The following is a 123,544-nucleotide window of genomic DNA, read 5'->3' as shown; positions in this document are numbered from 1 at the left end:
GGGAGGGGATGGGAGAGACTGGATGAAAGGAGATGAAGGGATTAGCCAAAAAACATATATACATAACACAGAGACACAGACAACAGTGTGGTGAAAGCCAGGGGCAAAGTGGGGGTGAGGATAGGTGGAGGTGGGCAAAGTAGGGGATAAATGGGGATGGAATGAGACTTTGTTTGGGGTGATGGGCGCATGATGCAGTGTGCAGATGTTTTATTGAGTTGTACACTTGAAACCCATATGGTTTTGTGAACCAGTGTCATCCCAACAAATTCAATTAATAAAAATAAATTTTAAAAAAGAAACTTATCACTGTGGCATTTTTCTTAACAGTGTGTTTCACAGAGTTTTTAACTTTTATATGGTCCATTTTGTCCATTTCTTTCTTTCACGGGTTATGCTTTTGGTGTTGTATATGAAACCTCATTGCTAAACCCAAGGCATCCTAAATTTTCTTTCTTTATATATAATATGCATGATAATTTTACAACCTGCATCCAGCGGTGTGCTTGTAAAGTTTTAATTATTAGTTCTCGGAAGAAAAAAGCCCTGGTTTATAAAATCTTCTGATTTCTGTGGTATGAAAACTCCCACCCTGGCCAATTTCAAACTACTGTCTTAACATTACTGAATACGAAGTTATAGAGAGATGCTTACTACTGGCGCTCGAGTCCATATGAGTCAACTTAGCACACCACTGCTTGTATCTGATAATCGGAATAATCTGAAATTTTATTAAGTCCTCTCCTGCTGTCTGTTGTTTCTACTGGTTTTCACTGAGGACCTTCTGTCTTTGCTGTCTGCTACTGTGAGCAGTTCATTCTCTTTGGAAAATTATTTGTGAGAAAACGCAGAGACCTAGAATCAAGGTATGTTCCTCTAGAGCAGGGGTGGGAAAACTTTTTTCTGCCAAGGGCCATTTGGATATTTATAACATCATTTGTGGGTCATACAAAATTAACAACTTAAAATTAGCCTGCTATATTTGGTCAAACATTTAATTAACTCACCCCTAATGTGATGGCTGGAACTCTTTCTCTATGTTGAGGCCTTGGCAGGGCCAGACATTCCTCACCCCTGCTATATATGATCATACTTAAGTCTCTTCACTCAAAAAGCCCATTTGCTTTGCCTTCTCTCCAAATATCCATCATGCAATTTCCCTCCTTTCTTTATAGTCAACCCTCTAGAAAGAGCAGCATGTACTTGTCTACCCTTCATTCTTTCATTTAGTCATTCATGCATTCCAACAAATATGTATCATGTTTCACGCACCCTGTTGGGCAGTACAGCCAAGAATAAGACAGAAATGGTCCTGCCTTCACACAGCTTATAATGTAATGAGGAAGAAAAACATTCAACACATAATTTCAATAAAGTATGGCAAATGGAATGATAAGGGGCGTATAGAGTTCCAGGGGAGCTTAGGACAGTGGGACTAAAGACATTATTGAGGGGAGGGGCATTGGGGAAGACTTTTATAATTGAGTGACATTTAGGCTGATAGAGCTGTTTAGATACTTGTTGAATGAATGACAGCAAGAAGTGGGGCTATTCCTCCTGTTTCTTTTTCCTCTCTTCACTGTAACATGGCCCCTTATCCTGGGATATGGAACAAGCCATAGCACCTCCTTGCTCCTTAGTGGTGCTAAAACAGGTCTAGTGCCAAAACCAGTTTCTCAAAATTGAGCTTGTGCTTCCCTGTAGCTGTCTGAGCTAGAGTCCTGGCCAGTGACTTTTAGCTGTTATTTGGCTTCTGTCTCAATGAAACAGCTCTCACATAGGTCCCCCAGTGACCTCCTACTCTCCAAATTGAATGGACATTTTTCACCTTGAATTTATCAGCTCTCTCAGGTTGCTTGCTCTTGGAAATTCTTTTCTGTTACCTCTCATAATACAGCTGTTTGCTTCTACATTTCTTGGACCTTCCTTCTCCATCTCATTCCAGGTCTCCTCTTCCTCAATCTGTCCCTTAAAACCTGGAGTTGGGGCTTGTTACTTATCTTCACTCACTTGTATGGGCAATATCATCCACTCCATGGTTTTATCTCCAAATTTGTTTTTATCCCTGACTTCTTTTGTGAGCTTCAGGTCTTTATCCTCAACATCTTGGATGCATGTCCTCTTACACTCAGCATGTCCCAAACTGTCTTCAGCACTGCCCCTTTACTCCTCTCTTGATATTCCATTTCTGGAAATGCTACCATTTGCCACTCAATTACCTTAACCAAAACCTCCGTATCATTGACTTTTTTCTTGCCTCTTCCTTCCAATCAGTCACCAACTCCTACTTACTATTTTTCAATCTGTGTCTTTATTCATCTGTACTCCTCTGTCTTCCATATCTAGTCAACTACAATACCTCAAACTGGCCTGTCCCCAGTCTTATCACTCTGCAATCCACCCTCCAAATGGCCGCCAGAGTGACTCATATTTTATCCTATCCCTTCCATGCCCACAACCCTTCAATGGCTCCTAGGGTAATGAGAAGAAAATGTAAGTTCTTTAACATGGCCCCTAAGGAGCTCCATGACTGGTTCCTGCCTACCACTCAGTCATCTTCCGACCTCTAGAACTGTAACACACTAAATGTGTCATAATAAATCGCCACTAGCTTTGTGGTGATTTCTTACAACAGGAACAGAAAACAAATATACAAAGCAAATGCCATCTTGTGCCGTAAATATTGTATGTGCACAAGTGATTAAAATGCATTTCTGAGAAGGGCTGTTTTTGAGGTGTGCAGCCCATACCCCTGATGAACAAATGGACACTGAGGCCCCTCCCAGGCCTCCAACCTTCCATCCAAAAAGTAGTTCAGAGTCCAGACAGGAATCCAGGTCTTCACGTGTCCCAACCAGGGCTCCTTTTAATACAGGTTTATGATCTAAAGCTCTTGAAATGAGGTGAAGAACTTTCTTTTATAATTCATATGGAATGCACTGTGAAACAGTCAATTTCAGAAGCACATAAGTATTTTTTTTTTAACTTTTTATAATTTTTATTTTTGTTTAAAGTATTACAGATGTCCCTTTTTCTCCCCAATGACCCGTTCCCCCCCATTCCTTCCCCCTCCCCAGTCCCTCTCCCCACCATTGTCCGTGTCCTTGGGTTGTGCATATATGCATATAAATTCTTTGGTTACTCTCTCCCCCTCCACCCCCTTGCCCCCCTCCATCCCTCTGACATTTTGTCAGTCTCAACTATGCTTCCATGTCATTGAATCTATTCTGCTTGTCAGTTTATTAAGTTCTTTAGATTTCACGTATAAGCGAGATCATGTGATATTTTTCTTTCGCTGCCGGGCTTATTTCACTTAGCATAATATTCTCCAGGTCCATCCCTACTGTCCCAAAGGGTACGAGATTCTTCTTTCCAGCTGCGTAGTATTTCATGGTCTAAATGTCCCACAGCTTTTTTATCCACTCATCTACTGATGGGCACTTGGGCTGTTTCCCCAGATCTTAGCTATTGTAAACTGTGCTATGAACATAGGGGTGCATAAATCCTTTCTGATGAATGTTTCAGGATTCTCAGGATACATTCCTAGGAGCGGAATCACTGGGTCAAACGGCAGCTCCATTTTTAATTTTTTGAGGAACCTCCATACTGTTTTCCATAGTGGTTGCACCAGTCTGCATTCCCACCAGCAGTGTACTAGGACTCCCCTTTCTCCACACCCTCGCCAGAACATGTCGTTTGTTGATTTGGTGATGGCAGCCATTCTGACAGGTGTGAAGTGATACCTCATTGTGGTTTTAATTTGCATCTCTCTGATGATTAAGGACATTGAGTATTTTCTCATGTGTCTCTTGGCCATCCGTATGTCCTCTTCGGAGAAGTGTCTATTTAAGTCCTTTGCCCATTTCTTAATTGGGTTGTTTGTCTTTCTCTTGCTGAGTGCTATGAGTTCTTTGTACACTTTGGAAATTAACCCCTTATCAGATTCATCCTTGGCAAATGTTTTCCCAGACTGTGGGGTTCCTTTGTATTTTGAGGCTGTTTTCTTTTGCTGTGCAGAAGCTTTTTAGTTTGATGTAGTCCCATATGTTTTTTCCTTTGTTTCTCTTGCCCTAGGAGTTGTATAAGTGAAAAGTCCACTACGTGGGATGTCTGTGACTTTACTGCCTATGGTTTCTTCCAGGATTTTTATGGTTTCATGACTTACATTTAAGTCTTTTATCCATTTTGAGTTTATTTTTGTGTGTGGAGAAAGTTGGTGGTCTAGTTTCATTCTTTTGCTTTTTTTAATTTATTTTTATTTTTTAGCACCTAAGTATTAAACGCTGTAAATGAATAAATCATGTTCTCCAAAGCTACTAGAAAAATGAACTGTTAGGCCTTCACAGTCATGTGTAAACCTTTGGCTATACTACGTGGCTTAAATACATTATTGCCTTTGCTTTTAAAGGACAAATTATTGCAAATAAGGAATAAGCCATATCTAAATCTAAATCCCATAAGGAAATGAGAATACTTTATTTTGCTGATCTTTCCTCCTCCAAATATATTTAATACAAAAGACTGCTGATAATTCTTTAATTAAGTTATAAATCTATCAATAGATGTTGGAGTATTAGACTTTTACTTCAAATATTGGTATTTCAGCATCATGCATTTGGTGATTCTATGAACCTACAAAATTCAGATGCAATCTACAACTATATAAGGTTTTTCTGCAAATGTGCTAATCCTTGTTCTTGTTGGTGGGCTCCACACTGTATATATTTATTTCCTTTGGGTGTCCTCTGCTTTTGATTTATGGCTACCAACAGCTATGTTCATCAAAAATGTTTCATGAAATTTCAGTCATTGGTGTGTAGACTCTAATAAAATTCCTGTATTTTAAGAATGTTCCTTTTATATAGTTCTGTTTTTGCCCTATGTCTCCAAATGCCACAAGAGCTGTCTGAATGACACCGCAAATCTGCATTCTGTAGAGAGGACTGCAGATGATGAAATACTAGTCAGCTTATTTTGAAACTTCTGAGTATTCCTTTCAAAAAACATAAAGATAAGCTTTGTTGTGTTATCAAAAAAAAAAAAAAAAAAAAAGATCAAAAGTGCTTTGACTTTATTAAGAAAAAACTGTTATATTATTAAAAGTATGTATGATTCCAAATTATTTGGAGGGCTGTCCCAGGAAGAGAGACTGTTATATTTCATTTCAGAAGGCAGAGCTAAGGTATTCAGTGGGAACTTGAGGCAGAATTCAGTTTAATCTCTGTATACATTTGTTTTGATGCTGTGGGACTTGGGGCATGTTGATAACCCTTGGATCAACAACCTCAGCTGAAAAATAGGGATAACAGAATACATGTAGCCCATGAGGTCCTAGTGAGGATTAAACACAGCAATGTCTAACGAAGAACCTCGCAAAGCATTTCAAATACTCATAGTTTTAAAAGATACTTAATCTTTTTTTTAAAAAAAATATATCTTTATTGACTTCAGAGAGAGGAAAGGAGAGGGAGAGAGAGAAATAGAAACATAAATGATTAGAGTCATTGATCGGCTGCCTCCTCCACACCCCTGACTGGGGATCAAGCCTGCAACCCGGGCATGTGCCCTGACCGGGAATTGAACCCCGATCGCCTGGATCCTAGGTCGACGCTCAACTGCTGAGCCATGCCCGACTGGGTAAAATACTTAATCTTTTAAGAGATCTATTTGGATTTTAAAATAATGGTTAAATTTAGTTTCCTGCTATAGCTATTTAGCATTCTTCAGATGCATATAGGTAAACAATGTTATTTCAAATTGGCAATACAGTTTGAAGAATTTTAAAAATTCTTACCTAAACAAACATCCAGTATGCCTTATTTCAACCAAAGTTTCACTCTCCCTTAATATCAACTGCTTTTTCCTCCATCCAGAGTCTGAAGTCTTGCGGTATGCACCCCCAGCACTTTTGTGAAAACTGTCCTTACTTTAATAAAGACAATTATGACTATTAAAATTTGAATTGTTAATACACTTAATGTCTAGATAGTTGGGATCTGGGGAGAGCCCTACAAGGTTATTAGTAAGACGAAGTGCATGTGAAGCTGAGCCAGGAAAAAAAAAGATGACACCATGCACATTTAAGACACATATACAGTTACATCCCTGAAAACAGAGTGCTATATTGAGTTAATATATTTATTACAGCAGGTCTTTAGTCATTATTGCCATGAAAAATGTTTCATGAAATTTCACAAAATCCTTTAAAGCTATTAGTATTAACTATTTTTTTCTTTTTATGGACTGACACTTTGTTAATTTATGAAGTATTTACAGCGTTTACAAAAAGCACGAGAATGTCTAATAAAATTTCTTATACATACAAAATTTATACATTATACTACTGTTTTTGAGATCTTAACTGGTAGATCAATTAAACTATGACATAAAATAATTTACAAAGATATATTTAATCTCTTATTCATTGAAAACATAACCATATTAGCTATAAATAGTCCTTTACAGATCACTGTAAAACACATTAATTGCTTTAACTCTAGCCTTAACTTTTACAAATATACTTAACTAAATTAATTAGTTGAAATATCAAATAGAACTGCATTTGAACTTTCATTTAATACTACTGGAAAAAAACCACCTGAAAAAGCAAACTGCCAGGTACTTCAAGTAACAATTTTGTAGAACCAGTTTTTATGCACACTTGGGAGGAGGGGCACCCAACACCATTTGAATCGAAATTAATAAACACAATACTTCCAGGAATATGCTCAACAAATGTACATCTGCAGCTTTTATTTCAAAAATTGTTGTTCTAACAATAGCTCAAACATCCAAGATGGTAAACCCTATGGCAGATAAGCAGATAAGTCATTTCGCAAATGACTAGAGCAACATTTGCGAAAACAGTCACCTCAGCAGTATATCACATCCAACATCCTTGCACAGAGCTATACAAGTGGTTTCTCACAACCTGAAAACAGGTCATAATTTTAGGCAAGCTCATGGAAAAACTTAGAAAATAGAACTGGCAAAGTTTTCAAAAAATAAAATCATATTTAACTGGGACCCATCAGGTTTTTTTTAAATATAAAAATAAGCTTCTCTTGAAAATTAGGGGAAAACACTTCATATTTCAAAATTTCAAAATAATGAAAAACTCATCTACACCACTATTTCTCCTTAAGTCACCACTTACGGTGGTATAAAATTTGGCAATTATTGAAATACCTTGCTTTTGGATAATGCCTCAGAAGCTGAGCTCAATTTGGTTTTGGCAGTAACACATCCTTCACATCTGCATTTGTTTTAGATAATCTGAAGCAATGGCTTTTAAGCAACCTGAGGAAAATCCATCTTATAAACCCCTTTATCCCCTTTATGTTGTTCCAATTAAGCCCACAAATTACATATTGTATACATAGCATTTCTAAAGAGGCAAATTAAATTTAAACTTTATATTTTTCAAAAACTTCTTTGGAAAAGTATCAGGATTTTCCAAAACCCCATCTGGGCTTCTTTCTTCTGACTGCTGTGTAGACACTGTAGTTTTCTTGTAATATGTAATCTAGAAGGCACATATTCAAGAGTTTAAGATTATGTTAGTTCAAGTTCTACATGGAGGCAAATATTTTAATCTACTTTGTACAGAAGCCCCAAATGAAAGTCAACTACTTCCTTTATTCAGAGCTTGAATGCAGTGCCGGGCAAGGCTCCCTCTCAGAAGTGAGTTTGCACGTGGGGCAACATTTGTGAAGGGCTGGAAGGTGAAGTCGAGGGATCAGAAAGCTTGGCAGAGTTGGAGAGCTGCAACTCCTCCAGCCGCTTTATGTATTCGTCACGCAATGCCAGGAGTTCCATGTAACGCTGCTCCACTGGATTTGGCTGCTGGAGAGAAGCACGAGCCTGAGTTACTGCCTGGTTCCTACCATGTTACAAAAATTCACCTGCTCCACACACATCTGCTGCGGGTCCTGCTTTCTGAATATGCCCTCTAACCAAGGTTAAACATTCATACATAGTTTCCTTTCACATTGCATAATTTAAAAATACAGAAAAGTACCAAGAATGATAAAATGCCACCAAGAAATAACTATACACATTTCCTTCCAAATGCATCACTATCTTTTTAAAGTTTTTCAACCCAGACACAGCTTCTGTCTCCTGTGTTGCCTGCCCCAGAGCCAATGTCCTTTTGCTCCCAGAGGCAACAAGTCTTCTCAAGTTGGTGGGTAGCCTTCCTTCCTGTGGAGATTTGTGACACTTGTCCTATAAGTGAGTATCCAGAAACAAAATACACTATTATTTTCTATTTTGTGAAAGTTCACATCAAAGGTGGTATTCTGTAGTTAATTATCAATTGACATTTCGACCTGACATTGTGTTTCTGAATTTGATCCTTGAGTTCCACTGAATGAATAAACCAGTTTATCTATCCATTCCCACATGGATGGGTAGCTGGCAATTTCCAGTGCTCCCCACTACATGCAATGCTTTATCCTCAGATACATCTCCTTGTGCACACATGCAAATGTTTCTTGAAGGAATCTGACCAGGTATGGAACTGTTGGAGAGGACAATATGATCTCTCTAACTTCACTAGATACTGCCAAATTGCTCTCTGAGGTGGTGATAGGAATGTAGGTACCCACTAATGAGTCCGGTAGCTCCTGCTGCTCCATATCCTCACCAGAACTTGGGAATAGAAGAGTATTTTTTTTGCCAATCTGAGTGCAGTAACATGGTAGTTTTCAGTTGCCTTGCTCTGCTCTACCACATCTTTTACGTGCTACTGCTCATAGTAATAAATGCACACAGCTGACAGCAGCAGCTCTGACACCTGCTGGCCTTGGTGTGAATCTCGGGTCTGCCTCCTACCAGCTATGTGGTGCCTCCATTTCCCATCTGTCAAATGGGAATCAAAACAGCACAGACCTCACAGGGGTGTTGTGAGAGTGAAGCCACTCAATACAGTCTGCTTTGCTACAATGTCAAACACTTTGATTGATAAATAGTGCATTGATGGCAATATAAAGTGAGAGGTCATGCTGGAAAAGAATGTGTGATTCTCCCTAGAATGTTAATTTTTAAAACTTTTGTGCTGAGTCCTGGCTGGTTTGGCTCAGTGGTGAGAGCACTGGCCTGCAGACTGAAGGGTCACAGGTTCGATTCCTGGTCAAGGGCACATACCTCAGTTTCAGGTTCAATCCCCGGCTCCAGTTGGGGTGCGTGCAGGAGGCAACCAGCCGATGTGTCTCTCTCACATCGATGTTTCTCTCTCTCTCCCACCCATCCCTTCCACTCTCTCTATAAACTGATGGAGAAAATGTCCTTGGTTGATGATTAAAAACACACACAAAAGACTTTTGTACTGAGATAAAAATTATACATTAATGTGCACAAATCTTAAAAATGTTCAGCTCAACGAATGTTTACATATGTTGACGCTAATGTAATCACCACCCCGGCCAATGTATACAACAGAACAGCCCTGGAAGACTCCCTTACCTTTACATTAATATTCTGAAGTGATCAAGAGCAAGCTTCTAGAAAGCTGAGCAATATATGAAGACATTAAGAAAACAGATAAAAGTCTACAGAAGTTCCTTCCTTTAGCACTAGTGGCTTCCAGAACTGTCCTGCTTTTCAATGGTTTAAGCTATTTGCCAAAGCTGTGAACACCAACAAGGAAGCTGTGAAGATGATGCACTAATGAAGGAGGATATACCTTGGATCTGACTATTAATGCTGAGGGAAATGGTCCCAATTAGAAGCAGATGCCCTCCAGGACCTGTATCTCAGAGGAGGGAGCATGAGGCCTGGGGTTTAAGACTGTATTAGTTTCCTGTGGCCACTAACAAATTAACACGAACTCGGTGGCTTAAAGAAGAAACTTATTTTCTCACAGTTCTGCAGCGCAGAAGCCTGAAATCAGGGTGTCAGAAGGGCTATGCTCAACTCTGGAGGCTCTAGGGGACAATCCTTCCTTGCCTCTTCCAGTTTCTGGTGATTCTAGGCTTCTGTGACTTGTGGCAGCATCCCTCCAATCACTTGTTTTCACATGGTGTTCTCTGCTATATGTGTCTATGGCTCAAATCTTCCTCTGCTCTCTCTTCTAAGGATACCTGTCATTGTATGTAGGGCCCACTCTGAATTCATGAGGATCTTATCTAGCAATCAACTTATTTCCATCTGTAAAGACCCTTTGTCCAAATGAGGTCACATTCACAGGTTCTGAGTGGGCATGTGTTTTGGGGGTCTCTATTCACTCCACTACAGGTTGTCAAGGAGTGATCGATCAATGGAAGCCAAGTGCAAATGCACCAGACATGTAACTATGCCCACGTTTCTACTGAAATTGTTGCTTTAGAACTCTGGTTACAAAGGTCCATAGATTTGGAGAGGTCTCCTCCTAATCCTATTCTTCCTGTAAACCCTATTCTTTTTTTCTGCGACTTTACAGAATGTGAGGTTTCTCTGAAATGCATATATAGCATTAGGATAGAAATGTTTGGTAGAGTAAGTCCTGTGTGCTGCTTGTTAATATCCTTTGCCCATTTTTCTCTTTATGCATTCCACTGAGGTCCAGACACTGTTCTAGGTGCTCAGGATCCATCAGTGAACAAATGAGGCCCAAATCTCCATTTTTATGGTGTTTATCTTCCAGCAGGGGGAGACAGGCAAACAACAAATACAATGATCCTGTGAGTTACATAGAACATTCAAAGGTGATGAATATAATGGGAAAGAAGTAGAGCAGGGTAAGAGGGATGGGGGCCAGTGGGGTGTTGGTTACTCTCTGAACAGTGTGGTCTGGGGGGCTGCACTGAGGTGACTCCTGAGGGAAGGCTTAAGGGAGAAGAGGGAAGGATCCAGGTGGATATTTGAGTGTCTGAGGACAAACAAGGAGCACAGTGTGGCACAATGAGAGAGTTGTTGATAAGGAGGCGAGGGGGTTAGAGAAATAAGGGGGTAAGGTGGGAGTCACATAAGGCCTCCGAGGCCTTCATAAAGATGTCAGTTTTGGCAGCCATTCTGACAGGTGTGAAGTGATACCTCATTGTGGTTTTAATTTGCATCTCTCTGATGATTAGTGACATTGAGCATTTTCTCATGTGTCCCTTGGCCATCCATATGTCCTCTTTGGAGAAGTGATCTCGCTTATACGTGGAATCTAAAGAACTTAATAAACTGATGAATGGAACAGATTCAACGACATGGAAGCATAGATGAGACTGATGAATGTCAGAGGGATGGAGGAGGGCGGGTGGGTGGAAGGGGAGAGAGTAACCAAAGAATTTATATAACCAAGGACACGGACAATGGTGGGGAGAGGGACTGAGGAGAGGGAAGGGAAAGGGTGGAATGGGTCATTGGGGAGAAAAAGGGACATCTGTAATATTTTAAACAAAAATAAAATTTAAAAAAAAAAAAGATTTCAGTTTTGACTCAGGGTGAGGTGAGCAGCTACCTGGACAGTTTTGAGTAGAGGAGTGGTGGGATCTGGTGTATATTTTACAAGGGCCACTTTGGCTGCTGCGTTGGGAACAGAATAGAAGCAAGCAAGGGTAGAAACCAGGGCTAAGGGCAGGTGGCCTGGCTCATGGTCATGGTGGGAACTGGTGAGAAGTACTTGGAGGCCATACAGATTCTGAAGGCTGGGCCCAGCAGGCTCTCCTGACAGACTGGATACGGAGTGTGAGAGAGAAAGCCGTCAAGGATAACTCTAAGGTCTCTGGCCAGAATGACTAGGATGGAATTGCAGAGAACTGAAAGGGGAAGATGGAAGGAGGAGCAGGTTTGGGGGAAACATTAGGAGTTCCAGTTTAGACATGTTAAGTGTGATTTGCTATACCAGCACCATTTACCAGCCAGTCCATCTTTTTCCTATGCATTAATGATGCTATCTTCTTAACCTACCAAGTCTCCACTTCTGTGTTCTGTTTCTGGGTACTATTCTGTTTCAAATAAGTCTTGATATCCAGCAGGGCAAGCTCTTCCTCAATAATCTCCTCCAAAATTATCTTGGCTATTTTTAAAACCTCCCTGTTTCATATGACTATTAGAATCAGTTTGTTACTGTACCAGCAAGTACAGTTAGACAAGAAAAAGAAATCAGAGATAAAAAAAATCATTTTTGCTGATGACAAGGTTGTGTAATTAGAAAACTCAAGAGAGCAGATGGAAAAAAACTATTAGAAATAAAAAGACAATTCAGTCTAGTAATGGGTACAAAATATATGGAAGTCATTAGCCTACAAACAAAAATCATTTAGGGGATATAAATAGAACTATCCATATGTGACAGAATACCAAAAGACAAAATAATGAAAAATGAAATTTAAAGTCAAGTGACTTTAAATAGTACATCTCAACTTTTTAGTTGGAAAATTATGAAGTAAAGAGTGTGCCAGTTCAGCAAAGATAGAAGATAGGCAATCAGCTACATATGGAAGTATTTTAGGGTTCAAATGATGTTTATATTAATATTCTTTTCACTTGTCTATCAGAAATGACTTATACACCACACAGGTCAGTCTGCTAATATCTGACTATCTTTGTTCTCATTCTTGAGTTACCACTATGCAAAATGTGAACTTGCCCAGTGCAACCCTGGTTGACAGCTACATGAGGTGCAGTGGTTCCCCAAATGTAAAATGAGGTTTACCAGCAGCAGAGGGTTCCCATTTAGGTTTATAATGTGACTAATTTGTACTTCTGCTTTCAACATAAGTAATTTCCTTATATTAAATAAAAGTACCAAATTTGCTTATTGATAGCTTGTCAAATGTAAGCACTGGTTTTTCCATCAACTCTGATGAGTTTTTATGTGGTACCAAGGGTCAGTGTCTTTTGCTTTTAAAAGCACACTTAACCCTGCGTTCTTCTAGGTGAATAGCTCATTATTGGGAGGGGCTGAATATGCTTTTGGATCTTTCAGTACTGATAGCATACTGTAGTGTTGGGAATGCTCTAGATACCTAGGAATTGTTTGTATACCAACTGGGCCACACAACTGAATAACAATTTAACTTTTAAGTGGTGAAGTATATTCTTTTAGGTTTATATTATATAATTTAAAAAGTCCTATGTGATCAAATTTTAATCTATTTCTGTATAAAATAATGTTCTACATAAGATCACTTAAAAAATCTAATGCACTTAAGTCACACCTCTTTTATCATATTTTCCCCCAAGCATAATAATCATTGGCTTAGGTTCCTGGGTACTCCCACCAGCCTGGGAGTTCCTTGTGTGTGAAATCACCTCTTCCTAATATCCCTGTCCCCCTGTGCCTGATGCATGGGAACACTCAGTATTTGGAGGATGAAAATACAGTGTAGAAGCACAGAAAGATATGTGTGGGACTCTCCATATTCAGAAAAATCTATATTGAAAGGATAAGTTATTTTATTTTTTGAGTAAATTTCACAGACCATAATATAGGCCAATTACTGTCTTAAAACAAAACAAAACAAAAAACAAAACCTCTACCAAGGAATGCTTAGTCCTATCTGGCCCAGTCCATTTTGCTAAGCTCTTTGAGAAGAAGGGGATGCATTACAGCAAGGTCTTCTAATGATGCCCCTTCCAACTTCCCTTGTCACACTATTATTATTACCTTTATATATTCAGAAATGAATTGCTCTAAATTCCTTGAATTTCAAGAATTTCTCCAAGTACAAATGGGTGGGGGGAGATTATATAATCTATACAGAAACTGTCAACATTTTCTAATAACCAGCGATTTTTTAAAAAGCCATGATAAATACAGAAAAGGCTTAATGTATAGGACAAACAGTGCTCATCTATATAATATATATTTAAAAAATATTTTTATTCATTTTTAGAGAAAGAGGAAGGGAGGAGAGAGAGATAGAAACATCGATGCCCTGGCCAGGAACAGAACCAGTGACCTCTTGGTGCATGGGTCAATGCTCAACCACTGGTCCACACCAGCCAGGATATATATATATATATAATTTTTTTTTGACATGTCCTCTGTAACAACAGTTAGAACCCTGGAAAAATTCCCATTTCTTTTCTACTTGATATTCCACTCACTAGAACTACTGCTAAATAAATGCCCTCAACATGTTTCTCAAATCCCAAACTAAACAAGTGAATGTTCTCCAGCCCTTTCCAAAAGCTTACACATTTCAACCATTACTAAGTTACATGAGCCTTTCATGCATGCAGCAGAGACCTTGAAATGAGAGCGCCAACTTGAACCGGGCATTTCCCCAATGAGAAGAGAGAGCACAGAATGGTGTGCAGCCAGCTGCCTAAGTGGAATAAACCTCAGAGACAGACTGCAGCACCGGGTCCCTGCTGTTGTCCAATGATTTCTAGCAGGATTAAAGCCAGCACTTATGTAAGACTGGCCTGTGAGAACAGGTAGTCGACCATCCAACCACAGGAAAATGTGCAAACCTTTACATAGAGCAATCACAAATGTTGAATACTTATAGCACTTAGAACAAATCATTAAATGAAGCCTTTACAAACAGGCTGTATTTTCCTTCTGATTTCTAATGAAGTCAGGGTGGGAAAATGGAAAGCCTGAATCTGTCTTTAATAAAATGCAGAATGTTTTGGGTCAAAAACCACTGTTTCCATTTTCGAATGATGAATGTCTAGTTAAGTGTACTATCCATTGACAGAGCAATTATCTTTATTTCAGAAGTAAAGACCCTCAGTAAAAAAAGCACTCTGATGTTAGTTGACCTGTACATACCCCTGAATCAAAGAGTAGAAAATGTTTTCTTTCCTATGATGTGTAAAAACTTCTAGTGATTAAAGGAAATCCTTGACTATCAAAACTCAGAAATTTTCACCCTGACCAGGTAACTCAGTGGGTTAGAGTATCGTTCTGATACACCAAGGTTGTGGGTTCGATCCCTGGTTAGGGCACATACAAGAATTAACCAATGAATGCATAAATAAGTAGAACAACAAACTGATATTTCTCTCTTTCTCTGTCTAAAATAAATCAATAAATAAAAAATAAATTCAAAAAAACCTCAGAAATTTTCCAGAGCTATAAATCACTTTACATTTTAGTGAAAAAAATTATTATTCCCACTGACAAAAGAATGTAAGTTTAATCCCAATCAAAATAAACGGTTTAGTAATTAAAAACAATTTTTAATGAAAGGTGTTTAAAAGCAAGTATGACTTTTTAGTCTGATAATTTCCCCCTCATGATATTAAAAAAACAAGAAACTACCAAATAACATTATCAAAGTGCCAGTTCATTTACCTGTTGTTTGATTCTGGGGTTCCATCTAATGTAGTAATTCACCCAAAGTTCCAAATGACGCATACTGGCAACTGGATATAAAACTCGATTGATTTCTTTAGTATAGAAGGGATTTTTGAATATGTCTTTATTACTGTTTATCAGCGACCACAAAGAAACTGTTCTTTCTGTAACTTTCTATAGAGAAAAAGAAAGTGGAAAGCCTAAGTAAAAACATAAGTGAACACACAAAACATTTCACAGCCTGTGGCAATACAGTTGAGCACCAACTTGAATCACACATTTACATTATCCCCAAAATAGCTCAAAAAGCGTCATGGGCCACTGTGTGCTCTGTAGCCATTTACTGATATTTGCATAGATAATGGCCAAACTTGAGCCACTATTTCTGCTGGGAGATAGAGGTGCAGGATGCTATAACATTAAATGTAATTCACTGACCTAAGAAGATTATTACTGGCTAGGCAAAAAAATTTATGAACAGAAAGGCAGTATGCTTTTTCAAATTAAAGAAAAATACTAAGACTCCACTGACTTTTTTCATTTCTGTATGTTAGAACTATGAAATCTTAACCTGTATCCACTTGACAGTAGGCATCCAGATATAAAGTTATTTTAATCAATGATCCAAATGTTTAACCTATATCATGCGAACATCCAGGTATTTGAAAAAACCTGGATAACTGACTTTACTGAATCTTCACTTTTTAGTCTGGTGTCCATCATCTCATACAGATATTCACATTTTCATTTTTTTATTATAGATTTTTACCTATTTTGACCAAAAACTAAAGAAAAACCAAAGCTTAGGGGGGGAAATGCAAGTATTAAAATGATCAAAGGCAGAATTTAAAACTCTTACTATTAGTCACTTCAATAAGAAAGGACCAATAAGCTAAAACTGGAAACTAAAAAGAACAACTTGAAATAAGTGACTGAAGAAATTTCTTTAACATACATACTTGATTAATGTGAACGATAATGGCAACATAATTTGGCCTTTGTTGGAATCCACCTAAAACTTCATCTGTACCTTTCTGATACCATAATATATACTTCATTGTGTTTATTTGCATGCTTATTTTTATTTTTATATATGCACATAGTTTAAAAAGTCAAATAGCTCAAAACAGTTTTGATTTTTACAATCAGTTGATTTAATTATTTGGTATTTACCTCCAGATCTCTAAATATCATGCTTTTCTTGCTACCTGTTGGCTATCCAGTTATAGGCATGAACTACAACAATGACACACTGAGAATGTCTCTCCTCCATCCTGCCACATGCACACACTTTACATCCTGCCTCATACTCCCAATATATAGCATAGCTTTGACCACATTGATGTTTAGTGTTTAGATTCCATGACAAAGCAAGTGCTGTTGCTAGGTAAGCCACACAGTCACTATTCTGTGATTTATTTCCCTGCACATTTTTTTCCCCCCTCTATTTAACAACTGTCTGTTCTGTTTGTTTACTTTTCTTGGTGCTTATCATTAATTCAATCCCAAATTTTTCCTCCAGTCTCAAACTTATGTCAAGACATTGCATATCTGAGCCCCCAGTTTCATCTTCAGAGGAAAGAAAGCTGCACTGGGTGCCCCTGCACCTTGTACCCAGCTGTCATTTTGGATCTCTTCTGTTTTGCCCTGAGGATCCCCTCTTGCCTTTCTCTGTACTGGAGCTCCTGCTTCCTCAATTCCATGCAATCTTCTTTTTTTTAAATCCTTATTGTTGAAAGTATTACAGATGTTCCCCCCCAACTGATCCCCTCCACCCCGAGTCTGCCCCACCCCCAGGCCTTCCCCATACTATTATCTGTGTCCATGGATTATGCATTTATGCATATAAGTTCTTTGATTAATCTTTCTCCACCCACTCCCCCATCCACACCTTCCCTCTGAGATCCCTCAGTCTGTTCCATGCTTCTAAGTCTCTGGATCTATTTTGTTCATCAGTTTGTTTTGTTCATTATATTCTACATATGAGTGAGATCATGTGATACCTGTCTTTCTCTGACTTGCTTATTTCGCTTAGCATAATACTCTCCAGGTCCATCCATACTGTCCCAAAGGATAAGAGATCTTTCTTTTTTACAGCTGCATAGTATTCCATGGTGTAAATGTCACACAGCTTTTTTATCCACTCATCTACTGATGGGCACTTGGGCTGTTTCCAGATCTTAGCTATTGTAAATTGAGCTGCTATAAACATAGGGGTGCATAAGTTCTTTCTGATTGGTGTTTCAGGTTTCTTCGGATCTATTCCAAGAAGTGGGATCACTGGGTCAAATGGCAGTCTTCTTTCTTGTTTGCATGGAGCACATATCCCAGTAGCTTCCAGAGAAAGGGTGTGGTGTGAGAGGTAAATCTTTCTTGTTGCCATGCATGTCTGGGAATATCTTTGGTTTAGTTTCGATTTGGTTAACAGTTTGGTGGCTACATAATTCTATGTTGAAACCACTCTCCTTTAAAATTCTGAAGCTACCTTGGCTGGTATGGCTCAGTCTGTTGGGCATCGTCCTGTGCACCAAAAGGTTGGTAGCTTGATTTCTGGTCAGGGCACATGCCTGGGTTTTGGGCTCGATCCCCAGTAGGGGGTATGCACGAGGCAGCCGATCAATGTTCTGCTCTCACATAAATGCTTCCTTTTCTCTCTCCCTCTCCCTTCCTCTCTCTCCAAAAATCAATATTTAAAAAAATATATTTTTAATAAAAGAAAAAAGAAATAAAATTCTGAAGGCAATGCTCTACCGAATTCTAGCTTCCAATATTGCTGTTGAAGAATTCAGTGTTCCTGATTTGTGTATTTTGTTTGTTTTTTCAAATAACCTATTTTTTCCTCTTTGGAAGCTTACAGTTTCTTCTTTGTTCCTGTTGTTCTAAAACTTCAGAAAGATGTGCCTTTTTATGGGTCTATTTTTGTCAACTCTGCTTGTGCACTTAGCAGGCTTTCCAATGTAGAAATCCATGTACTTCAATTCTGGGAAATATTTTCAAGTTATTTCAGTAATTTCCTGCTCTCTGGTTTCACTATTTTTCTTCCTCTTTGTAGAAGTCCTATTATTTGGATATTGGAACTCCAGGGCTGATCTTCTAGTTTTCTTGTTTCTATTTTCTACCTGTCTCTGCACTTTGTTTTCTGGGAGATTTCAACTTTATCTTCCAACTCTTCTTTTGAGTTTTTAATTTCTGTTGATAGCATGTTTTTATTTCAAGTTATTTTATGATCTCTAAATGTCCTTTCCAAACAATACACTGTTATTTCATGGTATCTATATTATTTTTCTCTTTCTTGGGATATTATATGCTAGCTTCTTGTCTACATTTCCCCTATACAGTAGCTATTTTTTCCAAGCTGCTTTCTCTCTCTCTCTTGGTTGTCTGCTATTATGTAAGAGTGGAGGAATGAAGAGTTTATTGGAAGCTCTGAGATCATGAAGCTTGTCAACTTGAGCTTCACTGTGAGGAACGCTAGGTGTTAGTTTCTCTAGGTCCTTTATGGGCTAGTCAAGTTTCTCCAGAGATTTTTTTTTTTTAAATTGAGGTGGAGTTCACATACCATAAAATTCACCATTTTAAAGTCTACAACTGAGTGGCTTTTAGTACATTCACCATGTTGTGCAACCATCACTTCTATCGAGTTCCAAGGTATTTTCATCATCCCAAATGGAAACCCTATACCTAACCAGTCATTTCCCCCATTCTCCCTTCCCTCCAGCCCCTTTCAACCACAGATCTACTTTCTGTCTCTATGAACTTATTCTGGATATTTCATATGAACAGAATCATACAATATGTGGCCTTTTTGTGTCTGGTTCCTTCAACTTAGCATAATGCTGTCAAGGTTAACCCATGTTGTAGCATGGATCCAAACTTCATTCCCATTCTGGGCTTAATAATATTTCAATGGGTTAATATAGCACACTGTGTTTATCTATTCATCAGCTGATGGACACTGGGGTTGTTGCCACATTTTAGCTATTATTAGTTGTGCTGCTATGAACATCTGTGCACAAGTTTTTGTTTCAACCCTTGTTTTCATTTCCCTTGGTGTATACCTAGGAGTGGAATTGCTAGATCATATACTAATTCTATATTTAGCTTTCTGAGGGACCACAGACAGTTTTCCACAGTTGCTACACCATTTTATACCCCCGCCAGAAATAAATGAGGGCTGCATTTTCTCTCCATCCTTGCCAACAGAGAAACTTCTTTCATGCTTCCACCTAGAAAACAAACCTGCTGCCAAATGCTAGGAGTCAGTAGAGGAAGTGAGTTGTGGCTCTCACAAGCCAGCTCGTCTCCATTCACATCACCCCTCTGATGACCTAGGTCCCAGCCAGAGACCCACTCATACCCTCTCTCACAAAGAAACCTGTCGGGGTCTTCAGCTCCACAGAGTGGTAGAGGGGACCAGGGGAAGCTAGCTGTTTACTCTAAACAGACCTTCAGGTTATCTTTTCTTCCCACTTCATCCCACACACCTGGTATACCTCTGCCCCAGAACCCCTGAGTCACCTGGACTTCCTGCAATGTAAAATGGGCTGGTTTTTTGGCTTCCCTGCTGCTGGTTTGAGGTTCAGTTTTCTCAAACTAAGTTATTTATCACTTATCTAATAGCTTTCCAGCTTCCAAAAATTTGCTATGTTTTCCTTTCTCATTTTCCCTGTTCTTGTTGGTTTACACCTTTAAAAATTTCTCTTTACTGACATTTTTATGGCTTTTTGGGGAGGGAGACCTTGCATATCTATAGCTTTACTCCTACTCCCTGAGGGCAAAGTCAATGTCTTACCTGTGCAGTAAATACCAGACACTCAATAAACCTTGGTTGAACTGAAAACACCCAAGCTTGAGGTAAAACATAGAGACACTTTGCATTTACCAAAAATCAAGTTATTGAATTCTTTTAATTTCATGGCACACTAGACACAGGTAACTATAAAGATTAGCATTTTCATTCACCTGTCTTTCTCGAGCAGATTCACAGTTGTATAAGAAAGTACCAAACCGGCAACTATACAGATGATCCAAAATTGTCATCAGAAATCGTTCATTGAATTCAAAAGCTGTAGGGAACTAGACAAAAACAAACAAGTAAACAAAGCATGAAAACTAGAGTTGACCTTTTACAGAACTGAAAAGAGATGCATAGACTTTACTACACTTTGCCTTCCAGGAAGGACAGCAAAGGCTGCATTTGGCATATGCTCCATTCTCATTTGTTGGTGCTTTACAGAGGACTGAAGAGTTTAAATAAGGGTCAAGTAAAGTAATAAAGAGGAAATGGAGGAAAAAAACAAGCTAATTTTCTGGGTTCTCCTGAGTGTACAGAGCATACTGGATAGTTTAATTATTTAAGGTATTTTAAGTTATCAGACACATCTGTCTACAAATGCCAGTATAGAATGGATGGAAAAGATAAATTGGTATTGTCAATTCCATTGCTTCTTCATTAGTACAGTTAATACAGCTAAATATTGAATTTTTAAAACTTTATTATGGAAAATCCCACATATATAAATAGTAGTGAGAATAAAAAAGGGAAATCCATGTACCCATTAACCAGGTTCAAAAATTATTTGCACATGGCCAAACTCGTTGTGGCTCTTATTTCTGCCCTGTATTATTTGGAGGCAAATCCCATATATTATAACAAAATATTTAAACATTAAGTTGAATGTATTTTTATCCTATATATCCCTTACCTGTTTTGACATCTGCCATACACAATCAATAAACTGGAGAAAAATAGGAGACCGGTCAGCATCTGCATGGTTTTTATCACCATGACCTATTCTCTGAAATAAATTGATGAAGATTAATTTATAGGTACAAAGCCAAGAAAGCACATAACTCACAAAATGTGACAATACAACTCAGCAATCTGTTTTTCAAATACCAAGTCTCTCAGAAAGTAAACAGTGTATTTTTCCTTGGCAATATAGAAAATAATATAAGGTTTTGAAATAATGAAAATTAAGCATATAACCTTTCATAAAATACCAATACAAATTGTCAAAGCATCATTATATGTGAGTGCTACAACTATATAATCTGATTGGAATTTTGTCCAAGTCCTGGGCAGCTGCAGGTAGACTGGACTGGATTATCCTGCAGAGCATTACCAGTTGCTAAGGGACCAGCCCTAAAGTTTCAGGACTTGAAACCATACACAAAAGGGTGTGATTATTATAATTAAAAGTAAGTTATTTCTCTCTTAAAAACAAGACAAAAACCTCACCATTTATTCATTTTCTAAACAATGATTCTTTTTACTTAAAAATGTTATTCACACTACTTATGAAGTTTGGATGAAGGATAAAAGGCTACGTAGCAGTGTTTCTGAATATTATCTGGGGAGCTGTTGAAAAATGCTTATTCAATGAGTGTCTAGAAATAAGACCTGGAAATAGAAATTTTAATACATTCTCTCGATTTTCAAAATGTATATCAGAGAAAAATAATGCCAAAAGCCTTTACTGAAAGCCTCGTGTTTCTATAAAATATATTTGGCTCTAATAGCTATATTAGTTGAAAAAGAATTGTCATCCTATCTTCCTCCTTTTCTGCAATTTCAATTTAAACATTTCCATGCAGACTCTTTGTATTACTTTTAAGTGAAACTATAAATAGTGCAGATGGATAAACATGTCTCCTAAAGAGACTTTCTAGCCCAAGGCATCACCCATTTTTAAACCTATAAAGTATTGTTTATTATTACATTCCTCAGACTCAGATTTTCTTTTTTAAAGTGAAGATATGGTTTAACAACTAGTTTTTAAATGCCAAATGGCAGTGATCTGACTTTTAAAAATCAGCTTTATTGTTTACTTACAGATGCAAATTTATGTCCAAAACTTATCCATTCTTTTTGTACCAATATTTCAAACCCTTCAATGCTCCGATAGAAGCTGTCCAACATTAGCATGGCCAGGGACGTCAGCTGGGCAGTCCTGTCCCATCCATCACTACAGTGCACAAGCACAGAGCTCTTCCCCGAAGAAACTTTGTCTGCTACTTGAATGGCTCCTGTCAAAATAAGCTGGCAAAGAAACACATACAAGTCAGTAGGTAGCTACAAGGTACTGCTTCAATTTGGAATGATAGTTTTTAACCTTAGAAAAAGTTCTGTTTTAAAATACTATTTATGTCTAGAACAGAAAGAGTTCTGAAAATGGAAAACCAGGAGCTGTAGGATCTGTTGTTCTTCCTCTATAGAAACTGTATTTCAATGCAACTAGGTATTAAAACAAACAAACAAACAAACACAAACAGCCAAACTGCATTTCAAACTCCTATTCATATATTCAATCATCTCAGTCTGCTGGGGCTGTCATAACAAAGTACTACAGACTGGGGGCTTAAACAACAGACATTATTGTCTCCCAGTTCTGGAGGCTGGAAGTCCAAGATCAAGCTGCTGGCAGAGCCATGTTCCCTCTGAAGGTTCCAGGGAACAACCTGTTCCAGGTCTGTCTCCTAGCTTCTGTTAGTTCCCTGACTTGTGGCAACTTAATTCCAATTTTCAGATGATGTTCTCCCTGTGCATGTGTCTCTGTGTCCAAATCTCCCTTTTCCACAAGACTTTAGTCTTACTGGATTAGGGGCCCACACTTTTCCAGTATGACCTCATCTTATCTAACCACATCTGTAATGACCCAAGTTCCAAATAAGGTCACACTCCGAGGTACTAGAGATCAGGACTTCGACATATGAATTTTAGGGGGAACACAATTCAACTGATAACAGTAATCATATTAGAAATATCACTGGCCCAACAGGTCCAGTCTAGACCTTAAAGGCATAATGCAATGGAAATCACCTTTTAGCATCTACTTGAACCAGTTTCCTATTATTGACATCATATAATAGTGTGGTATTTTTGTCACAGCTAATAAACCAATGTTGATATATTAAAATGTTAATAAACTTATTAACTTATTTTTAATAAAGTCCATATTTTATACCTGCCATTTTTGTAATCCAGGATACCACATTACATTTAGTTGTCACAGGTAATATTTTTGCAATTCATTTTTGAGGATGATAAATTAAGAAAAAATGAAAGACAGGTGAAATAAAAATACAATTCCTATTGAGTTGGAAAATAAAATTTCACTAGAAAACAATCCATCTTAATAATTCACCAATTTTAAAGTAGGTTTTTTATTTGTTTATAGAACCAAATGGCAGCTTCTAAAAGTGCTAATTCCCTCAGATAGTTTCAAGTACTTTTACTTTTAAAATAATGGAGGTTTTTTATACGTATATCCAAATGAAAGATCGAATACAATAAAAACACAAAATTTATTCTTTAAAATTAGTCAATTTGAGATTGGTTTCAATACAAATGGTCTCTCTCTGGCCCTTGAAGGTCATAGCAAGTAGTGGTTAGATAATAAACTGGCTATTCCTAAATAAACCTGTGTGAAAGACTCAACTACTTACTATTGACGAGAGGGAGAATGACATCTCTAAATATGCTAAAAATATTCTGGAGGTGATATTGTGAAGTCTTTCTTTGTTGCTGTTGTTAATCCTCACCTGAGGATATTTTTTCCACTGATTTTTAGAGAGTGAAAGGGAAGGAGGGGCAGGGAGGGGGAGAGAAAGAGTGAGAAACATCAATGTGAGAGAGACACATCAATTGGTTGCCTCCCACATGCGCCCCGAATGGGGCGGGGATTGAACCTGCAACCCAGGTATGTGCCCTTGACTAGGAATCCAACATGACCCCTTGGTGCATGGGCAAATGCTCTAACCACGGGAAATGCTGTGAAGTCTTTAATTTAGGTACACAAATTATAAGGAAATACAGAACTGTCAAATGCAGAACCCTATACTACAAATATTTCATCTCTCACCGTTCAATATTTTTAAATTTAAGGATTGAAAATTCCTGTTTCACTAAACAATTACTGATTTTTAAAAAATATACTTGCCTTGATATGTTCTAACCAATGAGTCGACTCCAAACTGGACAACCAGTGAGATTCTTCCACATTAGGATAAACAATGTCTTTGACTTTTTTTAAAGATTCTCGCATAACATGAATGTTATGAATGTCTAAGAAGAAAAGTTCAGTGTTATGATATGCATCATCACTTTCATATCCTCCTCCTGTTGCCTAAGAAACAAGATATACACACAATCAGTTGCATTTTCTATTCCTTTTTTTTCTAATTCCATTTTGTAATTACAGTTTACACTCAATAATATTTTGTATTCATTTCAAGTATACAGCACAGTGGTTAGATAATCATATACTTTACAAGGTGTTTCCCTCAATACTTCTAGTACCCACCTGGCACCATACCTAGTTATCAGAATATTACTGACTATATCCCCTACATTGTAATTTATATCCCGGTGAGTATTCTGTAACTACCAATTTGTACTTCTTAATCCTTTCACCTTTTTCACACACTCCCTCCACCTTTCCCTCCCTCTGGCAACCATCAGTTTGTTCTCTGTATCTATGAGTCTGTTTCATTTTTTTTTGGTTTATTTTGTTCTTTAGATTCCACATATAAGTGAAATCATATGGTATTTGTCTTTCTCTGACTGACTTACTTCACGTAGCATAACACCCTCTATGTCCACCCATGCTGTCACAAATGGCAAATTTAATTCTATTCTATGGCTGAGTAACATTTCATTGTATATATGTACCACAGCTTTATCCACTCATCTACTGTTGAACAGTTGGGTTACTTCCATATCTTGGCTATTGTAAACAATGCTGCAATGAACATTGGGGGTGCATATATTCTTTCGAATTAGTGTTTTGGGCTTCTTCAGATATATACCCAGAAGTGTAACTGCTGGGTCATGAGGCAGTTCCATTTTTAATTTTTTGAGGACCTTACATACTGTTTTCCACAGTGGCTGTACCAATCTGCATTCCACCCTACAGTGCATGAGGGTTTCCTTTGCTCTACACCCTTGTCAACATTTGTTGTTTGTTGATTTACTGATGATAGCCATTTTGACAGGTGTGAGGTGAGGTGATATCTCATTGTGATTTTAATTTGCATTTCTCTGATGATTAGTGACATTGAGCATCTTTTCGTATGTCTATTTGCCTCTTTGGAGGAGTGTCTATTCAGGTCCACTACCCATTTTTTTTTTTTTTTTTTTAAATTGGATTGTTTGATCTTTGGTGTTGAGTTGTATGAATTTTTTAAAATAAATTTCGGATATTAATCCAATTAGATGTATCATTGGCAAATATGTTCTCCCATGCAGTGGGTTCACTTTTCATTTTGTTGATGGTTTCCTTTGCTGTGCAAACCTGTTTAGTTCGATGTCTCATTTGTTTATTTTTTTCTTTTGTTTCCCTTGCCTTAGGAGATATATCAGAAAAAATATTGCTGTAAGAAATGTCAGAGATTTTGTGTTTTCTATTTCATCAGTAACTTACACAAATATTTGAAAAGTTATTGGGCCTCCAAATCTCAACCCCAAACCTTGCAAATTACATACAATAACTGATGGGACTTGACTTCCTATCCAACACTAGTCTCAACATTTTGACCTAGAAAAGGGATGGCGGCTGGCAATTTTGGAAGGATGTGTATTTGTGAGAAAAAATAATTTTCAAAATGTTCTAGAATTATTAGCTCTTCTTGCAGATGTGGAAAGGCAAGAACAGGTTCTGAATGGTTCTTCTCCATCAGTTTTATAACAGTACATTTCAGGGGGAGGCACTGACTTTGTAATATTGCTTGCATGGGACACACGGGCTAGAGGAAGACAACAGTCTTTGAAGTCAGACAGAACCATATTGATAGCTCAGCTTCAGTCCTTCCTTGCTGTGTGATCTGGGGGAAAGGCACTTAACCTCTCTGAGGCTCAATGTCCTCTCTTGCAGAATAGAGGATAATACTACCTAGATCTCACAGGATTAAAAGAAGCCTACTTTATAAGAGCTAACACCAGCCACTTTTAATGAGTCCCTATGATGTCCCAGATACTGTGATTCTTGCTTTACATAATTTTATTTAACTCTTATAGCAATGCTACAAGATATGTATTACCATTCCAATTTGCAAATCAGAAGAAATGCTACTTAACTATCCTTCAAAATCATATAGGTAATCAGTAGAATTTAAGTCGTCGACTTCAATGCCTGAACATTTTCTAGTGCGCCATGACTGCTATGCAAACACCAAGGACAGCGTACTGCACATAGTGGGCTCTCAAAGCACAAAAGGTGTCAAGAGGAGATAAGACAGCTGCCACCTACCGTAATACCTACAAGTATTAACTGCTAGGGCAGTCATTGGTTCACCTTCACAGCATGGTGAAGATTCCCCTTTTTCCATGTAAACAAAAAGAAATGCTGTAATTCTGTTTAGAAACCTGGCTGCATTCTCCTTAATGTTTTTATTTATTTTTTATTATTTTATTTAATTTATTTTATTGATTTCAGAGAGAGGAAAGAAGAGGGAGAGAGAGACAGAAACATCAATGAAAAGAGTCATTAATTGGCTGCCTCCTGCACACCCCCAAGTGGGGATCGAGCCCACAACCTAGGCATGTGCCCTGATAGGGAATTGAACCATGACTGCTTGGTTAATAGGTTGATGCTCAACCACTGAGTTATGCTGGCCAGGCCTTAATTTTTTAAATGCTATGGGACATGTGGCCTCTGGCTCTTTAAGAAAAAGTTAAATAATTCAGAGAGCTTGCTAAGAAAACAATGTTCTATAAGCTGAAATGAAAGGATGCTAATTAACATCATATACATATGAATGTGTGAACTCATCAAAATATATATATATACTGTCAAAGCAACATTATACTAACTTCAGAGTAGCAAGAGGAGGGAAACGTGCTTGGAGCTGAAGTCAAAGGTGTAGGCACCAGAAAAATGTGCCATCACTAATTTATGTGCTTTTCCTTTTTATTTATAACAGCAGAAGGAATATAAACTTGTAGCTCAGGACAGAAGGGCCAAACACATCCTGGGTTTTTTCTAGGTTTAGTCACAGAGAAGTTCTCCTACAGTAGAAATAAGGCTACCACTTAAACTTCAAACCTGGAGACTTACGTACAAGCCAGAAACCTTGGTCTCCACAGAGTCTAGGTAAGAAAGTATTATTTTATTTAGACAGAAATGTGTTTTTTGCTGAGCCACACACACATAAAAGAAAAAAATATACTTATTACTCATTGCCAAAATTTCTGGCAAAAACAGATGTTAATACAGTTTCACTTTAATTCATAACAGTGTGCTGCTGAAAAATTAAAGCAGCTTGATACTGAATCTATTCACCCCTGGGTTTTGTTCGTTTCTTGTTTAATTTAAAATGGTGTGATGTTGCTTGTTTTATCTGGGGTTATGAACATCTAAATATCCACAAGAGAGGAACAATTAGGTCCAAAGAGAACAGAAGTAAGAAGGGTAAAATCAATTAGTCAGGCATAGATTGAGTTCTTAAAAGTGCAAATTCTCCATCTCTGGTTAGTTTTAAAATACTCTTTCCAGTTTTCTTCTTCTCAACACAAAAAACAACCCAGATTGCCCAGTATGCCAACATAAAGGTCCAAGAGCCTGTTGCTATGGATATAAATGACTAGGCAAGAGACACAGCCTAGGGAGGAGGAGGACGTGAGGATGCTTTTTAAAGAATGATGCAGAGCCTGGCCTCCATGGCTCAGTGGTTGAGCATTGACCTATGAACCAGGAGGTCATGGTTTGATTCCTGTCAGGGCACATGCCTGGGTTGCAGGCTCGATCCCCAGTAGGAGATCAGTGCAGGAGGCAGCCAATCAATGACTCTCTCTCATCGTTGATATTTCCATCTGTCTCTCTCTCCCATCCTCTCTCTGAAATCAATAAAAACACAATAATAATAATTAAAAAAAAATGATGCAGAGATCTTTAAAGCCTAGGGTTTTTTTTCCTTATTTTTTTCCTTCCCTTCATTCTTAAGGGGACTAGAAACATGGGCATATTTCCTGAGTGTTAAAATGGCATTCAATAATTCTACTGCTATAACAATGAGCTTTACATGATGTATGCATTTTATACATTTTAATATTTTAAAATATTCTTTCTAAATACCTCATTTTAATGTTATATCTATTTCAGGTTAAATATATACATGGAAATATTGCATTTTCTACACGTGTTCAAGCCTGAATTCTAGGAAAAGAAATATATAAAGTTAAGGATAATCCAAGAAGATATTCATATTTAGACTTAATTTCCTAAATATTTTACTTATAATTCCTAATTTACTTAATGACTGCATTTCCTGATTATTTTACATATAATTTCAAGATCATTTTCATCCCCTAAACAAAAATCACCTGAAGTAACAAATAGCTGGTTCAAGAGCATGCAAGGGGCAGAGAGGCCCCCAGGAGTCAGTGTGTAAGATGCACCACCATGTAAGTGGAGACCCCTACACACGCCTTCTCACACACATGCATGCAGACAGATGCCACAGGCCCCACTAAGGAAGCTGCTGCAACTGTCTGAGTTGCTCAAGGACTTGTTTTGCTTTGAAGTTCTTGTCTTGTGCTCTGAAAAACTGAAGATGCCAGATAAATGACCTTAGGATAAGCAAAGTATTCAAGATGATGAAATTGAAGCCTATCGCTGACAAGAAACAAGGGATCTCAAAGGCAGACTGGGGATGAGCAACTTGGAGCAGGTCCAGTGTGAGCACTTGTGATGGCTGGCAATAATGGAAGAAAGAAAACAACAAAACAGAAAGGAAAATTCAAACATAAAAAATATAGCACAATCTGAGGCCATTTAGCATAGGGGCAAACAGCCTTATACCTTGCAGCAGCCTCTGAAGAGCTCCTGAAGGCAACACTATGTAGTCACTGATATTCACAGTGACAATCCCAGTCAACTTCAGGGGCATTCAGCATTTTCTGCTTAAGAAGGCTATGAAGAAAACTGAGACAGATTTCTTTGAAAAAAATAACATTGTACGTATGGTTATAAACTTCACATACATAGATCTACTCATTTCTTGAATTATTTTACATAAATGAGAATACACATTGATGAGTATAATGAAGAGACTATTTTGATAAAGCTACACAATTAGGGTTTTAACAATTACAGCTTCCCACAAATCCTCACAGATGCCTCAATAGTGCAGAAATTGAGAATAACCATCAACAGCCTAAGGAGCTCCAAAGAGATTCTAACTTTTGCCTAAGGAATATTGTAACCAAAACCCAAGTTCATCACAGTTCTAGACTTGCCTAATTTACCTAAGGAATGTTTCCATTTGATTTTAATATACTCAACTTTTAAGATACGTTTTGTGATTAAAACTTTCTACCTCAGTGAACTAGTCTTCTTATTTAAGCTAAGTTTAACTATTAATTTAAGCCCACATGTTGAAATGATATGGCAAAAACATTCATGTGAAACACCATACGCTGTATATAAGACAAGTTTCTATCATGTCATTAAATACACTCACCTTGTTGGCCACTGCATTTACATTGGGTCTTGCATCATAAATCGTGAGTTTAGAAATTTGTCTATTAGTCTCTCTGATGACGTCGAGATATTTTTCATCATCTTTATTTCGTTTACCACTCATACCGACAAGAGGCTGACTGCAACGTACAATGACTGTCTTGTTTTCTGGATGAATCCATGACAGCACCTATAGTTGGTACAGAAATTTTAAGCTATCAAAACAAATCTCAAAACACAACTAGAAAAATAAAGCACTAACAATCATGATGAAGTGAATCTGCTTTTTGCTGAAATGGAATATTTATTCACCTATGATTTCACTGTGTGTGCCCAGAAACACACATTTAACAAAGTCTCTATTAAGAGACAACTAGAATAACCAATTGCTTTACTTGTGCTTTCTTAATTAGCACCACATCTAACAGAAACTGTTAAATCACTTAAAGGAAATAGAAAGCTTCTGATATTATTTCAGTTCTGTAGCTTGCACTGGATTTATCATCACAAAGAAACAACTTTAGCAAAAAGTGAGAGGTAAAGGAAATCACCTCTGATATAACGTGTTTCTCTAATGACAACTCACACCTGCAGGTCGTTTCCCCAACAGTCCCAATTCTAGAATCTAACATGGAGAGTAGGCAATAACCCAAGGAAAGCAAAAAAGATGTCTGGACAGCGAAAAGAGCTGACAGTCTCTACAATGAAGCATGGATACCCAGCTTCTAGGAGAGCCCTTCAAGCCTTCACTCACACTTAGCCTTCTCTAATTTTATACACATGCCTAGCACATTTGATACCTAGTTTCCCAGCTCACAACACAGGAGAAACAGTAACTGTAAAGGGTAGCTAATAATGTAATACATCAAAAGCTATAGAGCTGTCCATTTTAAATGGGTGAGTTGTTTGCTGTATACCTCAATAGAGCTGTCAAAAAAAAAAAAAAGGAGCCAGGAGGTGAGAGTGTTGGGTAACAGCGTGAGCTCTGGGGTGGCACATCTCTGCTGTTGCTCTAACCTGCAAAGTGAGCTCACAGCCTCTGTTGCTTCCCTCTCCTCTTTCATCAAATGGGGAGTAATGTTATCCTATGGTGCTGCTGGGAGGACAAAGTTAGAATGACTGCAGGTAAAGTACGCAGTGCAGTACAGAGGGCTGGCTGGCCTGAGTTAGCATCTAGAGGAAAGTGGGCAGCCAGTAAAGTCAGATATGGAAAACTATGAAAAGCAGACACAAGAACTAAAGAAACATAACAGTTTGAGCTCACTTAATACAAGGCCAAATACACTGTTGTCTTTTGAAGTCATTCACTCCATGGCAGCAAATGATAACCATTGATGTTCATAAAACTGATGTTCATAACAATGACAATGGGTTGGTGAGAATGATTATATGATAATATGAATACTCATTCACTGAGTCTTTGTGCCATGCCAGAGACCATTTAAAAACACCACTGTGGCCCCTAATTGTCCAAAGGCTCAGAACTATGAAACCCTGGGAAAAGCACTGGCCCTTCCTCAACCTCCATTTTCTAATCTTTAATATGGAGAGGAGACCTGCTCCATCTACCTCCTATAGCCTTTGCTTCAAGGGAGGAAATACATTAGATCTTTTATGTATTTATTTTTAATTGAATTTTCAGGTTTACTGAGATATAACTGACATACAACATTGTGTAAGTTTAAGGCATACAACAGCTTGATTTGATATATCACTTACTTTTGTTGTTGTTAATCCTCACCTGAAGATATTTTCTCCCTTATTTTTTAGAGAGAGTGGAAGGGAGAGGGAGAAACAGAGAGAGAGAGAGAGAAACATTGATTGGTTGCCTCCTGCATGTTGCCGGACCAGGACCAGGGATGGAGCCTGTGAACAAGGTCTGTGCCCTTGACTGGAATCGAGCCTGAAACTCTTTAGTCTGTGGGCTGACACTCTAACTACTGAGCAAACCCAGCTAGGGCTGATATGAGATCACTTTTAAACAGCAAATCACTACAGATAGAAGAGATTTATTATTTGATAAAGACCATCATCAAGTTTTAAATTTAAATGAGGTCATATGCAAGAAACTGTCCTGTGCCACCAGTACCCTCCTTTCTTATGCCCTTCTCTCTGCTTGGGAGATTTAAGACTAGGATCACCAAGCCATGTTAAGAAACACTACTCTTATGAGTTGTTTCACCTCTTACTTTCTTTTTCTTTTGAGATCTCAACTAACTTTTAAAAGAATGCTTGCTGTATGGCTGACCAGGTACAAATAATGTTAATTTTACTAATGGCATGTGGATTATCTCATTAATCAGTGATATAAGTTTTTTTCTTATTTACACACAAAATAGCAAGATTGCTTTTTCATCAATCCTTTTTGTACTTTTATATGGGCTAAAAAACTAAATATAAAATATTAATGATTTCACACTGAAAACAAATGATTTCTGGGTTATAGCCAAGAGTCAGGTGGTTAGAAAGTATATAGAAAAGAGTACATTATCTACTATTAGATATTATTAAGCCTGGTAATCTATAAAGATGTAGGGGTAATGGACAGCTTAGCCTCAGTTTTGTTAGGAAAAATAAATGCAAATTGGTGGCCTCACAAAGTAAGAAGGATCCATAAAATGGTTCAACAAGTAAAAAGTTTAGCACTCTATTTGCTCTGCAGTAGGCTCTCATTTACTCATATTAGTGGGAACTACTAGATCAAGATGGCAGCCTGAGCATAATGGATTGGGCACAGTTGTTTCATTTCCTCTCTTGTTCCAAATCCCATCACACACACACCTTTGACACAGTAGATGTTCAGTAAACATTAATTGAATGAAGGAGTGAACAAAAGCAATTCACGCTACCCGAATCCAGTTCTCCTGTGGGCAAGGCATGTATTAGCAAGACAGATGGCCAAGGCAGATGTGGAGTCTATGGCTATAGCATAGAAAAGTATGTCTTAATAGAGCACAAGAGGAGTGAACTTGTAACTCTAGCTTCCTTAGCATCATGTTCTTAAAAAATGAGCTAAAAAACATACTTTCAAATACAATATATATCATGAAAAGATGAATAGATAAACGTAAGTAGAGAACCAAGCGAATTTTAAAAGTTACAATTCATATTATGTTGACAGTATACAAAAGTTTCACACAAATATTCTTTTATGGATAAAAATATCTAGACTTGGGATTTAAAGGCAAGATGACATTAAATCTTAATTTCTTCAACCCTTGTTTTTAAACCAAACCAAAACAAAACTATGTATTTATTATGACATGTCCTGAAAATTAACAGAGGGAAAAATATTCTCTAAATTCTTAGTCAGTAAAATTTATATACATAGAGTAGACAGTATGGCTTGTACATAAATATTTAAGAAGCAAAAGGAACTTCATGAACTAGGTCCAATGATACCACAAGTATACTGTCTGGAATAATCTTCACTTGGCTCCAGTTTGCAAATGGTACTAAAGCAACTTGCAAATGTGATGAGGATAAGCTCATCCTAATAAAGGCAAGCATATATAAAAGCCTGTACTTACACATTCTATAACATAAGATAGTATCTTGTTTCCAGCAAGACTCAGCTGACACTTATCAAAAGCCTATCATATGTCAGGTACTGTGCTACAAAGATGAAAACCACAAAGACCCCGTTCTACCTTCTTTCCTTCCACCTAGCACTTGGTTTACATATCGTTATTTGTACCCTCCCTTGAATAAGAATTACTTGTGTTCATTCTCTGTCCTTTATTGCAAGCTCTTGGAAGGCAGGTGTTTTTCTTCATTTCCCATTTAACGTGGTGCTCTGTGCTCAGAAGGCACTTGATAATTATTTGTTAGATTGAAATCCTAGAGCATTTCTCTGAATTACTTAACTACTGTTCTTATGGAATAAAAGGCACCCTTTGAAAAAAAAACATTAATTGCATACTCACTGGAATTCGATTTCGGGATCTGAAAGTTGCAACTCTCTTGAGATCTTCATCTGTGGCACGAAATGGAACCACCAAGAGAGGAGGATAAGTGTCACATAGTTCATAGCACTTATTAATAAAAGTTATTCTCCAGTGGTGATTGGGCAAGCCCTGCAGGAAAAAAGGAAGTCCAAGTAAGTACTGCATGACTTCATCTCTGCATTAGCCTTGGGTCTCCTTTCTTCATACTAGCAGAATTTGGAGATGCCTCTTTGACCATAGTGTAGTGACAGTATATTAATTTATAATAAGGAAGCTAAATCAATGATCCAGACAACGTAAGAAAACAAGACTGAACACTGGTAATTTCCATAATTCTAAACTGTCATTGGTAAATAAAGACTCTCTTGAATTTCTTTATTTCATGTCAAACTATTCTTTACTACTAGTACAATAAAGATAAACCCAAGTTCATTCCCCACCCATGTGTCACTCCAATCTAGAAAAAGTGTATCATGTACTCTTATTCTGTGTCTAATTGAGGATAGAAAAGAAATCAGGCAACTCCCTCTCCCTGCTCAAAACAGTAAATGCTTCAGTTTGCTACAAAGTAGAAAGAGGCTAAGTATATGAAGAAAGTCACATAGGAGAAGTAAAGGAAAACCCCTCCTAAAAGGCTCATTTCGCCACCTCCAAAGTTTTTTTTCAATCAAGTTGTTTGGAATTGGTGACTGCCATATAGGTTGCGTGAGAAATACAGTCATTTGCAGTCTAAGCAGACTGCTAATATGACAGGGAGACATGGAAGACACCTCCCACGCTATCTATCATCTGCCCACAAAATTTTATCTAGTGTGGAAAAGAGCCAGAGGTGGTAGAATATTCATTCCCCATACTAAAAAATACACAAATATACACACAAAAGTAAGCTATGTGGGTGCTTGTTTTCAGGACAAACATTGTACCTTTGCTTCAGGTATGGTCCTACAGACGATGGACCAACCAGATAAGTCTGATGCTTAGTCCAATTGGAGAGTTATAAGTCACATCATAAAGTTATAAGAAAAAAGATGGAATGTAATTGCAGTCTAGAACAAAATACCTTCAACAGTTCATATATGCATGCAATCTTAAAAACAGGAACTATTTTGTATCAAGCTAGAAGCTTTGACCTTAAAAATGTCTTAATATTATCAGTGAGGCTCCTAAAATAAGGTACAAATATTTTAATACATACTGCTACTACAGAGATCTCCAAACTATGTAAAGTGTTTTAATGGTCCTTCTGCCTCAATAACTGACCCAGAACAAAAGTCATTAAAATGAGAGGTATAGGATTCCAAGATGGCAGCAGACGGAGTAGAAGCTATACTGACACTCTCCCAGGACACAACTGGAATTACAACTAAAATATAGAAAAACCATCCTGAATAATCAACTGCAACTGAAGACAAGCTGGAGAGCACCTTCGTAACACAGGATGAAAGTGGAGACCATACAGGGACTTGTAGTAGGAAGTGCAGAGGCACAAGAAGGCAGCTGGGCTCCTAGAGGAAGCAGCTGAAGGTGCTGAGGGATATCACAGCTGTGGGAGATTCCCAATGAGAACTCTGGGGCTTAAACCCCAAGCTCGACTCCCCAGGCCACAGCACCAAAACTGAGAACGGTACCCACATAACAACTAGCAGTGAAAAGCAGCAGGGTTTCTGTCTGCCAAAGAGAGATGGGTGGAAATGCAGGCACCTTCTTAAAAAGCCAACGCACAAAATTTTGTGTGAAGCCACTCACCTTGAGCTCCAGTGGAGGGAGGGCAGAGTGGACTAGAGCTGTGTGAGAATCCAGGACTCTGGGCTCTGGGAATAGAGCTCAGAGGGCAGCCATTTGAATTCCTGTGCTGAGTCATTTCTCCAAAGGCAGAGGACATCTTTCTCAGGCAGACATTTACCTTCAAAGCAGTTTTTGCCCGGGGGAGAAGCAACTGCCATGCCCTGTGAAGTTTCTACAGCCTGAGGCTCATTAAGAGACTGAATAACAATCAGCCAGTGGGGGCTTTGAGTCTTTGCCTGATTTCCTACTGGACCCAGGGCTTGGAAGAGCAGACCTTGGTCCTGTCCAAACACACCCAGTTCCAGCAGAGGGAAATAAAAGCTGTGGAGTGCGGAAAGCTTCAAACAGGGTACTCAAGGCCAGTCACAAACAGCATCTGACATTGACCTCTGCCAGAGACCATCAAAAAGACTGGGAATCCTACCAGATCTACCTAATAAACAGAAATAAATCCAAACAGACAGCCAAACTGGGGAGACAAAAAAACAAGTGCTAAATAAAAGAACAAAAGAATTCTCTAGAATAAAAGCAAAATGAAATGGAGATAAGCAATCTATCAGATACAGAGTTCAGAATACTGATCATAAGGATGCTCAACAGCATCAGAAAAGAAATGTAAACTATGAAGGAAATTAAAAATGACATAATAGAAGTAATAATTAAAAAAAACACAAAAAACACAGTGGAGGGAATAAAACAGCAGTTTAGAGGAAGCTGAGGATCAGATCAGTGAATCAGAAGACAGGGTAGAAAAAAATCAGTCAGGACCAAAAAGAAAAAACAATTAAAAAACAGGAGGACAGTTTAAGGGAGCTGTGGGGCAACATGAGGCATAACAATATTCATATCATAGGAGTTCTAGGAGAGTTAGAAAGTAAGCAAGGGTTAGAGAAACTGTTTGAAGAAATAATAGCAGAAACCTTCCCTAACCTGGTGAAAGATAAAGTCACACAGGTTCAGGAGGCACAGAAAAGTTCCGAGCAAGAAGAACCCAAATAGGCCCATTCCTAGACACATCATAACTAAAATGCCAAAAATTCAAGACAGAGAGAATATTAAAGGCAGCAAGAGAAAAGCAATCTGTTACCTACAAAGGAGCTCCCATAAGGCTGTCCGCTGACTTCCCATCAGAAACTCTACAGGCCAAAAGGGAATGGCGTGAAGTATTCAAGGTAATGCAAAACAAGGTTCTGAAACCAAGACTACTTAATAGATGGTGAAATAAAGAGCTTCCCAGACCAAAAAAAAGCAAAAAAAGGCTAAAGGAGTTTATCACCACCAAACCAGCACTACAAGAAATGTTAAAGGGACTGCTGTAGTAAGAAGTTGAAATACAGAAAAAGAGAAACAGGCATAAAGAAATAAATGGCAATAGATAAGTACCTATCAATAATAACCTTAAATATAAATGGATTAAATGCTCCAATCAAAAGACATAGGGTAGCTGAATGGATAAGAAAATAAGACTCAAATATATGCTGTCTACAAGAGACCCACCTCAGAACAAAAGACTCATACAGGATGAAAAAAACCCCACAAAACTTCTGGAGGATTCATAGTAGAGGACTTTAATACCCCACTGACTTTACTGGATAGATATTCCAGATAAAAAAATCACCAAGGAAACAGTGACTCTAAATGACACATTAGATCAGATGGATTTAATTGACATTTACAGAACATTTCACCCCAAATTTGCAGAATATGCATTCTCCTCAAGTGCACATGCAACATTCTCAAAGATAAGCCACATGTTAGGACACAAAACAAGTCTCTACAAGTTTGACAAGACTGAAATCATATCAAGTATCTTCTCAGACATTTATACCATGGAATACTATGCAGCTGTGAAAAATGAAGGGCCCCTTACCCTATGAGACAGCATGTAGGAACCTGGAGAGTATTATGCGAAGGGAAATAAGCTAGTCAGAGAAAGACAAGTATCATATGACCTCACTCATATGTGGAATCTAATGAACAAAATAAATCGATGAACAAAATAGATCCAGAGACATAGAAGCATGGAACAGATTGAGGGAATCTGTTCCCTCAGAGGGAATGCAGGGTGGGTGGACACAGAGAATAGTGTGGTGAAGGTTGGGGGAAGGGGTGTAGGGTGGAGGGGATCAATGGGGGAAAAAGGGGGATATTTGTAATATATATATATATATATATATATATATATATATATTTAATATATCTTTATTGATTTCAGAGAGAGGAAAGGAGAGGGATAGAGAGATAGAAACATCAATGATGAGAGAGTCATTGATCAGCTGCCTCCTACATGCCCCCGACTGGGGATTGAGCCCGCAACCCAGGCATGTGCCCTGACTGGGAATTGAACCCGATCGCCTGGATCCTAGGTCGACGCTCAACAGCTGAGCCACGCCCGGCCAGGCTGTAATATTTTCAATAATAAATAAATAAATAAAATGAGAGGTATACACAGACTTTGAAAACAACAATCTAAAGCTGATTTCTAGAAGCAATAGCACGTATTTCCTCACACATGTGTTCTACAGAACTCCTACACCACCACTTCTGAGCATCAAATTTGCTTATGAATACACACACCACTGATCAACACTAAATGGAAATCAACCCAGGTCCTTAGTAGTGAAGGTGGTGGCTAGAGGGTTCTTCTCAAGTCTATGGTTCTCCAATTTTACTTTACATTCACTGTCTTTACCTGTAACACTACTGGGCTTGATTTGATTCTCAAAGGTCACTCAACAAAATGTCCCAATTATTGTAAGAGCTTATAGAATGATAATTATGAAAAATTCCATCACAAAACTCCTAGCTGTCCTAGAGATTTGGTTATACCAGAGGTCAAATTGTGGCTGTTATTACATAACATGCACAGGCTCTTCTTCACAAACATGCCCCAAGAGACCTTTGTCCCTAAACAGCCATCATTATTCCAAGCCTCTTCCCTTTATTACAGCAAATAAATATGCATGTAGGTGATGTTTACATAAGAGAGAGATAAGGGCAATTCTAATATATATTCATCAAAGCTTTCTTGGAAAAGGCATTATTATAGGAAAACAGTTTTAATTCATTTGAATCTATAAACCAGAATGCATATAACTAAAATCTAACTGCCATTAATAATTAAGCTTCCAAATATATAGATACATATTGACATCAACTCTTAAATAGGAAGCTATAAAGGTTTGACTTTTCTAGATTCCAAGTATTTGCTTCATTTCATGAACAACATATAACTGATATTTTTCATGTAGGGGAAGGAAACAGAACTTAGCCAGCCAGCTTTCAATGCAGCTTAAATATGGCCATGGAATAGACAGAATAAGCTATATTATATTATACCACTGCCACTAAAATCATATTTAGCAAGGCTATTATTGATCCTCAAAGAGCATGACTGGTGACATATTTTCACCATGCATGTTTCAGATTCACCACATGCCACAGGGCCTATTGGCTTACCTGCCTTCTGTATTCTTCAACTGGATTATAAACCATCCATCCATCCACAATAAACTTTTCTTCATTTAAAAATGCAAATATTGGCTAGAAAAGGCAGAGACAAAAAATTCAGAGTTCAATGTGAAGAAACAAATAGTCTACTAATACTACATCCTTTGATTTTTCACCAGATTTACCTACCCTGAAATCACACCCAAACCTGAAACTTTCAACAAAGAAATAACAGTGAAAAAAAATCAGACTAGACTTATACTACACTGAAGATAAAAGTATCTTCAGTAATTACTTTTGATACCTCAATTTCTTTGGCTACAAACATTTCTTTTAAATATTTTTAAAATGATGTTCCACAAAAATCAGATTTTCAGGCCAAAAAATGCCTATCAATATTAAACAGTATTAGCAATCCATCAGATAAAAGCCACTAAAAAAAGCAAAAGGGAAAGGAAATTCAGGAATGATTATTAAAAAGTGCAACTGGCCCTAGCAGGTTTGGCCCAGTGATTAGAGCAACGGCGAGTGGACTGAAACATCCTGGGTTTGATTCCAGCCAAGGGTATGTACCTTAGTTGCAGGCTCGATCCCCGGCTCAGGTCGGGGCAAGTGCAGGAGGCAACCAATCGACGTCTCTCACATCGTTTCTGTCTGTCTGTCTCTCCCCCTTTCACTGTCTCCGAAAAGCAATGGAAAAAATATCCTTGGGTGAGGATTAAAAAAAAAAAGTGCAAAGGAAGCTGGCGGCACTCTGACAAGAAGCCCTGTGCACTTGCTCCCAGCCACAGACTGAATTTACAGCTAAAATACTGCATAGGCAGCTTAGAAAAACAAGGGAAATATACCGAATGAACATATTTCAAGTAAGGAGCACTGAAGAAACATCATAGTCTGGTAAGAGAGGGGGGTGTAGATAGGAGGAGTCCCCCCTGAAGCTAGTGCTGGGCTGCAAGGCATGAGGGTTAGAGGCTGCAAAGCTCCCTCCCCTTGGGTGTGGACAGGCATCCAAAAGCTGGGATCTCAAACCTGGAGCAGAGGAGAAGGGAAGGAGAGCCCATACACAGCAGGCTGAGGGAGCCAGGGGAACAGTGTGCCTGTGTGGAAGGGGCTGCACCTTCCCAAAGAAACAACATGCCTAATGGCGGCAAACAGGGCAGGAGACTTTTACCCCAGGTGCTGACTGCAGGAAAGGCTGTCCTGCAGGGTTTGGATTCCGAATAGAAAGGGGCCAGAGGGTTGCACTCAGCAGCAACCTAAAAGGGACCCTTTGCTTTCCTATAAGGCACTGTGTAGAATTCCAGAAACCATTTGAACTGTGTGGTGCAGGGAAAGGGAAGGGAGCCCTCCCGCCACCAGAGAGGTACCAGAGCTGCTGATGTGGCAAATAGGGGATTTTTGACCTTCTCTGAAGAGAGCCAGGATAGTGTGCAAAGAGCTGCCCCAGCTTTTCTGAGATCAGCTGTGCAGGGGACCTGAATGGGGCTGACTTTGTAACCCCTCCTGCTTGGATCCAAGGCTGAAGGGTGCCAGATCCTCACAAATCAGGTTTTCTGCCTGTTTGTTGCTTTGTGCGTTTTTCAGTTTTTGTCTGCTGAACGGACGTCCACCTTCCTGGCTTGCATTGGGTAGACACACCAGTGAAAGCTGCGACTTGTGTTTGCATTGTGGAGAGTTTGAACTGAGGGTCCTGTGATATCAGCCAACCAGAACTGGGAAAGGAGGGGTGAAGCACACCTGCCTCTCCAGGAGGCTAAGAGCACCACTCCCAACAGGAAAGGGGCTGGTTCAGCTCACTGAGACCCCAGATATCCCCTGCAGGGCACGGTCCTGAGGGGGAAGGCAGAACAGCTCACAGGATGACAATACAGGAATAAGACTCTCAGGGACTATTGTTTGGGAACTGGAGGAAAAGCTTAAAACCCCTTCTGGGGGCTGGGCAGGCAACATGTCCTCTTTTGATCAAACCCACTGAGCCCAGGCCTCTGAAACCGCCCATACAGAAAAGGCAATAGACTGAACTCAATCTGAACCTGCAGCAGGTCATTGTATGGGGAACTAGAATTGGAGAAGGGGAACTAGAATTGGAGGATTTGGTAGAAAAAGAGGAGTTGGCTTTGAAGCAGGGACTAACATCCCCACAGTGAGTGCCTGACAGCGAAATCTCTAAGTAAGGGGAGCAATAGCCCAAGCTACACTAGCTGGCCTGTACCCTAAAGACTCTCTTCAGAAGATTCTGGAGAAAGACCAGTCAACCACAATGGGGAGGCAAAATAGCTGACAGAAGGAGGTGGTCCAAAGAGAGCCTCAAACTAACCAGCTATGTAAGGACACGAGAGCCAAACCTAGACAGCTCCTGACATTGGTGGACACATAAGTACCTCATAGGAGACCCCGAAATAAGCATATAAAACAGTAAGCCTCAGACAACATAAGCTGATGAGATGAAACTCAGCTGGTTGACTTTTTAAAATTTAAATTTTTATTTAAAAAAAAAAAAGAAGGAAAAATCTATTTTAATTTTAAAATTGATTTTAATGTTTTAATTATTTTTTTTAGGATTTGTTCTGTCTTGCTTTGCTTTTATTTTAGTTTCCTTTGTTTTATCTTTTGTTATATTATAAAGATTTTGTTAACATTGTCTGCTATATTACTGGGATTATCATTATAATCAATAAGTTTATTGCTTTTCCCTATTGTTACTCCAGATCTCTTATTGGCCTCCTTCCCAGACCATGCTTTACCTCTCTCTCTCTTCTTATTCCACTGGCATAACATTTTTTTTTTCATTTTTCTCCTCCTTTTAGTCTCTGTCTTCCAGACTTTTTGATTGTTTTTGTTTTTTTGTTTTAATTTTTTTCTTTTTGAACCATTTTTTTATTTCTACTCTCTACACTCATTTTTTTGCTTGCCCTTCTTTCCTTTCAGACTCTTTTCTCTGCCCATTTATCTCCCAGCAGATTCTCTATTTTTAAATTTTTTATTTATTTTATTATTATTTTATTTTATTTCATTAATTAATTTTATTTTATTATTTTATTTTTACTAGTAGGATTAATATCCTTTTCTCTCTTATTTTTGGCTATACTATTTGTGTTTTCACTTTGCTCACCAATTCGACTTTCTCTTGGGTGGTTTTCATTGTGATTGTCAAGATATTTTTTAAGTTCTTATTTGTTTACCGGAAGTTTGGTTGGGTTTTGTTTTGACCTGTCAGCACATGTACAACAGCTCACATGATGTGGTTGGGGCAGAGCCTCACCGTTTGGCAACTTGAGAAGAGGATCCTTCCATGAACAAGTCAACAACAATCTAGACCCAATCACAACAGGAGAGCTCAAAGAACCCATAAAACGGTCACCCACAAAAGGAACACACTGAGAGCATATAGCTCAGAAGTATAAGGAAAACACACCTCTGGGTCTCACTGGACATACACTACAAAATCCCACCCCACAAGACTGGGAGACAGCAAATATATCTAATATACAGATACAAACACTAAGAGTCACTAAAATGGGGAGACAAAGAAACAACCCACAGACTAAAGAAAAGGAAATATCACCAGAAAAAGACTGTGATGAGATGAAGTTAAGCAAGTTATCAGAAACAGAGTTCAGAGTAATGGTTATAAAGATGCTCAAGAAAATTAATGAGGACAACAAGACACTTAATGGGAAGGTTCAGGGACTTAATGAAAGCTTCATCAGCATGAAAAAAGATATAGATATGATAAATAAGAACCAGGTAGAAATAAAGAATACTATATCTGATATCAAGAATATGCTGGAAGAAATTAAAAGCAAGGTTAATGAAGCAGAGGACAGAATAAGTGAATTAGAAGATAAGGTAGGAAAAAAAAACACTCAATCAGAGCAGCAAAAAGGAAAACACACTTAAAAAGCATGAGGATAGTTTAAGGGAACTTTGGGACAAAATGAAGCGAAACAACATTCATATCACAGGGGAACAAGAGGGAGAGGAGGAGGAAATAATAACAGAAAACTTCCATAAGCTGATTAAGGAAAAAGCCACACAAGATCAGGATGCACAGAAGGTTACAAACAAGAGGAACCCAAAGAGACCAGCTACAAGACACATCATAATTAAAATGGCAAATGTTAAGGACAAAGAAAGAATATTAAGGGCTGCAAGAGAGAGACAAGCAGTGACCTACAAGGGAGCCCCCAAAAGGCTGAGAGCAGATTTCTCAATGGAAACACTTCAGGCCAGAAGGGATTGGCATGAAGTTCTCAAAATAATGAAAAGCAAGAACCTGCAGCCAAACCGCTTTTTTCCAGCAAGGCTATCATTTAAAATTGAAGGTGAAATAAAGAGCTTCCCAGAAAAAAGGCTAAAGGAGTTCAGTATCACCAAACCATCATTGCAAGAAATGCTAAAAGGACTGCTTTAAGAAAAAGAAGAAATATTGAGAGAAAGGTACATTGGCATAAAGGGAAAAAAAAATGGCACTAAATAAGTATATATCAATAATAACCTTAAATGTAAATGGAATAAATACCCCAATCAAAAGACAAAGAGTAGCAGAATGGATAAGAAAACAGGACCCATATATATGCTGCCTAAAAGAGACTCACCTGAGAGCAAAAGATTCACACAGGCTGAAAGTGAAGGGATGGAAAAGAATATTCCATGCAAATGGAAATGAAAAAAAAGTTGGAGTAGCAATACTTATTTCTGACAAAACAGACTTCAAAATAAAGACCATAACAAAAGACAAAGAAGGGCATTACATAATACTAAAGGGACCAATCCAACAGGAGGCAATAATCCTTATAAATATATATGCCCCCAATATAAGGATACCTAAATAGATAAAAAATTTCTCAGTGGACTTTTTATTAAGGGAGAGATTGATAGCAACACAGTCATAATGGGGAATTTTAACACTACACTGTCATCATTGGACAGATCACCAAGACAAAAAATTAAAAGGGAAACGGAGACCTTAAATGACACACTACTTTTAGTGGATTTAACTGACATTTATAGAACATTTTATTACAAAGCAGCAGAATATACATTGTTCTCAAGTGCACACAGAACATTCTCAAAAATAGACCACATGTTAGGGCACAAAACAAGACTTTAAAAGTTCACGAAGATTGAAATTATATCAAGCATCTTCTCGGATCACAATGGCATGAAACTCGAAATCGACGACTATAAAAAAACTCCAAAACACTGAAACATATGGGGGCTAAATAGCATGTTAATAACAATGAGTGGGTTAGCAATGAGATCAAGGAAGAAATCAAACACTTCCTTGGAAAAATCGATCAAAGATGAACAGATAACCCAAAATCTATGGGACACGGCAAAAGAAGTCCTGAGAGGAAAGTTCAAAGCATCACAGGCACATGTCAAGAAAGGAGAAAGAGCTCTAATAAACCATCTTACCCAACAACTAAAAGTATTAGAAAGAGAAAAGAAGAAAAGCCACGGGGAAGTAGAAGGAAGGAAATAATAAAGATCAGAGCAGAAATTAATGACATAGACTAAAAAAAACAATTCAAAAGATCAAGGAAACCAAGAGCTGGTTCTTTGAAATGATAAATAAGACTGATGCACCTTTAGCTAGACTCAATAAGAAACAAAGAGAGAAGATCCAAATAAATAAAATCAGAAATGAAACAGGAGATATAACAACTGACCCAACAGAAATACAAGGGATTGTAAGACAATACTATGAGCTACTATATGCCAACAAACTGGACAACCTGGGTGAAATGGACAAATTCCTAAAAGCATGAAATCTTCCAAAGAGGAATCAGGAAGAGGCAGAAAACCTGAATTGGGCAATAACAACTAATGAAACTGAAGCAGTAATAAAAAACTCCCAGCAAACAAAAGTCGTAGACCTGAAGCACTTACAGGCGAGTTCTACCAAACATTCAAAGAAGATTTAACATCTGTCCTCCTCAAACTATTCCACAAAATTCATGAGAAGGGAAAACTCCCAAGCTCTTTTTATGAGGCCAGCATCATCCTAATCCCAAAACCAGATAAAGACACTACAAAGAAAGAAAATTACAGGCCAATATCCCTAATGAACATAGATGCTAAAATTCTCAACAACATACAATCAAACCACATCCAGCAATACATTAAAAAGATCATATACCACGACCAAATGGGATTTATACCGGGGATACAAGGTTGGTATAATATCTGCAAAACAATAAATGAGATACAGCCCGGCCGGGTGTGGCTCAGCGGTTGAGCGTCGACCTAGGATCCAGGCAATCGGGGTTCGATTCCCGGTCAGGGCACATGCCTGGGTTGCGAGCTAGGCAGCCGATCAATGACTCTATCATCATTGATGTTTCTCTCTCTCTCTCTCCCTCTCCTTCCCCCTCTCTGAAATCAATAAAGATATATTTAAAAAAAAAAAAAAATGAGATACATCACAGATGATGGATATTGTACATAGAAAACACTAAAGACTCCACCAGAGTACTACTAGATTAGATTAATGAATTCGGCAAGATAGCTGGATACAAAATTAACATCCGGAAATCAAGCATTCTTATACACTTAACAATGATCTCTTAGAAAGAGGAACTAAAAAAAATACCATTTACCATTCCAACTAAAAAAATAAGATACCTAGGAATAAACTTAACCAAGGGTGTAAAAGACCTATACGTGGAAAACTACAGGACACTGAAAAAAGAAATAGAGGAAGACACAAACAAGTAGAAGAATATACCACATTTATGGATTGGAAGAATTAAAACCATTAAAATGTCTACACTACCCAATGCAATTCCTATAAAAATACCAACAGCATATTTCACAGAGCTACAACAAATATTCTAAAAATTTATATGGAACCAAAAAAGATCCCAAATAGCCACAGCAATCTTGAAAAAGAAGAACAGAGTTGGAGAGATCACTTTACTGGATATCAAACTATACTACAAAGCCACTGTAATCGAAACAGCCTGGTATTGGTACAACAACAGAAATATAGATTAATGGAACAGAAAGGAGACCCCATGCCATTATGGTGATTTAATATTTGAAAAAGGAGGCAAGAGCATACAATGGAGTAAAGACAGTCTCTTCAATAAAGGGTGCTGGGAAAATGAGACAAGTACATGCAAAAAAATTAAACTAGATCACCAACTTACTCCATAGACAAAAATAAATTCAAAATGGATAAAAGACTTAAATGTAAGTCGCAAAATCATAAAAATCCTGGAAGAAAACATAGGCGGTAAAGTCACAGACATCTCACGTAGTGGAATTTTTACTGACACGTCTCCTAGGGCAAGAGAAACCAAAGAGGGAGATTAAAGATGTTGGCGGACTGAGTGAAAACTACACTGACACTCTCCCGGTACCAATCTGGAATTATAACTAAAATAAGTTATAATTAACTGCAAATGAAGACTAACTGGACGGAAGACTATTAACCAAGGATGAAAAGTAGAGACTGCATAGAGACCGGTAGGAAGTGCAGAGATGTGAGAGGGCTGGCTGGGCTCCCACAGGCAACAGGTGAAGGTCCGGAGGGATTTCTCAGCTGTGGGGGCTCCCACTGAAGACTGTGGGGCCTAAATCCTTGGCTGAGTTTCCCAGCCAAGAGCACCAGAACTGAGAAAGGTGCTCACATAACATCTGGTTGTAAAAAGCAGCTGGGTCTCTGTCTGCCAGGGAGAGATGGCGGGAACTGCAGGCACCCTCTTAAAGAGCCAATACACAAAGTTTTGTGTGCAGCCCCTCACGTTGGGCTCCAGGAGAGGGAGGGCAGAGTGGGCTGGAGCTGTGTGATGAGAATCTAGGGTTGTGTAGGCTCGGAGAGAGAACTCAGAGGGCACCCCTCTGGATTCTTTTGCCAAGTCATTCCCCGTACTACAAAGGATATCTTTCTCAGACAGACATTTTGCTGCTTTTGCCTGGGGAGGGAAGCAATTGCCCCATCCTGTTGGATAACCTCTAGCTAGTCCTACCCAGAGGAGTTTCTACAGCCTGAGGCTCATTAAGAGACTGATAACAACCAGCCACCACACTCTGGAGTTTCATTAAGAGAATCAGATTAATCAGCCTGCAGCCAGAGGCAGAACTGAGAGTGCATTGAGTCTTTGCCTGATCTGCTTGTGAACCCAGGCCTTGGAAAAGCAGACTTTGGTGTGCATCTTGGTCCTGTCCAAATGCACCAAGCCCCAGCAGAGGAGACGTCAAGCCCAGAGTTTTTGATAGTTCCAAACAGGGTACTCAGGGCCAATCACCAACTGCATCTGACATTAGACTATACAAGAGACCCTCCAAAAAGACTGAGAGTCCTAGCAGATCTACCTAACACTTAAAAACAAACCCAAAAAAGTAGCCAAAATGGGGAGACAAAAAACAAACAAACACACACACACAAAAAAACAAAAAGCAAGCTCCAAATGAAAGAACAAGAGAAGTCTTCAGAAAAAGAGCTAAATGAAAAGGACATAAGCAATCTCTCAGATATAGAGTTCAGAATACTGATTGTGAGGATGCGCAACAGCATGAAAAAAGATATGGAAACTATGAAAAAATGACCAGTCAGAAATGAAGAATGACACAGCAGAAATAAAGAATACATTGGAAGGAATAAACAGCAGATTAGAGGAAGCTGAGGATCAGATCAGTGAATTAGAAGGGTAGAAAAAAATCACTCAATCAGAGACCCCAAAACAAAAAAACAATTAAAAACCAGGAGGATAGTCTAAAGGAGCTGTGGGACAGCATGAGATGTAATATTCGGATTATAGGAGTGCCAGAGGAGGTCAAAAGTAAGCAGGAGTTAGAGAACCTGTTTGAAGAAATAATGGCAGAAAACTTCCCTAACCTCGTGTAGGAAAAAGTCACACAAGTTTAGGAGGCACAGAGAGTCCCAAGCAAGAAGAATCCAAAGACGCCCGCTCTGAGACACATCATAATTAAAATGCCAAAAATTCAAGACAAAGAGAGAATCTTAAAGGCAGCAAGAGAAAAGCAATCTGTTGCCTTTAAAGGAGCTCCCATAAGGCTGTCAGTTGATTTCTCATCAGAAACTCTACAGGCCAGAAGGAAATGGCATGAAGTATTCAAGGTAATGCAAAACAAGGATCTGAAACCAAGGCTACTCTATCCATCAAGGCTATCATTCAAAATAGATGCTGAAATAAAGAGCTTCCCAGGTAAAAAAATGGTTAAAGGTGTTTATCACCACCAAAGCAACGTTACAGGAAAGGTTAAAGGAACTTCTGTAATAATAATAAGAAATATATATAGAGAGAAAGGTAGGCATAAAGAATTGAAATAGCAATAGATAAGGACCTATCAATAATAACCTTAAGGACTTTAAGGGTGAGATCAACAGCAATACAGTCATAGTTGTGGACTTGAACACCCCACTGACTTTACTGGATAGATCTTCCAGACAAAAAGTCAATAAGGAAACAGTGACTCTAAATGCCACACTAGATCAGATGGATTTAATTGATATTTACAGAACATTTCACCCCAAAGCTGCAGAATATACATTCCTCTCAACTGCACATAGGTCATTCTCAAAAATAGATCACATGTTAGGACACAAAAGAAGTCTCTAAAAGTTCAAGAAGACTGAAATCATATCAGGCATCTCTGATCACAATGGCATGAAATTAGAAATCAACTACAGTAAAAATACTCAAAAACATTCAAATACATGGAGGCTAAATAACACGTTATTAAACAATGAATGGTTTACCAGTAACATCAAGAAAGAAATCCAAAACTTCCTGGAAACAAATGAAAATGCACAGAACAACAACCCCAAATCTATGGGACACAGCTAAAGCAGTCCTAAGAGGGAAGTTCATAGCACTACAGGCCTATCTCAAAAAGCTAGAAAAAGTTTTAGTAAACTATCTAACCATACAATTTAAAGAATTAGTAAGCTCCCCTGCGAAGCTGTCCAGACAAGGGCTTTTGTTTGCTTAGAGTTTTTTTAATTACTGCTTTGATTTCATCAGTTGTTATTAGCTTATTCTGGTGTTCTGATTCTTCTTGACTCAGTTTTACATGATCTCCCTCATATGTAGAATCTAACAAACAACGTAGACTGAGGAACCAAATAGATACAGAAAAGCACAGAACAGAATGATGAATCTCAGTGGGAAGGCGGGGGGGGGCGGAATGGGTGGGGAAAGATTAATGAAATTACTTGTATTCATATATGCATAACCCATGGACAAAAACCATAGTGTGGGAATGGCCTGGAGGGGGGCCGATACGGGCTGGATGAGATCAATGGGGGGGAAAAAGGGGGATATCTGTAACACTTTCAACAATAAATGTAAATTAAAAACAAAAATACAAACAAAAAAAGAGAAGCAAAAGAAACAATAAACAAATTGGACTACATCAAACTAAAGAGGTTCTGCGCAGCAAAAGAAATCAGCCTCAAAATACAAAGAAACCCCATGGTATGGGAGAACATACTTGCCAAAGATACATCTGATAAGGGGCTAATTTCCAAAGTGCACAAAGAACTCATACAACTCAACAAGAGGAAGACAAACAATCCAATAAAAAATAGGCAAAGGACCTGAATAGACACTTCTCCAAAGAGGACAAATGGCCAAGAGATATATGAAAAAACCTTCAACGTCGCTAATCATCAAAGAGATGCAAATTAAAACCAATAAGGTATCACTTCACACCTGTCAGAATGGCTACCATCAACAAATCAACAAATGATATGTGTTGGTGAGGATGTGGAGAAAAGGGAACCTTGGTACACTGCTGGTGGGAATGCAGAGTGGTGCAGCCACTATGGAAAACAGTATGAAGGTTCCTCAAAAAATTAAAAATGGAACTGCCACTTGACCCAGTGATCCCACTTCTAGGAATATATCCTAAGAATCCTGAAACACCAATCAAAAAGAATATATGCACCCCTATGTTCACAGCAGTGCAATTTTCAATAGCTAAGATCTGGAAACAGCCCAAGTGCCCATCAGTAGATGAGTAGATAAAAAAGCTGTGGGACATTTACACCATGGAATACTATGCAACTGTAAAGAAGAAAGATCTTGTATCCTTTGGGACAGAATGGATGAACCTGGAGAAAATTATGCTAAGTGAAATAAGCCAGGAGAGAAAGGCAATTATCACATGATCTCACTTATATGTGGAACCTAAACACAATAATCTGATGAACAAAATATATTCAGTGACAGAGAAGCATGGAACACAATCTCAGAGGGAAGGTGAGGGTGGGTGGGTAGGGAGAGATTAACCAAAGAATTTATATGCATATATGCATAACCCATGGACACAGATTATAGTGTGGTGGAGGCTTGGGGCAGGGAGAGGTGCGGGGTGGAAGGGGTCAATTGGGATAAAAGGGGACATCTGTAATATTTTGAACAATAAAAAAAAGTGTAACCTGTTCAAAAGGGTACAATGACATGTTTTTGTTTTTTTTTAAAAAAGACAGCTCGTTAGGAAAATTCTTAATTAACTCTTCTCTCTGAATTCTGAATCAAAGCCCTGATGTCTGTGAAATGACAGGATTCAGACCTCTCATTTCTTTTCTAGTATGCTCACTCTTTAGGAGACCACACTGATGAATTTCATGGCTTCGGATACCATCCATACCCTAGTGACTCCTAAATGTCTCTCTCTCTCCTGCTACTACTCTGATCCAGACATCTGTAATACTTTCAACAATAAAGGTAAATTTAAAAAAATAACGAACACAACACAAGCTTTCAAATAGAGTAACATAAATGTGAATTATTTAAAAAGAAATAAAAACTACTAAGCATTAAAGCAAGGATAGCAAATTCATTCATCTGTACTTCATTATTAAAAAGTACAAAATTTCCTACAACTGGTAACTTGTTATAAGCCTAATAAAGTTCCTGTCTGAAAACTGTTAAAACCTAAAATAATGGATTGCGTGTCTTGAGGTTTTTAACTGTCTCTTTTTCTTCCTCTTACAAATAATACATTTGTAAGGCTTTGAGTTTTTTAGTGCTTTATTAGCGGATTGACATTATCCCTAACTAACCTTGGGTCAGGGCGCATGCACGGGGATGCTGGCTTGATCCCCAGTAGGGGACATGCAGGAAGCAGCCGATCAATTACTTTCATCACTGATGTTTCTCTCTCTCTCCCTCTCCCTTCCTCTCTATGAAATCAATAAAGACATATTTTTTAAAAAGTTATTTGAAATAATTATAGATTTATAAGAATTTGAAAAGAAATGTACCGGGAAGTCCTATGCACCCTTCATTCAGTCTCCCCAGTATGAACATCTTACATAACAAAAGCACAATATCTAAATCAGGAAACTGACATCAAAAAACATACACTCTCAAGTGCTTACCCCTAGTTTCAAGTGAGTGGGTCTTCCTTTATTTGGCTCTATATTAGTATTTGGGCATTTCACCAATTTACATTCCTTCTAGTCAAGAGATACCAAGCATGGAAACTTAATAAACAACAACAATCATGTGCATTTTTCCCAGTATTAAAAATAGCACAATGTAACATTTGAAAAATGTTAAAAGACAAAGTTGAGATGAAATCTCCAATTTCACACTAGGGATAAAAACAGTTCTGACAAATAGACTGTAACTTGTCATTTTAATTTAGCTACATTTATCATTGTTGCATCATATAGAGGAAAAAATCTGAAACAACAGATTTTAGCTTTCACTTAATTAGTCATTATTTTAAATAAATATGCACCAACTCATTTAAAGCACATCTAGATTGAATTTATTTTTATTGAGTAGAATCTATTAATGAGAAGCAATTCATGAGTTTCCTTTTTTGAGGAGGCAGTGCTGTCTGTCACCAGATTAGGATTCCTTGGGCTTATGGAAACTCCCTCCAGGACAGCCTCTTCCCCCAAAGATGTGTGACATGGTGGCTCAGAATTGGATGTTTGACAGCAAGATTTACAGAAATTAAATATCATCGAAAAGGGATATAGTTACAGAAGAAAACCACTTTCATAGTATTCAGGGCAATAAATCGATAAACTCTAGATTTAACAGTGCTTTCAAATGATATTGCCACCATGCAGTAGCATGGTCATTGATGGACATGATTTTTAGGAAGAGCAGACCCTTTTTATGCAGCAAATAAACTATAACTCTGGATATCTGGCCTTAAAAATTCAGGGGACTGCTCACTAACTACTTCTTTCCTGATAGAATTTTGCAATCTTTGAACAGGAATTTAAGTAAGCATTCTTTTTCTAATTTGATTTCTGAAATTGGAGACATTTCTTTTTAGAAAGCTTCAATCTGCCATGTAAGAATATAGCAAGGTAAAATTACCTCATTTTCTTCTTTTACATTATGCTTGAAAAACAAGACCCCTTTCATATAAGGAAAAAAAAGCTTTCATTAAAGTTGGAGGGAAAAGCCTAAAATTTTAAGGAAGAATCGTAGGAGGTACTAAAATTTTATAAAGAGTATGATTCCAATTAACATCTTCATGCTAGATATTAATTTCAGCCTATTTCACATAACTTGATTCGGTAAGTTAATTCATATAACTGTACTGAAAGTAATTATATCCCCAAATCACACAAAAGTCTCATAAGTCAAAAGCAACTAGCACATAAATTACCATTTATACTTTGTTTGCGTAAATAATTCTTTTTGTCCTATGTCTACCACTTTCCCTGGGGAAAATAGTTTAATATTCTTGGATCACAACTATCTTCATATATATATTCATCTGTTTAGGAAAGGACCACAAATTACATTTGAAATGTCATCTGAAACCATTTTTGGAAAAATAGCATTCTTTACCACTGGTTACAATCATAATCATTTAAGGCTGACACTTCTCAGGGTTTGCCCACTGTACTTTTCACTCTAACTTTCTCTCCTGATAATTTTGGCCACATCTATGAAAATGCCAATGATCACATTCAGGCTTACCAAATAAACCTCTCCCCATGCCAGAGCTCTACATCTTTGTAGCCACCTGCCTCTTAGTTGTCCCCTAAATACTTGTGACAGCATATCCAAAATGGAACTCACCACCTCTTCCTCACTCCCCTTCCATATTCCCCATCTCAACCACTGGTCCCACCATCAAGCTGGTTATCCAGGCTGGATTCTTCCCTCTCTATCATCCCATCACTTCATAACTATATTCAATTAATAAATTCTACTGATCTTACCTTCTAGATCTTTCTCAAGTCTATTCTCTTCTGTCCCAATCCATTGCCCCATTTCAAGTCCTGATCATCACATACTTAGGTGACTAACAACCATCTCCAGAAATATTCTCCTGCCCCCTTCTATTCACTCTGCATGCTGCAGCCCAAGTAATGTTGTTGTTGTTGTTGTTTTAAAAATATATCTTTATTGATTTCAGAGAGAGGAAAGGAGATGGAGAGAGAGATATAGAAACATCAATGATGAGAGTCATTGATTGGCTGCAGCCCGCAACCCGGGCATGTGCCCTGACCGGGAATCGAACCCCGATCGCCTGGCTCCTCGGTCGACGGTCAACCGCTGAGCCACGCCCGGCTGGGCCCAAGTAATGTTTTTGAATAGAAGTCAAATCATGTTATTTTCCTGCTTAAAACACGGTAATGACTCCCCTCATCTTCAAATAAAAATCAAAGCTTCTTGGTGGGGCACGTTAGGTTCTGCAAGCTTTGGCCCAGCCTTCCACTCCAGCATCATCTCTTTCTGCTACACCTACACGCAGACCAACCCCAGACACCAACCTATATGCAGGTCCAGCCTGTGTCTGGCCTCTTCACATTTGCACACACTGTTTCTGCAGTTTGCTATGTCCATTTATGCCTGGCGAATGCTCCTTCAGGATTTGCCTCCTCTAGGAAGCCTTCCTCAACATCAACCTTACTTTCTGCTCCCCTGACATCCTGCGTGTATGCATCTATATCATATACATTTGTCTGTCCACGTCACCTAGGAAAACTGTGCTCCTTAGGGACATGGAGTGAATATCAGCTCCCCAGGAATACCCAAACATGTAGAGGGATTTAGTGTGTGACAAAGGTGGTACAGTATTTCAAATCGGTGGATTAGTCAACAAATAATATCACAACTACAGGGTACAAAAGAGTTGGATTCATACCTAAGGTGGTAATCCCAATTCCAAGTTGATCAAATATTTAAATTTTAAATAAGAAATGAATGTATTAGAGGAATGTGGGATAATTCTTTGATAATTCTGAGTGAGGAACACCTTCCTAACTTGGAAGCAAAACCTAGAATCTATAAAGGAAAAGTATGCAGACAAGAGTTAACCTAGCAGGTCTGAGACTACTCTCCTTAAAAAGGCCTGCTTGCATGGTTGACCCTTAGCTGGCATCTGGAAACCTGGGTTTTGGGAGAGTTCTTACCATTCCTTAACTGCTTAGAGTGGTTTTCAGTGCGTGAACTGTATTTTATGCTACACCCCTGCTTTCTCCTTCTGGGAGTATGGAATGTTGGTACATGCTAGGCAGAGGGTGCCTATGTAAACAGCCCCCAATAAAAACCCTGGGTGCTGAGTGTTGTCACAACTTGTTGCTGGGGGAATTAGGTATATCCTGTGAGACTCTACTTGGGGAAGGACTCTGGAAGCTCACGCCTGGTTCCCCTCAGACTTCACCCCATGTGACTTTTCCTTTTGCTACAATAAATCGCGCTTGTGAGTACGACTATATGCTGAGTGGAGTTCTCCTAGAGAATCATCGAACCTGGGGTGGTCTTAGGGATGTCCATCATAAAAAAAGAAGACATATTCTCCCAAAAAATATTTTTTAAAATTCTTCATAGCAAAAGTCACCATAAGAAAAGACAAAAGGTATATGGAAAAAATATTTGCAACCCATATAATAAATCTGTATAGTTATTACATAAAGATTTCCTACAATTAACCAAAAAAAGAGCAAAATTCCAAAAGAAAAATGGGCAGAAGAGCAATGCAGAAATATAAATAGCTCAAATCAAAAAATATTAAATTTCATTCAAATAAAACAAATACAGAAGAAAACTACAAATCTGCATTTTCACCTATTAGATTAGCAAAGATCAAAAAAATTAGAAAGCATACTGGGTTCGTGTGGAAGGCAGAACAATGGCCGCCCAAAGATGTCACTATCCTAATCCTTGGGATCTGAGTTATATTACCATACATGACAAAGAGGAATTAAGGTTGCAGATGGTATTAAGACTGCTAATCAGCTGCCTTTAAGATAGGAAGATTACGCTGGATTTCCTGGGTGTGCCTAATGTAATCATAAAGGTCCTAAGAAGCAGAAGGAGGAGGCAGAAATTCAAAATAAGAGGAGGAGATGTGATGATGGAAGCAAAGTCAGAGTGATTCAAAGAGCCTGACCCACTGTTGCTGGCTATGTGGTGGCATGTAGAAGCTAGAAAATGCCAGGAATGGATTCTCCCCTAGAGCCTCCAGAAGGAACACATGTAGCCCTGCCGATACTTTGATTTTAGCCCAAAGAAACCCATTTTGGACTCTGACCTCCAGAACTGTAAGATGATAGACTAGTGTTTTTATAAGCCACTGAGTTTGTGGTAATTTGTTATAGCAGCTATAGGAAACTAATACAGCTGGAGATAATGTCTGGAAACAGGCACTCTGACATGCTCCATGTGGGAGTAAAAGCCAGTATATCATCCATAAAGGGGAATTTGGCAGTATCAGTAATTCTACTTCTGAGAATTTATCCTACGATATACGTGAACCCATACAAAATGATGTATATGCAAGGTTTTCAACTGTAATAGTTTATTGAAGAGCAAATGACTGGAAATAATCTCAATATCCATTAATAGAGGATTGAATAAAGTAGGGGACAGTCAACAGAGTACGGTACAGTCATAAAGAGAATGAAGAAGCCTGTTCATTAGGCACTAGCTAATGATGAGTTGGAAAAGCATATATAAGTACCAAGTTGCCTGTATACGTCTAAACTACCACTGGGTGGATAGTAATAAGCTGAACACACCAACTGTGTGTGAGGAGGGGAATGGGGGTGCTGGGAGGGAGATATTTTTACTGTATACCTGTCTTAGTTAGTTCAGACTTCTACAACAAGATACCACAGACTGGGTGGCTTAAAACAACAAACATTTATTTCTCACAGTTCTGGAGGCTGGAAGTCCAAGATCAAAATGCCAGCATGGTAGTGTTCTGGTGAGGGCCTGCTTCTTGGTTTATAGAGGGCAACCTTCTTGCTATACCTCACATGGTGGAGAGAGTGAGCTCTTCCATAAGGGCACTTCCTCTTCTTATAAGAGCACTAGTCCCATCATGGAGCTCAACCCCATGACCTCATCTAAACCTAACCACCTCCCAAAACTCCCAGCTCCACATTGAGGATTAGGGGACCAACATATGATTTTGGGAAAGGGGACACAAGCATTCAGTTTATAACAATACCACTTTATAGTTCCTGAATTTTCAATCATGGGCATACGCTAGCTATTTTAAAGTTTTTAAAGTAAATGCTATTGAATAAATGCTCTTTCTAGACAGCAGAATATTCTTTTTTTTTAAAATATATTTTGCCTGGCCGGGCGTGGCTCAGCGGTTGAGCATCGACCTAGGATCCAGGAGATTGGGGTTCGATTCCCGGTCAGGGCACATGCCCAGGTTATGGGCTCGATCAATGACTCTCTCATCATTGATGTTTCTATCTCTCTCTCCCCCTCTCCTTTCCTCTCTCTGAAATCAATAAAGATATATTTTTAAAAAATAAATAAAATAAATAAAAAATATATCTTTATTGATTTCAGAGAGACAACAGGAGAGGGAGAGAGAGAGAGACAGAAACATCAATGATGAGAGAGTTATTGATCGAGCCCACAACCCGGGCATGTGCCCTGACCGGGAATTGAACCCCGATTGCCTGGATCCTAGGTCGATGCTCAACCGCTGAGCCACGCCCGGCTGGGCGACAGCAGAATATTCTTATTGATAACTTGCTGCTGGTTCCTATTCATTCACTCTACTGACATTAGTATATTCACTCAACAAACACCAGAGGCCTACTATGAATAAGGTATATCACTAGAGAAAATGATGAGTAAAACATAGCCACTGTCTTTAAGGAGTAAGAAATTCTCCAAAGGAGAGAGACAAAGAGGGAACAACTATTGATCATGTAAGGAGGAAAATGGCAAATGCCATGAGCGGTAAAGATAAAGCACTATGGGGCTCCAGAGAAGGCCAAGTTTACTTCCTGGACATAGGTGCCTGGAGTGACATTTATGGCATTTCTGCTACCATGTAAGGATAAGATGACTTTGGACATGAAAACAATCATGATGACAAAAAGTCACAAATGGGAGCAAGACTCAGAGACTATGTGCCATCAGCAAACACCTCATTCTCTTCACCAGAGTATAGGAGGGGTAGAAAAAATGGAGATTGTTGAAAGGTGGGGCCACACTGTGGAGGAGACAGATTTTTACATTTACACTGACAGAGAGGCAGGAACCACTGATATTTTTGGGGGCAAGGGAATGTGACCATTAGAGTTGCATCCCGGGGAGATTAATCTGACAGAAGGCACATGTGGGGCAGATTAGAGGACAGAAGAGAGGTAGAAAAATGAATTAAAGCACCATCCCAACAGCTTAGAAGAGGAAAGAGGAAAGCCTGAACTAAGGGTAGGAAGGAAGAATTCCCAAGATATAGTAAATGTTAAGGAAAAGGGAAATCTTCCAATGGCTTTGATTTTGGAGGAGGAGGAGGAGGAAGAGAAGGGGGGAAAAGAGGAGATAGCATCAGAGAAACTGGGAGCAGAGGAGCAGGTTTGGGGAGAAAATAAGAGATTAATTTTAAACAAATGTTTAGGTGTCAGTTGAAGTTATATAGCAGTTAAAGGGAAATATAAAGTTATGCATTTGAAAGTCATGCTCAGAAAGGCAATGCTGTAGACAGGAGAGTAAGAAAGACTGTCAAGGGGGTAATATAGAGCAAGAAGGAGGGGAAGAACGGACTTTTCTAGAAAACCCAGTTAGACAGCAGAAAAAAGCAGAGGAATGAGAAAAGAAGCTAGAGACATAGGCAGGCCAGGAGATTCACATCTCAGAAGCCACAGGGAGAGGTATTTGGAAGCACAATGGTCTAGATACCCTAAGAGACTTCTGCTGAAAACATCTAAAAATGCTGGACAAAACAAAACTAATGATTTGGCTAGGGAGGAATAAATACTCAGAATCCAAACACTTGCTGCAAACAGGAATGCAGAGAGCAAAAGGAGTGCATTGGTTTTTACCTTTCAAAGAGTGGGAGGGAGAGAAGTGGGATAATGAGTTCTGAAATGTGTGGCTGCTGAGGACTTGTAGGTAAGCAGCGAACATTCTGCTTCTGAACACTGATGGCAATGTAGGGGACAGCCCAGCTGGGACCACCGTCCCAGGAGATGGGGGAGTGGAGAGAAAAACCGAGCATGTCTAAAGGCTGGGAGGGAGAGGGCAGCGGGGAGAGAGATGGAAAGAAGATGGCCAAGTCTTGGAGGAGGCAGGAAGGGAAGAGAGTTAAAAGCATGATTAGACCCTCTATTAGCCAAGACTACTGTTTATTCAAGATAAAAAATGTCCTGGCCAAAAAGAAAATAGAGAACTAAGACATCAGTCTCTAGGCCACATCTAAGCTAAAAATCAGCTGTGTGTATGTAATGTTGCTTCTTATTTCAACTCCTGCCTGAAAATAAGCTATTTACTTTTATCTATCAATTCTGTAATTGGCCTGGAAAGTAAGAGCCCACTACATTTCATTCTGATTTAAAATCTCAAAGCAATTTATAAAAATTTCCCCATTTCTAAACTAAAAATTGAGGGCACAGGGAAAAGTACCCTGTGTGCTTTATTCTCTTATCCCTGTCGTTCAAATGATCAAAAAAGATGTACTCTCCATAACACACTTTAGTAATTTTTATGTAATTATTTTTACAAGCAAGCACAAGTGGAGTAGATCAAAAGAAGACACAGGTAGAAATGGTACAGTACTTAAGCCACACGACAGAGTTTGATGTGGTTCACCAAAGCTAGGTCAAAAGAAATAAGCAGCAAAGACTATTAAAACCAAAGGCAGCAGTAACTACCACCTGCAAATGCAGATGGGCCCTGCTCTCAAAGATGCTGCTGTTTAGAAGATACTGCTACCAGCCTCTGCATACAGTCAAAAAGCACTATGCCATCAGTTGTGGAAGGCTGCTAATCTCTGCAACTCAGTTTTGCTTCTCTCTCAAAATTAGAGCCAGAGAGGAGTCTTCTCCCCTGCACCAATTTCTACTGCCCAAAAGAAAGTCAGATTTACCAAAAAAAAAACAAAAAAAAACCAAAACCCAAAAAACCCACCAGAAAACCTTGCAACTATATGACTGCTCATAGAATAACAAGTAGGAAATACTGTGATGCCAAGAGCTTAATCTAGAATGGCACAGAAAAGTGGAAAGTGCAGAAACACAAACTCAGTGAGCCAGGTTACTCTAAAAGCAGTAGGCCTGTGTAGGGTCAAAGTAGAAATAAAAATATGGAAAACTATTTCTGAAGGATTCTGTCTATTACATATCGCTGCTGCCCATGTTTCACATTTCTAGTTAAAATGCTTTCTGGATTTAATACTCTGAAATTTAAGACTTTCAACTAATCCTTTATCAAGGTACAACCAATGATTGTTAATAAAAATACTGACCTTTAGCTGTATAGTATCTTTCTTTTAAAGGGCTTAAAGTGTCTCACGTATTATCACAATTACTTTATTAATATTCTCAGAAAAAAGTGTGTTGGGGTCCTGGCCAGTGTGGCTTAGTTGGTTGTGTGTTGTCCTGTGCACTGAAAGGTGGCTGGTTCAATTCCCGGTCAGGGCATATGCCTGGGTTGCAGGCTCGATCCCTGGTAGGGGGCATGCAGGAGGCAGCTGAACAATGTTTCATTCTCACACTGATGTTTCCCTCTCTCTCTCTCCCTCTCCTTCCTCTCTCTCTCTCAAATTCAATTGAAAAATTCTTAAAAGATTTCAAGTGTTTTGTGGTAATCATCCTTTATTCTTTGCACCCTCTGGGAAAATGGTGCACTAATAACAGAACAGCTGACATTTACTGGACACTTACTGCATGCCAGGCACTGTTGTAAACACTTTACATTTAATCCTCACAAAAACCCTATGGGGTTGAGACCGTTATCCCCATTACGGATGAGAACACTAAAGCACATAAATATTATGTGACTTTCAAAGTCACCAAGCAGGTAAGTGACTGAGCCAGATTCAGACACAGGCTGCTGGACTCCATGGCATGTGTTCAGAACCACACACCAAAAGGGATCTGCAGAAAGGTGATCTCACTGGGCCTCCCTCATCAGTGGCTGCTGAGAGCCTGGGAGCTGGATCTCAGGCTCCATTTCTTCTAGCCCTACACTTCTTTTATGTGAGTCTCTGTCACATGAGTTCAGTCACAAACTCAAGCCCTTCAGTTAGACAAAATTCAAGAAACTCCATGCATGCGTATAGCTGTAAAGATTGATTTAAGTGACTTTATTAATGCCTAAATTAACTTAAAGTACATTTTACTCTACACATTCTACCATTATCTAAAACTGTTTTTCAAAATTTCTAGAACATGATTAACAGAGAGCCATACACTTTACACCATGACCCAGACATACACACACAGATAATTGACAGAAACATTTCAAGAAACTGTATTTATCTATATTATGTGTTATGCTCTTAGTACTTCCTCTTCTATCCCAATTAAAAATGCTGGTTGCAATCTAGTAAATTAACTTCATAACTCAATAATAGGTTGGGATTCACAGTTTTAAAAAAAAAAACCTCTCATCCAAAATTTATACTATCTTTGACTATCCCATCTGAGTAAAAAATGAGCAAACAATAAAATAAATCAATAAAGGAGGAACTTTATCATTGAACACACCAACCCAACAATTAAACTCTATATTTTTCTGTAGCACTATCAGGCTCTGTTCATACATACTCAATTTCTGCACCTGCCATTAAAAAAAATTACCATCGTATCAGAAGCACTGCCACATTTCTTATCATAAAAATGTATCAGTTACCCAGAACTAGTATTGAGTTACAATGCATCTTGAAAAGGAAAGCCAAAATAAAACAAGAAAATAAATTCTTTAGCTGCAATAGAAAATGTTATCTAAACAATTTTCAAGCTTTATTGGATTGACATAATACAAAAACAATCAAGTTAATGGTTTGGGGTCGACTCTATGTGACTAAGCTGTTCAAGTTAAATTAAAAGTTTAAATCCCAACATGAACACACTGAGTGGTGAAAATACTAATGGAGCAGGAGGTGAGAGAGTGCCAAAAGATAAAGCCTACTCATACACTATTCACCCCATGGCTGGATTTGGAACCCACCTCTCTTGGCCTCCAGACACTATAGCATGGATACAACAGCAAGTTTACTTCTGACTTCAAATGCCAATAAAAGTCACTGAGATAATCTGCAGTTGATTGAACAGCTCCAATAATATTAACAAAGTGATATTTTTTCAAGTAGGGCTTGTGCATTGTTCAATGCAATCAGGCTTAGGTTACGCTCCCAGGAAATCCCTTTTTGGCACACTCTCACATTCCCCACTGTGGCAGTTTGGAAACTTTTCTTTCCCTTCTGTCTCACAGGAATAACTGTCCCTTCTTTCCAAAACTGCCCTACAAACTGGGCTTAATCCCATCCCCCTCTGCCTTCCCCAGCATACTGCTCAAGAAAGTATCCCTTGTCTCTCTTGCCTTGAAAATACGTGTCCATAAATATATCCATTCACCTCTCTCAGACTCTAAGGAGAACACATCTTCCCTCAACCTGGCTGCTACCATTACTTTTTTTAAAACACCACCTACTCTCTCTTTAAACCCCTACAAATTGGCTTACATCTCCTCCACTCAGATAATTTTCCTGGATTCAAAAAAGTTCAACAAATGTATGCCAGGCACTGTACTAGGCACTGGGGATACAAAAGAAAAAAGGTCCCAACCTCAAGCAGTTCAGTTAAGGAATCTAGTCTCCAGAGAGCTTTAGTCAAATCTAAAGGACTCTTCTTGATCCTATCCTCTCCTTGACCCTCCACAGCATCTCACACCCATGATCATCTTCTTAAACTTCTCTCTGCCTTAGGCCCTCTGCAGCTTATAGGGAGTGAAGGTGGGAAAAGAACCAGCAAAGTGAATGAGAACGGTTAGAGAAATGAGAGAAAAACCTGCAGGGTGTGGTCTAGATAAAAGTAAATAGCTCATTTTCAGATGGGAAATGAAATGAGAAGCAACACTAAGACAAGCGAGTGCACATGCATGCACACACACGCATACGCACACACACACACACACCTGTTTTTCAGCATAGGTGTGGTCTTCACACCACCAGCGTCCTAGTTCCGCACTATGGACATCTTGCCTAGCCCTCTGACTTCCCTTCCTGGCTTCAGGAGTTCTCTTCTCCTACCTATTCTTCATGATGTTGTATTCAGTCCTATCACTTATCTGAAAACCTTCAGTGGTCTCTGCTACTTCCCAAAATACAAACTGCTAACCCTACCAAGGACCTCCACTGGATGACCCCAGATCTCCCCCTCTTCCCCACACTCCCGCCAAACATCACTGGCTACCCTCATAAATACTTTGCAATGCTTCTAGTTTTCCCTCCGCTATGTAAAGGGTCAGGGTCTTGCCTCTGCTTTAAATTCTACTTCCACCATCCTCATCCACTGAAAACGATAACCATCCTTCAAGGTCCAACCCAAATGACTATCAATTCCATGCAGGCTTTTTCAATCTGTGTTGGATGTGCTTTCTTCTTCTTGAGACTTCCCAATGGAATTCCTCTATATTTCTCTTATAGCACCAAATGTACACGGTCCTATATCGGGGCCACACATGCTTGTCATATCACTTCTGTCACATCCCTGAATGGGACTAGGTATAATTAATCCTGTAGTACTCCTCACCTGCCATCCCTGTTCCCCACCACCACCCAAAACAGTACTCTGAAAGGAAATCGATTCATGAAACAGTTGCACATGTTGACTTGAATAGCAGGGTCTGATTTTCCAAAAGCCATGTCAGTAGCTGGTCTGTTTTTATCTGTACCTTGTATTGCTTTGGTGTCTACTTTAACATTTTTAAAGATGATTTTTAGTGGTTAAAACTCAGAGAATTTATTTTTCCAAAACTTTGAATGAGCAATTCAGCTCACATTTTTCTCTCCAGTTTGTCACTTTATTGACTTCCTAAAAGAAGTAGGGATTCCTAGCACAGATTTAAAACAAAAAAGGCAAAAAGTATCATAGACTTGAGAATCAAACTCTCTGTGGACTACTCCAATGACAGCAATATCCAGAAATCCACCCCATTCATTTCCCTATAATGGATTTCCCCTTCATTTTCTACTAAACCTAAGATCAATAAAAAAGCCATCATTATACAACTCCCATGCAGAAGTCATTATGCTGAGGTGAGAGAGATTAAAAAAAGGCTGATCCCTGCCCTGATAAGCTCACAGTATAGGAGGAAGGACAGGCAATTACTACAGAATTATTATATAAGGCAAACTGAGATAAGTGCTCTGATAGAAGGACCTGACAGGTCTAACAAGTAACAGGTGAGATGAACTCCCATCAGGGGAATGCACACAACGTGGAAAAAGGATCCAGGATTGAGCAAGATGGTGGAGGATGGGCATTAAAGAGACAAGAGAACTGCAGATGAAGGGGATAGGAAAACCAAGGGCTCCAAGTCAAGAAACTTCTACGTATACCAGAGGACCATAGGATGGTCCTGTGTGGTTGGAGTGTAGGGTATAAGCCATGGGAAGTAACTGAGAAGTTTTTTTGTGGGAAGTGGGACACAGAGTGACATGATCAAAACTGGCAGCATTGTGGAGGATAAATTGAAAGGAGAGGAAACTAAAAGAAGGGAAGCCAGTTGGGAAACATGGCTTAAATTAGAAAGCATAAGCAGAAATGGGAAAATATTTGAGAGTTACTAATAAGTAGATCCTATAAGATTTGGAACTGATGTTGGGTATGATAGGTAAAGCAGGAGAAGAATAAAAAAAGTTGACTTCAAGTTCTCAAACTTGAACAACTGAGGATCATCCAAATTGAGGGATACAAAGGGTGAAGAGTAGGTCTGGTAAACTACAAAGAGGTTAGGGAGATGATTAGCTTGTGATCCTCATGGACTTCCAAAGGAAGTTACTGCAGCTTAAGCTATGGGACTAAATGAAACCATTAAGGCAAAGAAAGTAACATGAGGAGAGGGCTGATGGTACCATTGATGGGATTTTTACATTTAAGGAAAAGATAGAAGCAGTGGGTACTGGGAAGGAATAGTCAAGATGGTAGAGGAACACAGAAACCAAGATTTGCAAGAGGGTGGTCAAAATGGTTGAATGCCTGGGGGAGAGCAAACAGAATTAAGACTGAAGTGAGGCACTAGATTTGGCCAGTAAAAGGTCACGAGTTCTAAGAAGGTACCTCTAATAAAGCTGGATACTGGAATGGGTTGGAGGAATGAATGAACTGAAGATAAGGACAGGCTGTTCTTTCCAGAAGACTGAACTGAAGTGACAGTTTAGGGGAAAGCTGGCCCAATACTTGACATTTTTAGGGGAGTAAACCCTAAACTGCTTCTGCTTCTTTAGAAGCAGAAGATGCCAGAAAATGGGGGTGGGTGATGGGGCACGATCTTGAAGATGGACTGGAGCCTCATCTACTTCAAACTTATGTGAGACATTCTTTAAATTTCTGATAATTTAGGGCCAGATATGTAAAACCCAAGACAGAACTTTTGTTAACTGAATTTTCGTAGATTAGACTGACATTCTAACTTTCATAAGAATTTCAAAGATGTTGTCCCATAAAACTCTTTTTATACTAATAGTTAAAAATATTTAATATTGGAATATCTTTTAAATCACATATTTAGAGAGGGAAGATGGTGGCACTGTGAGAAGCAGCAGAGCACCCCCGCTGCCAGCCACAGACTCGATTTATTCCTAAAATACTACATAATCACCTTGGAAAAACCAGAGAAACATACCCGAGTGGACATATCGCGAGTAGGGAGTACTGAAGAAACATAATAGAGTCTGGTAAGAGAGGGAGACGTAGAAAGGGGGAATCACCCCTGAAGCCTGTGCTGGGCTCCGAGCCCCAAGGCTTGGAGACTGCAAAGCTCCCTCCCCTGGGGAGTACAGACTGGCATCCAAAAGCAGGGATCTTGGACCCCGAGCGGAGGAGAGGGGAAGGAGTGCCCCGCACGGGGGGCAAAGGGACCCAGGGGAGCGGGGTACCCACGAGGAGGAGACGGCACCTTCCTAGCTAAACAAAGCTTCTAATGGTGGCCGCGACCTGCATCTAATGCTCAGGGTGCCAACCACAGGAAAGGCTGTCCCAAAGCCTGTGGCACCCGAGTAGTAAGGGACCAGAGGACTGCACTGAGCAGCCACACACAGGGACCCTCTGCCTCTCTGTAAGGCACTGTGTTGAGCCCCAGAAAGCATTTTATCTGTGTGGTGTGAGGAAGGGGAGGAGAGCCCTCCTGCCCTGAGCTCCCAGTGGGGAGAGTCTGGGATTTGTGACCAGCCTTGAGGGGCGCGGTATTGGAGTGTGGAGCCACCACAGCTTCACTGAGATCAGTGGCTCAGGGAAGCTGCATAGAGCTGACTTTGGGTCCCCTACCGCTGGGTAGCTTGGCGCGCAGGCTGCAGGACTCTGCAGGGCAGACTCTCTGCCTGTTTGTTCCTTTGTGCATTTTGAGTTTCCAATCACTGAAATGGCTCCCACCTTCCAAGCCTGCACGGGGCAGACAGAACAGCAGAAGCTGGGATTTGGGTCTGCATAGTAGACTGTTGGAGGGGTGTGCCTGGTACCACCAGCCAACCCGAAACTGGGAAGGGAGGGCGGAGCACGCCTGCCTCACCTGAATCCTGAGAGCACCACCTCCAACAGGAAAGGGGCTACTCCAGCTCAATGAGGCCCCAGATATCCCACTGCAGGGCACAGTCCTGAGGGGGAAGGGAAAAACAGCTCACAGGAGGACATTATAAGAATAAGACTCTAAGGGACTGTTTTTTGGGAACTGGAGGAAAAGATGAAAACCCCTGCTGGGGGCTGGGCAGGCAAAGGGCTCACTGGAATGTTTTTTAATCGAAGCCACTGAGCCCAGGCTGCTGAAACCACCCATACAGAAAAGGAAATAGGCTGAAATCAATCAGAAGCAGCAGCAGGCCAGTGCATGGGGAATGAGAATCTGAGGACAGGGTGGAGACTGAGTTGCTGCCTGTGGAGCAGAGACTAACTCCCTCACAGTAAGTTGCTTGACAGCAAAACCTCTAACAGGAGTGATACCCTGAGCTACACTAGCCTTCCTGTACTCTAAAGACTCTACAGAAGACTCTGGACTAAGACCAGGCAACTACAAGGTTGCAAAATAGCTGACAAGGTAAGGTAGTCCACAGTGAGCCTCCGATCAACCGTCTACCTAAGGACACCAGAGCCAAACCTAGACAGCTCCTCACAATAGCTGATACACAAGTACCTCCCAGGAGAACGGAAATCAGCATACAAAACAGAAAGCCTCAGACAACATAAGCTTCCCAGAAGAAACTCACCTGGTAGACTGTCTTTTTTTTTTTTCTCCCTTAGGAAGAAGAGAAAGGAGAAAAAAAAGTATTTTCTTTTCTTCTTTTTAAATTTTTTAAAATTTTTAATTAACTTTTATTTTTAAATTTGTTTTGCTTAGCTTGCTTTTTGTTTCGTTTTGTTTCTATGCTTTGTTTTCTTTTATCTTTGCTTCTACTATCAAGACTTTCTTGATATTCCCAGCTTAATTGCTGGGACTTTATCATTATAACCAACAAGTTTACTGCTTTACTCTATAATTTTCCCCAAATCTCTTATTGGACTCCCTCCCTGCCCGGGTTTTATCTCTATCTCCTCTCCATCCATTGGCAGAACTTTTTTTTTCTTCTTTTTTTCTTTCTTTCTTTTGTTTTCCTCCCATCTGTCTTCCTGTATTTTTGTTCAATTGCTAGTTTCTCTAATTCTCTTCACTGTATTTTTATTTTTTCATTTTCAATTATTATCCTATTTCTATTCTCTCCCTTAATTTTTGCTGGCCCTTCTTTCAGAATCTTTTATCTGCCTCTTTTATCTCCCTGTAACTTCTCTATTTTTTACATTTTAGTTTAGTTTATGCTAAATTTTCATCACTATTACCAACAATATACTTTTCTCCCTCTAAGTTTTATTTTTCTTTTTTTTTTTTCTCTCTAAAATTTGTGTTATCCCTTCACTCTCCCAGTTCTATTTTCACTTGAGTTCTTTTCATTGTGACTGTCAAAATATTTTGGAGGATACTCCTTGTTTCCTGGAAGTTTAGTTGTATATTGTCCTACCTTGCCAGCACCCCTACAAGAGCTTACAAGACGAGGTTGGGGCTGAGACACAGTTAGCCAGCCTGAGAGGAGAGTCCTCCCAAGGACTGGTCAACAACAATACAGACACAACCACAACAGGAGAGCACAAACAACCCACAAAAGGGACACCCCTAGAGCAAAGACCTCAAAAGAATAAGGAAAACACAACTCTGGACTCCACTGACTCACAATACAAAATCCCTCCCCATAACACTGGGAGAAAACATTTATTTAATACATAAATAAAAAGAGTAAGAGCCACCAAAATGGGGAGACAAAGAAACAACCCTCAAAATAAAGAAAAGGAAACATCACCAGAAGAACACTTTGATGAGATGAGGTTGAGCAAGTTATCAGAAATAGAGTTCAGAGTAATGATTATAAACATGTTCAAGGAAATTAGTGAGAAAAATAAGGCACTAGATAGTAAGACTGAGGAACTTAGTGAAAACATTAAAAAAGAGATACATAACATAAACAACAATCAGACAGAAATAAAAGAATGCTGTATCTGAAATCAAGAATACAAAGGAAGGAATTAAAAGCAGGTTCAGTGAAGCAGAGGATAGAAAAAGTGACTTAGAAGACAAGGAGGAAAAAAGCAATCAGAGCAGCAAAAAGAAAAGAACACTTAAAAAGCATGAGGACAGTCTAAGGGAGCTGTGGGACAACATGAGGTAAAACAACATTCACATTAAAGGAAAACCAGAGGGGGAGGAAAGAGAGCAAGGGATAGAGAACTTGGTGTAGGAAATAATGACAGAAAACTTTCCTACGCTGGCAAGGGAGAAAGCCACACAAGTTCAGAAAAAACAGAGGGTTCCAAACAAGAGGGATCCAAACAGACCGACTCCAAGACATCATAATTGAAATGGCAAATGTCAAGGACAAAGAGAAAATATTCAGGGCTACAAGAGAGAGACAAGCAGTGACCTACAAGGGAACCCCCATAACGCTGACAGCTGATCTCTCAACAGAAACTCTTGAGGCCAGAAGGGAGTGGCATAAAGTTCTCAAAGTAATGAAAAGCAAGAACATGCAACCAAGATTGCTTTATCCAGCAAGGCTGTCATTTAAAATTCAAGGTGAAATAAAGAGGTTCTGAGACAAAAAAAGGCTAAAGGAGTTCAGTAGCACGAAACCAGCATTGCAAGAAATGCTAAAAGGACTGCTCTAAGAAAAAGAAAGAATACTGAGAGAAAGGTACATCAGCATAAATGGGAAAAATGGCATTAAATAAGTATTTATCAATAATAATCTTAAATGTAAATGGAATACATGGTCCAATCAAGAGACACAGAGTAGCTGAATGGATAAGAAAACAGGTTCCAAAAGGATGCCATCTACAAGAGACCGACCTGAGAGCAAAAGATTCACACAGGCTAAAAGTGAAAGGATGGAATAAAATATTCCATGCAAATAGAAAGGAAAAGAAAGCTGGAGTAGCAAAACTTATTTCTGACAACATAGACTTCAAAAAAAAGACCATAACAAGAGACAAAGATGGTCACTACATAATACTAAAGGGATCAATCCAACAGGAGGAAATAACCCTTATAAACATTTATGCACCCAATATGGGAGGACCTAAATATATAAAAAATTTCTTGGTGGACTTTAAGGGGGAGATTGACAGCAACACAATCATAGTGGGGGACTTTAACACCTCACTATCAGCATTGAACAGATCATCAAGACAAAAAATAAACAGGGAAACACAGATCTTAAATGACTCACTAGACCTAATAGACTTAATTGACATTTACAGAACATTTCATCCCAAAGCAGCACAATAAACATTCTTCTCAAGTGCACATGGAACATTCTCAAAAACAGACTACATGTTAGGGCACAGGGCAAGCCTCCACAAATTCAAGAAGATTGAAATCATATTAAGCATGTTTTGGATCCCAATGCCATGAAACTAGAAATCAACCACTATAAAAAAATACTCAAAAATATTCAAACACATAGAAGCAAAATAGTATGGTATTAAACAATGAATGGGTTACCAATGACATCAAGGAAGAAATCAAGCACTTCATGGAAAAAAACGAAAATGAACACACAACAATCCAAAATCTATGGGACACATCAAAAGCATTCCTGAGAGGAAAATTTATAGCATTACAGGCCTATCTCAAGAAACAAGAAAAAGATCTAATGAAATATCTAACACAACAACTAAAAGAACTAGAACGAGAACAGTAACAAAAGCACCAAGGAAGTAGAAGGAAGGAAATAATAAAGATGAGAGCAGAAATTAATGACATAGAGACTAAAAAAACAATACAAAAAAATCAATAAAACCAAGAGCTGGTTCTTTGAAAAGATAAAAAGGATTGAAGCATCTTTAGCCAGAATCACTACAAAACAAAGAGAGAGGACCCAAATAAATAAGATCAGAAATAAAAGACGGATATAAAAACTGACCCAACAGAAATACAAAGGATTGTAAGAAAATACTATGAGCAACTATATGCCAACAAACTGGACAACATGGTTGAAATGGACAAATTCCCAGAAGCATACAACCATCCAGAGCTGAATCAATAAGAGGTAGAAAACATGAATAGGCCAATAACAACTAATGAAATTGAAGCAATAATCAAAAAACTCCCAGCAAACAGAAGTCCTGGACCAGATGGATTTACAGGCGAGTTTTACCAAACATTCAAAGAAGAATTAGCATCTATTCAATTCAAACTATTCCAGAAAATTCAAGAGGAGTGAAAACTCCCAGACTCTTTTTATGAGGCCAGCATCATCCTAATCCCAAAACCAGATAAAGACACTGCAAAGAAAGAAAATTACAGGCCAATATCCCTGATGAAAATAGATGCTAAAATCCTCACTAAAATACTAGCAAACCGGATCCAGCAACACATTAAAAAGATCACACACCACGACAAAGTGGTATTTATTCCGGGGATGTAAGGTTGGTATAACATCTGCAAAACAAATAAATGTGATACATTACATAAATAAAATGAAGGACAAAAATCATATGATCATATCAATAGATGCAAAAAAAGCATTCGACAAAATCCAGCACCCACTTCTGATAAAAACTCTAAGCAAAGTGGGAATAGAGGGATCCTACTTCAACATAATAAAGGCCATATATGACAGACCTACAGTCAACATCATACTCAATGGGCAAAAATGAAAACCATCTCCCCTAAAAACAGGAACAAGACAGGGATGTCCACTTTCACCACTCTTATTCAACATAGTACTGGAAGACCTTGCCACAGCCATGAGACAGAAAAAAACATAAAAGGTATCCACATTGAAAAGGAGGAAGTAAAACTGTCATTATTTGCAGATGACATGATATTGTACATAGAAAACCCTAAAGACTCTATGAAAGTAGTACTAGATTTGATAAATGAATTTGGCAAGGTAGCTGGATACAAAAACAATATCCGGAAATAAATGGCATTCTTATACACCAACAATGAACTCTCAGAGAGAGAAACTAAGAACACAGCACCATTTACCATTGCAACTAAAAAAATAAGATACCTAGGAATAAACTTAACCAAGGATGTGAAACACCTGTACTTGGAAAACTATATGACACTGAAAAAAGAAATAGAGGAAGATTTAAACAAGTGGAAGAATATACCATGCTCATAGATTGGAAGAATTAATATCCTTAAAATGTCCATACTACCCAAAGCAATTTATAAATTCAATGCAATTCCTATTAAAATACCAACAGCATATTTCACAGATCTAGAACAAACATTTTAAAAATTTATATGGAACCAAAAAAGACCCCGAATAGCTGCAGCCATCTTGAGAAAGAAGAACAGAGTGGGAGGGATCACTTTACCGGACATCAAACTGTACTACAAAGCCACTGTAATCAAAACAGCCTAGTATTGGTACAACAACAGACATATAGATCAATGGAACAGAGTAGAGACCCGAGAAACAGACTCACGCCACTATGGTCAGTTAATATTTGACAAAGGAGGCAAGAGCATACAATAGAGTAAAGATAGTCTCTTCAATAAGTGGTGCTGGGAAAATTGGACAGGTACATGCAAAAAAATGAAACTAGACCACCAACTTTCACCATAAACAAAAATAAACTCAAAATGGATAAAAGACTTAAATATAAGTCGCAAAACCATAAAATTCCTGGAAGAAAGAACAGGCAGTAAAGTCTCAGACATCCCATGTAGTGGAATTTTCACTGATACATCTCCTAGGGCAAGAGAAACAAAAGAAATAAACAAATGGGACTACATCAAACTAAAAAGCTTCTGCACAGCAAAAGAAAACAGTCTCAAAATACAAAGGAACCCCACGGTCTGGAAGAACATATTTGTGAAGGATGTATCTAATAAGGGGCTAATTTCCAAAGTGTACAAAGAACTCACATTACTCAGCAAGAAGAAGACAAACAACCCAATTAAGAAATAGGCAAAGGACTTGAATAGACACTTCTCCAAAGAGGACATACAGATGGCCAAGAGACACATGAGAAAATGCTCAAACTCCCTAATCATCAGAGAGATGCAAATTAAAACCACAATGAGGTATCACTTCACACCTGTCAGAATGGCTGCCATCAACAAATCAACAAAGGACAGGTGCTGGAGAGAATGTGGAGAAAGGGGAACCCTAGTCCACTGCTGGTGGGAATGCAGACCAGTGCAACCACTATGGAAAACAGTATGGAGGTTCCTTAAAAAATTAAAAATGGAGCTGCCTTTTGACCCAGTGATCCCACTTCTAGGAATATACCCTAAGAATCCTGAAATACTAATCAGAAAGAATATATGTACCCTTATGTTCAAAGCAGCGCAATTTACTACAGCTAAGATCTGGAAACAGCCCAAGTGCCCATCAGTAGATGAGTGGATAAAAAAGCTGTGGTACATTTACACTATGAAATACTACTCAGTTGTAAAGAAGAAGGAGCTCATACCCTTTGGGACAATATGGATGGACCTGGAAAATATTATGCTAAGTGAAATAAGCCAAGCAGAGAAAGACAAACATTACATGATCTAACTTATATGTGGAATCTAAAGAACTTAATAAACTGATGAACAGAATAGATTCAATGACATGGAAGCATGGATCAGACTGAGGAATCTCAGAGGGACAGAGGAGGGTGGGTGGGTGGGAGGGGGAGAGATTAACCAAAGAATTTATATGCATATATGCACAACCCAAGGACACAGACAATGGCGTGGAGAGGCACTGGGGAGGGGGGTGGGAAGGGGTAGAATGGATCATTGGGGAGAAAAAGGGACATCTGTAATATTTTAAACAGAAATAAACACAATAAATAATAAATAAATAAATAAATAAATAAATAAATAAATAAATAATCACATATTTAATCAAAAACTGAGAAAAGCCTGAAAAGGTATTCAACTCCATGATATCACTGCATTTGTCTTAAGGATTATATTTGAATCTATAATCAAAGCACGACTCAGGATGAGTACTTCATATCCTTCCAGACCTCTGCAATCTTAATATAATTGTCCTTTTTATCAATCATGAATTTCCTTTGACTGAAACAAGTGCTGATGAAATTTGGGAAGAAGCCTTTTTCTTACTAGAATAAAATCTGAGGCATTTACTGAAAATAAATTATTTAAAAGGCAGCCATAGGAAGAAGAGATACATTACAAAGTCGCTTTTCTATTTAATTATTTATTTCATCACCTTCAGTCTCACTGACAACATATTTATCTTTATCATATATATATATTTTTTTAAGAATTATTTCCTTGCTTACCCCTTAGAAGGTGTTTACCTCCAAGGTTGTTTAGCACCAAGCAGAAGAGTAGAGGAGTAAGAATATGCGTGCAAGACATGACAAAAAAAAAAGGCAAGACAAAGGCAGAATACAAAGATTGTTTTAAGAACAAGATGTATGGAAAGCTTTATTTAAATCCCGTGGTAAAACAAAGCTAGATTACTCAGTTTGGTGAAGAGGAAGGAAAAGTTCTAGGTATACAAATCCTGAATCTTGTCATAGACGAAATCATAGATTATAAGTAAACGCCATAAGACAGACATAAGTCTGTCTTGCCAAATATAAACTAAATGCTATCAAATGACATCTAAAGTGTCACTCCTTAAAAAAATATTAAGCCTGCCTTATTCAGCAACTGCCTGAAGTACCTGTACAATGTATCTGAATTTTAGAAGTGTGTTTGCTTAAATGGCATTTAGGCTCAGAGGACTTGTTCCTATTTACAACTGGTGCCGCAAAAGCAAGGGACCCACATTCCTTGTTAGTTCCCAAGTTGAGAGCAATGACTTTTGGGATGTGACTTCCCAGTGTGGCACTAAGGCCGATATGTCCCACTTCACAACCTCAAGCCTTTTACAGAGGCCTGGCTAAGAACAACAGCATGCTCTGGGGTGGGAGAGCACAGCTGCTCTGAGTCAAGCTCCCAGGCTCACTCTGGGCTCCAACCTACCCCAAGGCCAACACTACAGTTGCCTGGGGTGAGCCATCCCACAAGAGGCCTACTCCCTCTGGGAATGGTTCAGTCATCTTTAAGAAACACCCTCACATAGACATCACACTGGGAAGTGCAGCACAGACAGTATATGAAAGAGGAAACACCCAAGAACCTTCCAACGCTGAGGAGAATCCTGGAATTTACCAGACTATGGGCCAGGGGGAAGGCGTATCTCGTGAGGATCTCAAACATGTCTCTTCTGCTGTGGCCTTCTTGTTTCAATGCGAACCTCAGGTTTCTCATGTCCTATGGGGCAGGAAATTTGACAGATCAGACTTCAAATAAAGTCATATTTGTTAGCCAAAAATTTATTCAACAAAGGTAGTAGAAAGACTCACTTACCTAAAAGGGCAATTCATCTAGATTACAAAGAAAATTACTTTGCTTTGTATGATATTTTGAAATATCCAGTTTAAGAACCCATGAAAATATTCCTACTGTAATCATGAATGTAAAAACAAAGCAACTAGTGCTAAAGAGAAGACAGAGCTAAAATTTTTAATTACAAAACTGTATTTTATTCATAGAACTTTTCAAATGTATATCTGCTAGCAAATGTAATCTCAAAATTGTCAAACATGTCATTAAAATACAGAAGCTTTTCCCTTTACACCTATTTTTAAAGTCTTATTTTTAAAATTAGGAAATGATTGGCATTTTAAGCTCTCATACAAGTAATGTAATACACTTTTACTACACAGTTTTACTTTCACAGAGTTCTATGTAACCAGAGTTCTATATTACTCCATGTTAGGAGTGGCTATGCTTCCAGGAACTAAAAATTAATGAGCGAACCATATTTTAAGGATAGCTTCTATTACATATCTCTTTAATAAGCAAGAAACCCTTCCTTTAAACCAAATCTAAACAAAATAAGCTCCCATAAATATCAATTTGTGTTATACATCAAAATAACATTCTATCTTATTTTCAAAGCTGGAGATTTTAGGTTGTCTCTTAAATCAATATTGTGTACTGCATGCACTTTCAATCAGAAATGAGCACCATGCTGGACCCTGGGGATACAGATACACATAAGACAGACAGATCCAGTCCCTTCCCTTTTGGATGTCACCAGCTTCACATTTTTTCAAAGTGTTTTTTAATTTATTATCTCAAGAGCACTCTTATAGCTTCCTAAGTCTTTGATGTGAAGGACCAGCAAAGGCCTTGCCATATATAACCCAAAATGCAAATGGCAGCAAAGGAAGTATAAAGAACCAGACTCTAAGACCTCTAATGAATGACCCAGGACCGATCATTCTGTATACAGATGGCATCTACTGGGCCTTGCCAGTTCCAAGATTCTGTGCTTTCGTTTTTAAAAACATGTAACTGGATAAAATTCAAAAACTGATTTATGACATATTCCAAGAAAACTGGAATATTAGTTTTTGGCTCATGATGCCAAACACTAGTCAAACAGAAGGAAAAACTCATTTCAATAAGATGATACGCTTTTAAAGAATATGTCATGAGATACAAATATAACATAAGAAGTATCAGGGCTCAAAGAGCTGTGAGGAACTTTCTTCTGAACAGCCTTGGGCCAGATGATAACTCAGAAGCATCATTTTCTTAACCACTCAGCAAGAAACTAGACCATTTCTGGATAAATATTTATTCTGATCTATCAGTGATTCCAGCAACTACTTTCAATGTGCCAAAGCATAAGTAATTCAAGCAACTTATTTTTGCCATCTGATGCCAATGTAATTAAAGGTCAGAAAGAACTACTACCTCATCTTGCCAACAAGAAAACTGAAGTGGAAAAGGCAAATAACAAATAGGAGACAGATCACATTTGTAAGAGAAATATGAGCATAAACTATTAAGTTCTAGCTGCTCTCCTTAGAGTCTGCCTCATCAGGGAAGCACACCTGGAAAAGTGTCTTGTGACATAAGAGTCTCGTAGTTAGACCCTCAGCCTCTTTAACAACTGGGTCACATGGGGATGAGCCAAGCCTCACTTTAATAAATGAGTCCAAGTAAACACACCCTTGTTGCAACAACACTGGAGGGTTGATCTATTGAGGTATCATTTTTAGAATGTATTTCTAAAGAAATAACACCATCACTGCTGACTTCAAAATAGCACAGTGTTGCCCTGGCTTGTTTGGCTCAGTGATGAGGGCACTGGCCCACACACCGAAAGGCCGAGGGTGCAATTCCTGGTCAAGGGCACGTACCTGGGTGCAGGTTTGATCCCCAGCCCAGTCAGGGCACATGTGGGAGGCAACCAATCCATGTGTCCCTCTAACATCAATGTTTCTCTGTCTTTCTACCCACCCCCATCACCCTCACTCTCTCACTAAAAAAATCAATGGGAAAAAATATCCTCAGGTGAGCATTAACAACAACAACAAAGAAATAATAATAAAAAAAAATATTATTATTTTTTAATCCTCACCTGAGGATATTTTTCCCCCATTGCTTTTCAGAGATAGTAGAAGGGGGAGAGAGAGAAACATCAATGTGAGAGAGACACATCGATTGGTGGTCTCCTGCATGCACCCATCCAGGGCCAGGAATTGAGCCTGCAACCAAGGTACGTGCCCTTGGCCAGAATTGAACCTGGGACCCTTCAGTCTACAGGCCAATGCTCTAACCACTGAGCAAAACCAGTTAGGGCAAATAGCAGTGTCTTTAAACTGAGTAAATGGGAGTGAAGTGTGCAAGAAGACAGAAAGCTTTTTGATGATATGCTTTGGGGGGGGGGGGGGGGGGGGGGTGTGTGTGTGTGTGTGTGTGTGTGTGTGTGTGTGTGTGTGTGTGTGTGTGTGTGTGTGTGTGTGTGTGTGTGTTAAGGCTCCAAGTTGTTAGCAGGGGTTATGCAACCTGGGCAGTCAGGATTCACATATTCAGAGCTATCTTTGCTTCTGTTGCTAGGCAGCATCCACTGGAATGTATATCCACCATGTGAAAGCTGCTACAGGCAAACAGAAATCCCCATGTTCAGAGCTGGCATAACCAAATGTATAGGGGTTATGACTACTTGCTTTAGTACAGAAACACAGTTTTATGACATTTACTGACTACAGATGACAGCTGACCTATGAGAGGGAGGAGGGTGAGTCTTTATCCCACTGCTGCAGATCCCTTTTAATCAACTTCAGGTCTTACTAAGAAAATGGAACTTGTTTCTAGTGACATTGGTGTTTCCAGGGAGATAACTGAGTTAAAAGGTTGTGGTACAACACTGTTCTTGGTCATTGTCTTTGAGCTTAATGCTAATTCCAAGAAGTATAGGGTGTCCCCCAAAAATGTACACACTGCTGATAACGCACGTAATTCTGAAAATGAACTGTATTAACACTGACTTTATAATCATTCAAAGTGTGTAGAATAGCTGATAACTCACTTAATTTTGAAAATGAGCTACATGTTAATAAACACTAACTTTATAATCATTCAAAGTGTGTATACATTTTTTGGGACACCATGTATATATGTAACACTTGAGAATTATGCCTGGTGAGGTGTTCCCAGCCCTTTGTTCTTACAATAAATAGTCAAAGGGAAATAATGTACTTTCTCTTATTAATTTTGGGTGATTAATAGTTAATACAAGCTTTTCCTATTGATAAGGCAACAAGTAGGATTTGTTAAAAACTCTATTAGAATAAAAGTCACTTCAAAAACATCAAAATAGCAACCCCATTTTCCCTTGAGTACTGTAATATAACACTATACTCCCATGGATCCTTTTATGCAAAACACAAAAGCTTTCCTTAAAAGTAAATCCCCATATTTCTAGGTCTCAAAGGGTAGACTATAGCTGGGATCATAGATAAGGCAACAAGGTAGCTTGGATTAAAACAAAAACAAAAACAGCAAGGTGGGGAGTATGATGGAGAATTTTAGTGCAAGTCTAAAAATGACATAATCCTTTGTTTCTGATAGAGTGTACTAGTCTTGATCTTTTATAAATCAGAGACAAAAAACTGTATTGTGTTCCTAATCCAAACAAAACCATAGGAGATTGGTTTTAAGAAATCACAGTGAATGAGACTAGGAAAAGAAGACTTGAGTTTTCATTCTTGGTTCTTCCACCAGCTCCTTGGACAACCCTAGGCAAGTAATCCCACTTAGCAGAGGCCTCATCTCCCCATACATAGAATACAGGACTTGGACTGCCCAGGAGTCACCAAACTTCAGCCCAGGTGAGTCTTTGTATGGTCATCAAGCTAAGAGAATGTTTTTTTTATATTTTAAAAGGGTTAAAAAACAAAGCAAATCACAAAGGCATATATATGACAGAGATGCTATTGGCCCACAAAGTCTAAAAAATATATGTGGTCCTTTACAGAAAAAAAGCTGCTAACCCTTGCACTAGAATAAGACATTTGAAAGAGTCCCAGCCTTCTGGGACCCAACATTCAGAGATTACAGTAGGATTTGTGGTAGAACCCAAAGATCTACATTTTTAAAGAGGTTTTTTTTTTTTAGGTTACCCTGAGGCATATCTAGGTGTGAGATCCACTGGGACAGATGATCTCCAAAGCCCTCTAGCTCTTTCTAGGATTGGGCATTCTTCTATAGAGTGTGGTCTTCTGATAATACCCTGAAACAAGTTTTCTTGCCAGAGGGTTTATTTTGTTGTTTGCAAAATGATTATCTCACTGTATTTGGATCCCAACTTTGCCATTTGTTGGGTAATCTTAGCTAAGTTACCTAATTCATCTTATCCTTAGGTTCCCCATCTATAAAATGGGGATGCCACTGTCCATCTCAGAGGTTTGCCCTAAGGACTGAATGCAAACCACCTAGCACGTGTTTGGACCGACCTGGACGCTCAATAGATGATTACTATTATAACTATATAAACTGTGTTATCAGTTTAGATGATTAGCTCAATAGATGATTACTATTATAACTATATAAACTGTGTTATCATTTACTATATAAACTGTGTTATCATTAAATCCCGGCCACTCACCATGCAAAAACAAAATGTTAGGCTACTACCTTTGAAAATTATCTATGAAAGAGTTAGAAAGGTTGTTAGAGATAAGAACATATCCTGTTAACAGAGGCCAAAATCTCTTGTATTTCTCTTTACTTTCACAGTGTGAAGGTATCTAGCTGGTAACACATCACATGAAAGGACACTAGGAGTAGACCTGGGCAAAAACTAAAAAGTGTGAAATTTTACTTATAAAGTTTTCTTCCTACTCAGTCAAGCTAACAAAATGACCAGTTCAAGTCCTCACACTTGGTCACAGCAGCAGGTCACTTTTATAGGGCTATTTCCCTGTTTGGTTTTGGAAAGCCTGATCATGAAGGAAGAACAGAGGTCTTTGATTTTTTTTAAACCACATTAACTTTTACTTATCAGTCAACACTAGCGAGCATTCAACACTAGTGAGCCTTTTTTTTTATGTAAGAAAGTACTGAATCTCTTACTTTACAAGTAATATCTAGACCATAGGAATTTTCTCCTCTACTTGTCGCGCCTCCCATTTTTTCAATTCTTGAGATCACTCCCAAAGGAACATCAAGTATTAGAGCAGAATCCTGTAATGGACAAAAATATAAAAGTCAATATTTCTGTCAGTATAATTAAAATGTCAAAAATAAATTTAAATCCACCGTATGCTTTCAGGGTGTTTAATCTTTGCCCTTTTACCACTTTTTATAAACGAAAATATGATATAGATCACACATGAAAGAGCAAGCATTAAAATAATCAGTTATGCAACCAAACTGCATTCCCAAACATGTGCCATTCTGCACTGCCTAAAAAATGAAGACTAAACTCCTAGGTACACAATTCAAGGGCCCATGATGCTGCTTCCAGCCTGTCTCTGCAGGCTTCTATCCCATGACATTCTGTGCTCCAACTAAATGAACGCCTTCACTGTTCTTCAAAAATTTCATCTACAATCAGGCCTATGTACTTTGTGCATGGTGCTCCCTTTGACTAAGATGATCTATCTTTCCCAACTACCAAAATTCTTCCTGTGGCTTCAGTCTAGGCTCAGCACGCATCTCACGTCTCACGAAGCCTTGCTTTCCAATTAGATCACACAGTATTGTCCACTTTCTCTTCTGAAGTTCTACACTTGATTCAGACTGCTGTTACACCACTTGCTTCACTCTATCTTGTTACCATGAACTTCTATGTCTGTATTCCCCCACTAGAAGCCAAGCACCTGGAAGTCATGCCGATCTTAGGCATGAGTACATTTCTCAAATCGGAAGGACCTGAATGTATAGCAATGCTTCTCCATCGTTTCTTATTCAATGCTGGCTACAAGGATTCCATAAGACTGCTGGCATGATGAAATCACATTAGCAAAGTCATTCTGTAATCCTTGCAACAAGGTAACTACAGCTGCCACACACAGAATTCCTCATCTGTGTCAGGTAGCACAACAGGGGCTTGGCATGCATCATTTCATTTTATCCTCACAACCATTCTGGATATAGGTGAAGTATTCCCATTTCTGGTTGTGGCAACCAAGGCTTTAAAAACTTTTAGTAACTTGCTTAGAAAATACGAGGAAGGGTTGAGATTCAAGATGAGGTCTGGGAACACATATCAAAAGAGCGATAAAAATGGTCCTACACTTTGACTCCATAACTGCACTCCTAAGAACTTATATTACAACTATCATGCATCAGAAGGAAAAGCAGTATGCATGAAAATGCTCAAGGGAGCCAGAGGTGAAAATCAGGGTGTAGAAAATTACAGTTAGCCCACTCAATTGAATTAGCATGCAGCTACTAAAATAATTATGGTACATGGAAAAATAAGTTTAAATGGAAAAAAGCATACAAAATACACTGTGACTACAACAATGCAAAATATATATTTATATGGACAAAGACAGGAAGATGACTGTGTTAGATGACTTTGATAAAAAAAATTTTTAAGGTGCTTATTGAATTTTTGTTCTTTAAAAGATGTCTTTTTGGGGATACGAATGAAGTTTTTTCTCTTACTTTAAATCATTCCCCTTAAAACACAATATAAAAATTAAGCATTTCTTCATAAAATATAATATAGTTCATGGGTATTCCAGAAATTCAGAAAGTATAAGACTGTGGTGCATCCATGACATGGAATGCTACTCAACTACAAAGATGAGTGAACTATGGATACATGCAATAACCTGGAAGAATCTTAAGGGCATTGTGCTGAGTGAATAAAGCCAATTTCAAAAGGTCATGTGCTGTATAATTCCATTTATAATATTCTTGAAATGACAAAATTGTAGAAACTGAGAAGAGAGAAGTAGTTGTCAGGGGTTGAGGGGAAGGAGGGTGTGGCTATAGAGGGGCAGGATGAGGGAGTTGGTTAGCATTGACAGAACAGTTGCATATCTTGACAGTTGGTGATACTTACATAAATTTATACATGGGATAAAATATGATAGAATTGTATGGAAAAACATGGAAAAAAAATGAGGGCATGAAAAAACTGATGTAACTGTATTGTGCCAATTAATTTCCTGGTTTTGATAAAGCAATACAGCTATTGCAGAAGTTGGATGATGTGTACACTGGACCTCTCTGTATCATTTTTCAAAGTTCTTGAGAGTTCATAATTATGTCAAAATAAAAAGTTTAAAAAGTGTAAGAGTATGGTTATTATGATGTAGAGAAAAGAGCACAAGCTATTAAGTTGGACAAAAATGGTTCAAATCTGAGTTTTGACATTTATTAGCTGGATGATTTTAAGAAGTTACTGTATCTCTCAGCCACATTTACCTGTAAAGTAGGGATGATTAGAGATAATGGCCATAAATTACCTGGCATGGTGACTGTCACACGGTAGCTAAAAAACAATGGAAGTTATTATTATAGCAAAGAATCCCTTACTATTTGAAAGACGTAGCTGTGCTATGCAACTATAGTGGCTCAATATGCTCTGGTATGCAGCTACAGGTCTTTCTGTTTGTATCTATAAGGAGGTATTTTTTTAGCTGTTCATGGGATAAGATACATCACTACATGACTGAAATCCAAATCCCTGGAGAAAAAAGACACTACTCAGTAACTATGAACATACATAGCTGTATACTGTTAAAAACATACTATCAGGCAGTCTGTTATTATACTTAGATTATAGTGAGATTATCAGTGTCTGTCCAACTGTATTCCTAAATACATAGAGTAGACACTAAATAAAAGTTGGATACTCTAACAAAGAAGCAAGAATGCAAAAAAAAAAAAAAGGAGAAGAATTAAGAATTAAAAGTGAGCCCGGCCAGGCATGGCTCAGAGGTTGAGCATCGACCTAGGATCCAGGCGATCAGGGTTTGATTCCCGGTCAGGGCACATGCCTGGGTTGGGGGGCTCGATCCCTAGGGGGGGGAGGGTGCAGGAGGCAGCCAATCGATGATTCCCTCTAATCATTGATGTTTCTATCTCTCTCTCCCTTCCTCTCTCTGAAATCAATAAAAACATATTTAAAGAAAAAAAAGAAAGTGGAAAGTGACTGAGGTGGAAAGCAAAAGGAGATGAGCCACTGGGGAAGAATTAAAGATGACTCAGATTTAGACTCAAGTGTCTGGGACAACCACCAAGAGATGTAAAGAACGTACGAGGAGGTTCAGGAGGAAGATTAACCTTGTCAGTTTTAGACACACTGGATTTGAGATTATAATAAATTATTCAAGAACAGATATCCAGGAGGCAGCTGGAAATACAGAACTGGAAGAGATCCCAAAGGCCCCTCAAACTCAAAATGTCCAGAACTAAACATGTGATGTTTCTCTCTCCAAACTATACCTTCCTATCTCCATGGCTGGCACTCCATCCATCCAGTTACCAAAGCTGGAAACCCAGGAGTCATCCTTGTCATCCCTTTTCTCCATTATCCTTAATCCAATCTCTCATGTTTACCTCTTAAATCAATCTCCAATCTGTTAACCTCTCTCCAACTCTACCAGAACCTTCTCTGGATGACTGGAATAGGCACAGCGGTCTCTTTGTAGCTACTACTACTCCACTTACAATCTGCCCTCCAAACAGCAGCCTGAGTGATCTTTCACAAAAGTAAATTTGATATTATCATTCCTCTGCTTAAACCACTTCTGCAGCTTCTCACTGCTCACCTCTAAACACCTCTGACCACTACCTGCCTCTCTTGCTCATCTCTCACCTCTTTCCTAGCCCCCAACCCAGCCACACTATCACCTTTTCACATGATCCCTTTGGTCTCAGGGCCTCTCATATGCTGTTTTCTCAGCTTATTCTCTTCAACTCAGCCTCTGCCCAGCATCTAGGTAACTCCTATTTGTTCTTCAGACTATGGGTCAAGCAGCATTTTTTCAGGACAATTTTGCGGGCTCCTCAAACTGTCGTACCCCTGTACTGCTCCCATGCAACTGGTGTGATTATCTGATTAATGTCTGTCAATGCCATCAGAACTAAAGCTTCATGAGGGAGAGACTGTCTGCTGTACGCACCATTATATCCTAGCACCTGGCAAAGTCCTTGACACACAGCAGGCTCTGAAACAGTCAATGAATGAAAAATGAAAAATCAGGAACAGAGCTATAGAATTGGAAAGCAACTGACAGCTGAGAAAGAAGAGGGTGAGGACAAAATTCTGGGGAAATATACGTAATTCTGGGGAAATGAGAAAGTAGGAAGGAAAAAAATAAACTGTAATAAAGGCAAGAGGCAGAAAGAAGTGGAAGAGCCAAGAATGCATGGAGAAAGTTACAAGGGAGGAAGGAGTAATCAACAATACCGCATAGCTGCAGAGAAGTTAAAAAGTTGAGGGCTCAATCAAGGCCACTGGAATTGAGCAGTGAAAGAATAGTTTCAATAGAGAACAGAAGTCAGACCACAAGAAGTAAAGGAGTGAATAGACAGGAAGTGGAAGCAGCATGTGTGGACTAATTTTTTAAAAGAAGTCTGGCAAAGAAGGAGAAGAAAGAAGATAGTAGTATCAGGGGGGAACAGGGATGCAAGGTGTTTTAAAATAAAGAGACTGGAGCAGGTCTTTGGGGTGGGGGTCAGGGGAAGAGCCAATGAAAACCACATGCATAAGACATAGAAGCATAATGGGGCACTAAGGCTCCTGAGAAAGGCTCAATTAGAGGGATTTGCTTTGGACAAGAAGATGGATGGGTGAAAACAGACATCATAAGGTGATGAGAGGGGAATTTATAAGAGATTCAAGAAGATGACTTTTAACTTTTCAACACAGCAAGAGATGAGGTCAGCTAAAGAACATAGAGGGTTTGTCACTTATGTGATGGGGGGAGAAACAAGAATTCAATTAGAGGTTAAAAGAATTGCCAAAGCAGCGATGAGACCCTTTCTGAGGCCTAAAGTGTCTGAACTTGCAGGGGGAATAATTAATTAAATCCACAATATGACCTTCAAAAGCAGGGCTCAATAGTTCCCCGAGTTTCAAGTTTGGGGATTGGCAAGTTGGGATGGTATGGCAACAAGGGGCATGGGGATATAGGGTATTAGCAGGGATTGTTTTAAACTGAAAACAGCACTCATTTTGCAGCAGCAATATAAGATGATTTAAGACTGAAGTTTAAAAGAATACCTATAGTGTGGATACTATGTTCCCACTTATGTTCTTACCTACAGACACACTAGGATGCTTTATTATTTTAGTCTTTTTAACATGCTTTCATCTCCTTTAAAGAAAACAGGTACCAAATCCACTAGACAGTAGGACCTAAAGAAAGAACAGCCTTGATCAGTTTCCAATGTATTTTCCTGAAAAGAAAAATACTACAAGAATCCGCTTATAATGAATTGGTTGGGCCTTCCCTCTGGAAAAAAAAATACAGGTCTGGCTTTGAAATGTCCTCAATGGAAGATAAACTTTGCCTCCTTCTGGGTGGTATCCAAGGCTTACAGCTGAAATTGCAGGAATTAAAGAGATAATGGAACCTAAGTGTTAGCACACTTGTTATATGCCCAGCTTTTTGGTGGCATGATACCTATCACCTGTCCAAAGCTCATTTCAGAACCAGATATTTGAGAGAGTCTGATGGAAATGCAGGCTATCCAGCCATCTTGATTCTCCAAGTCCTACCTCTGCACTGGTAAACCATCAAAAGGCAAAGTAAGCAGACCTGTTCTTCTGGTCTCTCACAGAACTACCCTTACTGAATAAAAGTTAATGTGTGTTCTGTCTTTATAGAGGGTCTTGAATGGTATCCAAGAATCTTTGGGTGAGACTCTGCCTGAAGAATTGAATCACTATGTTCCCAGCTTTTAGAGAAAATCCTAACAATAAGTTTGTCCTTGAATTTAATCCAGGAAGAACATTGTTTCTGAGTTACCATCCGAAAATGAAAACTGTATATCCAACACTTATCAGCAGTCCTAATTCTAGAACCAAATTATACTTCCAAGGGTGGTCAACTACTTATTTGGAAAGCTTAAAAGCCTCCATTCCTTTAGCTTCCTACACATCCCCTATATTCCATCCTATTTTTAAAAGAGGTGTGTAGAATGACCAGGAGTAAGAAATACCAACTTTCGAATGATGATTACCTCTGAAGTGAAGGGGAGAAATGGGATTTCTTTAGCTGGGTGTTGGATCCACAGATAGTTACGTTATCCTTTATAAACTTTGTTAAATATTTCAAAATAATTTTTCAAAGTGTGAGTGGGGGTGGGGCATGAAATATAGAGTGTAGAGGGAGGAGTGAGGAATGGGCAGCAATGAGGCTGTACCCACATTACCTGGAGAATGACATATCATATGTGTATTTCAGGAAGGGAAGTCAGATTACAGCATGTATGATGGATTAGGGGAGATGAGTTAGGGGCGGGTTGCAGAGGACTGTAAGTACCTGGCTAAAGAATCTGAAATGAGGGAGGAAAGGAGCCACTGAGAGTTTCTGAGCAATGGAATAAGATTGTGAGAACATCTTACAGAGCCAGCAAGAATAAAGTGGGAGAAGTTACTTCAATGGCCTTGGAGATAGGTGCTGGTGATGAGAACTTGGACTAGGGTGGGACAACAGGACTAGAAAGAACCGGGAAAATCTGAAGAAGACTGCAGAGAAGAAGGTGGGAGGGGGTTAGAGAAATGATTCCAGGGTGACTAGAAGAAAAGTAGCACCATCAAGAGAAACAAGAATGCCAAAAGAAGGAACCAGGAAGGGAGAAAGAGCTGAAGAATTTCAGTTTGGCCATGCACCTGGGCTGTCAGATGGAAAGTCAAGGGATCTCCAACAAGCAGTAAGAAATGAGAAACTGGGGTCAGAAGAAAGGTCAGCACTAGAAAACAAAGTCGAGTAGGGGGAGGGTCTAAGGGAATGGGCCAGGGAGCATATGCTTTACCTGTCAGCTGTTGTCAGATGGGATGAGAATGTGTGGGAAAGGCTTGGTAAATTCAAGGAGCTTTGTTAACATATGGTGTTATTTGTAGAAAAGTGACTGGAGTCAGGGAATAGATGAAGCCAAGGGGCAAAGACTGAATAGAAGTGTGCTCAGGACCAGAAGCTGGCAAATCTTCCATTGGGAAGTAGAAGGAAAAGCAAGAGAGACCAATTAATCAGACTCACATCACCACAGAGTCAGTTCTACCTGAGCTCCCAGTGCCTCCTAATGGTCACCCTCCAAGGTCCCTGTTCATTCTTTATCTTACTGAACCCTGCAACATTTTACACCATGCTCCACTATCACTTCCTGAGATTTTTCTCTTCTACCAACTTCCACCAAAGCCTTCTCTCAGATTTTCTACACCTCTTCTTTCTCTTCTCCAGTGGCTCTTCTCTCCCCATCAAGGAAAAATGTTCATATCCCCTAGGGTTCTCTCCTCAGCCCACATCTCTTCCCAAGGAATCTTGCGGATGTATACGGCTTTTACCAATAATGATATGCTAATAACTTCCAAAACTTTAGAGCCATGCTTCCGACTGCTTCTGAGCTATTTCCACCTGATAGTTATACCACTGTAAGCCCACACATTCAGACTTATTTGGCCTGGGGTTTGTCTCCAACACATTCCTTTCTCCTGTAATGTCTATTTTTTAAAATATTTTTTTATTGATTTTTAGAGAGAGAGGAAGGGAGAGGGAGAGAGAAAGATAGAAACATTGATGTGAGAGTGAAACCTCCATCAGCTGCCTCCTGCACACCCCCTACTGGGGATCGAGCCCACAACCCAGGCTTGTGCCCTGAGTGGGAATTGAACCGGCAACCTTTCGGTACATGAGACGATGCCCACCCAATTGAGCCACACTGGCGAGAGCTATAATGTGTATTTTGATGACTGGGAGCAGCTTCAATCATTGAAGCCAAAAAATAACAGGAATCATTCTCAACTCCAGTCTTTTCTTCAACTCCCACCTCCAACGGCCACACAAATCCTCCTGGATCTCTCAAGGCTGCTCCCTCCTTTCTGTTGCAACTAGGGCTGTATTAGGCCCTTACTGCTTACCTGGAAAACTAAAATAACTTCCTGCCTCCAGTCTCTCTCTCCCTAATCCATCATACATGCTGCAATCTGACTCCTCTTCCTGAAATACACATCTAACATAACATTCTCCATGTAATATGCATACAGCCCCATCGCCTCCCATTCTCCACTCCTCTCTCTACCTTCTATATTCCAGTTCCAACAGATCACTCAACCATTTCCACAGTATATCGTATTTTTCCATATTGTTATACATATGATTTGGAAACTCTCTACCTGACATGCTCCTCCCACTTACCCTCCTGTCCAGGAAATTGTTACCATTCTTCAAGACTTGGTTCAAGTACTACCTCCTCTATAAAGCATTCTATGACTCATCACATGTTTAATCATCCTCTCCCTTGTAAACTCATAGTATTACGCAACCACTGCAGTCTTTTCCATGTTAAACCACAATTATTCATGCCACATCATTCACCTAGCATGGTGTTAGATTCACCACAGGGCTCAATGAAAGCTTCTGGAATAAAGATATGAACACATGAATAAACAAAGGGTCAATTTGTCTTTCTCATCTTCTATAGCACCTGAACTCAAAGTGTTCCTGGAAAGGAATCTGGAAGCACTCTTCCCAGTGATAGTCTACCAGATTACAAAGCAGTACATACCTAAAGTGCCCCCACTGGAGTGACAAGGTCAACTTCAAGCCAAATTCCTGAGCACCCTCAAGATCAAAAGATGGCTATGGGTCTTCGACATGTGGTCAAATAACAGTAATGAGGCCTGTTCCCTCCCAAGTTCACTCACTGAATACACTTTTACTGAGCACATCCTGTCTACTAGACACTATGATAGCTAGGCAGAGGGCCACAAGGACTCACTATTACTTATGACCACAGAAAAAGCAGCATATAAGCAAGACAGAATTCCTTCATCCAGCACAGCCTGATTGAGCACCTTCATGTGCCAGGCTTTGTCCTATGTGCTGAGGGTACACCAGTGAAAGGATAGACAAGCAACCCTGTCCTCAGATGGACAAGGAACAAGATAAAGCAGTGAAATATATAAAATAGGAGATAGTGGAAGGGAGAGGAAGTGTTGGGAGGGGTATTACAGGTTTAGATAGAGAGTGATTTCTTCAAGGGAAGCTGGAGAAGGTTTCATAGAGGAAACAATTTTTGAGGTGGGTTCTGAAGGATAAATAGTGGCTTCTGAAAGGGCATTCAGGTACAGTGAGAACAGCACATGCAAGGGTACAGACGTATGAAAGGGCTTTGCATGATGGGAAAAGGGAAGAGGTTTTGTGTAGTTTGAGAAGAGTATGGGAGATGTGGTATGAGTCAAGGAAAGAGAAGTCAGGAGGATTTTTATGCCATATAAAGGAGAATGGATTTTATTCTATGGGCAATAGGGTACCAACAAGAATTTTGGAACCGAGAAGTAAGCTGGTCAGCCTAGGTCTGAGGAGGATACTCTGGAGGTAGCGTGCAGGCCAGAGTGGTGGGGGAAGACCATGAAGGAGGGCGAGGTGGAAGGCCACCATGACAATCTAAGGAAATGACCACTGTGCTTAGACAGCTGACTCCAAGTCAGACTGCACTTCCACTGCAGTGTTTACATACCTGAAACAAACAGGTGTCCACTTCAAAACACCAGTGAGATGGCAGCTCGTTGTCAAACACACACAAAAAATTCACGTTTTGCAGCAGAATCCACAATTAATGCTCTTATTTAGAACTTTAAGAAACACTATGACGACTATGTTTTTAGGCTTCTACATAACCACTTAAATGCCTTTCTTTATATGATGTCTTCTGCCATTAGCTGCTTGCTTTTATACTTGGACTGAATGTTGTAGCCAAAATGCTTATGTAACACTTAGTGGAAGAAGAAAAAGTTAGAAGGCAGTGTCAAATGGGCATTTTATTCAGCCATTCAGCGCTAATCTCCATCTTCTAGAGTGCCATATGAAAACAAAATAAAGCTTGCTAAGTACTCTATCAATTATAAAAGGAATATATGCTCCCTCCAATTCCATCCACTCTCCAAATACTCCAAGTACTAGAACTTTTGGTGTATTTCCTTCTGGCCTCTTTTCTACAGGTAGTTTTTGTTTGTTTTACATCACTGAGATCACACAATATACACAATCTTGTCACAGCACCACAGTTTAAATAATTTTCCCAGTTCATCATCAATGACAGGATAAAATGGAATCAGGCATATGAGTGGCTGGTCAACAAAACGAAAGTCTCAGAGGTGAAGGGACCATAACACTTGCATTAATTCTAAATTTTTTATGATTCTCCCCTATATTAGCATAAGATATCTTAATCTGTCCCAATTTGACCCTTGAGAGCTGTATAGAATGAGTCTAACCCCTTTTCCACAGGAGGCACTTCATAAATTCCAAGGTAGCTCTGTGATGTCTCCCTTTGTCTTCCTTTCTTCACATGAAAGATCAACATTTATTTCCATCATTGCTCATATTACAGCCCCTTCACTAGCCTGGTTCCCTTTGTATGAACTGTCTCTAGTTTGTCATTGTCCCTCTTAAAGTATGGCATCTGGATTTGAATGTGCAGCTTCAGACAAGACTACCACCTCATTTTGTCTAGCCGTTATTATACTTTTCTTAATTCAGTCTACAGTTCTATTAACTTTTTAATCAGTCATGTCCAATTACTGGATCAAATAAGTGTGGGCTCCTGTTAAGACAAACCTCCTCCATCCTTTTTGATACAACTGTAAATGTTATTTATGCTAAATTATTTATGCATATTATTTGTTTCACTCCAAAATCCTGGCTGATTCAGATAGTTTCCAACCCCAACTCTGTCACCTACCACATTGGTTAGTTTTGCGTTTTTCACACATTGGACATGCATGCTTTCTATGTGTTCATTTGTACTGCGTTAGAAACACTGGAAACAAAGGACCCACACTACAAGACATGAGTGACCACCCTTGCTGTTTGGCCTCAACCTTTTAATACACAGACAATAACTCCACCTAAGTGTACCACCACCATTTGGCTCATGTTTCTTTGTTGGAGTCTGTCATATGCCTTGATTCAATTAAGACAGCACAAAAAACACTCCCAATGGTTTCTTTTTTTTCTAGGTACTTAAAAGTCATCTACTTAAATGAGTAATTCTAGAATTGCTGCTAATTGTTGCCAAGGATTGACATCCAGCTCACTGCTCTGTTAATTTCCAGATTCTTCTTTTTCTTTTTTAATATATCTTTACTGATTTCAGAGAGAGGAAGGGAGAGGGAGAGAGAGATAGAAACATCAATGATGAGAGTCATTGATCGGCTGCCTCCGTGCAGCCCCCTACTGGAGATCAAGCCCGCAACCTGGGCATGGGCCCTGACTAGGAATTGAACCTCGATCTCCTAGATCCTAGGTCAACCGCTGAGCCACGCCAGTCGGGTGAGATTCTTCTTTTGCATTTTGGAAAATGAGGAACATTTATTCAGCTCCAGTCTTACTTAGGAGCCTGAACAGATCTACATAAATAAAATATCCAATCTCAGAACCCTACAGGTCTATGAACACCATAAAAGTGGACTACCACAACTAAGGCAATATGAGTAATAAATAGCATTTTTCAGACTTTGGACACAACACTGAACATAAAAAAAAAAAATCAAAAGATCCAAACTAATCTAGATTAGAACTGTTTTAAATAAGAAACTGCAAGGTAAAAGCAATAAAACAAAAGCGAGGTTCCCCCAATAGTCTCAATGTCTCCTGTGTACAAGCTGCTGATGGGCTTTCTTCCATGTACCCTGGACCTATTTACTCCCTCTTGGTCCATCTCACCAAAATAAGTCTGTCCCTTCAGGCCAGCCTGGGCAATGGTGAACCACCACATCTACTATAGGTCCTTTTGTGACAGCCACAGTGGCTATTCACTCCTTCTTTCCCTTCCGGAGCATATCATCTCCATTTCACTGTTCCACCAGTAGAACGTAACTTGAAATGTTGCGGCAAACATTTCATGGCTGTGGAATGAAAAGGTAGAGTGGCACTAAGCCACACCATAGTTAGCCTAGTTCTAAACTGCTACCTGGTGCTTTATAATCAAACATTTGGAAAGTTCTAGAGCAGTGGGCCTGAACAAAGGATTCACATCAGCATCTTCCACTGTGATGTTTTAAAAATTACAATTGTGCCGGGACCACAGGCCTGGATGTTCTGATGCAATAAATCTAGGGCATCTGTAGGGTTTTTAAAGCTCCACAGGTGGAATTACTCTGTGCTTCTGCTAAAGAGCCACTATTCTATACCTAACAAACTTCTCCAAACTAGCAAATGGCTATAGTTACCAAGCACTCCCCACTATTATGAGAGACAAAACTTATTTTTTTTGCGTCACTCTATTACTACATATACAAGTGTTAGTGTTAAATAAGCTTTACATAAGCCAAAAATTAAGAGTTGAGAAGCAAATGTATCCCCCATGTTAATCTGAGCCACAGTCAATCTTGCAAGGTAGAAGAGAAACAGTTTAGCATTATCTTTAACAGTTAGGGTCATCTTTATGGTCTTAGATTCTACTTACCGTTTCCAAACTTCTTAAATAAAGACGATAATTTGTGATGTAAACTCTTCCCTTAATGGGGCCATTGAAAGGACATATGTAAATAACTTCTTTGTCTATTAAGATAAAAAAAGTACCCTAAAATAATGGAAATATATACCAAGATACACAACAAATGGCACTAATTTAATACAAACTATTTGGCTAAGAATAACTACAATAAAAAAATCACTGAAAAGTTTAAAAGCAAGCATTGGCAATGTTTCTACATTACCATGCTAAGTCCAGTGGAGTCATGAGGGAACTAGTGGGGCCACATGTCACCTCCAGGCACTAGTAGTGCTTCCCTGAGCTTGCCCCCCACATTGTCACTACCTGGGGCAAGGTGATAATAGCTGCAGAACAGAAGTGAATGAGGGTACTGCTGCTACTACCCTCAGGAGGTTATAAAGGTAACTGCTGAGCTACTTCAACCAGGTGATTGCAATTCCTGTAGGACAGTCTCATGGACTAACCACCAGATAGGCTTTGAGGTTTGCCAACCTCTAATCACACAAACATTGTAATGTTTTTAATAAATGAATGTCAGCAGTAGAGATGTTTCTATAGTCTACTCTTTCTCTTTTAATAGTCTAGATGAGAGTTTAGTTAGATTGATCTCAAACATTTAAATAGGGGGCGGGGAACCTTTTTTCTGCCAAGGGCCATTTGGATATTTATAACGTCATCTGAGGGCCATACAAAATTATCAACTTAAAAATTAGCTATGAAAAAAGCTCCTAGATTTATTGAATTTCAAGTCCCACCTGCGGTTGCCTTGGCAGAGCCAGACCAAATGATTTTGCTGACCATACAGGGCCCGTGGACCAGATGTTCCCAACCCTGATTTAAATAATATAAAACAGATGGCCAAGAGAATAGTACATCTTTGGTAGAATCAAACATAAAGAGAAAATTAGGAGAGTTAATTTATTATAAAAATGTATCTTTCCCTTATCTTTCTTGGATGTCCTTGAATGTGTTAATGGCTTTTAATTTTTAAAAACAAGTTTGAAATCCCTTTATCCTCAGATGCTAAATGATACCCAGTAAGGCTACCACATGCTAATTCAGTTACTATGCACCAGTTAAGGTCCTGGCACTGATACAGAGCACCAAAACTTCATATATGAAGATCACCAAAAGTAAGCTATCCTCTTTGCTCTTATCCAGAAATTGGAATGGTTTCCTTTTCAAGACTAGGATCATGCTTGCAAGTGTGTGGACATGAAATAGTTTCTCCTGGTGCATAGTTAAGTAATTCACAAAGGCACCATATCTATGATCTTAATCTAATAAACACCATATCTTATCCATTTAAGCTAAACAGCCAAGATCTTAGTCAATAAAACAAAAGGTTCCCTGAAACAATGGTAACTGTATCATCATCAAATATATGGGAATCTGAGAGGATGCCAACCCTAATTAAAATGTGAAAGCCCACGATATCAGCCCTTTGCTTAGAAGCTGTCAGATGCATCTGTATTCTTAAACCAGAACAATATGTTCTTCCAAAGTAGATACCTTCCTCTTACTATGAATTTATCATGAAAAAATAAGTTGACAATCAAATTGTTACATCAATATTACTAACTTCAGTTATCTAGCAAATGAAAGATATTTTAAACCATTATGGTCTCCTATATTTCAAAGAAGAGAATACTGAGACTTTTAAGCCTTTAACTTGATCATTTTAAAGCATACATCATAGACTAGTAAACCTTAATATCATCTGATCTTACAAACTAATACCATGAGAGCTTTCACTCCAATAAGTAACTTTTAAGAGATAATCCAATTTTTTTCCAAAATAATTCTGTCTTTGGTACAGAGAAAAATATATCATTATCCTGGAGAGCACAAAGTTCTTGAAGAACTCTTTGATCAAGAAACTAATGCACAGAGTTCTCTCTATATTAACACTTTAGCTAGCCTATTTGTCCAAATTTGACTTCTAAAAAGTATGAGGAATTGAAGCCACCTGATCCTGCTGGATCTCTCATCAATCTATGCAAATCCTAACTTTATAGGACCCTTACCAGTAATGCGAGTTTCTCCTGGAAGTCGAGGAACAGTGTCACTGAGATCCCGACTGACTCCATCCCTAGAAGTCTGGAAATGAAATAGTGGCATCAGAAGTAATGACATGACATTTTCACAGGTTTTTAAGCAACCTGGAACACAACTGACCAGAAATGTATTTTTTAAAGGGAAAAAAAAATCAGAGAAACATTTATCATTATAGAACATTGGCACAGAAAATTCAAACTAAAAAATACAATTTACCCTCAAAATTCATTAGCTGTGATAACTTTTATTCTGCAAATAATATTAGCAAGCTTTGTAATAATGTTATTTTTAAACACCCCTTCCAAGTACTTCCCTGTTAACATCATTCAGAAAAATGATAAAAAGTAAATATTACATGTATTCTAAGATACATGTATACTATGGCAGCTTTTTTTTCTATATTATATATTTAGTCATTTATCTTTTTTGTTATGGGTAGGAATAAAAACTTCTTTCAATGGGGCCTTAATTGAGCCATAGTAATCACAGAATCTTCATATAGTGCCAGATAATAACCTTGATTACATATTGGATTTCTTATTTTCCTAAGATATTTCCTCACATAGGTAACTTGATAAGAGGAAAGGGGTCTGTCATTGAACTCTGGAGCTGACAAGGGCCTTAGGTACCATCTACACAAATTCTTCCCATTGCTGTACTGTCTCTAGGCCTCCTAGCTTCAGAAGTATTCCCAGGCCTGTGCCTTATTCAATGGCCACAGCAGCTCCCTCAGGCAGGCAAGTATTAACCACTGAAACCCACAGGGGAGTTCTAAGTCTAATTTGCCATAACTGGCCATTGTGACCTGGATGCCTGGTAAGGTGTCTCTCAATCTGTTCAACTGCCCTAGTGGATTCATAACAATGATGGGCTGCCTGTGTCCACTGTAGGGTGTATGAGGCACATCATTAAAATCTGTTTGGGCAAAAGGGTTTTTTTCAGCACTACTTTTCATTCAGTTTTTTAAATTGTTTTCCAAAGTCACACTGCAATCATTTCATGTGTGAAGTTAGTTAATACTTCCCCCAAGGGATTTTGTGAATGTATTAAAGTGAAACAAAATGCACAAGCACACTTTGGTGAATTATCAAGGGCTATGCAAACGTAAAGTATTACCAAATGAGAGAAATGTGAACTGTGTATGTAGGTAAAATATAAGCTGTCAAAGAGGGATACTTTTTTATTCAGGCACAAAATGAAAATTCCTGGCCAATTTTAAGTATGTTTTAGTGCTTGCAAGCTAAGCATTTTTAACTAGGAGGAAAAGTTGTCCCCCAGCCAGGAATGCCTTCCTCAATAAGGAGCAAAACCACACACCTTATATAAATAATAAGACTGGAAACAAATTACCATCATCCTTTAACACCGCCTCTCACTAACTAAAAACAAGTATAACAAGCAAATTTAAAATTCGGTATGCCTTTTAAATACCACAATTCTGGGTAAGAAGAAAGCAAAATTCAACCACAAAATAAGGAAAACAAAGGCTTGATTAACACAGGATAACATGAAATTAATATAGGATATACTTTATTTTAACGTTACACAAGGACTTATAATTACCTTCTTGGAGTTACTTTTGTGTTTAGAACTGAACCTTGTAACATAACATTACTAAAATACAATAAAAACTTATGTAATCTTGGTGAGGAAAAGGTCCTTGTAAACATGATACCAAAAGCAGAAAATATAAAGAAAAAGCTTGATAGATGTGACTACATAAAAACTTTAAACCTGTGACTTTCAAAATCAAAACAAAATATTATAAATATATTTAAACAAAATACTATAAATATAATTAAAAGGCTGACAATAGGTGAAAAAGGTGAAGAGGAATAAGAGGTACAAACTTCAAGTTATAAAATAAGTAAACCACAGAGATATAGTGTACAGCTCAAGGAATATAGTCAATAAAAAAGAAAAAATAATTAGGGCAAAGACTTGTAATGTATATTATAAAGAGTTGGTTATAATATATAAAGAACACATAAATCAATAGAAAAAAATCCCCCAAACATCCCAAAGGCATACAGGCAAAGCACATGAACAGTCACTTCACAAAAGAAATACAAATAGACAAAAACCATGCCTTTTTCTTCTTTTTTTGAAAGGCCAACCTCATTAGTAATCAGGGAAATACAAATTAAAAGACACCAGTTTGCTCCCTTCTGATTGCATCCCCCTACACTGCCATTGGGAGTGTAAATTAACCTTTCTGGCAGATAATCAAAAGCCTTAAAGGGCCAAGAATAAAGCTTATTTTAAATTCATCACTTACTTTCAATATATGTTCCAAAATCTCCCTCTAATTACATAAATTTCTCCTCGGTACTTTGAACCATTTTCTGTTAATGTTATTTTTGTTTTGGTCATGCAACTATTTTATCATCATAATTGGAAAATAATGCCAGTATCTAGGAGGGTGTAACAAGCTTCTCAGCAGGCCTTGGTTTTCCAATATCTCTTTCAGAAAACTTTCAGGGGTGAGGGACTGCCTGGTACCTAAAATGTAATATTCACAACACAGAGGTTCTCAAAAATGAAGTTATGTGAAAGGATTTACAAACCAAACTCATGTAACACATATAAAGTAGTCTGTCTCTTCTAGAACAAGGTGGGATAATAAATTAAACCACATGTATTGAAGTATTTACATTATGTGAATGAATAATGTAATTAATAATTCAATAAACTCAAAATGACCACCTAATATTCAAATATGAAAAGAGAAATGCAAAGAAAAAGACAGAATAAATCTGAAAACACAACTTACCCTGTTAATAGACTCATTCTCCAAGGAGCGTGAATTATATTTAGAAGTTGGTGCAGAAGCCATACTGGAAACTCTATCAAAAAAAGACGACATTCAATATCAACTGAATTGTATGCAATTTCAGACATATGTAACACCTGATATTTAAATATTGCAATTGAGAACCAACAGTACTACACTTTACAGGCCCTATTTCCATTGTAGTCTCCAATGGGATTGACACACACAAAGGACTAAGCACAGCACAGGGCATAGGACAGGGCTCTGGTAAAGGTGGAGGGCACTAAGGAAGAAAAAGAAAGGGCAGCTAGCTAAGTATGCATGGGGAGTCCAGCGGAAGATAGCACACATATTCTGGGACTTTTTATTCATAGCAAATTGTCATCTAAAAGAACATAATGTTAATAATTGTGCAAATTTCCACACTTCTTAATTTTTAAAGATTATTTAGAGGCAGCAGAGCAATAAAAAGAGTAGACAATTGAACTCACAGTATTTTCCCCTTTAAGAATTCTATTTTCTCCAAATTAAGGCAATCTGAAGTGGCATGAATTTGATGAAAATCAAATTAGTAAGATTTGATTTAATCAGTATTTTCTAAACATATACTTCATTTAAATAATGCATATTCATCACAATTCGGACATAAATGAAAGCATCATGTTCAGAACATAAACAGTATCTTAAAGCAAGATTTACTCTTGTGAAGATTATAACAACAACAGGAAACTAAGTAATGTTTTGGTTACTTTATTTATCAAATTTAATGACAGAAAGACACACTGAAGTCACAGGGAGCTACAAAGCATCCAAGTCAACAAGGTGATTGTCGTTATTTGTGGGATCTTTTCCCCAGGCTCATTAAGTGAGTAACCACTTGCTAACAAAATCCAGTATGGAGAATATCAGCACAAAACCTAGTGATCTGATAGCTTCACAGTGTCAGTCACTGTCTTTAAGTAAGGTCCAAGAGCCCAGCCGGGCATAGGTCAGCGGTTGAGCGTTGACCTAGGATCCAGGCGATCAGGGTTCGATTCCCGGTCAGGGCACATGCCCGGGTTGTGGGCTTGATCAATGACTCTCTCATCATTGATGTTTCTGTCTCTCTCTCTCCTTTCCTCTCTCTGAAATCAATAAAGATATATTTTTTTTTAAAAAAAAAGTAAGGCCCAAGAGAGATGACAAGATGCAGATAAGGGCAACCACCAGGATGAAGACAGAGAGGTGGCCAGGTGAGGACAATCTTAAAAGATTAGTACTGCCGGTTCCCCACCCCCCGAGTTCAGCTCTCCAAGGGCAAGGCTTCGGGCCTGTCTGGGTCATGGCTGTATCCCGGCACACGGTTGACACTCCTAACTATTTGGCAAATGAATGAATATGTGCAAAATACACAATATTGTGAAACATCACGATGGGGTTAGATGGTATATTGGTTCACCAAAACCCAGAACACTGGAACTAGGGAACTACTGCTGAGGCTTAAAAATTAACAATTACAATACTTCTTTATAAAAAGCAATACTAAACTTCAAAAACCTAAAATGACTAAGACATGGCACAATCTAAAATTAGAAATAAATTTTTAAAAGATTAATGAATGATAACTCTAAACTGAATTAAATTCAGACAAAATAGCCTTGAAAAACCTCTCTAACCTTAAATTCAAATCCCAGCAAAATAACCCTTTATTCTGAGACAGTAGAATGGATGAGACAGATTAGATAGAGCAAGTTTTTGCCCTAAAATTATTTTATTGACTAAACAAGATTATATATTGGGGGATTTTCTTCAGTAACAGATATAAAATTACTTTGTAGTAATCAAATACTATAATATTAAAACATTTAACAAGTCAGTGTTTATAAACAAAAGTTAAATTACTACTATAAAGTCAATAGGAGAAATTTAAAATGTTAGGTTATACAGTCAACTCAGTTTTCACCTTCCTGTTCCTGTTTATAAACCATAACAGATGAATCTTCCTGTTTTCTTCAATCCTCACTTAAAAATTTCAATTTAAAATGAACTAAATATAATAGAGGAAAGTCCTCACTTTCCCCTTATTTTTAACTACATTATTGAGACACAACTTACATGTTATACAACTCACTTTTTTCAAGTGTACAATTTAATGACTTTTAGTATATCAACGGAGTTGTGCAACCATAACCACAATCAACTTTAGAACATTTTCACCACCCCAAAAGAGAAACCCCATACCATTATTAGTCACTCATCACTCCCCATTCTCCCAGCCCCTAAGCTACAATGAATTTGCTCTCTCTATAGATTTGCCCATTCTGGACATTTTACATAAATGAATTCACATAATATGTAGTCTTTATGTTTAACGCCCTCATTTTTAGGGGTACACTACAAACTCCCCAAAACAGAAATCCAAGGGGCCAGGTAACATGGGTCAGTTTCATGATGAGGTTCGCTGTAAAAGCTCATCAGTGAAACTCTTTTTGTTGAATGGTTCCAGTTATTTTTGAAATACACAGAAGCTGAAACAGTATAATGCTGGAAAGCACAGATGTTGGAGCTGACTCCATTCAAATTCTGACTCTGCAATTCACTATTTGACCTTGGGCAGGTTATTTAACTTCTCTGGCCTTAGGTTGCTATTGTTTATTTTACTGCAGCATAGTTGGGAACCAAATGAATGAAGTAATACATATGAAGGTCTTAGAACAGTGCCTGGTATATTTGTTAACAAATTATTATCATATTTTCAATTATGAAAGGATAATTATTGAATGCTCACACCATAACCTATTCTTCTACAAATTAGTCCTGACCCTATAAATACTAGGAAGAAAGATAACGACTACTGGGATAGTACATGGCTAGTGGTGACCTAGTTATAAAACTTCTCTTAAAAAGTACATGAAAATAGCCCTAGCTGGTTTGGCTCAGTGGTTAGAGGGTCAGCATGCAGACTGAAGGGTCCCAGGTTTGATTCCAGCCAAGGGCATGTACCTCAGTTGCAGGCTCGATCTGGGGCACATGTGGGAAGCAACCAATCAATGTCTCTCACATCGATGTTTTTCTCTCTGTCTCTCTCCCTCTTCCCCCCTCTTCCACTCTAAAAAATCAATGGAAAAAATATACTCGGGTGAGAATCAAAAAAAAAAAAAAAAAAAAGTACATGAAAATAATGTCTCATTAGGACCAGAGGAAGCAGTGTAGTGATGTGTAAAATGTACTAGATGGATGAGCACAGGCCCTAGGCTGTTTTGAACTTATTAAGCATGGAAAGTTCATCCATACCTTCATCTATAAAATGTCTATGTTGGTCTAAATGCAGTTCATTAATAATTCAAGAAACTATAGTGAAGTTTACAAAAGTCAGCTACCCTTTTGGTTACAGAGTATTTTGCCCAAAGCCCCTAAAGCTCAAGTTTTAATGTTTTTTATTTTAAAAATGTTGAATTGGGGCTACCTTGGCTTTAAAGTGAAAACTGAAACTTAATTCCCTATATATGTGCTAATTAGAAGATTCTAACCAAAAGTAGACTTCTATCATTTTTATCCTAAAGACAACTTTTGTGATGATTTAAGCCCAATCTTCCCTATTACGGATGACCAGGAGAGCCTAGAGGGTGTGTAACAAGGCCCTGGCATGAGTTAGTGGCGGGGCCAGCTCTAGCCTGGGCCTCTTGACCAACACTGTAATGTACTTTCCACCCAGAGAAAAGTAATTCCAAATGGTCTCTATTTTGAAAAAAATAAATAAAACAATCTGTTAAATGTGACTGGTCCCAAGCTCAGCAGAGAAGAAGTTTTAGAGTAAGACTCATAGTTAAGAAAACTCAACTCATCTAGGCAAGAAATCTTTGGGGTTCCCAACCTCCTTCAAATAAAAGTGGCATTATTTAATTAATCAAATTTTTAAGTCACAATGTGGCTGTAATTGTGTCTTTCTTTAAATTCAAGACAAATAGCCTCAATGGTCTCATGGTATCCCCTTGTCTCCCCCAGTTTCCCACCCTCCTCTCTCCCCCCCCTCACTGTGTCTTTGTCTTCTCTCTGCCTCTCTCCATCTCCTCTTCCTACCAGTTACCAACTTTCAGATATCTGTTACTACTATGTACCTCTACCCACCAAAATACAATGACCCACCAGATGGGGATTCTGGTCTGTTTTATTTACTGCTTCATTTACAACACCTCTAACAGTGACTAGCTGGCTCCCAGTAAGTATTTAATAGGTATTTGTTAAATGAATGAATGAACTGGGCAATAAAGATCTGGCCAAAGAACTTAACTGTTGTTTGGCAAATGTTTCATTTAAGCCAGAAATTCATGCTGGCTTAAAAAATGGTAGAACAAATATTTGGCTAATCAAGGCATGATGGCTCTGGGCAGCAGAATGGCAGCATTAACGTATGCCGCCTTGAAGCAACTGCGCTAAAAAAGAACTTGAACACTACCATCCTGCTTCCCAAGAAATAGATATTTCAAAGTAAGCCCCCCAAACCTCTTCCATCATGCCCTTCTTCCAGACTAAGAAACTGTTTCACTCTCTGTTGAATATGAAAAATAAGATTCCACAAAACACCTGCAGCAGACATAACTATAAACATTTTCAAACAAACAAGGCCATTTTTACCCTATTGTAAAAATCTAAAAGCAGTAGAGTCCGAAAATAAGTTTGACCTCCACCTCACAGTGCCTTTGCAAGCAAAATCTAAACTCTAATGGGAGCTCTAGTGCCCATGGTCACCTGATTTGAGATCAGTGGGCCTCAATCAGTGGTTTTTTTGAACTTTCCATGTACCAACAGTGAGAAAAGGTATGCAGACCTTCTCTCTGGATTTTCCTCAGAGTGCTTTCTTATTGTGTTGGCATTTAAATGAAGCTTAAGGATGGTCTTTCTCTGGAGGGTCCACTGAAAGCTACAGAAACCTACCCAGTCTGAAAACGGACTTCTAAAGCCTATCAGTGAGCAAGAACTTATGCATAAGTAAGTAGCCTCTGAGTCCAGAATTCCAGGTTCTTCTAAGGGATCTCTCTTTACTTGGAAGTCTGTTTTGAAAACAAATGCCAAATACTTAGGGCAGGCCCAATGCTCCTTTTGTTATAAATTTCTGAAAATCCCCTTTGCTAGCCTGAAATGAAAATCATAGATATTATCAACCTAAACACAATTTCAAAAAATAATATAATGCCTTAACTCCAGTATAAAGGAGAAATAAAAGGACACTGAATTATAATTAAATAATGTATATTTCAATGCATCACACTAAAAACAAAAACAACCTCCCCCCATTTCCAAGGTGGCCTCTAAGGGAAGTGTCACCTCTCCCCTATGAGTACCAATAGCAGAGAGTTCTGTTCTGTACCTGGAGTACCCGGAAACCCAGGATTCACTAAATCAACTTATTCTGACTTTTGCATTAAAGTTGCTCTGACTGTAGGACACCCAAACCATTCTCAGCACAAAAGAGAAATGGTCACATCCCAACCATTTTCAGATTGGTACACTATCAATTCAACTTCTACATTTGCCCACCCCACATGAAAACAAATGATGATCTGCAAAACTAGAAATGTATTTCATTTCTATACATTTTCCTTTGAACAGGGGGTTGATAAACTTTTTCTGTAAGGGGCAGACAGTAAATAGTTTAAGCTTTGTGAGCCATATAGATTCTGTTGCAGCTACTATGTTGTAACATGAAAATGGTCATAGGCGATGCAGAAATGACAGTGTGTGGCTGTATTTCAGTAAGACTTTATTTACAAAAACAAGCTGTCACCCTCTGCCTTAAACTATTAAAATAAATTATTTCCAAGTGAACTTCCCTCAGCCAAAGCAAATAATAATTGTGCCCTTTTCAACTAAAATATAAGCTATTAACCCCACCATTCATAGCTTATACCTTGTAAAAATGTGCTATGACAAGCTGCAAAACTGAGCCATGTAGTTGACAAAAGGAGGGAATTCTGTATTCAGACCAGTTTGTCACCTGATTAATAATAATAGTCTTGCAACCCTGGACAAACTGTAGTTCCCTATGAAATGGACATGATACTACCTACCTCATGAAGTTGCGATGAGGAACATGTAAAGTGCTGGCATAGCATATGGCAAAACCAAGGCACTGCAATACCAGGGCCCTTCCTCCTACAGGAGATGTTTTCATGAACTCTAAGTCATTCCTCAAACTGGCACTAATATACTTGGCTGGATTCTTCATAAAATACATGATATCTAACACTGCCTAACTATTCTACATACACATTTTCTAAGAAGATCCATATAATCTTGGCAAGGCTCTGAACAGCTTTAAAGCAACTTATCCTCAAAGCATGCCTACTTCCATTAAAAAAGTTAAACACTCGAGTCCTAGCCCAGGGAAACTTTCCATGGGATCCCTAACATGGACACCTCGTCTTATTACCTTCTATTCTAACTCAAGAATCTAGAAATACACTAGAGGTATCTTAGAGTAAATATAACTGTATTTATTCCAAAATAGTACCCCCCTGTCAAAGTAAATTGCTTATTGTCCAAATAGGCACATGCAAAACATATGCATTAGAGTTTCTCAATTTGTTTTGGTAACATCAAACCTCAGGGCTGAAGGGGATTTGTTTTGATGATTCTCCTTTGGAAATTATGAAATATTACGTAGTATTTCATTTAGGAACTCACTCTCTGGATCATTTTGATATTTATTATTCATTTTAAAGATCACAATATACTTACTTTTACTTCATTATATGTTCCAAAGACCTTTGGCTAAAAAAAATATAACTTAGACCCAGTGAAAAATGTATCTTGAATCATTTTTTCCAGTGGTTAGTGATGGATTTGAGCTGATCCATTCACCCTATTACTTGGTCCCCTCTGAACTAATGGCATATCTTCAAGACAGCTGAATGGCTTTAGAGGCATAAGCTGTGGCTATAGAAGAGTAACTTAAGAAATGCTTCATAACTTGAAATTGATATGCTAAATAAACTATTAAAAAAGTCAACCACCAACAGGTTAACTTTTTTAATACAAAAAGGCTACCTAGTAATATTACATACATTTAAATGGGTCTTTATTAAATTTGCCAATGGATTTTGTAACCGTCAGATACCTGCCAGTAAACAAAGTTTTAAAATAGAAACAAGATCAAGTTCCCCATCCACCTGTCAATTCCCAAACTCATGAACCCAGCTGATCTGCTCCATGACAAAACTGTATTTTGTTTAACTATTTTCCCGTTAGAAACTGTTCCCAGAAAGTACACTTTAACTTTATAAGTAAAAAGTACCTTAAGCAAAAGTTAACTAATTTTTGATGGTAAGAGTAAACACATGCAAACAGTCATAGCTATAATAGTAATGAAGATGCCAATTCAAAGCATCTCCTACTTTCCAAGGACCTACTGAGACTGAGCATTACTGACAAATATTCCTCTAACTGTAATTAGTGGTGAAGGGGGAGGAACAGAAAGGAACTAAAGAGAAGATTTGCAGTTTTTAGAAAAATAAAGAAAAGAGAAAAGACTGGAGATGATAATCTGCCATTCAGACCAATTCCTCCAGGCACTTTCACTGGAAGAAGCAGAAATTTTGCTGGCATAGGGTTCTTATTTACCTGCTTCAAGATACACAAAGCTTTTCCTGACCTCCTCATACACATGCATACACACACAACCCTCACTTCTCTGTACACTGTACAAACTTCTAATATTTCACTTGTCATGCTGTACTGTTTATTCATTGACATTTTGGGTTTCTCTGTTAGATCTGAGCTTCCTGAGGGTAAGGGCTATTTCACATTGTGGCACCAGCACAGAGCAGCTTGAGCATTCATACAGTCAATGAATAACTGAATACAGTATTGCCCTCATACTTTCATGACTGTGGAGACACCAGCCTTCAGCCATTAAAGGTACTCCAGCTTCCCTCTCTAGGGCTGATTTTTGTGTTTATAACTCATTTGCATATCTGTGTAATTTTCCACATATGTAGCATATATCCCTAAATATTATGTTGATTTTTAATTTTTATATATAACTGGAATTGTTACACATTCTTCTGCCCCTTGCTTTTCCTGGGCAGTACTGTTGTGAGAGCCATAAATGTGAATGTGTGGAGTTGTGCTCTGCTCATTTTCACTACTGCATAGTAGTCCATTGTTCCATACTTTGTTTGCCATTCTCTTCTTAGCAGTTATTTGAACTGGTTCCAGGTTTCCCTATTACAAACAGTGCTGTTATGAACAATCTTGTAAATGTTTCCTACTTCCAGCACAAGTTTAAGAGCTCCAATGTCTTTTTTGTGCCGGATTTTCCAATACCTTTGTCTTCTCTTGCAGCGTGTGTGTGTGTGTGTGTGTGTGTGTGTGTGTGTATAAAATCAAACTATATTGAGAAGATGGCTAATGGATGAAAATGTAGGCAAATCAACCATTTGTGATTAAATGAAAAATAAAAGCCAGTGTTGTCAACACTCTAATTCAAGCAACAAGGGGAAAAAAGGAAAAAGAATGGATGGGCAATGTCTGAGTTTCCTGGAGCTGCTGAAACAAAGTGACACAAACTGGATAGCTTAAAACAGAAATTTCTTCTCTCCCATTTCTGGAGGCTACAAGCCTGAAATCAGGGTGTCATCAGGGCCATGCTTCCCTGAAGGCTCGATGGGAGGGTCTTTCTTGCCTCTTTCAGCTTCTGGTGGTTGCAACAGCAGCACTTCCATCTCTGTGTCTGTCATCACATGGCCTTCTCTGTTTGTCTCTACATGGTGTTCTCCTCTAAGGACACCAGTCCTATTGGATTAAAGGCCCACCATAGTCCAGTGTGACCTTAGCTAGTTGCATCTTGTTTGTCTACTACAATATTACTTTGTATCATGGAAGAGTTTTTGCAAACTACATTTAAAAAAGAGGAAAAATTTTATTACTAGTAGACAAAAATAGAATAAATACCCCATGAGGCACAACTATGATGTAGTGAGGTCTTTGTTAAACTACCCATCAGCCATCAGTGTGTATGTAGCTAGATGAGTTATTCTTCAAAGTAATCCCTTTAGATCAGGGGTGGGGAACCTTTATTCTGCCAAGGGCCATTTGGATATTGATAACATCATTCGCGGGTCATACAAAATTATCAACTTGAAAATTAGCTATGAGAGGGAGAAACAAGATGGCGGCATAGGCAACAGCTGTACCCGCTGCCTCCCACAACCACATCAAAATTACAACTAAAATACAGAACCACCATCACTCACAGCCTCCTGAAATCTAGCTGAACAGAAGCCCTACAACAAGGGAACTGAAGAAGCAACGAGACTGGTAGGAGGGGCGGAGATGAGGGCGGATCCGGGGTGGATCTCTGAGACTCAGCCACAGGCCCACACTCGGTGCAGCGGTTTAAACCCAGGAGGGACATCTCAGGGTGGAGGCTTCCCGTAGGAGTGAGGGGTCCCAGCCCTACATCGGACCCTCAGCCCAGGACTCTAGGGCCAGGAAGAGAAATCCCCAGAACTTCGGGCTATAAAAACCAGCCTGAGGGTCATGGAGGCTACGGGAGTCCCAGGAAGCTCCTCTCAAAGGGCCCGCACATGCCCGGCTGGGCGTGGCTCATGGGTTGAGCATCAACCTAGGATCCAGGTGATCGGAGTTCGATCCCTAGTCGGGTTGCACACATACCCGGCTTGCGGGCTCAATCCCCAGCCAGGGGCATGCAGTAGGAAGCCGATCAATGACTCTCTCATCATTGATGTTTCTATCTCTCTCTCTCCCGCTCCTTTCCTCTCTCTGAAATCAATAAAGATATATATATATTTTTTTTTTAAAAAAAAAGGGCTTGAGCAGGAATTCATTCAGACGCGCTCCCTCTGAGCCCCAGCACCAGGCAGCAGCTTGAAAGGAAACTGTAACACTTGGGGAGGAACTAACCTGCCTGAAATTGGGGCAAGAGGTGGAGGGGCAGCTTTCTCCCAGAAAGAAGAGCTGGCAGAGGCCGCTGTTCCTGTGGCGAGCCCTTCCTGACAGAGCCGGCAGGCAGGTACCATATTTGAATCGCCAGCACCTGACTCACACCTTTGGCCCTGCCCTGGTGATTCCCAGAGGCCCCACCCCTTCCCACCTGCAAGCTCATCCAAACCACTTCCAGTGGCTTTCTGAGCAAGTGGCTTCTTGAGCCTTACGTGTAGGACTTTCTTAAAATCTCTCAAACAAGCAGCAGAGTGCCCCATATGGCTTGATAAGTGGTCCCAGGCCTGGCACTAGTGGCAGCCTCATAGCTTGGCCTCTCCTGGACAACGCCAAGCCCAGCACAAGTAGCAGCCAACTACAGTTTGCTGTGTAGCTCATGCTGGGTGGCCCTGGGCAAGGCATTGGCACAGGCTGACTTTGCACCTCCCAGGAGGCCCCAGAGACAGTGTACCTGGTGGTCAAACTCGACCACACTGGATTACAACCCTACCACATCCACGAGTGACACACGCAGGGGGCGCACTTAGTGAACACCAAAGCTCCACTGAAGTAAATCCTGCTCGATAGGGGTGTCGCCAGCACAGCAGCACTTTGGCTGCAGTTGCAGCTGGTCCTCACAGCCGACTGGCCTGGGGGCCAATTCCTCCCAGTGACACGAACAGCAACCAAGGCTAAACTATAACAGGACAGCGCACACAGCTCACACAGGGGAGCACTTAGAAGGCCCAGCTCAGGTGACTGGGGAGGCTGAGCCACGGGAGCCTACAGGACACCTACTACAACACAGAGCCACTCTACAAATTCCAGGAGACACAGCAGCTCTGCCTAATACACAGAAACAAACACCGGGAAGCAGACAAAATGTGGAGGCAAAGAAACATGTCACAAAGGAAAGAACAGAAGAAATCTCTAGAAAAGGAACTAAATGAAATAGATCCAAGCAAGCTAACAGATACAGAGTTTAGAATTTTGTTTATAAAGATACTCAAGCATATTAGTAAGAGTATTACGAAAACAAGTGAGAAAATCGATGACATAATAAAGCACCAATTTGAAATGAAGGCTACACGAACTGAAATGAAGAATAATTTACAGGGAATCAACAGGATGTTGAGAATCAAATCAGCAATTTGGAACATAAGGAAACAAAAAAAACCCAACCAGAAGAGCAAAAAGAAAAAATAATCCAGAAACATGAAAATAGTAAAGGAGCCTCTGGGACAACTTAAAGAGGCCCAACATTCATATTATTGGCGTGCCAGAAGGAGAAGAAAGAGAGTAAGAAATTGAAAACCTATTTGAAAAAATAATTACAGAAAACTTCCCCTGCCTGGGGAAAGAAACAGACTTACAACTCCAGGAAGCACAGAGGGTCCCAAACAAGAGGTACTCAAAGAGGCCCACAGCAAGACACATCATAATTAAAATGCCAAAGGTTAAAGACATAGAAAGAAACTTAAAAGCAGCAAGAGAAAAGCAGTTAGTTACCTACAAGGGAGCACCCATACGACTGTCAGCTGATTTCTCAACAGAAACTTTGCAGGCCAGAAGGGAGTAGCAAGAAATATTCAAAGTGATGAAAAACATGGAACTACGACCAAGATTGCTCTACCCAGCAAAGCTATCATTTAGAACTGAAGGTCAGATAAAGAGCTTCACAGATAAGAAATAGTTAAAGGAGTTCATCACCACCAGATTAGCAGTACACGAAATGTTGAAGGGTCTTCTTTAAGAAGCTAATGAACAAAAGAATCTGATGAACTAAATAGATCCAGAGACATCGACGCAGGCAACAGAGGATCATATTTCAGAGGAAAGAGGGAAGGAGGGCAGGAAGAGATTAACCAAAGAAGTTATATGCATATATGCTAACCCATGGACACAGTGAATAATGAGGTGAAGGCCTGGGGAGGGGGTGGGAGCGAGGTGGAGGGGGTCAACTGGGGGGAAAAATGGGACACCTGTAATACTTTCAACAATAAAGATAAATTTTAAAAAATAATAATTAAAAAAATAAAAAGAAATAGTAAAAGCCAAAAAAAAAAAAAAATTAGCTATGAAAAAAACTCCTACATTTATTGAATTTCGAGTCCCGCCTGCAGTTGCCTTGTCAGGGACTGGACAAATGATACGGCCCACAGGCCAGACGTTCCCCACCCCTGCTTTAGATGGTGTTCACTTATTCCATCAACATTGTCACTATTCCAAGCATTCTTCCAATCCCTTTTTTGAAACTGATTTCAGAGTTTTTAAAATAATTTTTTTAAAATATGTTTGTATTGATTTTGGGGGGGGGGGAGAGAAACATCCATTAGTTGGCCTCCTGTATGCACTCTGACCAGAACCAAACCTGCAACCTGAGTATGTGCCCTGATCAGGAATCAAACCAGTGACCATTCAGTGCACAGGACGATGTTCAAAACAACTGAGCCACACCAGTCAGGGCTGCTTGTAGAGTTTAAAGCCACATAAGACACCTTCTCATGAATTTTACCATACTCAATATTTAAGTGAAATACAATGCTTCCCACAGCATGAGTGCCCACTCTCTCTATGTAATAGATGGGCCTCAAAGTTATTTTAGCCTAGATCCAAAAGCCAAGGCCTCACTCAAAGATTTGATGCCACTGAGGATATTTTTTTAAAAGTGCCATGATCTCTTAAGACAATTCCAAAGAAGAGTTCCAAAAATGGGTTGGTTTTGATTTGGAGCTTCTTATTCCTTCTCTTCATGGGGTAAAAGTAAAAAGCATAAAGTGAGGTTTTCAAATGTTACCTAGGGTCTCCTAATTGTTGAAGTGCTCTTTGATACATCTTAATTAGCCATAATTTACAAAAGCAGGTTGACCTTGAAGGTTCACAGAGATCAGCAGCAGGATTAGTAGCCTGCCCAACAGGAAGTTTGCCATAGTAGTCAGAGGAGTGTCCAAAGGCAATCTCTAAAGACTGGCTTCATTAGAAGCCTTGGAGATTCAGAAAGAAAGAATTGGAGTGACCCAGAGTATGGACAATGTTTATCTTCCTGCCACTATTCTAGCCATACATACAAGTGGCCACCCATCCCTGCTATAGAAGAAAGTGAGAGAACTGAACAAATGAACACATGTGCATACGCATACACACACACACACTAGAGCTTGGCACTGTTAGCAGAGAGGAAGTTTTCATAGATGTGGAAGAAATAATCTAAAAGGCAGAAATAAAAAAAGCAAGGAGCCCGGCCAGCATGGCTCAGGGGTTGAGCATCAACCTATGATCCAGGTGATGGAGGTTGGATTCCTTGTGAGGACACATGCCTGGGTTGCAGGTTCGATCCCCAGCAGGGAGCCAACAGGAGGTGGCCGATCAATGACTCTCCCTCATCATTGATGTTTCTCTCTCTTTCTCTCCCTTTCCCTTCCTCTCTCTGAAATCAATAATATATATATATATATATGTGTGTGTGTATATATTTTAAAGCGAGGAGATAAAGAAGAACCAAAACCAGTGTCAAAAGAATGGCAAAGGAAGGAAAGATGAAGAAATTCCAGTACTATAACGATGACACATACAAATCCAACACAATTTCCATGGCTTTTGAAGGAGCAATATATGCTGCTCCATAGACAAATAAAAAGAATTCCCAACAGGGCTATTCATGAGGTATGTTATCTTCCTAAAGATGGCATCTGAGACATACATAACTCTACAAGCATAATTCAACATCCAATCATAATAAAAATAAACTCTCAGCAAACTAGGAATTGTCACGGGAACCTAAAAAAAACCTATAGCTAACATTATACTTAATGGTGAAAGATGGAATACTTTCCCACTAAGTGTAGGAACAACTGCATATCTTTCAGAGATCCTAGCAAGTTTAATAAGGCAAGAAAAAGAAATAAAAGGCATAATATATTGGAAGGAAGAAGCAAATTGTATTTGCAGATGGCATGATCATGTATGTAAAAAAAAGTCCTAAGAATATTACAGAAAACTATTAGAACTAGTAACTTTAGTAAGGTTGCATGATACCCAAGGTCAACATAAAAATTAATTGTATTTGTATTGTTAGCAATAAACAAACGGGCATTAAAGTATAAAATATCTTTTGAATAATATAAAAATGAAATATTTAGGGATACATGTAACAAAACATATACAAGATCCATACACTGAAAAGTATAAAACACTGCTGAGAGACAGAAATTAAAGAAGACCTAACTACATGGAAATATATACCATGCTCAAGGATCAGAAGACTCAATATTGTTATGATGTCACCATTATGTATCACCATCAAAGCAGTCCCTATCAAATCCAAATGGACTTTGTTGTAGAAACTGACAGGATGATTCTGAAATGTATATGGAAAGACAAATGACCAAGAATAGATAAAATAATCTTGAAGGATAAAAAAAGAATAAAGTTGGAGTACTTCCACTATTCAATTTCCAGACCTACTATATATAATACCTCCAAAATCAAGATACTGTGGTACTTGCATAAGGATAGGTATATAGTTAATGGAACAGAATAGAGTCCAAAATCAGGCCCATCTTTTGGAAGTCCTAGAAATGGCCAACTGATTTCAAACAAAGGTACTAAGGTAATTCAATGGGAAAAGGATAGTCTTTTCTACAAATGATGCTGGAATAATTTGATATTCATATGGAAAAATAAGTGAATCTTGATCCTTACTTTACCCAATACACAAAAATAACTTGAAATGAAGCATAGAAGTATTAGTTTTTTAATACTACATAACAAACTCAGTAGCTAAACACAATGCATTAATTATCTCAATTTCCGTGGGTCATGGGCCAGGATTCTGAGCACGGCTTAGCTGGATCCTCTGCTCAAGGTCTCACAATGCTGTAAACTGAAGGGAAGGGTATTACACAGGGTGCGAGTACTGGGAGGTGAAAATCGGGGGGGGGGGGCACCTAGGGTCTGTCTGCCACGATAGAGCTAAACCTAAGAGATAAAACTGCAAAAGTCCCAGAGGAAGGCATAGGGGAAAATCTTTGGGAACTTAGGTTAGGCAAAGATTTCTGAGAGCACAAAAAGAATAAACCATAGAAGAAAAATGATAAACTGGATTTTTTAAAAAAAAAATAGTTTATTGATTTTTAGAGTGAGAGGAAGGGAAAGAAACATGATTTGAGAGTACATGGATCAGCTGCCTCCTGCACCCCCCCCCCACTGGGGATTCAGCCAGAAACCTGGATATGTACCCTGACAGAAATCAAACTGGTAACCCTTTGGTGCACAGGATGAAGCCCAACCAACTGAGCCACACTGGCCAGAACTAAACTAAATTTTTATCAAAATGAAAAATCTTTGCTCTTTCAATGGCACAGTTAAGAAAATGAAAGGATAAATCACAGTTTGCGAGAAAGTACTTGCAAATCACATATCTGATAAAGGTCTGTATCCAAAATGTATGAAGACCTCTTATAACTTAATAAAACAGACAACCCAATAAGAAACAGACAAAATATTTAAGCAGACACTTCACCAAAGATATATGAATGGCCAATAAGCACACGAAGGCATACTCACCATTACTAATCATAGGAATATGCACATTAAAACCACAATGTGTTACCATTACACTACCACTGGAATGCCTTCAATTTAACAAGACAGATAACAAGTATCGGTGAGGATATGGCCCACGCAGAACTCTCAGACTTTACTTAGACAGTGGAAATGCAAAATGGCACAGCTACTTTGGAAAATAGTTTGATGGTTTCTTATAAAGTTAAATATACACTAAGTATATGTCTCAGCAATGTAATACTTCAGTCCACATAAAAGACCTATAAGCAAATATTCATAGCACTACATTCATAATGGCCAAAAACTGGAATCGACTCAAATGTTCATCGAAATGGACAAAGAATACTATTCAGCAACAGAGAGTCACCAACTGCTGATAAACGAGACAACGTGGATGAAACAAAAAGCACTCTGCTAAGTCAAAGAAGAAAACCACAAGATACTATATAAACCTACTCTCAACACATCTCAAAGAACTACCAGTATTCAAGACCACATTCTTTGACCATAATGCAGTCAAGTTAGAAATCAGTTTTAAAAATACCTAGAGCCCTAGCCTTTGTGGCTCAGTTGGTTAGAGCATTGTCCAATGTACCAAAGGGTTGTGGGTTTGATTTCTGTTAAAGGCACATACCCAGGTTGTGGGTTCAATCCCAGGTTGGGGCACGTATGAAGGTAACCAATTGATGTTTCTCTCTCACACATTGATGTTTCTCTCTCTCTATCTATCTATCTATCTATCTATCTATCTATCTAGAGTCAATAAAAAACATATCCTTGGGTGAGGATAAAAAAATAATAAAAATACTAGAAAATGTATTTGAAAATTTAAAAATAGACTTCTAAACAACTCACAAGTGAATGAAATAATCACAATTGAAGTGAGACTATACTAGAAATAAATAATAATATTATATTTTAAAATGTCCAAACAGTAGAATAAATCCAGACAAAAGGGAGGAGAAAATGAAGAGTGATTTCCAGGATATTTTAAGTGAAAAAAGCAAGAAGGTGAATAGTGTATATAGTATGCTTTTTTGGTGTAAGAAAAGGAGGGAATACAAATGTGTATGTGTGTGTACGTGCTTGCTCAAATTTGCAAATGAAGAAACACAGAAGAATTCATTAAAAACTAATGATATTGATTGGGAAGGGTGGGGGTGAACAGTATGCCTGGCAGGAAACAGGGATAAAAGTAAAGCTTCTCAGAATATACCTTGATATAAATTTGACTTTAAAGTCATATGAAGTTTTTACTCACTAAAATTAATCAAAATAACCAGAATATAATTATGCTAATTTATTTCCATATACTGACAAACCTCATACTGCATAACCACAATTGACAAACCTCTGGTAAGACTAATCAAGAAAAAAGAGAGCAGACACAAATAAACAATATTAAGATTTAAGAATGAAAAGACAGGCGTAACTACAGATATGGCAGATATTAACTGGTAGTTTAAAATCTTCCCACACCAAAACACTAGGCCCAGGTGGCTCTAGGGGCTTGTTCTTACCAAACATGCAAGTAACAAGTAACTCCAATCTTATACAAACTTCCAGAGACCAGACAAAGGGAATCCAGTACTCTCAACTCACTTTACAAGGCTAGCAAAAGAATACTAAACCAGACAAAGACAGCACAGAAAAGAAAAATTAAAGCCAAATCTCACTCACATATACAGATGTAAAAATCCTGAAGAAAATACTATCAAATCCAGCAGTAAGAAACCCATTGAGATCAAGCCAGCAATACAAACCTGATTAATGCTGCAAAGTTATATTAGAAAATCCCTTTTAACAGCTCACGCATTAACAGGTTTAAAGAGGGGAGTGAAACATATCTCCATAAAGGCACAAAAGGGAGTTGATAAAATTCAACATCTACTTATGAAAAAAATGTGTGTACTAGACGTTTGCCTACACAAAACCTAAAGTAAATATAATACTTTCTAGTGAAATATGGAAAAAATTGTGTCCTCTCAAATACAGATCCTGGGCCCCACCCCAAACCTACTGCATCAGACACTCCAACCTGGCTGCTAGTGAACTTGTCATTTGGGCCATGCCCTCAGGTGATTCTGATAAGCTGGCTGCTCAAAGTCAAAGTGGGAGTCAAAGCAGCACAAGAGCATCACCTGGGACCTTACTGCTACTGAGAAGGGTTCTCCAACAGTTGAAGACCCACTGAGTCCGAATCTGCATTTCAACCTGAAATCCACGTGATTAGCAGGGCAGTCAGGTTGGGGACTGCTCGTGAGCATCACTCCAGAATCACCCAAGCACTTTAAAATGCAGATGTCTGATCTCCCCCAGGTCAAATAAACCTGAAGGTCTGTGGGTGGGGCCCGGTCAGCAGGTTGTTAAAGCTCTCTAGGTGAGCTAAAGACCAGTCGTCATGGCAAACCACCAGGTTCTCCAGCTCAGCCTGGGCTCTCTCTGAAGAACCCAAGAAGGAGTTCCTCAAGTTCTTTGAAGATGCTCCCAAGAAAGATGCATGTATTTCACATGTATACCAATGGTGACTTCTTAAGCCGGCTTACCAAACTGAAACGGAGAAAAGAACTCTCTGGTACTCAGTGGGTATGTTGTGAGGATTCAAATGAGACATATTGTCATAGCACTGGACAAAGGGCTTGGCCCAGATTACACCGAACATTAACACAAGGTTTTACGGAGGCAGTAGTGGCCTTGCCAGCAAATCTGCTAACATCACCAGCACATCAAGGTCAAAATGTATCTCTCCAAACTGTGCTGTCCAACACTGGAGCCACTAGGCCATGTAGCTCCAGAACACATGAAATATGGGTAGTCCAAATTGAGGGGTGCAGTAAATGGAAAGTACATACCAGATTTCAACAACTTAGTACAGCAAATGGGGAAGACATCTCACTAATTATTATACTGATTACATGTTAAAATGATATTTTGGATATACTGGGTTAAATAAAAATCTATTATAAAAATTAATTCCATCTGTTTCTTCACTTTTTTAAATATAGCTACTAGGAAAACGGATTACACATATGAAACGAATTATCTTCCTAATGGACAGTGCGGGAAGCCAGGACGTGAAATGCTACTTAGCCCAGCTTCTCACTTTTATTTACATACAGATCACTTGGGTGGAGATTTTATTAAAATGCAGATTCTAGTTGTGCAGGTCTGGGTGGGGCAGCTAAGATTCTCCATGTCCCCTAAACTCCCTGGAGCTGAGGAGGAGCAGGGGCATCAGGATACTCTTTATCAACAAGGAAAAACTGTTTGGCATCATGAAGTGATAGGAACTTCTGGAAGAATGATCACATCAATTCAGAGTTGATAACAGGAAATGGCCAGCAGGGTTACACTCAGCCTCAACTATCAAAAATCAGTTATTCTGTCTTGCAATGAGGGTTACAAAGAGGTGAGGGCCAGCTCCAATTCCTTCTATCTGTGAGGGCAGTAGGGATTCGAACTTGCTCTCAGAAGGGAACCACCCATGTGTGCGAGGAGCACTTCTGGACTAGGAAGCTTGAAATGGAATCTTGACTGAGGTTTCTTATATCCTGCCTGGGTATGTGTACTCAGTGTCAAGAGCAGCAACCTTCTGGGGTCTCACTGAAACCAAGTGTAAGTCTTCCTTCTCACTGTGACGCACAAAAAGTACTGATGTGTCATGGCAAGGGGTCACTGTTGTGGAGGGACATTTATTATTTCAGTAAAAGAGCTCAGGTCAATTGCAGCCCTGCTGGAATGAACCCTGACAACACATTCCCAGTTCTCCTCAGTCCCCACCTAAATCATCTTAGGGCCATAAAGGAACTTAAAGTTCAGACAAGGGCACTGCAAGCATCACCACCTAATGCTAAGAATCCCCTTCAGGACCCACCTCTGCCTCCAGAGCTCCCACAAAGGGAAAAATAGGACACCCTGATCTGTTCCATTGTAAGAGGCTCTGGGAAATAAACTATGTTTCCTTCTCACAAAAATCTCAAGGATGTGATAGCAACATATAACAATGACCACAAACTAAAGAAAGGGCATCACTGTACTGTCAAGGTCTGCAAGCAAGGGCACCCAAGCTGGAGGAGTTACAAACAAGTTGCTTTTCTTTTTACTTTCAATTATTACCCTTCAATTTCCCTTCCTCCTTCCCAGCCCCAACATACCAACAATTGAAGCAAAAAGCCACACAAATCTAATTGGAAACTGTTCGTGACAATAGTCCAAAAATCCAGAAGCTGGGAAGAAAAGGGTGGGAAAGCAATGTGTGAGACCTCTCCCAGTGCTGGACCCAAAGAATTTTTTTATTCATTTGCTAACTGACCGTGGAAAGAAAGACCAAGCCTGAGCTCTGTTGTTTCATCTTGCAGTCAGAGAATATAATTCTTAGACAGACAACATAATTTGTTGAAATTAACCCACCCAAACAATTCTAAACTATCCCTCCTTGCCTGGTTTAAGTCAAAGAATGTTTAGTAAATGTCTACTGATGAAGAGGGCGATGTTAAGTTTTACCTGTCCAAAACAACGTCTCCAACTTCAGCTGTCTTGATTACAAGTTTGGAAGACAAAAAAATGAATACAGAAATACATAGGTGTTAGATATTAAGATGAAGAGTCGAGGAACACAATACTAAACTAATATAAGTACATGAAATTTCCAAGAGCTACTTATGGAGTCCTTTCAAGATACTGAGAAACAAATTCAAGTAACAAAGAGCACTCGGCACCGATTCTGTTCGAGCAAGGCAGTGCGGACCTGGAGAGCAATCAAGTCCTTTTCTTCCTGTCCCAACCCCAAGAGGGCCATCATCCAGTCTAGTATGTGTGGAGGAACTTGGCAGTGCCTCAAGTTGTATTGAGGAGCTAAGGTAAGGTGTTTATTTGAAAAAGAAAAGACTTCCATTTTGAGACACTGCAGAAAAAGGCAGGCAATATTCTATGATGGAGAGATTGCCTTGCTATTGCCCCATGATTATTGGTTATACAGTACTATCATTTTAGGAATAAAGAAAATGGAAGCTTGGAAGGTGTACCAATGGCTTCAGGTTCATTTGAGAGAGACAATAAAAACACTTGCACATCTCAATGCTGACAGAAGGAGAGTAAGGCAGAAGCCACACCTATAGCTATGGGGGAGATGAGCCAAGAATGGGAAGGACGCTGCCCTCTAACACCAGTTCTCCAAATAATGACAGCTTATATAACACATGACTGCAATAACAATAATGCCACATTGTCTTCAAAGGGTGCTGTTGCACATTTGACTCTCTGAAGAGCTCTGGGAATTCAGTAGGGCAGGTTTTCTTAGATCTATATTACAAATGCAAGAGCCATCAGCGAGATAAAATGACTTGTCCCTTGTCATAGATATAAGAGATGCAAAACTGGGACGTGAACCTGGCTTGTGGAATCCAAACTCAAGAAGATTTCTACCATGTCACACAGACACAAGGCTCTTTCCCACTACTTGCTCCTCAGGTAGAAACAGAACGAAAGCAGTAGTGCAAGATGCCAATTTTCTAAAATGCTTGCCACATTCTTAAAAACAAAAAGATGGGATTGTCCCAGTGCTCCTGTGGAAAAATACACTGTCAACATTTAACATGCAAAACCATCCTCCAATTACAGAATGGCAACTGGATCTCACCTGACTAGCTCCACCTGGGTCTCCCGGTACCCTCTTGCTTTCACAGCAGAGGAATTTGAAGGATTCTCTTGCTCTACTCTTGTATGTAATAACAACAACAACAAAAATATGGCCTCAAGTTATTTGAGTCTAAATTGTGAAGGGAACTTAGCACTGCAACATCATCTAAAACTAAAGGATCGAGTTAATAACGAAATGAAATGTCTAGAAAATCAGGCTTACTAGATTTCCAAAAGTTTATTAAAACATATCTGGAAACATTTTTTTCTTTTTTTAAAAAAATATATCCTTCTTGATTTCAGAGAGAGGACAGGAGAGGGAGAGAGAGAGAGAGAGAGAGAAACATCAATGATGAGAGAGTCATTGACCGAGCCCGCAACCCAGGCATGTGCCCTGACCGGGAATCGAACCCCGATCGCCTGGATCCTAGGTTGACGCTCAACCGCTGAGCCACGCCCGGCCGGGCCATTTTTCTTTAAAAGAAAAGAATGTAGTCCAAGTTAAAAGAAGGGAGTTCCATGTTAACATAGACTATCACTCAGTCCTGCTCAACACCCCTTTGAGGAAGGTACTATTATTATTTTCATTTTACAGATAAGGAAACTGAGACATGAAGCTAAGTAACTTGCTTAAATTCACACAGGTAGTATTAGAACTAGGATTCAAATCCAGAGTCAATAGTTTATAGGCAAAAGACAGCCCCTGTCACCCCATCTGCCAGAAAGGAATACTGAACTGAGAAACTAGAAAATAAAGAAAGCAGAACTTCAAAGAGGTTAGAAATAGAGATGGGGAATTACTAAAGAATAATAAAAACAATCATTTATTCTTTTATAAATTGTTTTTAAAAAACACCTTTAGAAATAACAAGAAACTCTACCTTTGAAACCCTTTGGCCACCAGCTCAAAATGTTGCCTACTAAGCCTTGAAGAGGCTCTGCTTTTCTCTTTATTTTGGAGACTTTAATAAGAACAAGAACCACATGTTCTTTCAGTGGTTTTTGAAGTAACTACATTTTGTTAATCTCCCTTTCACTTTGGAACAAAAAATATTAGTTTATGTAACTTTAATCATTTTTCAGAACCTGTACAAATGAAAACATTTGCTTTGAAGCCACTGAACATACAGAATATGAGAGAACTTGAAAAGGTACGTAGCAGGTGAGCTTTTATTTTATTATTATTTTTGTTCAGATGTACTTTTAGAGTAAGCTATCATTAATGCCAGTTTATTGGCACTCTTGTTCTTAAGAAGTTGAGTGCTTCTTCACTCTAGAGCTACAGGCATACCTCGTTTTGTTGTGCTTCCCTTTACTGCACCTCACAGATGTGTTTTTTACAAATTGAAGGCAAGACCCTCCACAAGCAAAAAGATGACTACTCATTTTACTGTGATAGTCACTTTACTGGGGTGGTCTGAAACTGAACCTACAATTTCTCCAAAATATGCCTGTAATTTCAAAATGAACTTGTTTCTTTACAAACCACACAAGACTGACAGGCATTTCAGATAGTAGGTTCTCAGTACAAACCAGTGTGCAGGAAGAGAAATCCTTGTATAAGGTAGCCTGACACTGGAATGAAATCAACAACCAACATTGACCTCAGCAGAACCTTCTGTAGCTAGAGTGAGGTAACCACTGAGAGAGACAGCAAGGGACTTTAAGACCACCTCTCTAGGTGTTTGAAACAACTTACTGTTTGGATGTAAGGGGGGAAAATGCAATTAAAAATGAGGCTGTGGTGCACTTATCATCCAAAAGGGAATAGCTGGAGAAATGATGGACTCCATGGAATCTCTCTGAGTCAGAGAGATTTACTTTTCAATTTATTTGCTGTAATGGAGCAGCAGTTGATAGTCAAAAACTATCAACTCAAAGTAATGTCCAACTCACTCTCATTCAATCAGCCTGTTTAGTCATCATAGAGTTCCAAAGCTCTATTTTTCTTCATAATGTTAATCTCCATTAAAAAATATAGCATTGTTTATTTTTATTTGTTGTCTGCTTCCCCACACATTAGCCCTGTAAGGCAGGGACATCATTATCAGTGCTGCCTGTCTTCCCAGTGTGTAGGACACTGCGAGCAGACCGTGGGCCTCTGGGTTGAATGAATAAAACAACTGAGAACTTGATAAATGTGTTAGAACTTTAAGATAAGGAGACCAATTGTTTAATAACCATATTAGAATCTAAAAGCCCCAATGAATGTTCTTCACTTTCAAGCACGTCAGGAGACTGCTATACCCTGGCAGCACAAATGGTTTGAATCTGTTCCATCATGTGGAACCTCTCAAGGGTAGATTTGGTTTTGTGAAATAGCCAAAAGTCATTCAGAGTCAAATCTGGTGAATAAGTAAGCACGCCCAAAACATATGTTGGATTAAAACAACATGTGTCCATAAATTAACAAGCTTGATTGTCTTATTTGGCTGATAAACTGGTTTTGAAGGAAATTCAACAGTTTGAACTACAGCAAAATCACTGGCTCAGTTTCAAACTCTAAGGTGGATAGTTTACAAGGAACAAAAACTGAGCCATGATAAAAATAACATAAAATAAGTACCCAGGCTAGACAGCCACAAAGATATCCCCCAGAGACCTGACTTACATTGGCTTTACCATTAAGTTGCCTTGCAGCCTGTGTCACATTAGTTACCTTCTCTGGTCCTCAGTTTTCCCATCTGGGAAATAAATGAACTATATGAACTTCAAGGTCCCAGTCAATTCTAATATGCCATGATTCCATTCTTGATAAGGGTTAGTATGTCTGTTTCGAAACCAGTTAAGATCCACTTCGCCACATACTTTGTATGCGTATTAAAAGCTTATAGTATAATTTTTTGCAGTAGAACATTTCATCTTTGGTTAGGCAAAAACTAAAAGTAGTTTTCACTTCCTGAGCGTAGCGAAACAGTTAAGGGAGGCAACTCGGCAAAGGGCGCTTGCTCCAGTCTGTGCATACTTCCGACAGCGTATCAGGGAACTAACCTTTCCCTTTCAGATCTCCCTTCAACTGTTGCAAAAACAGACAAACCTCCTGTTTGTGACAGAAACAAGCACTGACCAAGAGCGCAGATCCAAGATTCACCGCAAATGACCGGCTGGGGCCGCTCCGCAGAACCCACGGGGGATGCGGCGGGCACCCACCCCACATGGAGAGCCACGGCGAGGACCTGCTGAGGCGCTTCGCCAAGGAGGCAGGGAGGCCGCCCGGCCCACTCGCCGCCCCAGGACCGGGAAGCCAAGTCCAGGCAGCGGCCACGGCGCCCCCACGCCCCACCCCAAGCCAGCAGGCCCTGATTCCCGACCCGACCTCCGTCCACCGCGGGCCTGGGACGATGGACGAGGAGAACCTGGAAACCCGAGGCACCTGCCTGCTACTCTCTGGCCTCAGCCCTGGCAGGCAGGAAGTGCTAAGGCATTTGGGCGAACCCACCCAACCCCCGGGCGCTGCGAGGTACCGCGGGACCTGCCGGTCTGGAGAGTTCCAACTTCCTCTTCGCCGCCCCCCATTCCCTATACCACGGGCCCCCACAACGCCCAGCTCAGAGACAAGCCAGCAGCAAGCACGCACCCACCTTGGGATCCCTGTGCCACCGCTGTAGCCAGGCTGCTCTGCTCCCGGCGCCGCTCCGCCCCCTTCAGGGTCCTCCCCCTGCGGCCTCCCCGCCCATGGCGAACGCCTTCCGCTATCCACCGCACGCCGGTTGGCGGGGATGCATCACGTGTCAGGGGCCGGAGGGCGGAGGGCTCCGGGAAGCTTAAGGAGCCTCGCCCAGGGGCGGGGCTCTTCACCCAGGAGGCTGCTGGGAAACCCTCTTTGAAGGGTCGGGCGAGAGGAGGCCACCGGGAGTTGTAGTTTTAAATAGCGGGGCTGGGAATGGGCGGGGCCAAGATGCTAGGGGCCACTCTGGGAGTAGACGCCAAGCGGAGGCCGCTGGGAAGCGTAGTCCCAGAACTCTTAGTGTCTCACTGTTTTTCTCCAAAAAGGGGAAACTAGAGGAAAAACTTCTCCAGATAAAACTTTAGCGGCTATCACTAAATTTAGCTATTATTATTGGGTGCATAAGGTTAGCTACGTGAAGTTGAGATACTATAAGGGAAAAAGAAGTTTCACTGTTTCTGTGAAACTTCTGTGCAGCATCTGCAATTCAAAAACCGAGCTCAAAGTTGACGCATTCTTTGCAAGAACTCTCTTGAGATTTAGTGAAAGGAAATATTTCAGGACAAAGTTCCTTCTACTTTCTGAGGTTTGGAGCAGGCAAACAATAATTCAGTAAAAAGAAAGTAAAAGAAAAAAGAGAAAGAAGGAAGACAACTTTAGGAAGATAATTCAGTATGTAATTTAAAAAAAAATTGGACACATAGAATGTGTGAAATGTTCTTTGTGATGCATGACAATTATATATAAGCAGTTCAGGTAAATGATCGTCAATAGGATTGCTTTAACATGACATTTTCCCTCTTATGTTTTAGTACTCTAGCATCCCAAAGCAGATGATTTACATACCAGTATATGTGTGTGTGTATAATCTAATATTATTATATATACACATACACACATAAACCCTGTTGAAGAGTCCAGACTTCTCAGATGAGTAACAAGCCCTTCAGATTCCAACCCCACCTACCCTTCAAGACTCCTGCCAATGCACCTCTTCTCTCCCCTCATCCCAGGTTCCGGTCTAACCACGGGGAACTTCTTTCTATTCTCTGGATGCGCCAAGTTCTTTCCTCCCTCCAGCCCTTCACACTTATTCCCTTCTCCTGGATTAATCAAACTTCTAGAAAGGTGGCAGAATAGCACTTGTTCCTGAGCCAGGTAGAATTAAAAGCTCTCCTCAGGGCCCTTTCATAGCACCCATGTCATCATTTGCTTACTTGTTTGCCCTAACAACTCCCCTCCCAGAACTTCTTTAATCACATTCACTTTGTACTGGATTTGAAAGAGTGCTCAGTAAATGCTTCTTGATTGCATGCGTTCATGCCAGAGAGGCTTCCTGGTGTGCTAAAGAATAACTGGATTCCCAGACCTCTGAATCTTGGAGCGGAGGGAGAGAGGAAAATGGATGGGTGGGGGGAGGGCATCAGCTGGGTAGGAGAACTTGCATAAGGTAGGCACTGTGTTCAAGGATGAGGATGAAGCCCTTTGCTCCATTGGGGGAAAGCAGAGGCACTTCTCATCCCAAGACTGTAGTTACTGGGGAAGATTTCTCCAGCACCTCCAACCTGGGTTCAGTCCTAGCTCCAAGGAGAAAGGGCCAGTAGAAGAGGCCAGTCTACGGCCTGTGAAATGGAGACAGAGACTCCTGCCCTGCCTGTCTCACAGTGTATGTGTGAGGATCATGCAAGGAAGAGAGTTAAAAGTACTTTGAAAACTGTAAAGTCTGAGGACCACAGAGTTTCCACCTTGCCCTTGGCCAAATCACTATGTTCTTGACCAAGTCCTGCCCTCCCTCAGGCTGTATGTTGGGGGTTCTTCAGCCTTCCCTGCATAAAACACACAAACACACACACACACACCCCAAATGCAGGAGGCCTGTGGAGAGGTGGCCAGCTTCCCAGCCAGGGGCTCCTGGACAATACAGAGGAGCAATAGATGTGGCATAGGCTGCTTCTCTGATGACAGAAGGGTAGGACATTTCTGATAACAGAAGCGTGGGACATTTTTCACCTGTTTCCTTAGAGTCCTCCTGCTTTTGCTAAGGCACAGGTGTCTCTTATCCTCTGAGTCTCCATCTATTTCTCCTAAGTTGGGGGAAGTAGAGCAGGTAGGTCTGGCCAGGTGGACCCTTACCCCCACTCCCAGC

The 123,544-nt window shown here is 39.2% G+C and overlaps 1 protein-coding gene across 5 annotated transcripts; it reads right to left on the bottom strand.

Annotated features, from left to right (window-relative positions):
* Nucleotides 1-6,092: 6,092 nt before the first annotated feature.
* On the bottom strand, nucleotides 6,093-121,422 carry MTM1 (myotubularin 1). 5 transcript variants are annotated; one of them, XM_081124977.1, is made up of 15 exons: nucleotides 121,313-121,422; nucleotides 96,609-96,681; nucleotides 93,805-93,877; nucleotides 91,748-91,842; nucleotides 79,223-79,333; nucleotides 73,961-74,062; nucleotides 38,874-38,957; nucleotides 33,609-33,758; nucleotides 29,684-29,872; nucleotides 24,166-24,351; nucleotides 22,059-22,265; nucleotides 20,929-21,021; nucleotides 20,186-20,299; nucleotides 15,221-15,397; nucleotides 6,093-8,226 (listed from the first exon to the last, which is right to left on the bottom strand). In XM_081124977.1, the coding sequence occupies exons 2-15, from the start codon at nucleotides 96,669-96,671 to the stop codon at nucleotides 7,987-7,989; spliced, it is 1,884 nt and encodes a 627-aa protein (XP_080981103.1). In that variant the 5' UTR covers nucleotides 96,672-96,681; nucleotides 121,313-121,422; the 3' UTR covers nucleotides 6,093-7,986. The 5 variants fall into 5 exon arrangements, with proteins under 5 accessions (XP_080981103.1, XP_080981104.1, XP_080981105.1 ...); XM_081124978.1 differs by having other exon boundaries at nucleotides 6,093-7,845; nucleotides 121,313-121,394; XM_081124979.1 differs by having other exon boundaries at nucleotides 6,093-7,842; nucleotides 121,313-121,394.
* Nucleotides 121,423-123,544: the final 2,122 nt, after the last annotated feature.

This window comes from Miniopterus schreibersii, assembly GCF_964146895.1.
Source record: "Miniopterus schreibersii genome assembly, chromosome: X".
NCBI lineage: Eukaryota > Metazoa > Chordata > Mammalia > Chiroptera > Miniopteridae > Miniopterus > Miniopterus schreibersii.
The sequence above is the reverse complement of the archived record's forward strand: the minus strand, read 5'-3'. Positions and strand labels throughout refer to the sequence as shown.

Bases quoted from the DNA above. Each gene is read 5' to 3' on its own strand.
- MTM1 (XM_081124977.1), bottom strand. From the start codon at position 96,671: ATGGCTTCTGCACCAACTTCTAAATATAATTCACGCTCCTTGGAGAAT. The intron at 24,352-29,683 runs GTGAGTGTATTT...CTTGTTTCTTAG, and splicing joins TAAATGCAGTGGCCAACAAG to GCAACAGGAGGAGGATATGA. The intron at 21,022-22,058 runs GTAAGTAAACAA...AATTTATTTCAG, and splicing joins TTGGACATAAATTTGCATCT to AGAATAGGTCATGGTGATAA.